Raw genomic sequence first — 144179 nt, 5'->3', positions numbered from 1 at the left:
GAGATAAACTATTTCAAATCATAGACTGGACAAAAAAGAACACACACACACACACAGACAGAGACGCGCGAGCACGCATATAAACACGTAAATGCAAAATAAAAGCAAAATAAAAAAAAAAGAATGAAATTTTCATTGAATCGGTTTCTCAACTAGAAAAGATAAAATGACAAATTTCAAGTAGGTCATAAATAAAATAAAAATAAAAAAACACTCACTCTTTACGTAAACACATGAGCAATAACACATAACAAAATAAACAAACTATGACACACATTCACACACATACACACACACATATGTTACAACATTTAAAAACACACGTGTACACACACAATACACACACTTGTGACGACGAAGGAAGAAAATCTAAGGAGGGAAAATAAAATAAAATAAAATAAAATAAAATAAAATAAAATAAAATAAAAAATCCTAAACAAAAAAAAAGCTGGACTATATCTCGTAATGAAAATAAAACAAAAACAAAAAAAAAAGGAAAAAAAAAAATAAAAGTGTCAAGCTGCGGAGCCTGTCGGCCAGTATAGAAAAAAAAAAAAAAAAAAAAAAAAAAAAATATGAACAAGCAACTGCCATGGGTTAAAAACACGCTATGTAGAAAAACGTGCTAAGAAATCCAATTTTAACGAGCTAGCTGTCCAAAACATTTTACGCGCGAAGGATCGTCTCTTTAATTAAGATGCGTGTAATTTAATGACAAAAACTTTCCCCCACAACAACAACCACCACCCACCCAACCAACCACCCCTAAGAAAATTAATAAATAAAATAAAATAAAATAATTAAATAAATTAAATAAATTAAATAAATTAAATAAATTAAATAAATTAATTGAATAATTAAATTAAATTAAATTATAAATTAAATTAAACTAAATATAAATAAAAATAAATCAATAAAAAGAGAGCGAAAGAGAGAGAGAGAAAGAAAGAGATAGTGCGTGCGTGTGTGTGTGTGTGAGAGAGAGAGAGAGAGAGAAAGATAATTCATTAATAATGTTGCGCTTTATTCTTGAAAAACTCGGATCGAGCGTTGTGATTGGCGGGTGATCGTGTATGAGAGGGTGGAAAAGAGAAAGAGAGAGAGAGAGAAAGAGGGAGAGTGAACGAGCGAGCGACTGTGCAAAAAAGAACGAAGAAAAAGTTAGAAAAGAAGAGAGAGAAAGAGAAAGAACGTAGATGAGGCTCCTCCGTTTAAAAAAAAAAAGAAAAAAAAGACATTCATTATTATTATTATTATTAAAAAAAATAATAAAATGACAAAAAAGTTATAAAAAAAAGAACAAGAAACCCAGGATAACAGAAAAGCAAAGCAAACGAGAAAAGAAAAGAAAAGAAAAGAAAGAAAAAAAAACATGAGAGAGAAAAATAATAAAAAAAATAAATATAGGTAATAAATAAATAAGCACAAAATTATAAAAAAATTAATTACTAATGTTTACTACGATTATTAAATTAAAAGAGCAAATAATAAAAAAAAAAATAAAATAAACTGTTGTTAAATAATTAATGCAAAATTGCGTGAGGACACACACGAGCGAAAAAGGGAGACAGATGATGATCATTTGAATGAAAATGATGGGAGGGGGTTTTGAAGAAGAAAGAGGAAGAAGAAGAAGATATCGCTGTCGGAAAAAAAGAATAGGAAAGAGAGAGAGAGAGAGAGAGAGAGTGAGAGAAAGAGAGAATGAAAGAGAAAGAGAGAATGAAAGAGAAAGTGTAAGAAAGATATGAGAAAGGGTTGTTTAAGTAAAAGAATTCGGGGGGTGAAGAAAGTTAGTAAATTATGAGAATGAGAATGAGAGAGAAAGAGAGAGGGAGAGAGAGAGAGAGAGAGTGAGACACACACAGAATGAGAGAGAGAGAGAGAGGAGAGAAGGAGGATGAAACGATCCGTTTGTTATTTGATTATTTTACGATTCTTACATTACATTATTGTAATTATATTATAAAGTAAACGATTATTACCATAATAGTTACAATTAACAAGTTGTTACCGCTTTGTTATACATAATATAAATTAATATACTAAGATTAAAAAAAAAGAAAAAAAAAACAAACAAACAAAAGGAGAAAAAAAAAGTAAGCGAATGCATCGTTGATTCGTCCTTTACTTATTGTAGATAAACTTAAAAATACGATCGACTTTACCAAAAAAAAAATATTGTTTTCAATGTCTTCACCATAAAAGTATATCTCTTCGTTGGCTGCCCGATTAATTTGATTTTCCTTGTCGAAAAAAATTCGGTTTTTGTCGGCTTACCTCGCCCGGCCACAATATACACACGTTTTACAGAGATATTTTCAATAAATGAAAAAGCTTAACACTCACATGTGAACGTTGTTTTCTTCTATAAAAACCGAGAACATCTTTCATCATCTTTTGTGTTTATCTTTTTTCTTTTTTTTTTTTTTTTATCTTTTTTAATAATAAATCCCGCTCGCTCTCATCGAGGAAACTACCAACTACAAATCAACGTTAAAAAAAGGGAAAATCTGATTTATGGTATGTAAGCACTTTTTGCATCACACAATTTGTCGACGGGTCATTTTATTTACAACGATCCATTTCATTCTAGAAATTATCTCATGTTTTATATCAGATGATTATTTATGCAACTAACAAGGAAAGATCTGAGTTGACTGAACCCTATGACTTTTTTTTTAACCCTTAAAGTGTACATGGGGTGTTTGACACTCCAACAAATTTTTGATCTCTCGAAAATGTTACAGAATTCGAGAAAAAGTGGGTTATTTGTCGTCATCTAGTGTTAATTCAGATGGGTATAAAATCTATTCTATTTTTAAAAAGATGTATCTAACTACTTTGAAAAAAATTGCTAAATCTAAATATTAAATAGCGGCTTCAGGAGATGCGTTCAAACACGTTGGGATGTCAAAAACCCACAGTGCACTTTAACTAACTTTTACCAAGTGTGCACTTTAAGGGTTAACCCTTACATAGTTCTAGGAAAATTATTCACAGTAAAATTGTGCAGTTAATACTTGAAAAACAATATCAAATAGAGAACTCTGATGTTTGTATTAACAATTTGATTGATCGATGATCTTTCACATGTTAACAAAATAATCTGTATAAATTGAATTACAACAAAATTCTAATACGTTTTATATACTTTAGGAATTAACTTTATGATTATCTTCAGGGAATTAAAGTTTGATCGAAGAATAAACGAAGAAACTTACTTAACTTTTTTTTGTCTTCATTTAATCAAAATTAATCGCGTTATACGTTTGACGAGTTCAAATAAATTTCAAGTTGTTCAAGCAAGAGAGAGAGAGAGAGATCTTTTTTATTTCTTTTTGTTTTTTTGTTGAACAAAGTATTCGTCGCCAGAGAGATAATAATTATTTCTTCGAATGTAAATTCTTTCGGGCTTTCTTTCACCTCGGTGATCATCACGGTAACGCATTTGAAACATTCGTGAACTGAGATGGGGAATATGACGAGAGTGTCGTTGTAGAAAATCACCTTCAATCGTTTAATATTCATAAGTACTAAAAATAACGTGGGGATGGATGAATTACATGGAAATTAGTAGATACTAAAAAGTCCAACTGACGCCGTAAGTCTGACTACTTCCCATACGAAAGTAAATCTGATACGTTGTTCAAGTGATTTTTCATGAATTTTAATTTTCTCTTGATGTATTATTACGTATTGTACGATATACATAAATCCTGAAGAATTTCAGAATAGGTGAGTGAACAAAAAAATAATTAATTACCATTCTTAAGGGTTAATTTTGACTTAGACCATTTTCATAATTATGGGCACAAATAATCAGAGAAGCATTTATCAACTATAATGAAAAAAATAATAAAAGAGTAAAAGCAATTTTTTTTCTATAAATAATAAATTATATACCTTGTTCAATTATTTTTTTTATTTATGGAAACTACGTAAATTCCTGTTTTTCTTTTTATTTTTTTTTTTTTTCAATGATGCACTTGAATAGAGTCAACTGATGAAGATTATAGAAAAAGAAATAAAAAGAAATAAATGAAAATAAGGAAGACAGTCTTCACTATAATTGAAAGTTTCTCATCAATAAACCCTCCTCCTTTTTTCCTACTTCCTTAGTATTAATTGTTAACCTTACAGTTATTCATAATTATCTAATGAAAGAACGAAGGAAGAATTTTCAATAAGACTTTGATCCATCTAAGAACAAACTCAAAAGGATTACTCGATTTGATCGTCTTAATCCATCTTGGTGTTATAGAAACCCTTTGCAAGAACTTGAAAGAGTAAAAAAGACTTATACGATTCTAATCAGAATGATTCAAAATAGTTTTTCATTATAGTATAAAAACAAAATAATACCTAAATTGTAATAATATTTTTAACTATTATTTTAATTAGTTTTCCTAACTATTTTCTAAATTCCACTGTTATGGGAATTCGTATAATACCTTGAGACAGGAATCATCTTCAGTTTTCATGTGACTATGTGAGAACGTGATGACTGTAATAAATATTATAAAATAAAAAAAATAAAAACAAGAAGATCAATTAAAGTATGAAATCTGAAACAGATGCGTTTATAAATTAAACATTTTACTAACAAACATATTTTAAATTTTATATGAGTGTGTGCCTTCAGAAATGCATTTATACATATATCAAATGGAGAAAAATCAATAAAGGTTTGTTGTTAAATCCAACGAAGATCACCTGTAACAAAAAGAAAACTATATTAATCATACAATCAAGTGATATGAAGTAGCCTAACATATAAATCGTCCAATTCGCAGATGCACTTTTTAATGAAATCCTCTATTTATTTTTATCAAATATCTATTTCAAGTTGCAATAAAATTAAATTTAAACGCGTGATTTTACATTTACTAAAAATAAAAAATAAAAAATAAGTAAAAGTACAAGTATTAAGTTAGGAAAAAAAATAATAACTATTGATTATTATAACTACTACTTTTAAACTGCATTATATAGAAAAGAAAAAATTGCAAATTTAATAAAGTACGATCACAATGAAAAATATTAAAGATGGAGCAAGATAAAAGAAATTACTGTAACATTAATAAAAAGTTAATTAAAATTGTAATATTTATGACTCTAACTAACTAAACAAATATGCATCTTTTTGACGATTAGGACACGAATTTGGTGTCCCAAGGAGATGGAATGATCCATCATCTCCAATTAAAACTAGAAATTAATGACGAGCAAAAAAGTAAAACAATAAAATATAAAATATGACTAAGGAGCCATTCTCTAAAGGTTCGAACTTGCTGTTGAACCTTTGAAAATAACTCAATAGCCTGTAGTTGCCCTCTTGAGCCACAATTAAGTGGGGGCCTCTTCGGCATTATGCCTCTTCTTTCTTCATTCCATAAAAACTGCATTTGGACATTTCTTATGTTCGAGCAAGATAAGATATTTTATACTAATTTTGCAAATGAATTCGTATTTTGTTATGATTCTAATTCTCAATTATTACAAAATTAATTTACATTTCGTGTTGACTTTTCTAACTCGTAGACCATCAATGAACTTAGAGTTCATTAACCATACACGAGAACATTTAATCGAATGTCCAAGCAGATAATAATTTCCCTCGATGACCTAATAACACTTCGCACTTTTAACGTCGAGTAATAAAATCAAATTGAAATAAATGTAATGCATTTTCTTGCAATACTTTCATTTCATTAATTCGTTACATTTAATTATATCAAATATTTCTAGCTGTAAGACGAAATCGCGATAGTGCGTAGTGCTAATCCTGAAATACTAAAAACTAAGTATCAAGTGCATCAAAGAATTTGCGAATTTGATTCGATTCTATCTCGTTCAAGATAAAATCGAAGTAGAAATAAATCTTTCAAATGGTTGCAAATATCTTTGAATCATGATACATAATAAAGATCACAGAATAGTTACAAAATAAATTAACAAATCAAGCATAATATAGAATGAGATGATCAAATATTTTGTAACAATTCTGTATAAACCAGGAGGCGGAATATCCACTCCGGAGTGGAAGCAAGAAGTCTAATGCCTTTCCTGGATCCTACCTACTTAAAATTAAAGTTTTCACATTCATTCAGAGAAGTATGCTACCTGCCTGCCTATTATCCATATTTTTACCCATTTTAAGAAAAACCATACATACCCACCCACTCACTCCACGGTTCTCTCACATACCACCAGGGTGCAAAAGCCTAAACTAGAGAGCATGCCCCGGGGCACCTCCGACACCCTAGTTCAACCACGTTTTATAAACTTATATGCTAATGGGTATACGTACGTTTTGCTGAAATCGACTGCCAAGGCTAATGATTATTGCATAAAAAACTAAAGCAAAAATACAAGTATACACTAGTATATATGTATGCATACTAGTAATATACAAGTATATTAAAGTTTCCACAAATAAATGCAGTAACTCTACTATGCAAACGATTATCAAGAAAATGAGAAATATTTAATATAAATATAAGAATGAAGATAGATATGTAGAAGTAATGCTTTAAGTATTTAATGATGTATTAAATGAATAAAAAAATATCGCGTAACGATGTACAATACACACTACCTAATACGCACACACAGGTGTAAAGTACATCGTGCAATCACTAGCACAATAACAGCCGCCAATAGGGGAAAAAACTAAAACTAAACCCACGCTAACTGTTTCTCACCCATACGTGTAACACCTGGGCACACGCATAGATGAGAACGCAGAAAGTATGGGGGGGAAAAACGGGGGATTAGTATATTAGAAGCTGAAAATCCTGATCTAAAAAATATGAGTAACACATATATAAATATCACAAAAGATTTTAATAAAAATTCATCTAAACGGGCTAAGGACTCTACAAGTCATTTGGTGAATAATGACTGAAACAAGCGAATGAAAAAAAAAAGTTACCCCATATGAAACAATCATAGTTTCGAGGTAAGGATGTATTAAAAGACTCTACAATAATGATGGATATTTTTTGCAAACCTCGGACGACTCCTTTTATTAAGTTGGCTGTTCTAATGAAAGAACTGGGCTTTGAGCCACCACTTAATTGCCAGAATCTATCCGTCGCGAATGAGTTTGTCTTCTTGCTCATTTATTTAAAATATCAAAATCTTGATATATCCAAATAAATCTCGATTAGATAAACTATGTACGAAGCAATGCATGTAAGACATTTAATACATGCTTTCCAGGACGAAAACGAGTAAATTAATGCTCGATTTCATCACTACTAACCACGAACAAAACACGTAATAAAAAAGAGAGTACATTTATTAATTGCATTATTAATTAAATGAATTTAACCGATGAGACAAGAAAACCTATCCTGAACTAATAATAAAACATACAATAAAATATACAATTTTCATGAGTAACTCCTAAAAAGGAATTACTCATGTGCTCGTCAATAATTTATTGAAATAATTACAACCAGTAACTCGTGCCGATTTGGACCTTTCATCCTCGGCATGATTGAGCACTGGAGGGACTTTAAATAAAAACTCACGGTTTAAGAAGTTCTGCGATGGCTCCAAAACACTCCTACTTCGCAGCAAGTATTGTAGTCTGACGATGGAAGATATTACTCGATTTGCCATTGAAGAAGATCCATCGAAGATCCACCAAAAATCCATCGAAGAATTCATCCAACATCTTCGAAAGGAAGAGAATCCATGGTTATATCTGTAAAATAAAATATAACAAAACGATAAGTTATCTGGAATATTATCCAAAATCATGTTATAATAAAATCGAATAAAATGTAAATACAAATGAATACTTACAATGCATCGCAATGAGATGCAGCTCTATTGCACCATGGTGATGCACCTCGCGTGAATCTCAAAACGCGGTTTATACGAAAATAAGAAACTATAGATGAGTTTCTTATCGCGAAACCGAAATATTATTATACGACGAACAACACTGACTCTAATTCACGTTTGATTTTAACTTATTACTCGCCCGATCACTGATTCTAGACTGCACTAATTCAAAGACTGCATTGCTCGCAGTCAAATGCAAGAACAAAAATTTCACTCCCGATCACTTCACAGGAGCCATTCGTGCACGATTGCAATCTGAAACTGAAATAAAAAACAATACTATTAATATCATTACTATTACAGAAAATCATTAAAATTTTTAAGGAATTATTTAATAAAAAAATATACTCACTTTAAATCTTTATTGATGAATGCACAATAGTCCTCCTTTCCTTAGGATGACGATGACAATGCACAAATAATAACTATAAAACTGCATTATATTCAGTTAATTCAATTAACACTAGATTTATGGACTGAGCAAATTTGATTCATTTCAAACTTTTTTGTTACATATATATAAAATAGAAATATTTTGAATTAATTGTAATTGAATAAAATTTAAATTTAATTAACTTTAAAGTAGAATATTCTTTTAAATTATGTGGTAATTTTTAATGCTGTAATGAAATATAATTAAATATTTATTCCTCTCCTCTACCCACTTTTTCATTTAAAACACGTTTGTAAATTTTTAAAAAATAGTGAACAAATCTAGTGTTAAACGAATTTCTAAATGAATTTAATAAATAAAATGTAAATATACCATTCCAACGATGATCTGAAATACAAATAAAAACAATATTATATAAATCGTTGTTATATAAAAATTACTATAATTATTGAGAAAATGTTTAATATAAAAATATACTCACTTTGATGGATGCAGGATGAATGCAGGATAGGTCTCCTACCCTTAGGATGACGATGAGCACATGTTTAAACCGAATAAAAGAAACTTGCGAGTTTCTTAACCGAGCAAACGAGACTTTAACATGCGACGATAAACACTGAATCTACTCTTGTCGACTTTTTTATATTTTATTTAAACACGATGCAACACACGAAAACCTCATTGCCTACGCGCTCGATTGCAATGATTTTCTGAAACAGAAAAAGAAAAAGAACAATTAAGATCATTGTTGTAATAAAAATCAATTGAAATTATCATAGAAATGTTTGATAGTAAAATATACTTACTTTTAGTCTTCGTTGATGATTGCAGGATGGGTATCCTACCCTTAGGATGACGATGTATAAAATAAAATTAAATAAAAAGTCTGAAAAGCTGAAACATACTAAAGACTATATTACAATATTTCCTGTAAATCATTTCTGAAGGCAGGTCACACATTGAAACCATTGAATATTTTTGATAGAATGGTATTCAAGTTATTAAATATTTGTGAAATTGATCAAAGTATGCAACTATTTGTTTGCAATATTACATATCAAGTATGTATTGTTAGTATAAATATTAATTAAAAGTCTTTAAAGTTGTCTAAATAAAACGGTAATTGTATCAGCAAACTCAATAAAGAGTAACATAAAAAATAAACCAGATTTTATACCATTCTATGCAATGTGAAAAGCTTTTTAAACTATTAAAATCAAAACGATAACGTTAGAAATAAAATTATTAAATAATTTAATACGCTTCATTTTCGTTTATGTTGTCTCGTCGAAGGATAGAAGACGAATACGAGCTACATTACTACGTAACCTTGGTAGAGGAGATCTTGAGAATGTCGAACGCTCGGCTATGTTATCGGCTGTTTACGTTTTGTCGTCGATTCGAGAAATACCTACAAATATAGATACACATTTATATAATAGCTTATATGTCGAGTGTATTGTTTTCTTATTCTTCCTCTCTCTCACACACTCCTTCTCTCTCACTCTTTCTGTAGTATTTCTATATGCTTATATGCTTATACTTAACAAAAATAATGCTCACCTCGCCATATATGGAGAAGATAAAAAAAGTTGCCACAAGATTAAAAGGTTAGTGAATTCGTGTTGCAACTCTCCCCATGCTCAGAAAGCTTAAAAAAAAAGGTAAAATATGAAAAAACTCACGTATAAAAATTATGCATGTAGTATGCATTTGATATATAACATTCGTTATATATCATTTAATATATAACAGGAAGGTGTACATTAAAATATTAATTGAAACAATTACCTGAAATTAACGGGATAACAAAATCCGCTGCAACAAGTATACAGATCACAGATTAAAAAATTCGAAAGATTCGCCATATTGCAGTGCATAAAGCAGGCGCGTAAGACTGGCGCGAAAATACTGCATGCGCGAAAATGATGCGCAGTATATCTTCTTTCCACCTATAATAAAGAAAAATTTTTAATGATTAAAAATACGATATAGAAGCATGAAAATTGTCAAAATATACTCAAAAAATCAAAATTGATCCTTACATCCTTTATATATTATAATAGGAAGATGTAAACTTTACAAAATATCTTTTAATTACCTGATCTTAACGGGACGATGACACTCCGATGTGTTCTCCACGAATGACGCCATGAAACTGAAGAATTCGGACGAAAGCTTGGCCGTGATTGGCTAATTCATTTTTTTGATCATGAAAAGGGTCATCACGGCTTCTTACACGGACAGAATCTGACCTTCCTCATGACCACGCTGGTCAAACTACATATGATAATTTATTTATTAAATAAATTAAAAATCATTTCTATTTTTCTAATAAATGTACACAAAACTTATAAATATTCTAAAAATAATGAATAGAATAAAGACAATGTAGACATTAAGAGATCTTTGTCGTTTTGCATAAAAGAATACAATCGTATAGAAGAGAATTGTCGATAGAAAAATGTCTAATATGAAATGTAGCATATGAAAGAATAAATTCCCAAAATCTGTATCGATAAAGAATCCTCACAATTGAAATACTTTCAGAGATGCATAATTGTTTTAAAAATATTCATAATAACGTTTATACACGATTCACACACGAAGATTATTCCACATGATTTTCTATGCTATAAGATACTACATTCTCTTTATCTTATTCATTATTTTTAGAATAATTATGAATAACGTGTACATTTTATTTGTAATCGAAAAAAGAAACACAAATTTATAACATATCAAAATTGTTTTCTATTTAATATATGTTAAATTGTGAGATAGTAGAAACCTGCTTTAAAAAATAAAATATGCATTATAACAAAAATAATTTTATCCTGAAATTAAATAAAATAAATATTACAATAAAAGATTTCTTGTTTTATCGGTGTAATGCCTGTAACATTATAAAAGTTATTAAAAAACATTATAAGGTAATTAGTTTCTGGAGATGAAATGGATAGAAGGAGCCAAGGAAAGGAATAAAAATATGTTCATTGGAAAATTACAGAAACTAATTACAATTATAATGTTTATGGTAAGCGGTCTTTGGCTGGATTTTACTTGCAATGGAATGTAAAACATAGCAAAATATGTTAAACATTACATGGAAAGTAAAATACCATTGCCCAGGTCTAACCACGAGGAGGTAACCGCTTCTGAAGACCCAAGAGGGATGTGCATCCTAAAGATGCTCACATCCGAATATAATTCAAAGGAATGAATCTAACTCTTAGGCCCCACCATAAGAGTACCATTCAAAAAATCGTTAAAATTATTATCGAAAATACCAGAGAAAAATTTCAATATTAAAAAATACAAAATGAAAGACAAGGAGAGTAATTTGAAAAGAAATTCAATAAAATCATCGATGATACTTAAAACTAACACACCCTAAAATAACTTCAACTTATAGAAATACAATCTATATACATTTATATACATAATTTTCAATCTCCATAAAATAAAGTATAATAATTAAAAGGAGTATACAATTATAAGTTGTACCATGGAATCTATAAATAAAGAAAATACATTAAAAATAATGATCACACATGTGCAATGCTACAAAGAGAATTATATAAAGATACAAATTTTCATTTTATTTATACAAATAATTATTTTATACTATCTTACATTACCAAGTCCACTTCTTGTTCCTTTTTGGTCCTCCTTTGGTCCACCTGTGGTCGTTTCCTTACCATAGTCCAATCTGCAACAGAAAACAAAGGGATAAAAAAGAGTTAAAACATAAAAGGGATAGGAAAAAAGGGGGATGGGTATAACTTTTAAAGCGGAACTTTTCACGATTTTTTTTTAAAGTGGTTTCCCCCCGATTGGACTAGTCCACTGACTCTAAATTTAGGAGAAACCTACACTAAATGTTCAGTCCAACACCGTATACTATTGCGAACTTACGGAAATGAATCCTTGGGTCCGTCTAACAATTAGCGGAAGATGCCTTCCCTTACAATGAAGCTTCAGTTTCCCATGCTACATGCATATCTATCTATGCATATCAAAAAGCCAAAAAAGAAAAAAAAGAAAAAAAAGTCGATAGCTCCAGTTTAAAAGTCAAATGAACATGATTCTATCCTTGGGAGTAAGATAGAATCATGGCTCGCGTGGGCAGGGTCGCATCCCTGAAGTAAATTCATTATTTGTAAATGGTACCACCATTTACGAACAAAAAATTTACCCGCTACCCATTGAACCGCTTCTGAAACAGAAATTTTTAATGAATATTAATACAATTTTATTTGCAATGTAAGTAATTGGAGTATATTATATTACCTTCCGATCTAGGAACGCAATCAAGTTGAAGACAGTTATCTGATAAATTGAAAAAATAAATTCATATTAAAATTATTTTCTATTCAAAGTATGTTAATAGGTATGTAACGTTTAAATTAATGTATATGCGTTGAAACAATCTGAAAAATAATTAAAGTATATTAAAATAATGAAATAATTGTTAAACAATCGATAGAAGTATCGATTATTATTTAAAAGTACGGAATATATTTTCGGAGTACCTTCCTCTTCGAAATGCACTAATAGACTGAGCTGTTGTTCTCTAAAACAAAACATTGATTAGAAAGTTGTTTATATTTCTTTTTTTTTTATTTCGAGCATGTGTGCAACGGTAATTAAAATTCTAATAAAGAAAATTCAATATTATAACGTACAGATTTTATTATTTTATCTATTCTAACGTAATTATTTTATTGTTCCTGCGCAGTGATGACTTCGAGTGTTTAATTGTCCTGTAATATAAGTACAGTGTATAAGAATATTATATTAATTATTAATTAATCGATAGAAGTATTAATTATTGTTTAAAAGTACGAGATATATTATTGGAGTACCTTTCTCTTCGAAATTCACTTGCAGACTGACCCATTGTTCTCTAAAACAAAACTTTGATTAGAAAGTTGTTTATGATTTTTCTTATGTTGATTATTTCTACAACGGTAATTAAAATTCTAATAAAGAAAATTCAATATTATAACGTACAGATTTTATTATTTTATCTATTCTAACGTAATTATTTTATTGTTCCTGCGCAGTGATGACTTCGAGTGTTTAATTGTCCTGTAATATAAGTACAGTATATAAGAATATTATATTAATTATTAATTAATCGATAGAAGTATTAATTATTGTTTAAAAGTACGAGATATATTATTGGAGTACCTTCCTCTTCGAAATTTACTTGCTGACTGACCCATTGTTCTCTAAAACAAAACATTAATTAGAAAGTTGTTTATGATTTTTCTTATGTGGATTATTTCTGTAACGATAATAATAATTCTAATAAAGAAAATTCAAGATTATAACGTACAGATTTTATTATTTTATCTATTCTAACGTAATTATTTTATTGTTCCTGCGCAGTGATGACTTCGAGTGTTTAATTGTCCTGTAATATAAAGACAGTGTATAAGAATATTATATTAATTATTAATTAATGGATAGAAGTATTAATTATTGTTTAAAAGTACGAGATATATTATTGGAGTACCTTCCTCTTCGAAATTTACTTGCTGACTGACCCATTGTTCTCTAAAACAAAACATTAATTAGAAAGTTGTTTATGATTTTTCTTATGTGGATTATTTCTGTAACGATAATAATAATTCTAATAAAGAAAATTCAAGATTATAACGTACAGATTTTATTATTTTATCTATTCTAACGTAATTATTTTATTGTTCCTGCGCAGTGATGACTTCGAGTGTTTAATTGTCCTGTAATATAAGTACAGTATATAAGAATATTATATTAATTATTAATTAATCGATAGAAGTATTAATTATTGTTTAAAAGTACGAGATATATTATTGGAGTACCTTCCTCTTCGAAATTCACTTGCTGACTGACCCATTGTTCTCTAAAACAAAACATTAATTAGAAAGTTGTATATGATTTTTCTTATGTTGATTATTTCTACAACGGTAATTAAAATTTTAATAAAGAAAATTCAATATTATAACGTACAGATTTTATTATTTTATCTATTCTAACGTAATTATTTTATTGTTCCTGCGCAGTGATGACTTCCAGTGTTTAATTGTCCTGTAATATAAGTACAGTGTATAAGAATATTATATTAATTATTAATTAATCGATAGAAGTATTAATTATTGTTTAAAAGTACGAGATATATTATTGGTGTACCTTCCTCTTCGAAATTCACTTGCAGACTGACCCATTGTTCTCTAAAACAAAACTTTGATTAGAAAGTTGTTTATGATTTTTCTTATGTTGATTATTTCTGTAACGATAATAATAATTCTAATAAAGAAAATTCAAGATTATAACGTACAGATTTTATTATTTTATCTATTCTAACGTAATTATTTTATTGTTCCTGCGCAGTGATGACTTCGAGTGTTTAATTGTCCTGTAATATAAAGACAGTGTATAAGAATATTATATTAATTATTAATTAATGGATAGAAGTATTAATTATTGTTTAAAAGTACGAGATATATTATTGGAGTACCTTCCTCTTCGAAATTTACTTGCTGACTGACCCATTGTTCTCTAAAACAAAACATTAATTAGAAAGTTGTTTATGATTTTTCTTATGTGGATTATTTCTGTAACGATAATAATAATTCTAATAAAGAAAATTCAAGATTATAACGTACAGATTTTATTATTTTATCTATTCTAACGTAATTATTTTATTGTTCCTGCGCAGTGATGACTTCGAGTGTTTAATTGTCCTGTAATATAAGTACAGTATATAAGAATATTATATTAATTATTAATTAATCGATAGAAGTATTAATTATTGTTTAAAAGTACGAGATATATTATTGGAGTACCTTCCTCTTCGAAATTTACTTGCTGACTGACCCATTGTTCTCTAAAACAAAACATTAATTAGAAAGTTGTTTATGATTTTTCTTATGTGGATTATTTCTGTAACGATAATAATAATTCTAATAAAGAAAATTCAAGATTATAACGTACAGATTTTATTATTTTATCTATTCTAACGTAATTATTTTATTGTTCCTGCGCAGTGATGACTTCGAGTGTTTAATTGTCCTGTAATATAAAGACAGTGTATAAGAATATTATATTAATTATTAATTAATGGATAGAAGTATTAATTATTGTTTAAAAGTACGAGATATATTATTGGAGTACCTTCCTCTTCGAAATTCACTTGCAGACTGACCCATTGTTCTCTAAAACAAAACTTTGATTAGAAAGTTGTTTATGATTTTTCTTATGTTGATTATTTCTGTAACGATAATAATAATTCTAATAAAGAAAATTCAAGATTATAACGTACAGATTTTATTATTTTATCTATTCTAACGTAATTATTTTATTGTTCCTGCGCAGTGATGACTTCGAGTGTTTAATTGTCCTGTAATATAAAGACAGTGTATAAGAATATTATATTAATTATTAATTAATGGATAGAAGTATTAATTATTGTTTAAAAGTACGAGATATATTATTGGAGTACCTTCCTCTTCGAAATTTACTTGCTGACTGACCCATTGTTCTCTAAAACAAAACATTAATTAGAAAGTTGTTTATGATTTTTCTTATGTGGATTATTTCTGTAACGATAATAATAATTCTAATAAAGAAAATTCAAGATTATAACGTACAGATTTTATTATTTTATCTATTCTAACGTAATTATTTTATTGTTCCTGCGCAGTGATGACTTCGAGTGTTTAATTGTCCTGTAATATAAGTACAGTATATAAGAATATTATATTAATTATTAATTAATCGATAGAAGTATTAATTATTGTTTAAAAGTACGAGATATATTATTGGAGTACCTTCCTCTTCGAAATTTACTTGCTGACTGACCCATTGTTCTCTAAAACAAAACATTAATTAGAAAGTTGTTTATGATTTTTCTTATGTGGATTATTTCTGTAACGATAATAATAATTCTAATAAAGAAAATTCAAGATTATAACGTACAGATTTTATTATTTTATCTATTCTAACGTAATTATTTTATTGTTCCTGCGCAGTGATGACTTCGAGTGTTTAATTGTCCTGTAATATAAAGACAGTGTATAAGAATATTATATTAATTATTAATTAATGGATAGAAGTATTAATTATTGTTTAAAAGTACGAGATATATTATTGGAGTACCTTCCTCTTCGAAATTTACTTGCTGACTGACCCATTGTTCTCTAAAACAAAACATTAATTAGAAAGTTGTTTATGATTTTTCTTATGTGGATTATTTCTGTAACGATAATAATAATTCTAATAAAGAAAATTCAAGATTATAACGTACAGATTTTATTATTTTATCTATTCTAACGTAATTATTTTATTGTTCCTGCGCAGTGATGACTTCGAGTGTTTAATTGTCCTGTAATATAAGTACAGTATATAAGAATATTATATTAATTATTAATTAATCGATAGAAGTATTAATTATTGTTTAAAAGTACGAGATATATTATTGGAGTACCTTCCTCTTCGAAATTTACTTGCTGACTGACCCATTGTTCTCTAAAACAAAACATTAATTAGAAAGTTGTTTATGATTTTTCTTATGTGGATTATTTCTGTAACGATAATAATAATTCTAATAAAGAAAATTCAAGATTATAACGTACAGATTTTATTATTTTATCTATTCTAACGTAATTATTTTATTGTTCCTGCGCAGTGATGACTTCGAGTGTTTAATTGTCCTGTAATATAAAGACAGTGTATAAGAATATTATATTAATTATTAATTAATGGATAGAAGTATTAATTATTGTTTAAAAGTACGAGATATATTATTGGAGTACCTTTCTCTTCGAAATTCACTTGCAGACTGACCCATTGTTCTCTAAAACAAAACTTTGATTAGAAAGTTGTTTATGATTTTTCTTATGTTGATTATTTCTGCAACGGTAATAATAATTTTAATAATGAAAATTTAAGATTATAACGTACAGATTTTATTATTTTATCTATTCTAACGTAATTATTTTATTGTTCCTGCGCAGTGATGACTTCGAGTGTTTAATTGTCCTGTAATATAAAGACAGTGTATAAGAATATTATATTAATTATTAATTAATGGATAGAAGTATTAATTATTGTTTAAAAGTACGAGATATATTATTGGAGTACCTTCCTCTTCGAAATTTACTTGCTGACTGACCCATTGTTCTCTAAAACAAAACATTAATTAGAAAGTTGTTTATGATTTTTCTTATGTGGATTATTTCTGTAACGATAATAATAATTCTAATAAAGAAAATTCAATATTATAACGTACAGATTTTATTATTTTATTTATTCTAATGTAATTATTTTATTGTTCATGAGCAGTGATGACTTCGAGTGTTAAATTATTTGTAATATAAGTAGATTGTATTAGAATATTAAAATAATTGTTAATTAATCGATAGAAGTATTAATAATTGTTTAAAAGTGTGAAATATATTTTTGGAGTTCCTTCCTCTTCGAAATTTATTTATAGACTGAGCCGTTCATTAGAATGATAAAATAATTGTTAAATAATTAATATAAGTGCATTTTGTTATCTAATAACTTATTACATATGATCTATGTACCTTTCCCTTCAAGATTCACCTTTTAACTGAGACATTATCCTCTGTGAAAATGCTTTTATTCAATGTTGGTTATGTTATTTTCCAAATGTTGCCCATGTATGTAACAAAATAAAACATTCTAAATAAACAGAGATTAACATTATAACTCTCTTAATGTAATTACTATTTTTATTAAATGCACATGTAACTTGTAAATATTATAAACATAATGAATATAATAAAAAGAATGCAGAATAAAAACATTATCTCATTGCATAAGAGAAAACAACCATGTAGAAGAGAAACATTGTCAAAGAAATATGTAAAACAATTGACAATCTATCGCTTGCCAACAGTAGAAAAGTCCCTATTATTTGTATCGATAACGTAAAAATACGCCTTTATGGTAGAGATTTATTTTTTCACGGGTGGCAAGCGATAGATGGTCAATTGTTTTACATATTTCTTTGACAATGTTTCTTTTCTACATGATTGTTTTCTCTTGTGCAATGAGATAATGTTTTTATTCTACATTCTTTTTATTCTATTCATTATTTTTATAATATTTACAAGTAAAAGTGTCTAAAGTACTAGTAAAAAAAGTGTAAAAATTAAAAAGTTATAGAGTGAATCTCTGTTTAATTGAAATGTTTTATTTCGTTACATACATAGGCAACATTTGGAAAATAACATAACCAACATTGAATAAAAGCATTTTCACAGAGGATAATGCCTCAGTTAAAAGGTGAATCTTGAAGAGAAAGGTACATAGATCATTTGTAATAATTTATTATATAACAACATGCACTTATATTAATTATTTAACAATTATTTTATCATTCTAATATTCTCTAATTACATTTCAGATTCTTTCTATGCATATACATTGGTTTAAACATTTTATATGTTTTAACATACATTAAATGGAAAACAATTTTGATATGTTATAAATTTATGTTTCTTTTTTCGATTACAAATAAAATGTACACGTTATTCATAATTATTCTAAAAATAATGAATAAGATAAAGAGAATGTAGTATCTTATAGCATAGAAAAGCATGTGGAATAACCTTCGTGTGTGAATCGAGTGTGAATCGTGTATAAACGTTATTATGAATATTTTTAAAACAATTATGCATCTCTGAAAGTATTTCAATTGTGAGGATTCTTTATCGATACAGATTTTGGGAATTTATTCTTTCATATGCTACATTTCATATTAGACATTTTTCTATCGACAATTCTCTTCTATACGATTGTATTCTTTTATGCAAAACGACAAAGATCTCTTAATGTCTACATTGTCTTTATTCTATTCATTATTTTTAGAATATTTATAAGTATTGTGTACATTTATTAGAAAAATAGAAATGATTTTTAATTTATTTAATAAATAAATTATCATATGTAGTTTGACTAGCGTGGTCATGAGGAAGGTCAGATTCTGTCCGTGTAAGAAGCCGTGATGACCCTTTTCATGATCAAAAAAATGAATTAGCCAATCACGGCCAAGCTTTCGTCCGAATTCTTCAGTTTCATGGCGTCATTCGTGGAGAACACATCGGAGTGTCATCGTCCCGTTAAGATCAGGTAATTAAAAGATATTTTGTAAAGTTTACACCTTCCTATTATAATATATAAAGGATAAAAGGATCGATTTTGATTTTTTGAGTATATTTTGACAATTTTTGTGATCCTATATCGTATTTTTAATCATTCGAAATTTTTCTTTATTATAGGTGGAAAGAAGATCTACTGCGCATCATTTTCGCGCATGCAGTATTTTCGCGCCAGTCTTATGCACTTCAATATGGCGAATCTTTCTAATTTTTTAATCTGCCATCTGTATACGTGTTGCAGCGGATTTTGTTATCCCGTTAATTTCAGGTAATTGTTTCAATTATTATTTTAATGTACACCTTCCTGTTATATATTAAATGATATATAACGAATGTTATATATCAAATGCATACTACATGCATAATTTTTATATGTGTTTTCATATTTTACTTTCTTTTAGTTTTCTTAACATGGGAAGAGTTATAACACGAATTCACTAATATTTTAACCTTGTGGCAACTTTTTTTATCTTCTCCATATACGGCGAGGTGAGCATTATTATTTTTTAAATATAAGCATATAAGCATATAGAAATACTACAGAAAGAGTGAGAGAGAAGGAGTGAGAGAGAGAGAGAGAGAGGAAGAATAAGAAAACAATACACTCGACATATAAGTTATTATAAATGTGTATTTTTATTTCCAGGAATTTCTCGAGGAATTTTCTTCGTCGAATTTCCAACGAAAAACGTAAACAGCCGATAACATACGTATAATAGCCGAGCGTTCGACACTCCCGAGATCTCCTCTAGCAAGGTTACATAATAACGTACCTCGTATTCGTCTTCTATCTTTCGACAAGACAACATCAACGAAAATAAGGCGTATTAAATTATTTAATAATTTTATTTCTAACGTTATCGTTTTGATTTTAATAGTTTAAAAAGCTTTTCATTGCATAGAATGGTATAAAATCTGGTTTATTTTTTATGTTACTCTTTATTGAGTTTGCTGATACAATTACCGTTTTATTTAGACAACTTTAAAGATTTTTAATTAATATTTATACTAACAATACATACTTGATATGTAATATTGCAAACAAATAGTTGCATACTTTGATCAATTTCACAAATATTTAATAACTTGAATACCATTCTATCAAAAATATTCAATGGTTTCAATGTGTGACCTGCCTTCAGAAATGATTTACAGGAAATATTGTAATATAGTCTTTAGTATGTTTCAGCTTTTTAGACTTTTTATTTAATTTTATTTTATACATCATCATCCTAAGGGTAGGATACCCATCCTGCAGTCATCAACGAAGACTAAAAGTAAGTATATTTTACTATCAAACATTTCTATGATAATTTCAATTGATTTTTATTACAACAATGATATTAATTGTTCTTTTTCTTTTTCTGTTACAGAAAATCATTGCAATCGAGCGCGTAGGCAATGAGGTTTTCGTGTGTTGCATCGTGTTAAAATAAAATATAAAAAAGTCGACAAGAGTAGATTCAGTGTTGATCGTCGCATGTTAAAGTTTCGTTTGCTCGGTTAAGAAACTCGCAAGTTTCTTTTATTCGGTTTAAACATGTGCTCATCGTCATCCTAAGGGTAGGAGACCCATCCTGCATTCATCCTGCATCCATCAAAGTGAGTATATTTTTATATTAAACATTTTCTCAATAATTATAGTAATTTTTATATAACAACGATTTATATAATATTGTTTTTATTTGTGTTTCAGATCATCGTTGGAATGGTATATTCACATTTTATTTATTAAATTCATTTAGAAATTCGTTTAACACTAGATTTGTTCACTATTTTTTAAAAATTTACAAACGTGTTTTAAATGAAAAAGTGGGTAGAGGAGAGGAATAAATATTTAATTATATTTCATTACAGCATTTAAAATTACCATATAATTTAAAAGAATATTCTACTTTAAAGTTAATTAAATTTAAATTTTATTAAATTACAATTAATTCAAAATATTTCTATTTTATATATATGTAACAAAAAAGTTTGAAATGAATCAAATTTGCTCAGTCCATAAATCTAGTGTTAATGGAATTAACTGAATATAATGCAGTTTTATAGTCATTATTTGTGCATTGTCATCGTCATCCTAAGGAAAGGAGATCCATTGTGCATTCATTAATAAAGATTTAAAGTGAGTATATTTTTTTATTAAATAATTCCTTAAAAATTGTAAAGATTTTCTTTAATAGTACATAATGATATTAATAGTATTGTTTTTTATTTCAGTTTCAGATTGCAATCGTGCACGAATGGCCCATGTGAAGTGACCGAGAGTGAAATTTTTGTTCTTGCATTTGACTGCGAGCAATGCAGTCTTTGAATTAGTGCAGTCTAGAATCAGTGATCGGGCGAGTAATAAGTTAAAATCAAACGCGAATTAGAGTCAGTGTTGTTCGTCGTATAATAATATTTCGGTTTCGCGATAAGAAACTCATCTATAGTTTCTTATTTTCGTTTATACCGCGTTTTTAAATTCACGCGTGGTGCATCACCATGGTGCAATAGAGCTGCATCTCATTGCGATGCATTGTAAGTATTCATTTTTATTTACATTTTATTCGATTTTATTATAACATGATTTTGGATAATATTCCAGATAACTTATCATTTTGTTATATTTTATTTTACAGATATAACCATGGATTCTCTTCCTTTCGAAGATGTTGGATGAATTCTTCGATGGATTTTTGGTGGATCTTCGATGGATCTTCTTCAATGGCAAATCGAGTAATATCTTCCATCGTCAAACTACAATACTTGCTGCGAAGTAGGAGTGTTTTGGAGCCATCGCAGAACTTCTTAAACCGTGAGTTTTTATTTAAAGTCCCTCCAGTGCTCAATCATGCCGAGGATGAAAGGTCCAAATCGGCACGAGTTACTGGTTGTAATTATTTCAATAAATTATTGACGAGCACATGAGTAATTCCTTTTTAGGAGTTACTCATGAAAATTGTATATTTTATTGTATGTTTTATTATTAGTTCAGGATAGGTTTTCTTGTCTCATCGGTTAAATTCATTTAATTCATAATGCAATTAATAAATGCACTCTCTTTTTTATTACGTTTATAAAAGCATGTAATAAATGTCTTACATGCATTGCTTCGTACATAGTTTATCTAATCGAGATTTATTTGGATATATCAAGATTTTGATATTTTAAATAAATGAGCAAGAAGACAAACTCATTCGCGACGGATAGATTCTGGCAATTAAGTGGTGGCTCAAAGCCCAGTTCTTTCATTAGAACAGCCAACTTAATGAAAGGAGTCGTCCGAGGTTTGCAAAAAATATCCATCATTATTGTAGAGTCTTTTAATACATCCTTACCTCGAAACTATGATTGTTTCATATGGGGTAACTTTTTTTTTCATTCGCTTGTTTAAGTCATTATTCACCAAATGACTTGTAGAGTCCTTAGCCCGTTTAGATGAATTTTTATTAAAATCTTTTGTGATATTTATATATGTGTTAACCATATTTTTTAGATCAGGATTTTCAGCTTCTAATATACTAATCCCCCGTTTCTCCCCCCATACTTTCTGCGTTCTCATCTATGCGTGTGCCCAGGTGTTACACGTATGGGTGAGAAACAGTTAGCGTGGGTTTAGTTATAGTTTTTTCCCCTATTGGCGGCTGTTATTGTGCTAGTGATTGCACGATGTACTTTACACCTGTGTGTGCGTATTAGGTAGTGTGTATTGTACATCGTTACGCGATATTTTTTATTCATTTAATACATCATTAAATACTTAAAGCATTACTTCTACATATCTATCTTCATTCTTATATTTATATTAAATATTTCTCATTTTTTTGATAATCGTTTGCATAGTAGAGTTACTGCATTTATTTGTGGAAACTTTAATATACTTGTATATTACTAGTATGCATACATATATACTAGTGTATACTTGTATTTTTGCTTTAGTTTTTTATGCAATAATCATTAGCCTTGGCAGTCGATTTCAGCAAAACGTACGTATACCCATTAGCATATAAGTTTATAAAACGTGGTTGAACTAGGGTGTCGGAGGTGCCCCGGGGCATGCTCTCTAGTTTAGGCTTTTGCACCCTGGTGGTATGTGAGAGAACCGTGGAGTGAGTGGGTGGGTATGTATGGTTTTTCTTAAAATGGGTAAAAATATGGATAATAGGCAGGCAGGTAGCATACTTCTCTGAATGAATGTGAAAACTTTAATTTTAAGTAGGTAGGATCCAGGAAAGGCATTAGACTTCTTGCTTCCACTCCGGAGTGGATATTCCGCCTCCTGGTTTATACAGAATTGTTACAAAATATTTGATCATCTCATTCTATATTATGCTTGATTTGTTAATTTATTTTGTAACTATTCTGTGATCTTTATTATGTATCATGATTCAAAGATATTTGCAACCATTTGAAAGATTCATTTCTACTTCGATTTTATCTTGAACGAGATAGAATCGAATCAAATTCGCAAATTCTTTGATGCACTTGATACTTAGTTTTTAGTATTTCAGGATTAGCACTACGCACTATCGCGATTTCGTCTTACAGCTAGAAATATTTGATATAATTAAATGTAACGAATTAATGAAATGAAAGTATTGCAAGAAAATGCATTACATTTATTTCAATTTGATTTTATTACTCGACGTTAAAAGTGCGAAGTGTTATTAGGTCATCGAGGGAAATTATTATCTGCTTGGACATTCGATTAAATGTTCTCGTGTATGGTTAATGAACTCTAAGTTCATTGATGGTCTACGAGTTAGAAAAGTCAACACGAAATGTAAATTAATTTTGTAATAATTGAGAATTAGAATCATAACAAAATACGAATTCATTTGCAAAATTAGTATAAAATATCTTATCTTGCTCGCACATAAGAAATGTCCAAATGCAGTTTTTATGGAATGAAGAAAGAAGAGGCATAATGCCGAAGAGGCCCCCACTTAATTGTGGCTCAAGAGGGCAACTACAGGCTATTGAGTTATTTTCAAAGGTTCAACAGCAAGTTCGAACCTTTAGAGAATGGCTCCTTAGTCATATTTTATATTTTATTGTTTTACTTTTTTGCTCGTCATTAATTTCTAGTTTTAATTGGAGATGATGGATCATTCCATCTCCTTGGGACACCAAATTCGTGTCCTAATCGTCAAAAAGATGCATATTTGTTTAGTTAGTTAGAGTCATAAATATTACAATTTTAATTAACTTTTTATTAATGTTACAGTAATTTCTTTTATCTTGCTCCATCTTTAATATTTTTCACTGTGATCGTATTTTATTAAATTTGCAATTTTTTCTCTTCTATATAATGCAGTTTAAAAGTAGTAGTTATAATAATCAATAGTTATTATTTTTTTTCCTAACTTAATACTTGTACTTTTACTTATTTTTTATTTTTTATTTTTAGTAAATGTAAAATCACGCGTTTAAATTTAATTTTATTGCAACTTGAAATAGATATTTGATAAAAATAAATAGAGGATTTCATTAAAAAGTGCATCTGCGAATTGGACGATTTATATGTTAGGCTACTTCATATCACTTGATTGTATGATTAATATAGTTTTCTTTTTGTTACAGGTGATCTTCGTTGGATTTAACAACAAACCTTTATTGATTCTTCTCCATTTGATATATGTATAAATGCATTTCTGAAGGCACACACTCATATACAATTTAAAATATGTTTGTTAGTAAAATGTTTAATTTTTAAACGCATCTGTTTCAGATTTAATACTTTAATTGATCTTCTTGTTTTTATTTTTTTTTATTTTTATAATATTTATTACAGTCATCACGTTCTCACATAGTCACATGAAAACTGAAGACGATTCCTGTCTCAAGGTATTATACGAATTCCCATAACAGTGGAATTTAGAAAATAGTTAGGAAAACTAATTAATATAATAGTTGAAAATATTATTTATTACAATTCGGGTATTATTTAAGTCTTATTTTTTTTTGGCATTTAATTTTGTTTTTATACTATAATGAAAAACTATTTTGAATCATTCTGATTAGAAACGTATAAGTCTTTCTAACTCTTTAAAATTCTTGCTGTAAGTTCATTGATGGTCCACGAGCTAAAAAAAGTGTTTACGAAATGTAAATTAAGTTTGTAATAATTGAGAATTAAAATTTATTTTTAGACGGGTTTTAAGACGGGACCTAATTAAATAAATATAAAAAATATTTTTAAATGTAGTTAATGACTTTACTGTAATTATATACTTATCGAAAAGTATAAATACAAAAAGATTGCAGTGCTATATCGAACAATTTTTCAAGTAAATATATTACCCCATATATTGTCCCATATATTACTGGACACAGGAATACATACACACGTATATAGAAAGAACATAATCAAGACATGATAGTAATACGTAATGCCATCTCAGAAATGAAAAATGAGATACCATAGAAATCACACAATGAACTAACGTTAAGTATAAAGATGAAAGACAAACTAATTCAAGATGAAAAAAATTTATGGGATTGATAATCTCAACCTACGTGAGATTAATATCTTGAATGAAATATATAGTTGATTTTTGTTAAACAATATTATAGCTTAGATGTATACAATGTGGTTGAATTCGTTTAGAAGAGATTGATCATCGTTATCATCGAAACTCACATTCGATTATTTGAAATGAAAATGAGGATAAAGGAAATCGTCCATCGTGTAAATGTAATAGTGGGATGTTGGTAAATTGTCCAATTATCCAAGGACATCGTGTACAGCTGCACTCCGCAGGGTGCTTTTACAAACAAGTCGACGTGTTGATCACGGTCGACAAACTCCCTTCGATAAGAGAAACTCAGAGAGAATATGAAAAAGAGAGAGAGAGAGAGAGAAAGCAGGTTTAAGTACCTGGATTGGGATTTGTGTTTACCCGTGAACTATACAAGGATAATTAATCGATGCGAAAGTCTCTCCTTCAAAGGATCAATTATTTCGCACGTTTAAAATTAACAAATCAAGACAACAACAAAAAAATTGTAAAAATATTAACTGGTAACTTTTTCAATAATTAGTTTATACTCCTGTGGAGTTATGACTTGTAGTTTTACATTGTCCTGAAATTTAAATAGGGTGTATTTGATTAATAAGCAAATCATGCAGTCAAATTTTGATTGGATTGAATTTGTTTTTATTATTAAATTTTTTTTTATTCCGATTCAATTTTAATATTGAATCTCACATAACTTTAGTGTTTTCTCGTAATCATCGGTGGATATTCAATTTGCTTTTTTTCCACTGTCTTTCTCATTTTATATGGGTTTCAAGAAACCCATAAGTTAGAAGGATTGAAATGATTTCTGATGATTTTTGAAAATTAAATTAACCTAAATAAAAAATATCTAAATAAGAAATATCTTCTGTTAGTTATGTTTATGTAGATGAATATTTTTCAATAATTTTTGTTAATATTAAAGATTAAATTTACGTATGAAATATTTTTCTTTTTTTTTTTTTTTTCTAATAAGAATTGTTTTTTTTTTTGTTTGTTTGTTTGTTTAAATCAATTTAATTGATTCGATCATGGTCAGAAAAATCCGAATAAAAAAAAAAATAAAAGGATGAATTGATTGGCAGATATTTTTTTACTACGCACTTTCACGTTCGTTTCACAAATAAATTGTCGGTGTGACTTGGTTTTTCGTAAGAGTTTAATGATGATCAAGTTTTATTACGATAAAAGAAACAACTTATGCATCTAAGCATCGGTATTGCATTCATTCGGGCAATGTTAATCAGAAGAAAAAAAAAAATTAAAAAAACAACGCGTCCTGTGTTCCAGTTATTAAATTAATTTTCATCAACGTTTGTGGTACGTTGTTCAGAAACGTGTCTGATTAAACACACTTTCTTCAGATTAAAAAACCTGTCCAGATTATTTTTTATATTTTTACACAATTTCTGTTATTTAAATTTGTTATTCGAGTTTTCTTCCTATCATCAATAAACCATAAAAATAATATAATACTACTTAGGAGTGCCCCACCACGCGTTGCTGTAGCTTACAATCAGTCCAATTCGTAATAAAATAATATTGCGATTATAAATTGAGATATAAACTATCCTATCTTTCAAGTTGGATGAAACTGTACACAGTGTGTAAAATTTTATTAAAATCGGTCCAGTAGTTTAGGAGTCCATTGCGGACAAACAACGTGACACGTAATTTATATATATATATTAAGATTAACATTTTTATATTGTTTTATCGATTCGAATAAAAATATTGATCATAGTTGATGACGAAGAGAACACGAATGTGAAAGAAAGTAATTAGATCGATGTAGAAACTTTATTTTGTTTTTTATTTTTTGTTCCCATCATCATATGATCCAAAGCACAGATGTGACTTAATTTAATCGGCCATTTAATCGGTAGTTGGCACGGGTCGGTGGTCACTTCCGCTTCAACTGGGTCAACCTTCCAGCACACACAGTCATGTGCTCGTCCTTTGAACGTTTCCCTGTAGGAATTCTCTAAGGGATGAGGAAACTCCTTATCTTGGAAGCTTCGAGTATGATTTTGATGCTACACCGAATTAGATATCATACGTTTGCTATTAATTATTTACCTTGGTAAATAGTTCATATATCAAAACATCACAATAAGGTGTAATCGTAATATCACGAATAGAATTTATTTAAAAATGATTAAACAATATTATTCGAAAAAGAAAATTCCGTGCACTGAGAAGCATGAAAATCATCGAATATTGAAGATTTAGTATCAAATAAAAATGTGAAACGCTGAAAAACAAGAACAACGAAGGTGTCCAAAAAAAGAATGGAAGAAGAAGGTAAACCAAAGGTTTCTTTAAAAAAAAAAAAAAGAAAAAAAAATAAGAACTATATAAAGTTGACCTAAAGTATTTTCCAAACTTATCCTACATCACCGTACTCGTACCTTGAAGTAACGACGAAATCAGTTCTATGGGGACAAACGGGTTGATGGTGATGGTGATCTGTCGACGATGCGATTCTAAATTTGTCGTCACTCAATGAAAATCTCAAAAGAGTAGGCGTGAGATAAAAAGAGATAGAGATATAAAGATCTAGTGGGTAGAATAAGAGTAAGAGAGAGAGAGTGAGAGAGAGAGAGAGACCTATATGGGTACATATCAAGTAGGCAGAATAAAAGTAAGAGAAAAAGAGAGAGAGAGAGAAGGTAAGGTAAGGTGTGAAAGTGACGTTTTGTAGGGTCAAGGGAGGTCCTACTAGAGGGAATGACAGAGGGAATAGTCGAGGCGTGTATCGAAAGATAGGCGTTCTAAAGAGAGAGAGAGAGAGAGGGGAGAGAAAGAGAGTGAGGAGAGCTGTGTCGCGTCAACTCGAGTTTCCCCGACTATAAAAGCTCTCCCCCAGGGCCGTGGACGTTACACGTCGTTAGTACTCCGAACGGTGAGGAACTCCGGGCGACGTGCCACCTGTTAAAGCTGCCCCCTTTTTCAACCCCCTTATACTTTATAATCTTTGACAAAATTCGAAGAAGAAGAAGATAAATTGAATATACGAATTTTTCATTTTATTTTGGTCACAATTATTTTTTCTATTTTAGTCATCTGAACAGACAGACAAACGGACAGACAGACAGTCAACACTTACAATTTTCGGTAATACATTTAATTCGTTGTCCCGTTTCGAACTGTAAAGTTCGAAGTGGAGTACGCGAAAGACGTGTCAGAGTTGATCAAAGAAGTTAAATAAAAAGAAGAAGTAGAAGAAGAAGAAAGGATTTGAAAGTATATTGGGATTGAGGAAATCCTTTTTGAATTGAAATATCTGGAAAATCTGGTTCTTCCTTCGGTCTATTCTGAAAGCTATTACAAAGGAAAGAAAAGAGAGGAAGAAGGTTTTCCTTTCACTTTCACGTGGAAAGTTAAAAAAGGGAATTGGACGGACGTTCATCGACAAGTGAGTAAAAAAAAAGTGTCCATCTTCATCCTATTCTTCTTATCCTCCTTTATGTTCAATATTCGTGAACAAGTTGTAGTATTATTTATTTAATTTTTAAATTTATTTTCAAATACATCCAAATGTTAATATTATTTTTCAGTACCTTCAAGTAAATTCCATTACAATTGAAAATACAAACACGTGCGTTTTCACAAATATCGAATTGTTTTAATACGATTCAATGAAAATTGTTGTTTACTATTAGAATTGAATAAGAACGATTCACAAATTTCTAATCTCAGTTTTGTATCTCGAATTCTCAAAATAATTGTATTTTAATCAATGTGACAACGTGAACAAATTCATGTATCTAATTATCCTCTGTCCCATTAAACTTTCATCCCTCTTTTGGTCGATTATGCATGCGATGGGGGGATTAACCATAAAATTCGTTTATTCGTTTGACGTAACACACTTTTTGATAACAAAATTAGATTCTCAATGGTATTGTCTTTCTCTTTCTCTCATATTTTGATTTTCTTTTTCTTACTTGAGTAAAAAAAATAAAACAAACAAACAAACAAGAATATTAAATTAAAATCAGTTAGAGTTAATGAGTGTGTTGTCATCTCACATAAGCGCATTAATAACGGTGACATTAACCCTAAAGCATCGTGAATTATATCAGAAACCCGCAGGTTTCTTTACAGTGTGCCCATGAAAATCATATCGTTTTAGAAACTTTAAAGTTTAATGTCGTCATCAGGATTGTTCATCATCATTATCATCATCGTCAACAACCAACAACCTACACACACACAAAAAAAACAATTAATTTACATTTTTTCTATCCCATTACAACCCTAATTACTCGTTGATTAAATCACAGGGTTTACTGGCTAAATAATTTTTAATTGAAACATTAAAAAAATGTTCGACCAAAAAAAAATGCTAATTAGGTTAACAGAGTAAAAGTGTGTGGGTGGTGATAAGATAAAGAAAGAGAAAAACGTTTATCATTCATGTATCGTCCTAAACCAATTGGATTTGGATTTGTGGGGATTTTTCTACTCAAGATTATGACTCCCTATGGAAGTATTATATATATTGAACCTTTCTCTCTCCCTTTTTTGTTGTCTCTTTATTTCTTTTTTGTTTATCCCTTTTACATATTCTATACATCTCACTAAGATTTATCTCACGATCCTTGTTATACGTTCTCTCTATCTCTCTCTCTCTCTCTTTGTTTTAAATCAGGTGACGGTTTCACGACAACTTTTCATCGAAATTTTATTGGGTTGTTCGTAAAGTCATTTTGGTCTTTTTTTTCTTGACACCAATAAAGGTATCTAGTTGATACAAAACTAGGAAATAACAACACGTGAGATCGAATGAGAGGTTTAATTTATCAAATTACTTTTTCGAACAATCCAATACATTCTCACATTTGTGCCTATAATTATGAAAGTGGTCTAAGTGAAAATTACAAAAAAAAAAAAAAATTAGTTTATCAGTTATTACGCACTACATTATTATAAATGAAATCAATTTAATTTCATTTGAAAACGATATTGTCAAAAATGAATCGTTAGATAATGTTTGATAATGTTTGTTATTTCAATATTATATAGAATTCATATGGTGTTCAAATATAAAACTTCAAATATCTCGAAACAAGAGATACATGACTTATTAGATCACTTTCATAATTATGGGCACATTTAATCGCTTACAAATTAATAACAAAAAAAAAGAAAATTAGTAAATAAAATCTCACATATTCGATTTCAATTTTGAAGAAAATGATAAAAGTTAGATGAGAATAAAGAAGAAAATAAAATGAAAGATTGGACGGAAACAATTATTTGCAAGGAAAAAAGGTAGAAGAAAAAAAAATGAGTATGAAGATGAAAATTAAAAACGTGTGATTTGTTTGAAGATTTCAAAAACTCAACTCGAATGTCAATTGGATATATATATATATATATATATATATATGTATATGTATTATTATGTTGGTTGTAATGAACGATCATCATCGACGTTTTAGAATAGAAACTACTCTTCCTTTTCTTCCTCCTCCTTTTCTATTTCGAGAGAAAGTTTGGAGTGTTTGTCGATCGATTTTCTATCGTCAAAGGCGGGAACGAATCTGTCAAAGATAAGCAGACACCAGGAACGATTGTTCCACCTTTCACAATGAGCCTATACTTAACTATTATGCAAGTAGTTGGTTGTAACAAAATCAAACTTATTGTTGGTTATTCATCTACTAGTATTTTAGTTTCACTATTACATTTTCTCTCTCTCTCTTTCTCTCTCACACTTATATACTTTTCCTCCCTCTCATAATCTCTGTTACTTTCTCTCTTTCTCTTATGTTCCCATTGTGTCTCTCTCTCTCTCTCATTCATACTCATTTTCTTTCACTCTTTCTCACTATAGCTTTCTTCGTCTTTTAATTTCAATTCCTATTTCTCTCTCTCTCTCTCTCTCTCTCTTTAAAATCTCATCGTGGTAGCATCTTTCTCTCACGAAATGAATCTTTTTACCTTTTTACTACTACGTTCCTTTTAATTCCAAATCTTTTTCTTTATCTTTCAAGTATCGTCATCCTCTCTTTTTATCTCATACTTTTTCCTATAGATTATTATGATTTACTTTTTTTTGAAGCTTCTACACATTAATAAGTTTAGAGAAATTGTGCCTATTCGATAAATATTTATTTCATTCATTTCGTGCAAACGTCAAAGAGACATATTAAATTTAATCATTCTTATGAATATGTACGTAGGTTGGAACATAAATAGTGGCAACTATTTATTCACAACCGATACAAAAGAGTTACATGTTTGCACCTGTTATTGTCTCTCAAAGTGGTCACTAGCGTTGTGTAGAACCCATTGCCAATTATGTGGAAGGTGTAGTATACCATTAGCAGAGCCTGTTCTGTTGATGGTGTAAATGGAACCGGTCTACTACCATGTCTCATCCAGTGTTACAATAAATTCATGAGGAACCTCATCGTGGCACTTGTTTCAGAACTGTTCCAGAGATTCGACATGGCAGTAGATCGCTCCATTTGCACCATCAACAAAACAGAACTCTGCTAACGGGTTCTACACAATACTGATGACTACTTTGAAGGATCAGTAACAGGTGCAAACATGTAACTCTTTTCTATCGGTTGTGAATGTTGTCACAATTTAACAGTGACAAGTAGTTGTCACTATTTAAGTTCCAAGCAACGTAATTGTTTTTGATTATTCGACGCGATTATTTTGAAATTGTATAGACAAGAATATTGTAAACTTGAGATTAACCTTGTACCTAATATGTTAATTGATCATCAATCAGAGGAAACCTATGAACGTCGTGTATATAAGAATTTTATTTTTTTCCCACGTGGTGTCTGTGAATGACCTTGGTTGATACCAAAATATGTCTTACGATGCAAGGAGAGACAGAAAAAGAATCCGTGTATGCTGGTGATAAAATGATGATAAAATGTAAAATTAGCATTTAACAATTAAAAAAGAAATGGAATGACAAGAGAGAGAGAGAGAGTAACGTAATAGTAGTAGTAGTATAATTAGCGAAAGAAAGATAGTGATGGAAAATGTTATCGTATTGGTAAACTGTGGCGCCAGAAATTAACTGAAATCTCTATCAGACGTCGTACATCTTTCACGAACACGTTTATGTTTTTCTCTTTTCACGCAACCCAGACGTAACATTTCGTCTCATCATACCAACACGACCATGATCCCGATAAAGAAAGACTTCGACGGGAGGACAGAAAGAACACGCGTTACTCTAAATCCATTTTTCTTTTTTTTTTTCTATATATTGTAGTTTGTCAAGTGATTTTTATTTTTTTTTTTTTTTACGTGTGTCGTACGTGTGTATATCCAGAAATTTGTATTGAAGTGAAAATTTCTTTAGAATCAGGGTGATTTGAAAATCGTGAAACGGAAGAACGGGAAACCGATGAAACAAAAATAATTAATTAATAAAATTCTATAAATAAAAATTCAGTGTCACAATATGTTTGTCTACTAATAATTTCGAAATTACTCAACTTATCTTAATGAAATTTGCTTGTATTTCACGTGATTTTTATTTAACTTAGCATATAGCACAATTTTTATCATCATTTTTTATTACTAATTTAAAGATTTTGATTTAGAGGTTATCTAGGTTCTGTAAGATTCTTTCAATAGATGGCACTGTATTACAATTCAATTATTTCGAAGCTTGATTTTCTTTGAAAGTTTCACTTCTACCATGTGTGTAATCTGCACACATCTGTTGCCCCCCCCCCCAATATTTTTCAATCTTTTATTATTTATTTTTATTGTTTTTACTTATTAACGAACTAGCAAATATTATTTTTTGTTCTCCTAAATTAATTTAGTCATCAATTTTCGCACCTGTAGATACATATTACGTATGTATGCGTGCGTGTGTGTGTGTGTATGTATTTAAGTTTGAAATCGATACTCTCGAATCGTAGTAAATCTGTCGACACTTTTTTTTTTTTTTACCCGAACATTCGAAATTTTTAATTAAATTTTAAACAGGATTTTATTACGTTCGTTTAAACTTTCGACTACTATCAAACATTTTCCTACGATATTTTTTATTCTAACACATGTTGATTAACAAATTGTACATGACAACAGATCTCTACGTTGACAAGTTCTATTATTTTATTAGTATCAATTGAATTTCATTTCGGTGACGTGTTATATATCATCAAATTCATTCCAACAAGTGAAAAAAAAAAAAAAAGAAAAACTGCACGTAGGAAAAAGAAATTCATGAATTTTATATATATACGAAAATCTTGAAAAACATTTAATTATATCGAATCGTAGAATTATTTGTATTATTAATTAATTATTATTTATTAATCTTTTAGATGACACGTTAAAAAGTGTTACTTGTTACCATTTATTAAACTAAATGAAATACCCACTAAAAAATGTCCCTTAGTGACAGCTAAATTTCTCGTGAAAAAAAAAAGAAAAAGAAATTAAAATTAATCGTAATATGGGGGGTGGTGGTGGGAAAAAAGAAATCAAATAAAACGAGAAAATACTAAAGATAAATGAGCATGTGAATTGGAAAATAACAAAGATGGGGGAGGTTGTAAAAAATGTTAACGAGAAAAAGGTGTGTGATTTCTGAGTTGTTGGTCAGATTTGTGAACGTTGCGAGCGAAGCTAGTTTTTTTAACATTTTGTCTTAAGACAAGCGATAAACTTTTATCTCGTTGGTTAGGAGGTTAGATGTTTTATCTGCCAAGGGAAGAAGAAGAAAAAAAAGCAAAAAAGAATTTTCCTTTTACAAGGGTAGTAAGAATTCTTAACGTCACTCCCTATGAATGAAAAGAAAAAAAATGAAGTAGAGACTATAAATTATGTTTGTTGTCATTATGCTAATTCTTAACGTAAATTCAAATTCTGTCGTATGTAGAAAATATGCAAATAAAAATCTAATTATTATTAATTGAAATAATTTTAATAACATTTTAGAATTCACTTGATGACAAATAAAATAAAAATAAAAATAAAAAACAACGAGTAAATCTTTGCAACAATAATTGTAACAATAATTAGAAACATTTGATTTAAATTTAAACCAAAGAAAGACAAAGAAATTGATTTAAAATTTAGTATTGATTTTTGAATCATTAATAAAAAAAAATAAAATAAAAACAATGTAATAAAACTCATGCAAATAATTGCAACAATAATTAGAAAAATTTGATTTAAATTTAAATTTAAACCAAAATAAAAAAAAAAGAAAAATTCATTTAAAATTGAGTATTTGATCGAGTTTTATAAGAGTTGACCGATATAAACTATCATCGCGTACGATTCATTGAAGGTTCGATTCGTCGGACTCTCAAAGGATCGAACTAAGCACATAAAGAACAGAACCTGTTGACGGGCACACGTTTCCTTAGCTTTCAAAGGTGTGTGTTCAACCGTGCGTACCTCCTCGGAGATTTTCAACGGTATACTGCAGCTACGATTATACTTTGTTATTAACCCTTTTATTTTCTTTCTTTTTTTTTTTGTTTTGACCTACTAAATAATAAAATAATTTATCAGGCTTGATAAAAAAAAAAAAAATAACTCACTCGTAACTTTCCACGTGGATCAATTTATTTGAAAACAATTTTGTTGTTTTATTTTTCTTTTTTTTTTTTGGCTCAACGTTAATAATACATTCATTCATTTTTTTTTTTTATTTTATCTTAAATTCATTGAATAAAAAAATTAATTTTAAAAGAATAAAATATATATATATAAATTTATTTCTGTAATTAAAATCACATGTTCTCTCCCATCTGGCAATAATAATAATAATAATAATAATAATAATAATAATAATAACGATGACATCTTCGAATGGTGCATAATAATATGTCAGAGAAACAAGCAAGCAGTTATAACCATAGAAATGGCAAAGCAAAAGCATCGAGTTAATTATTCCAGATCCTTTTAATAATATTCTGGGATAAATATCAAACACTCTACTGTATACTGTATTACTGTAATCAATTTATTATCATAATCATCATCATCATCACACTTGTAACGTATACTATCATAAGTCGTACAAATATTCATGAAAGTGTATGCATTTACCCCGTAACGATTAAATATTAACACGTTTAGTACGATTTTTAATTGGATTTAAATATTCCCAGTTGGTTGTTGGTGGTGGTGGTGGTAGTGGTCAAACCCGTCTACGTTAAATGGCATTTTCCATGAATATTAATAATACAATGTGTAACATAATTTAATTATCAAACGAATAAGAATTTAATGAAATAATAATCTATTTCAATAAGACCAATTTGAAATCGAAGATAGTCTGATCATCATCCTCCACATTTGTTCACTTTCATCTCATCTTCTTTCTTTTTTTTTCTTTTTCTTTTCTTTTTTTTGGAATATATAAATTTTGTATGGATCCAATGGAACGTAAAATTGTCGGAGTTTTTTCTCTAACAACTCGTGTGAAAAACTATGAAAAGAATATATCACTCTTTTTTTTTTCTATAAAAAAAAAATATATATATATGCATGGGGTAACACTTGTAAATAGTAAGGGAAAAAATTCAGTAGTTTGGAGATAAACGGAAATCTGGAATTGTGTATATGTGCGTGTATGTGTGTTTCCGGTCTATCGAATGAACAAAAATCACCATAAACGTATTTCCCATTCTCCCCCATTCGATTATTGTTTAACATCATACATCTGTCAATCAATTTGTATCCTTCTTTTAATACAATTGTATTTTTTATTTTTTTATTTTTTTTTATTTTTTAAATCCTTCCATCTCTTTTCTTTTTTATCTTTTATCCTTTATCTTTTGTTGTGGTATTTTATTTGTATTATATTTAATTTTATTATACGAATAAAAAATGCATCTCAAATAAGAAGAATATTTTACATTCACGTATGTATGTAAGTATGTATAGTGTGTATCGTGTGTGTAATTTTACTAGAAACGAGTTGAATACGCAAGAGAATGTCATTGAAATGCTGCTACAGAAACGTTGATACACGTAAATATATTCGTCTAACGTATCTATTTACGTGTATTGAGACGTTATACGATCATTAATGGCTGGATCACGTAACACATTAATGTATAGAAAAGAAAAACCAACCCAAAAGAAAAAAAACAATAAGATGATCTTAAGCAATTTTATAACGCGTAATTATAAAATTGATTTTTCATTAACACGTTGAACGTCACGCGAATTTTTTAAGGGAAATTCCTGTCAGGCCACGGGTGTTACTTTGTATTGAAAAGATAGTTGAACGTGTCATCCACCGATGACTGACATAAAATATTGGTCGGTATACCGAATGGAAATAAAAACCACTGGATAGACCGAGACGTAGATGAGAGGACAATATTATTTCGGGATTTTAAAGAAATAGGCTACGAGAACCTTGAATAGAATGGGTCAAGCTCATGGACGAAAACACTGGCGGGATTTGATATTTGTGGCAATGAACTTTCCACTTCCTAATGCCAGTTTAATAATAGTTTATATATATAGAAAAGAGTTTTTCATAATTCATTCATGCACATAATATAGGTTTCGTTTCATTTCGTAATTGAAAAGGTTGAACGCCACGTCAGTCATCGGTGACTGACATTAGACTTGCAGTTTAGGCCACGTCAGTCATTAATGACTGACAGCATATAACATGATACATCTAAGCTGCACGCGTGGCCTGACGGGTATTTCCTCTTAAAAATGAGGGTAACCCTCAACGTGTTAAAACGTAATCGTATGACGAAATGTTTGTTTTTGTTATATTTTAATTTAATTCTATGTATATGTGTATCTTTTATCTATTCTTAGATAAGTTGTGTTGTAACTTAAAGTTCAGAAGAGTGTAACGAAAGAGATAGATTGATATGATTAGAAATTGTACTCTTTTGCAAGTATAATAACATCAACAGCTACCCTCGTCTCTGATAGAATTTCTCTGCGATGCATGATTTCGGAAGAAACGTGATAGTAATAATGTACTAGTAAATAGTAGTTGTGTAGTAGTAGTGGTAATATAAAAAGGATAGTGGTGGAGGTCGTGATGCACTAATGCGAAGCTACGCAAGTGACCTGGTTTTTTTTTTTTTTAAACGTTCGAACCAGCAACGCCAGTAAAAGAAGAGAGAAAAAAATATATGCATATATATATACCGTGAAAGATATTCTACCCTTATCCAGTTATCACCCCTTTTTTTCTTTTTTCATCGCTAAATTTGAAATGTAAACATCGGTAAAAGAAAAAAAGGTGTAAAATATTATTATCATCAATTTATGTTAGGAAAAATTTGTAGGAAATAAAATCAAATGAATAAATTATTTTTAAAATAAAAAAATTGCTTAAAACAAGACTATTCTTTCTTTATTTAAGTATTTCAATGAAATAAAGTCACGTGCTGTTAATGAAAACGTACAACGAAAGAGGGCGTCAAATAACGCGGTGAAAATTAAATCTTGAAAGATTGAAAATTAAAGTAGGATCGGTCTTGTTAAATATGAGTTCAGTTCTAAACTTTCTAATCAAAATTCATAAAAAAAAAAGCAAGGTAGAAAAAAAAACCATTTTTAAATGTGTCCTTGTGTGTAATGTAAATAATTTTCTTACGTACGATTTGATTATAAATTACGTTTAGCATGTTTTTTATTCGAAAAATTGCATTCATTTTAAATTCCTTATTAAAGATAACATTACAGTAAAATTGTATGTAATAATTTAAATAATATGTTAAATTTGAAATTTAATATTAAATCGTAGCTTTTATTAATAGCATTGGGTGGTGCTTTTTCATTTGATTCATTTGTGTAATTTTACGTATCCAAAATGAATACATTCGTAATTTAGTTTGCAAAACAATTTTAGAAAACATTGAAATAATTTGAAGATAAGATAAGATAAGATAAGATAAGATGAACAATTAGAATATGCAAAATTTTCAAATCGAAAAGTTATTCTATTATTTTCTGAAGGAGAATCCACCCATCGAGAATAAAACGAAACTGAACCCTGCAGAGTATTGTCAGGTTTGTTTGTGTCGGTTGTTGTTGATGTTGAAATAAATGCATAAGATTGACGTTTATATATCGAAAGATATCGTTTGCGTCATTTCGAATGGAAAACGAGGAGAATCCAACAAGTGCACGAGTTCTATTCGCACATTGCTCATCTTGAATATGAATAAAAGTACACCATTTTTATGTAAAAGCTCTTGGTACGCTACATTGAACCGTTAGAGACGACTAAGGTTCTTACTATGACTGTCACGTCATTCAAATTCAATTCTAATGTTTTTAAATAATGTTGAAGAAGAAGAAAAAAAAAGCAACAACAAAAACAACAAAATAATGAACGAATAAAAATCATATTAGATTATAATAATAAAATAAAACTGTAACACGTTTTTTCTGTATACAACTTGGTTATATTTGCTACAGCAAATGTTGTTGCTTAACTTTAAATGGGGAATTACTTTTGTTTTCTTTTTTTTTTTTTTTTTTGTAAGCAACCAATCATATGATTTTGTAAATGTTTATTTAATTTCAAAATGACCATTTATTTATTGTTCAATTGATTTCTTTTTTTTTTTTTTTTACAATTCAGACACAAAATTCCTTCTGCATAAAATAACTTTAGTTTTGAAACATTAGGTTTTTTGTTTTTTTTGTTTTTTTTTTTAAATAAATTATTTAATAATTTTAATTTTTTTAATTTTATTTAATATTTAATATAATAATTTAATTTTATATAATTATTATTTAATAAAATTAATTTTATAATAAATATTTAATAATATTTAATAATTCGTCATAAGAAATGCCTTAAAAAAATTGTACCAAATATTTTTTTTCCTTATTTGACAGTTCAAACTTATTATAATAATAATAATAATAATAATAATAATAATAATAATAATAATAATAATAATTTTTGTAATTTCTCAAATGTCTAGTTTATAAATAATATTTATCGGTTTAAAGTTTAAAAAGAGCGTTCATACAAAGCTTACCAAATTTATTGTTTCACGCGTGAAGCATGGGGGTGGAAAAAAGAAAAAAGTCATTGAGCATGCATATAAAAATGCTAACGGAGGGTGAAAAGATTTCATTTTCTTCCTCTTCCTTCTTCTATTATCATCCCTCACACTTTCTCTCTCTCTCTCTCTTTCTCTTTTATATGCGATAACACACGCACTCCTCGAAGAGTTAAAACGTGGGGATCAACGTTTAAATCCGATTTGATATCTTGTCGCATTTTTTTTTTTATTATTTATTTTTTTCTTTCGTATAAATGAAAATTTCATTTCTTTTCAACTTGACAGTCATCTCTTCTTTTTTTTTTCCTTGCAAAATAAAATCAAATTACAATCTATTATAGAAAATCTTTATTTATTATTTATTCTATTCATTTATTTATTCATTACATTATTATTCATTTTTTTCTATGTTTCATGTTTCTTTGTCTTTTTATTTTTTTTTTTTTTTTTTTTTTTTTATTAGTTCATGCTCCAATTGATAAAAATTATTGAACGTAAGAAAAATATAGCCCGAAGTATGATCAAATAAAATAAAATAAAATAAAATAAAATAGAAAACAGACCAAAATGTACAATGAAAATGTCGTCGTCGTATTCGAGAATTCGTTGACAATGAAAAAAAAAAAAAAAAGAAAAACAATTTATCCGATAGAAAGAAAAAAAAACACACACAGAGACACACACCCTTCGGCCCTTATCCGCGTATTATCATTGACAATAATACTTTGTTAGACATAAGTATATCGTAAAAATCGAGTTGACATATAAGAAGCCTAAAAAGATTATTACGAGTCGTTGAGTTTGTTTGCCGATATCATCGAAATTCCATGGGGGAATCAACAAATTCTGAGATAAAACAAAAAAAAAAGGGGGAAAGAGATCTTCAAAGTATTTCCTACCACCCTTATACCTTTTATTCAACAACTAATCCAATTCCACCCTCTCAACTCTGAACTCTTCATTCTCATCTCTAAATTGAAACTTTTCAAGTTCATTTGTTACAATATTCAGTTTTTGCAAGACACTTTTATCAAAAATTGCATTAATCTTTGTCACGATAAACGCACACATATATAAATTAATATTTTTGTTTTCCAAATCAAATCTAACTGTGCTTATGTTGAATTAAAAATCGAATTGTTTCTTTCGAAAGAAAATTGAAAAAAAGAATAAAAAGGTTTTATAAATCATTTCAAAACATTCAATGTCTTTTTTTTTTTTAATTAACATTTAAATTATTAATTTTGCACAAATCTAGTTTACTTATGGTGAATTAAATTCGAATTTTTCTTTCGAAAGAAAATCCCCCCGCCCCCCAAAAAACTATAAAGGTTTTTTTTTTAGATATATTTAGAATCATTCGTTGGTTTCTTATCATCTTACGGTTATTTACTTCGTGAAACAATTTTAAATCACCAGTTATAAATAAAAGGAAAAAAGGTTGGAAAAGTACTGATGACTGAAAAATAAAACGAAGAAAAAAAAATAAAACAGAATCCGGTAGGTGTATTTAAAAACGTTGACACCAACGTTTGGCGTCTGACTCGACGACGATTAATCTACTGCTATGGTTTAGCACGTGGCATTCGTAACACGATCGATCGATCGATCGATTTATCAAATCTTTTTATTGACTTTTTTTTTTAACGCGAAATATTAATAAACATTGTAATAGAAAACGTCATCTTTTAGAAATGTTTCTAATAGAATTTACAATGCAATTTAAACATTGAGAATTGAGAATTGAGAATTGAGAATTGAAATTTGTAAAATCATTTATCAATATGATTCATCTGGAAAAATATATATATATTTTTTTTTTAATTATTATTTTAAATGTTAATAAAAATTCAGCAAATTTAACATTTGAGAATAGAGAATGGAGAATTGAAATTTGTAACATCATTTTCCAATATGTGATTCATCTTGAAATATATATATATATATTTGTTTATTTATTATTTTAAATGTTAAGATCAATATCGTATAATTAAATGAACGATTAATAAAATATATAATAATAATAATAATAATTAATAACAATGAAATTCAATTAAATCAAACATTACAAATGATATTAACAGCAATTTCACGTATGAGGTGATGGTTAGCAGCTCATTTCCGTTGCTATTATGGTGAAAATAAATTTCCGGTTGTGGAACACCGTTGTTATCTTCTGGCTACACTCAACTTAATGTTATCTCAATAATAACTTAACCTTTTGTCTTGAAAAAAAAAATACAGAGAAAAATGAAGGGATATATATATTTTAACCCTTTGCATTCTGTTGTCTCACACCGTATGAGACATTAAATTATAATATTTGAAATAATCTTAAGTACGAATGAAATTGGTTAGGTATAATAATCGATTTGAGAGAGTTCATTTCCATAATCTACGAGAATCCATGAGAATCCATTAAAAGGCATTTCTACTAAGAATTTCATTGACTCAAATGACATTTATTATCTTTCTGTAAAAAAAAGTATATTTGAGATATTTGCATATAGAAAACGAATTTCGTTTAAACTTTGACAAAATTGATAATAAACAAAATCATCACACACTATTGTTTATTCCCACATACATAACATACATGAATAATTACAAATCTTTTTCTATGAGAGAGAATAGAAATGCATTGATAAATTGTAATATGCATAAATAAATGATTTATATTTTGATTAGAAGAAGTCAAATGATATGTAATTGTTTATGCTTTTTTTTGTGTGTGTGTGTGTGTGTCTTCTTTTTTGATTTAGAATTGCAAAATCCGTGGGAATTTGAATAACGAAAATTGTTCGTTTACAATTGCAATAGTTAGATAAATCGATGATAAACGTTATTAAAACGATGATTATACAATTTTCCTTATCTTTTCATAACACGCGTGTGATAGTTGAGACATCAATTTTCCATTAGAAATAAATGTTTCCTATAAGAAGACCTCCAGCAAAGTCCGATTAGTTCATTTCGAAATCTCAACGGAGACACATCTTCTTCTTCCTTCCTTCGAATAATCTTACAATACGAATTATTATTATTATTATTATTATTAATTAATAAATTATAATAATCTAATTATGTAGCTTTAAAATGTTAATTAATTAAATGAACGTTTGTAAACGAAAAAAAAAACAAAGAAAATAATAATAAAACAAACAAACAAACAAACAAAACACCAATCACAGAATTTTTATCGAGTACATTGAAAACGTGTAAGTAAAATCAAAATCAAAATAATAAAATGTCATCTTTTTTTTTGTTTGTTTTTTTCTTTTTTTTTTTAATTGTAATTTTAATTGTAATATGTAAAACATGAAATAAATATTTAAAAAAATAATAATAATAATAAAAGAACATCAGAATCTCTTAATCGAAGTGTCAATTTGTTATCAATTTTATTATCAGATGGGTTCATTCGATTGTAAAAATTGTTGTGTGGTTTGTTATCACAAAATTACAAATGTCACAAAGTTGTTGTCAATTACAATACTAAATTGTAAGAATAAATTATACTGTGTATATATATATATATGCAGTCTCTGACATGATTCATCATTTCGATTATCGAACTCGATTTAAAAAAAAAAAAAAAGTTCAATAAAAAGAAGAAGAAGAGAAAAAAAGAGAGAGAAAGACTAAAATAACATTTAATCGAAGAAAAAAAAAGAATTAAATCAACGTTGATCTTCGTAACATTTCATTGACTACGACCTCGAGATGAAAGGCTTTTCTCGATAATGGACTATCGATTGTTCGATTATATCAGTCGTAATATGAAAGATAAGAATGTGATGGAGTTTTTTTTTTTTTAAGGGGCTAGAAGTGAGAAGGGTTTTCTGGACATTTGATAAGGGACGAAAGGGACGAATACTTTTCTTTTATTTTTTTTTTTTTAAGAATTTATTTTTGTTTAATTTTTTTTTAACACGTTAAATGTCACGTCAGTCATTGGTGACTGACGATAAACTTCTTTATGCCCAGGCCACGTCAGTCATAAGTGACTGACAGTAAATTACACGCTTGGGTCACGTCAGTCATATGTGACTGACACTAAAGTTCACGTTCATGCCACGTCAGTCATATGTGACTGACACTAAAGTTCACGTTCATGCCACGTCAGTCATATGTGACTGACATTTAACTTCACATTTAGGCCACGTCAGTCATGTGTGACTGACATTTAACTTCACATATAGGCCATGTCAGGCACCTGTGACTGACATTTAACTTCACATATAGGCCATGGCAAGCACCTGTGACTGACATTTAACTTCACATATAGGCCATGTCAGGCACCTGTGACTGACGTTCAACAACTCAGCTATTTGTTTTGCCACGTGTGGCCTGACGAAAATTTCCGTAAGAATATCCGTGGCGTTCAACGTGTTAAAGAATTAATTTCCCAATGGCACCAACGTGGTGTCACATCATAGTATTGGACATCATAGTATTTTGTAATAATTTCTTATCTAAAAAAAAATTAAAATCAAAAGGGGGTCAGACTAGGAAAAAACAAAGGGATAGAAAAATGTAAAAAAAAATATAAATAAAAAAATAAGAGGAACTATACGTTGCTATTATTTATTTGATATCTTTGCACAGCAGCCAGCAGTCTGCCATTTAATTTGGAAAAGCATTCCTTCTTCTCTCATTTGTAATCATTTCCTTTTTTTCTTTTTTTTTTTTGCCGCTACTAATTATGATTACAAACAAAGGACAGATCTAAAAAAAAAAAAAAAAAAAAAAAATGAATGACTGTGGTATAGCAATTAAAAGAACTATAAAGACTATACTCGTACTATCGATTAAATGATTAGTCCATTTGAAAGAGGACAAGTGTGAGGGAATGTGGGTTTTTTAACTTTGAAAAAGGAAACAAAACAAAACAAAAAAGAATTTAAAATCCAAAAATAGTAAAATGAACAAACGGTACAGGTGAAAATAAATGAACAAATAAATAAATGAATTAATTAAATAATTTCAAAGATGATTTACGAATTGAAATGATTGAAATGTTTGATAAGTTTTGAACTTTGAAAAATAACTTTTAAAATAAACAAAACAAAAAAAAGAAAAATAATAAAAAATACGAAATAATTCGCCCACACTCTGATTCTCACAATGAATCTATTTTGTTCTTATGTGTGTGTGTGTGTGTGTGTGTGTTAGATTGAAATATAAATTTGTAAAAATATAATTAAATTAAATTATTATGTTTCTTTTGTTTCTAGATAAATTTGTCCAATAAATTAATTATTTTGAATTAATTTCTATCAAGGATGATCTCGATAACTATCATCCTAGTAACATCGGCATTGATTACAATGACGCATTGTGCACCAGTTGGACATATTCAAAAGGAAAACGGTGATCTTCCTGAAGTATTATGGCTCATTAATCAACAAATGCCAGAATTGGAGGTATGTTTAATAAAAAAAATAATCACGTTGAGCGCCATGTCAGTCATAGATGACTGACAATCAACTATTTTTTCAATACAAAGTAACACCTGTGGCCTGACGAAAATTTTCCCTAAGTATTCATATGGCGCTCAACTTGTTACAAATGAATAAATATATATATAAACAATCCTATCTTTCAAGTTGGATGAAACTGCATTCAGTATGCAAAATTTTATTAAAATCGGTTGAGTAGTTTAAGAGTTCATTGCGGACAAACAACGTGACATGTAATGTATATATATGGAATAGAGAAAAAGGGTAGTAAAATAATTTAAAGTTAAATAATTTAATAATATAATGAGATAAGATAAAAATATATAAAAAAATATTGCATATGTAAACATTGATAAGATAATGGATACAAATTTGTGATTATTTAAGTATTTATAGAAAAATAATCGATAAGAATATAGCTGTCCTAACATTTAACAAACTTAAATACAATGACAAGTCTATTTATATATTTTAAATTCATATATATATATATATAGTTTGTAGATAAATTTCTATATATTATTATTCGCTTTATAATAAAACATAGTGTAAGTTAGTTAGTTTACATTATGAATTGTGTTAATGGACAACGACCAATCGACAAGCCCAATTCATCTTTTATCTTTTAACTTTTCACTTTGATTTAAATGTATTGCATCAGTGAATGCAAATAATAGTTTACTTATGAACAATATTATAAAGTTTAGTATTTATCTACAGATCTCTCATTTTCAATAATGGCATAATGTGATAAATTCGTTTCAATTGAAAATGACAATTCTATTGAACGTTAAAATGGTGGTTTACCTACCCCTTCCCCCTCATTAAAAACAAATTTGAAATATAGGATGGAACGCGATGCAACGAATTTTTGAAATATGTTTTAATATTATAAACAAAAAGGAAAAAGACAATATTGATATGAATTATTTCAACAATTTCTTTCCTTACGTTGAGATAAGAGGCACGACGATAAAATAAAAATAAAAAAATGTTGAGGAAGTAAAATTTAAAGCACGCGAGTGTTTTTGAGGTTATAAAAAGGAAAACTGCGTCAAATATTTTCTTTCAAATTGTTGTTTTTAAACTCACATTCCTTGTATCTATCATTCCTCTTGAGATGAAAAGAAAAATAAAACAAATATGTCTGTAAATAAAACATGTGAAGAAGATAATCAAAAAAATGGACGCGTATTTAAAAAAAAGTTCATCGTCAGAGTTTTGTAATTTAAATTATAAACAATTAAGCAACAACGAAAAATTGGATTGATTTAAAAGTTAATCAAAATTGTCCACTGTAGTTTAACTTTTGATAAGGAAAAAAAAATAATAATAATAATAAAAGAGAATGAGAGGTTATATTAATTTTAGAAAAATTACTCGATCGGTAAGTGGAAAAAAATTAATCCTTTTCTTTCATTTTCATTTATTTCTTCTTCCTTTTTTGTGTCTTATAGTTCATTTTATCTCACCTACTACTACTATTCACCTTTTGGTTTTTCTGTTTGTCTTTTTTTTGGTTTTTTTTTTTTATTTCTCCCCCTTTTCGTCTTTTCTTTTTCGGCAAGTCAAAATAAAGTGCTCGTAAAAGGGATGAAAAAAAAAAAGAAAAGGAAAAGAAGGAAAACAATATCATTTCTCATACGAGCTATGCGAGAGAGAAGAAAAAAAAGGTTTTCTCTACAAATGAGAAAGGTCTCATAAAAGGTGAGCCATTATCATGATTGAAAGAAAAAAAAATAAAAAAAGAAATGGAGGATGATGGGGGTAGGAAGAAAACGAAAGAAAGAAAGAAAGAAAGAAAGAAAGAACATCTTGGAGAGAAAGAAAAAATAAAATTTAGCGAGAAGGTTAATTTACTTGTGTGACAAATTATTTTATTTTTTTTTTCCAAATTGAAATACAATCTTTTTTCATTTTATTTTATTTTTTTTTATTAACACGTTGAGCGCCACGCCCATTTTCAAGGAAGTCTCCGTCAGGCCACACTCATTCTCAAGAAAGTCGTTCCCGTCAGGCCACGTGCGCCGGTTAGATACATCATGTTGTACGTTGTCAGTCATTAGTGACTGACGTGGCTTAAACGAAAAGTCTAATGTCAGTCACGGATGACTGACGTGGCCTTAACTGCAAGTCTAGTGTCAGTCATCGATGACTGACGTGGCGCTGAACGTGTCAATGATAAACCTACCAGGTGAAATCGAATGACGAAATTACGTTTGTAAAATAAATATAAGTAAATAAAAAAATAATGTTTTTGATGAATAGATATAAAAAAAAAATTGACAAGTAAGGACAAAAAACTGAGGTTTCTTAAGAAATAAATTCATTTGATCATTAACAATTATTGACAGTAAAACAGTAAAAGTATCGATAGGTTTAAAATATTATTATAATAATTATTGAGATGACCTTTTGTTTTTTTTTTATGATTTTAATTGCAGAGAGAAATGTACGATTCCAGCAACGATCCTGGCCCAACAACGATACTCAGAACGAAAAGAATTGGTTCGTTGTCGATCGTAAACAATCTCGATGTTCTTAGAGAAAGAATATTATTGGAATTAGCACGTAGGAAAGCTATGCAAGATCAACGACAAATTGATGCTAATAGATTAATGCTTGATAAAATTGGTAAAAGATCATTACCAGTTTATGATGATTATTCATCATCATCATTATCATCATCATCTTCTTCTTCTTCTTCTCATCCACGTAATTTGGAAAATATCTACGATTGGATTGGTGAAAGTGGAACGATCGGCGTTGGTGATCGTCATAGTGATCAAGAACGCAGGGTTTGTTGTTTGTTGTTTTTTATTCAATTAGTTTCTTTTTATTTTAAAGTAATCAATTTATTTTATAATATGATTATTAATAACAAATGGAAACGAAACAACATATTGCTCAATTCAATCAAGCTCAATTTCGAAAACAGTTTACATTATTGAGATCTGTAGCACTTGAATACGCTATCTGGTGGCTAAATTCAAAATTACAGTAGATCACAGTCCCTTTTCAACCCTTCAAGTATTATCTTGAAATATATGTTTAAAGAAATATTATATCACATATACGTAAATAAGCAAATTGAGTAAGATAAGACTTTGAAATGATTTGAGCGCCGTATCAGCGCCATTCGAGTTATCACTTAAATCTGCCAGGCGCCGTATCAACGCCCCTCGAATTGTCACTTAAATTAAAGGATATTAAAGGGTTAATAATAATAATAATAATAATAATAAAGTATGTATATATTGTTTAAATATATTTTCAAACGTAAATCAATTGTCAATAAGGAGATTTGAGATGTGATAATAATTTCAATTTATTCTTCTTGTTTTTTTTTGTTTGTTTTTTTTTTTAAATTGATTGTTAAATAATTGATAATTTTGTTTATATTCACAGGTAGCAAGCAACGAACTCATCTGGTAGTTTAACCATAACGTGAAAAAAATCAATTGAAGAGGACAAAACAAAAAATCTATCGGAGTTGTAGGAACACTTTTGGCATTTTCTCGCTTTTACAAAATTTTAATGAGCCGCCGCATTATTTCCCCCCATTCTCGTTCCTGTTATTAAAAAAAAAAAAATCTTCTTCTTATAGGAAAAAAGAAAAAAAAAAAAAAAAAAGCAAGCTTTTACCAATCACATTTATCCGTCTCGTGCGTTTCTCAGGTTCTAAAATATAATCAGCTATTTATTGATGATCAGCGTTTGCAATAGATGAAAATAGGAAAAATGAAAAAAAAAAAAAAAAAGAATGAAGAATGGAAAAAAGAATGCACCTTATAAAAAATATCACCAATTACAGTATACTGTAATTTAACTGTATAATAGCAAAGTCAATCTTTTTTTTTTTTTTTTTGTAGGACGACTCGTCGTTTCATTTGAAAAACGAAAATCTTCTGAATTTTGTCGTCTGAACTAAACAGTATTATACTTTGTGATTTATTATTAATTAATTATATTTAATTAGTTTATTTAATTATCGTTTCATTATTATTATTATTATTATTATTATCTTTTAGATAACACATATATATATAAGCTAGATTGTTATGTTTTAATTTAATTTATTTCTTATTCTATGCTAAACGAAACACACAACGTCATTTCATTTTCGTTATTTTCAAAACTTAAGAATTTAATTTGATCAATTTTCAATGTCAAAAGTTTCTTATGTTAATCAAACTTTAATCGAACTAATATTTTTCTTTATAGAGATTTTATACAGTGTTTTTTTTTTATTTACTATGATAAACTCAGCGAACATGTTTCAATGTTTCGTTGTTTTCAAAATTTAGGAATTTAATTTGATCAATTTTTTAATGTCAAGAATTTCTTACGTTAGTCAAACTTTAATCGAACTAATATTTTTCTTTATAGAAATTTTATACAGTGTTTTTTTTTTCATTTATTATGATAAACTCATCGAACATGTTTCAATGTTTCGTTGTCGTTAAATTGATTTCAAATTACGCTTAGTATTGACAATTTTTTTTGTTTAATTAGTTAGTTAAGTTTAGAATCTATTAAAATAGAATTTCTTCATCAACTTTTAGCCCATTTTAATAAACAATGTATCATATTATTTATTTATTTGTATCTATTTGTATAATATTTATATTAATTATCGTAAAATAATTTGAGTTTAGGTTTGATGATGATCTCTCATGGTTAGGTAAACTTTAAAAAAAAAAAGTAAAAACTTTTGTATTATTTTTCTTCTTCTTCTTCTTCTTCTTCTTCTTCTTCTTCTTCTTCTTCTTTTACGTCCATTTTGAAATCTGTATTAAAAGAATAATAAAATAACTTTGGCAAAAAGGATGTAATTTAATGCGCAATGCTATGAGATTAAATGAGAGAGAATGATCTATATATATATATATATCTTATATTTAAATAAAAAAAAAAAAAAAAACTACAAATAATTATAAACAAACAATACTCCTCGAAAAGAAAGAGAAAGAGAAGAGAAAAAAATGAAATCAAAAACGAAGAAGAAACAAATTCTATGAAAGAAAAAAGATATTTATTCTATTATTAGATTATAATATTATAGAAAAATATATATATATATATATATATATTTAACATTAGTTAAACAAATAGAACAATTAAATAAAAAAAAAAAAAAAGAAATAAAAATCAGCTCACACACAAAATCAATGGTGTACCTAAAATCCTAATTAGAATTTTAGAAACAATTGTGTACCTTGAATTTTAGTGATACATCGAATTGATAGCCAATTATATTCTTCTTCTTCGATCATTTATAGTTGCAATTAACTTTTAATCAATTAATAAAATAAATAAAATATATATATACATATATGTATAATTCTCATTAAAGATTTAATTAAACCCCCACATTCGTGTGTTGTTTTAATCTGTTTTTATCTTTTATTTCATTTTATTTTGCAATGTTATCTTTGCAATTTGTTTGAATTATAGAAGAAGAACAAGAAAAGGTGAATCTTTTATTTTATCTATCTATCCATCTATCTCTATCTACTATCTATCTATCTATCTCTCTCTCTCTCTTTCGAATGAAATAATACTTTCGTCATAAGGCCCAAAATGAAAAGCAACAAAAATACAATTTCAACGCTTTCTGGCTAATGTCCTGTTGTATAAGATCGATGTTTAAAAATTAAGAAAACTTACCTGTTTTTGCGATAATTACACATTTGTTTTCTTTCAACAATTTGTATATTATTATACTTATCTATGAAAAGAAATTAGACAACAACAACAACAACAACAAACGGTGTAATATTATATACAGGTGTTACACTATTTCATAATTCAAACGTTTGCAAATCAATTAACAAATAAATTAACGTGTAATTATAAAAATTATTATTCAATTAACATTTGATTTAATTATTCTTTTTTTAACATAAATTTTATACAAATAGAATGACCATTTTATCTAAGTTTATAGAAAGATTAGATTGAATTTGATTAACAAAAAGAGTGTAAGACAACTTTTTACATTGTACCAGATGAAAGAATTTGAATGTAATTTTATAAATAAATGATTTGCAAGCAAGTTGAATTAAAAGTGTAAAACTTGTAATTAACCTTTGCTTACCACACTTGGTTCCAAAGTACCCAGACCTTTTTTTATTTGCAACTTGAGTCATTTTTCTCATCAATTGTACTACTTAACTTTAGTAATTTTTTCAACATATTTAAATTTAATTTAAAGCTATAAAACCTATATAGTGTTTTAAAGTAAGTATTAAAAAAGTTTCAAAAAAAATGTTGAAGTAAATCTATGCAATAGTTTCTTTTTTTATAACAATTTTTCTCACCCGAGTCCTTTAGACCCGGGTGTGGTAAGCAAAGGTTAAACATATACGTGCAATATATAAATATATATATATATATATATCTTTTTATCATTTTGACTAAAATTTATTTACCGAATGTAATTGAAAATGTTGTGTATATTTAATTGTTAATTGAAATGATCATTTTAAAAAGATATCCCGTTATTATTTGAATTCATCAGATAAGTCGTCTATCGTCGATACGTTTCTAAAATACATATATATATATATATACATATATACATATATTACTGTATCAGTAGACTGAATATATATATATGCTATATATATATCAAAGTTTAATATAAGTTGTACGATGTGGTGATTTTAAACGTGATAATAAATTTTATTTAATGTACAACCACGTATATCCTGAGAATATTATATTAAAATTAAATGAAATCATATATCATTTGTGGAGAAACCCATAGTTTTTTTTTTTTTTTTTTTTTGGAAAGATAATAACAATAATATACCAACGTATCATTCCTTATAAAAGTTTATTATATTCTGTTTTTTTTTTCTTATTCTTTTTTTTTTTTAATCTTTTCGCATTCTTGTGTTTTACTCTTTGTCTTTTTGTGTTTCTATTTTCTCTTTGTTCTTATCTTGTCATTATTATAATAATAATAATAATAATAATAATAATAATAATATTTAGTATCGCCATCATACAGTTATTACATTATATAAAGTACACTCTTTTTGAATTTACTAGCGAACAATTGTTTATTTAAACAATTGTTGTTAGCGAACAATTACATTTGTTTTTTTTGTTTTTGTTTTATTAATTTTTTTCTTTTTTTTTTTTTTATTGTTAGCTTTTAATCTGTAAATATAAACTGTTTAATAAATCACTTGTTTGATTCTGTACACGGTGTATTATCGTTGAAAATATTATTAATGTACATTACATTTCTTCCTTGGTAATCTCCAAAATGAACGTCTGTTTTAAGACAATTATGAATTTATAGTTAAAAAATACATTTAACTGATATCATCATCATCATCATCATCATCATCATCATCATCGTCATCGTCATTATCATCATCATCATCATCATTAGAGATCTTATTTTTATTGTTTTTTTCTACACAACATGAGCTTTCATATTCATCATAGAAAATAAACGTGTCACCCAAATAATAATCTTCTTTTTTTGTTTAACAATTAATTGTCAATGAAATAAATGTAGTTTTCATGTTATTACGCAATAATAATTAAATCTTATGTAAAAAATAAAAAAAAAATAAAAAAAAAATGTGTGTAGAAATAATGAAAATATGTGAAAATACGGTAGAAGAAGAATTGAGGGGGTGGGGGTGTTTTGGAGGGTGGGGTGGTAACGCAAAAGAGCGTATTGAAAATGACGAATTGGAAATAATTAATAACATAAATATTATGTTGTTCGTGATCACAGTTTACGAAGATCAAGAACAAATACGCTGCCATCTGATGCTGAAGCACCAACTTTATCACCTCGGCTATTCCAACATACTTCAAATATTCCACCGGTACCTTTGTAACTGTGAACTAATAATCCACTCTGTAAAGAAATGAAACAAACACATTAGAATGTGTTTTGTTAGAATGATTAAATGAACTTGAATGAATGCGTAAGAGGACTTTACCTGAGTTGACCAAATATGAACACATTTGTCAAAACTTCCACTAGCAAGGAACTTGCCATCTGGACTAAATGCAACACTGTATACTGGCTCGGTATGTTTAGTGAGCGTATGTATACAAGCTCCTCTTTCTACGTCCCATAATCTTACAGTCGAATCAAATGATGCACTAGCAAGTGTCAAGTTCATATTTGGATTATGGGTTCCTGGACCAGTCGGTGACCACTTGATAGTATAGATTTCTTTACTATGAGCTTGAAGATCGTGTACCCAGGTATCTTGTTTCATAGACCATATCTTCAAACTCATATCGTCCGAACAACTAGCCAATAGATTACCTTGGGGATCCCATTTAATAGCATTTACTTCATTCTGAAAAGAATTTCATTATACAAGATATATTATCTCATAGAAATTGTGTAAGATCTTACTGAATAATACTTACCGTATGACCTTGGAAGCTCTTAATAGGTTTATCTACATTCAATCTGCATACATGAATGCATTGATCTGTAGAACAACTAGCAAATGATGTATTAGTTTGCCAATCGACATCCAATGCGGGTGCACAATGAAAACTGAACTGTTGAGTACATTGTCCACTTTCGGCATCCCAAATAATAGTTGTTTTATCAACACCAGCACTTAAAATGTAATTTCCACGTTTGTTCCACTTCAATGCAAAAATGGGACCTTTGTGTTGACCCAGAGTAGAAGCCAATCTTCCATCTGTTGTCCAAATGCGTGCATAACCATCGTAACTTCCAGTTGCTAACAACGTACCATCGCACTGAAAAACAATTCAAATAATATCATATCTGTAACTATTGAAGAAATATAAGTAATTTAGTATGAAATACCTTCCAATCTAATGAAGTAACATCCTTGTTACTTGGTACTTCAGTTCCACCTTTCTGAATGCAATGACGAAGAACCAATTGATTAGGAGCCTGAGAATTGTCAGACATGTCCCAAATACGAGCAGTGCTGTCCCCAGAACCAGATGCCAAAAGATCGGTCGTAGGATTCCAAGCGCATATAAAAACTTCAGACTCGTGCCCTCGTAACTTGGTAGCCTTGCTAGCTGGTATTTCAACAGCACTAGCGTTAGCACCGGTCCCTGTACCTTGCTGTTGTTCGTCCACTTCCATTTCATTTCTATCAGCACCTCGTTCGGTTGTTCCTACACCATCATTTGATGTCACCACTATAAATATAGGTTCAAATAGATGTTCCAATATTTCATGGATCATTGAAATTCATCTATTTTTTTTTTAATGCAATGGGAGAAACTTTGTGTGTACATGTTTTATGTTTATGTATGCTCCTGTTAAATAGATATTTTGTATAAAACAATTAAAGTCAAGCAATACAATCTAAATTTCCAGAACGTTTAAGTATCTTATTGATTATTAATGAAAATAACAAATAAGATAACTTAATCTATAGAAAAATAGATTGGATTGATAGAATTTAATTAGAAAATATCTAATAAACCAAGCAGCCTGTTAATCTGCCTGAAAAATAAAGAGATCTACAAAAATGAGATACATCTGTAGACCAGGGTGTAGTACAGGCATTATCATCTATCATATTTATTATAAAAAATGAATTTGAATTGAAATTAAAGTAACAATTATACAACCTTCTTCTCCATTAGTATCTTGAACTTCGGTTTTTATCTGTTGTTTCTGTTGATTGATCTGATTCTGTCTGGATGCAACAATATCTGGCATGACTGCATCGATGAGAGACAACGACTCGACCATCCTTTGTTCCGTTCCGTCTTCACCAATTGAAATTTCTGCCTCCGTATACTGTAATCCCTTTTGTAAAATAGATAAAAGAGCTGCTGGTGGTACCAGGGCACCATTAATGTTACTCTGCGCTATATGGGATTCTATACCAAAAGTATATGCAGAATGCACGAAACCTACAATTGAAATAATACATATTTGTATTATAATTTTAATACAATCATTGTTTGCATAATGTTTATGTCAATATAAACAAAAATATAGGAATATGTTCATTATATAAATGAATTATATTGAAACAATGTTTCCTTGACAAAATTATGAAAAAACTAATGTTTGTTATAAATAAAATTAAAATGCATATTTGTTAAGGTGTGCTACCTCTTAGAGGTTACCTAACCTCTAACTTAAAATTGAAAATAAAAAAAAAAACATATTTGTATTATAACTGTAACAAGTTGTTAAAAACAAAATATCATTGTTTATATAATGTTTATGTGAATATAAACAAAAACATAGGAATATTTTAACTATATAAATGAATTGTATATTGAAACAATGTTTCCTTGACAAAATTATGAAAAAACTAATGTTTGTTATAAATAAAAATAAAATGCATATTTGTTAAGGTGTCCTACCTCTTAGAGGTTACCTAACCTCTAAACTAAAATTGAAAATTAAAAAAAAAACATATTTGTATTACAATTGTAACAAGTTGTTAAGAACAAAGTATCATTGTATATACATAATGTTTATGTTAATATTAATACAAATATAGGAATATGTTAATTATATAAATGAAATGTATATTGAAACAATGTTTCTATGAGATAAATTATGACAAAAAAATAATATTTGTTATAATTAAAAATAAAATGCTTAATTGTTAAGGGGTTAGTTACGTTAGAGAGGTTAGCAAACGCTGTTATTAATCGTACCGGATTCTTGAAGATAGCGGTAGACTAAAAAGTTGACTTCATCGCTAGAGAAGCTCATCGTTAAAGGCCTTCACACCACTAACATAACATATTTACGTTTGGACACATTGAAAAGTTTGCTTATATTTTCTTGTTGGTTATATTTCGACGCTAAAAAATTTGCCGCGTTGAGTATTCTCACGAGGGACAGATTACACACAGATGACCAACGAATTCCACGCAAACGAAAAAAAAAAGAAACGGTAAACGTTTTAATACCGGACCAAAACAATTTTGCTTGCTTGCTTGCTTATTTTTTTTTTCTTTTTTTTTTTTTTTTTGTTATTTTGTTTTGTTTTTGTCAAATTTCAAAAATCCTTTCAAGATAATCTATCGGAAAATGTCGAAGCAACATTAAAATTTGATCAAATTTTGTCATAAATAATATTTCAAAGTAGTCACACAGGGTTAGATTACTGAATCATTAAAATGAAAATACAAAATCTAAGATGAATATCCGTTCATTCATTTTTAGTGAGTTTCCATTCTTGTAAATCGTTGCATCGATGATCTGGACAAAAAGAACTTGTTTGATAGTTTCATATTTTTCTCACCAGATGGCTCCACGATTAAGAATTGTTGGCCTACTCAGGGAATCGTGAATTCAATTTAGTTTACTTTACATTTAATCGTCCGACTGAGAGGTTCGCTTAGGAAGTAAAGCGAAATTTATTTCTAAATACAACGATATTTGGTATTAACACGTGCTTGATAATTTACTTATAAAACGGTATTCCCATTTTTGATTACAAACAGTACATAAATTGTTAGTGAAAAAAAAAACAAAAAAACAAAAACCAAACACAACATTGCAATTAATATTATCATTAATTTAATAAAAATATTCAAATTAAAAAAGAAAAACAAACAAGTAATAACTGTTTATATCGGACGAATAAATAATTAAACATGAGCGGAAAGTGTAATAGGTGAGTGTGTTTACTTTTCTTTTTTTTTTTTTATTTAATTCTTTAATAACATAACCTAATCTTTAAACTTGAAAAATATATGTTTGTTTGGATCAAGTTTGAATAGATATTTATCATATAATATTATTGTTCGTTAGAAAACGTGGTCGTACTGAAGAGGAATCAGCTGAGTTTGTGCCACTGAGTAAAAGAATCAATAATCTTCATATCAATAATTTCTCAGGCCTACAAAAGATTGCAGCAAATAGTGAGAAGTCTCAATCGGAAAATTCGAATATTCCTTATACATCAAGTTATATAAATCCATTACCAAACAGCTCAGCCATGGATGAGAATAGTGGATCTTCTAGTTCAAGTAGTTACATTAGCGAATATAGGCCTGATCTCAGCGTAAGAGATAATCCATTTTATTATGAAACTAATAGATTATTGTTTTCATTACATATGGCACGTATGCAAAGATCTGTTGCCTATTAATAATCATAATTTTACATACATATCCGTATTACGTATATTATTTTTTATTTACATTTAAATCTCATTCGTTTGGAATAACTTTATAAAGTATTAGTATAATAACCGTATTATTCTACTAAGAATTCAATTTAATCAGATATCAACAATTTTTAATATGCATTAAATTACACATTTTGTATAATAAAATGGCTGCTCTGTGGTAAATCTTTCTCAATAATTTAAATTACATTGTTATTTCAATTCGTTTAAAACATTTATTTCTTTGATACCAAAGTTATAACAAATAAGATGTCTCCTTATGCAATTGAATTATGATAATAGTTGTATTTCTAGTATTGGTACGTATTAGTGATAATAATGATTTGTGATATATTTGGCAAAATATTACATACACTTTTACAAATTATATATAAATAGAGAGGAATAGTTTCATCAAAGAAATATAATGCGATAGGATTAATCTTATATATACATATATACATATATACATATATATATATATGTTTTTATTTTTTAACAATAAAATTATAAGTTTATTTTAATGTATTACGTTTAATTAATTGTCATGATGAATTGTAAGAATAAATTTTCTGTAACCTAAAAAAAAAGTGATTCATTGTATTGTATTTTAATGTGAGATTTCAAGTAGTTGTTTGTAAACATTGCAATGTGTGTTTTTAATTTAAATTTTTCCCGCCCCTAAAACCAAACACTTCCTATGAATTAGCCTTAAGACCAGCTGTAGCAGAAGTACGATGTGCGCATGCGCAGAAGTAAAACTCCGAGTACCAATCAGAAAACGTTTTAATCTTCAATATTAAGTAGAAAAATGAAAATCAGCCTTAATCAGATTTGTTTCTCAATCATCGCATGGCCAGGGACACGCATGCACATTGAGTTATTTAGTATAACAGTACACAGTCCTGTTTCCGATCATTTTTATTGAAATAGTGTATTATTTGTGCGAATAGAAACATTGCCATTACGACGAGTAATATAAAGAAACGTTTAATTCAAAAATCATACAAGGTACACCAATAAAAGGCGCGTATTTTGTTCTTTTGCTTTTTTTTTTGGTCTGTTTCCTTCCTTTTTCTCTCTCTCTCTTTTCACACTTTCGCAAGAGAGTAATTAACGTGAAAGTGCGGACATAACCTGTATCGCCATAGTTAATCGTATCTATTAATAAAATGTTGAGTGAAAGATTAGATTCTTTTAATATCATTTTGTCATGTGATTTATGAAAATTCGTCAAAATAGTGTTAAAGACATACATTAATGATGGAAATTGTGTAAACAACTCAACTAGTCAAAAAGACTTAATTTCGATAAAGTGAAGAAATAAATAATTAAAAAAAAAAAAAAACAATGTATATATTAGTGAGTGAATAACAAAAAAAAAAAAGAAAAAAAGAAAACAAAAAGAGAAGGAAGAATTAAAATTTTGTTAATCAAAAACGAAACTTAACCCATAAAACTCATCTGCTAGACGCTCTCTCGTGGGAACGAATGCGCGCGCATCTACGATTAGGAGGCTTGACATTAATGCAGTTTTTCGTTCGATGAATGAACACTAATTGTATTTTAATGACATGTGTGATTAATTAAGTGTCGTGTTAATGAATTAATTGAACTGATAGAAGAAAAAAAAACAATATTTGGAAAAAGGTGAACTAAAAGAAGGAAGTGTAGTGGACATTCGAAGTAAGAAGAGAAATCAAGAAAAATAAAAAATACAAAAACCAAGTGCGTGGACAAGAGGATTGCACAAGAAAAAACTTTGAGATTCTTGCAATCGGATTGGCTTGGAACGAGGCGACACGGAGGCGTCACACAGAGAGTAAGTCGAACGCATGTGGTTGTATTTTGAGTCCCGTCGTCGTCGTCGTCGTCGTCGTCATCGTGGTCGTGGTCGTCATCGTCGTGCATGTACCGTTAACTCGAATTCATTTCACCCGGTTGAACGGAAGGCAAGTCCCGGTTCTTACCGAGCAAACCGATCGTGAGAGAGAGAGTCGATCGCGTACAACCATCGAGTACGATTCGTCGTCGTCGTCGTTATAAAAACCGGAAACGGTGTATATACTTTAACGTACGCGTGTGTGTGTTAAATGCTCACCTAACCAAAATTTCACTCGGTACGTGTATTCAATTATTTATTAAATTTATCAAATAAATAAAAATCTTTTTCTTTTTTTTTTTTTTTTTGATCTCAAATAATATCACAAAATTATTTTGACTTTTTGTTGTTGTTTTGTTTTTCTATCTCTCTCTCTCTCTCTCTCTATTTCTTGTTCATGAAAATTAGCACAAATTGGGGTGTAGTTCGAACACGCGTGTTTTCGTATGACGTGGACACACGATAAAAGCAACAGAACAACAGCACCACAATCATCAGTTGAATTCACTAGTGAGAATAGTAGTAGTTAATAGTAAGTAGTAGCAGAAGGAGAAAAAGGAAGTGAGTGAGTGAGAGAGAAAGAGAGAGAGAGAGCGAGAGAGAGAGAGAGGAGGGGTGGTGACGGCAGTGCTGACGACGACGTTGCTGACGACAGTGGTGTGGTGGCGGTAGTAGTAGTGGCAGTAGTTGTAGTAGTGTAATAGTAGTAGTATTATTAGTAGTAGTAGTAGTGATGATGATAGTATAGAGTGAGTAATAGTAATACCCAGCGACGACAACGACAAACGACGCTACTACTCTCTAACTGGGGGACGAGTGAGTAGTAGCAGCAGCAGTAGCAGCAGCTTTAACAGAAGAAATGAGAAAGTATAGCTGAGTTTTGACAAGCTGAGAAGGTGGAGGATTTTTGAATAAAAAGCCAAGAAGGAAGGCGAGAATTGTTGGAGAGAAGACCAGACGCGCATACGTACGCGAACGGACAAACAAACGTACGGACAGACAGACAGACAGACAGACGGACGTACGTAGAGGTACATACACACATATACGTACACTCAGTTCGTTCGTTCGTTCGTTCGTTCGTTCGTTCGTACGGTCGGGTCGCTCGTTCGCTCGTTCGTTCGTTCGTTCGTTCGTTCGTTCGTTCGTACGTCATTCGTTTGATCAAATCAGCAACAAACTGTCCTATTTAAACTGTTGTTTTAGAAATTTGTATTAAATTAAACAAGGGGGAATAACGACACATTGTTAGATTGTTGAGAGACTGAGAACGACTACGAGATGGTGGTTAGTGGTTGGTAGTGGTGGTGGTGGTGGTGGTGGGTTTTGGAAGAGAAGAAGGAATCGCCATAAGCAAGCAAGCGTCGTTCCCGTGTTCTCTTTTTTTCTCTCTCTGTCTACTACTACTTCTTTGTTCGGGGTAAGTAGGACAAGAAAGAATGAATAGGAAGTAGGAAGAATTCTTTTCTTTTCTTTTTTTTTTTTTTTCTCTCTTTTTGTTACGTTGAACTTTAGCACGACGCATTTCGCTCTCTCTCTCTCTCTCTCTCTCTCTCTCTATCTCTCTCACTCTTTCTCTGTTGGAAGCTTTCTTTTTTTCGTTGGTGGTTAGTAGTAGTTCACTCACTCGTTGTGTTAGCACACTCTCACTCGTTCTCACACTATAATACTTAATAATAATAATGATAATAGTTGTTCGTTGTCGCAATGCGCACCTTTCTGTCACGTTTTTTTTTTTTTCAATCTTTCAACTTGATAAATATATCCACAAAAACTTGAGAAATTTGGAGAGATAGAGAGAAAGGCGTGCCAGGACGGATTTTAAGAGAGAAACCGCGAAACGGTGGCCCACGGAGAGCACCCACCCCAAGACACTAAAATCGTCGCGGGGCCCTCGTCGTGGCTGACGGCTTGGCTCGGGCAGGCTTTGGTGGGGTTGGTCGGAGGTGCGGACAGTGGTTGAGAGGCTGGTGGGGTTGGAAATTGCGTGGTGGTGGGTGCCCGCCGAGGTCTCGGAGGCCCCTCCGTGTGGCATCTCTCTGCCTCTAACCCAACGAGGTGGGGGTGTAAACAACAGCCCTGCCCGTGCTCCTCTCCGATGGCATAGCCCTGGCTTGTTTCCTGCCTGCCTGCCTACCTTACCTTGGTTTGGTTTAGCTTTCTTACCTGTCTGCCTGCTTACCTGCTTATTTATCTACTTGCTTACCTTGTCTCGTTTTACCTTACATTATCTTTGTATATTCACCACGTGTGTTGTGTGTTATGCATGATGTGTGTATGTGTGTGTGTGTGGGTCTCCTCGAACGACTCTTCTCGCCAAAGCATCTTCCTATTTCCTCCCTCTCTCTCCATCTCCCTCCCTCTCCTCTCTCATAGAGCGCATTCCACTCCGATCGCGAAAGAACGACATGGAAAAGGGAGTGAGAGATGAAGAGGAGGAGAGGAAGAGACGATGGAGGTGGTGGACACCCGTGTACCGTCGCGGGAGAAGCCAGCCAGCCCCACGTTTGAGAAAGAGGAGAGGAACGCTTTTAACGAGAGAGACTGAGATAGAAAATGTATATATATGTATATGTGTGTGAGCATGGAAGAGAGAGAGAAAGAGAGAGAGAGAGAGAGAGAGAAACATCAATTGCATTCGTCGAGAGAAAATAAAGCCCTCGTCTGTTAGGTCGTGCTGCTGCTAGGTCGCCACGTAGAAGGAAAGCAAGCAGAAGCAAGCACACAGTATCATCCTTCACGTCATGGCGGCCGAGCAAGCATCACGAGGAAGAAGACGCGTTCGATTTCCGTTGTTCGAGCATTTGATTGGTTTTCCCGTGCTACTACGTGTTTGCCACGTGATGATTCGGTCATTTCCGGCCACGTCATCGTTGCCTCTCCCAACATTACCCATGATTCATTTCCGTTTAACGTTCTTTCATTTATACTTTTACTTTCGATCGTATCGAGACGTATCATCGAACAATGAAATAGAACGTGAACGCGTTAATGTTATTTTAATTACTATTCATCATAATATGCATAGTAGTAATAACAGTTTAATGGTGGTAAAAGGACAAAACAAATTAAAAGGAAAAAAGAAGTTTATATGCTGTAGCTGAAACAGCAACGCCGCCGACATTTAACGGTAGGCCAGAGAAGAAGAAGAACCCAGGTCGTTCTATTTGCCGAACGGCGTCCCTCCGAGTTGTAGCTGAGTCTAAAGGTCGATACACACGTACGCGTTCGTTCGTTCGTTCGTTCATTCGAAAAAAGATGGAGGATAAAAAAAAAATAATTAATTAAAAATAGAGTAGTACAAGAAATAGAACAAACAGACCAAGACAAAAAAAAAACTAGAGAAAGGAAAGCGATAAATGGTAAAAATGCATTAAAGGGAAAGTAGGTATAATAAACTCGGTCGTGTTAATTTGGTATTCCGTGTAGTAGAACTTGGAAATATATTCTCTCTTTCGTGTTGCGTACGTGCGCTCGAGCACGCGCGCGCGCGCGTGCTGCTGCTGCTTCTCTCTCGGGAGAGCAAGAGAGAGCGAGATAGAAAGAGAAAGAGGCAGGCGCAGCGAGCCTTAAGAGAATCGACGCCATTACGACATGCGCGTCTTGCAAAGGAGACCGACGGCCTCGGCCGAGCAGCGGTCAGTCGCACTCGCCGTTTCGCCGACGACGAAAAAGCCAAACGTCCAGCAACCGAAAAGGGGGAGGCTTTTTTCTTAACGCGCTTTTTATTATTGATAAAACTTAGATATCCCATTAATCAGAGATTTTTGGCGGTATTCGGGTGTTCCACGTCGCGTCGCGTTAGGGTTGCGTCGGATCGCGTCGCGTCGTGCCAATCGAAGGAATCGCGAGGGAATAAACGTGGAGGAGAGGACGTGGGAGAGAGAGATCTCTCTCTCCTGGTTATAGGCCGCGCGACACCCTTCTTGGTGGCGTACGGCGGTGCTAAAGGCGGCACCACGGGTAACAAACCTAACCTTTCTCTCTCTCTCTCTCTCTCTCTCAATGCTTCCTGACTCTATCAGTCTCTCTCTCACTCTCTCTCTCTGTTCAACCTTCCTTCCTTCCCTCCAACGAGTGCGTTCCGAAACAAGGGCAAACGTCGCCGTCGTGTCCCACTTCGTCTACCACTGTGTCTACTACTATACTCTGTGCTCCCTCTCCCTATTCTCTCTCTCTCTCTCTCTCTCTCTCTCTCCCGATATTTCGCTTTCGTTCCCCTCCCCTGGGAGTTTCCGGTAGTAGTGTCGTGGCTTGTCTCCCTTCTTTCTTGACGCGTGCCCCTACCCCATCGTGAGCTTTTCGTCTCTCTTTTCTCTCTCTCTCCCTCTCTCTCTCTCTCTTTCTTTCTCTGGGTTGTACGTATCTTTGTTTCTCTCTTTGGGCTCTCCCGTACGACGGGTACGTGTTACTACTTTACGCTGTAGTGGAGTTGGTTGGTGTCAGAAGGGGAGAGAAAGAATGGAGAGTGGTAGAACGAATGAACCAAAGAGAGAGAGAGAGAGAGGATGAGAAGAAAGAAAGAGGATGATAACGGGTGGTAGGAAGGAGGAAGATCGGTGGTGGAGGCTGAGAGAAGGGAGGGAGCGAGCGAAAGATCGGGGCTCTATTTCGCGGTGGGATCCCGCTTTCCCACCTATGCCTTCCCCCCTACCCTCTTTCTGCTCCTACCCCGTAGTTGCAACTACGAGCGTGGTGGAGTGTGGTGTGTGGAGTGGGGTGTAATCCTGGGCCACTTCGGCGACCATCCTCCCTGCTCCCAGATCCCTTTGTGGTGGGGGAGGGGTGAAGTGGGGGTTTCCCTCACCCCAACCCCACCACTACCCCGACACACAGTCTACTCTGACGGTGGCACTTCCACCTCCGCACACGACCGTCGTCACAACGACGACACGACGACCAGAGAGTTGCCTTTTGACTCCCTACCGCTTCAACAGCCCACCACTTTTATAACATACACTTTCGTTAGATGTTGCTTGTGTTAGGCACGGAAATAGAGAGAAAAAGAGAGGGAGGATTGTGGGATACTACGTTCTGGGTGGCTAGAACATGGAGGAAGGGGTTTATACACGAGCATTCATTCTCGAGTATATAGATAAACGTGTGTTAGGTGGTGGAGGAGGAGGAGGAAATGTCGATTGGTTTACTTATAGCAACCTTGGTCTTGATAGAAATGAGAATAAGTTCAAAGATAGTTTAAAGATTTAAGGGCATATCATCTTGCTAACGACATGTATTGTGTAGAATACTTGGGGAATATTATGAACTTTGAAATAAATCATTTAGTTAGAATTTTACATTTCATATTTCAATTGAAACGTAAATAGAACATTAGTTAATGTTACGTAGGATACTTGATAATCATTATGTAATATCTTGGATTCTAATTGTCATTCTTACTAATGTATTTAATCTGTTTTCTTTTTCAACAGACGTAACATCGGTTAAAGATGAATTTCACGCCTTTTCCTGGCTTTGCCACAGGCTCGTTACAACCGGGCGCTGTTCACCAATTTGCAACAGCCAAATTTGCACAAAATTTAACTACTGGTGGTCAAGTCGTCGGCGTTTTATCAGGTGGAGAGGGTGGCGTTCATTATTTAAGACCAGTTGACCCTAATGGCTTTGCTGTTGCTCAAGGAGGCAATAATCAACAACAGCAAATCATTACGCTGCCTATAACTGTACCTGGAAAAGATGGAACTCAACAACAACAAACCGTTCAAATTCAGGTGGTTAATCCCAATGTTTCTCAAAGTGGAAATAGCGGAGACCAACCCAAATATCATATCGCACCTATTTCGTTGGGACAATTTCCTCAAGGTGCAGCAACTGTCCTTACCGTTGCCTATAGTCAACAACAGGGCACTGATGGTCTTCAGATTCAAGTTCAGCCACAAAATACTGTGGCAACAACACAAACGTAAGAATCTTCATATTTCAAATATACTTATTTGTATTTGATTATTTATATATATATATATATATCAATATTAATATCATTTTTATATTATTTCTGATAGGTCGGATCAAACGACACAAAGTACATCAGTGGCAGTAACAACCACATCGCAACAGACGATTCAGCAGACAGTACAACTTCCAGGAGCACCAGAAGGATTGACTGTGGTTGCACAAATACCACAAGATTTGATTTTAAGAGAAGGAATGGAAGAGTCTAAGGAGGATGTGAAAGAAGGGACAACTCCGGTTGCCCTTATTAAAAGAGGAACAGTTAAAAATCAAGGAAACCAGAGTAATGAAGAGTTCATTACTGCAATGCCTGCTGGATGGCAAAGTTTGGCAGCACCAGGTTCTACTGTTGCTGATTATCTTTCAAGGTTACCCGCAAGTACTTTACCTCTCGGTTTGCAACATTTTTTGAAATTTTCAGCCGAAACGATAAAAAGAGAAGCAACCATAGAATCGAGTCCTTTGGGTGCTGATGGTTTAGATGCATCTGGTAGTATGCCGTCTGGAGAACAAGCAGTACAGATTACAGTAGCTGGAGGTGAGTCGATTCTTCCTGATGTTGTTGAAGAACAGGAACCAGGAGCAAAACCTAAAAGGAAAAAGAAATATAAGAAAAAGCCTCCAAAACCAAAAAAGCCAAAGCCTGGTCAAGTTAGTATTGTCACTGCCTTAGATGGTACAACTCTATTTTGTTGTCCTCAATGCAACATGGCTTACCCAGAAAAAGAATTATTGGAACAACATCTTATCGGTCATAAGATAGAAAGGAGGTTTATCTGCGATATTTGCGGTGCTGGCTTGAAACGAAAAGAACATTTAGAACGACACAAACTTGGTCATAATCCTGATAGACCATTCATTTGCTCCGTCTGCATGAAAGGATTCAAACGAAAAGAACATCTCAATCTTCACTTTGTTATACACTCTGGACAAAAAACTGAAGTATGTAGCGAGTGTGGTAAAGCATTCTATAGGAAGGACCATTTAAGAAAACATGCAAGATCTCACCTTGCCAAACGTGCTAAAGAAGATCCACTAAATACGGCTGATACTTCGCAAAATCAGCAACAAGTAGAACAAGCACAGCAACAAACTGAACAGATGCAACAACAATCATCCGTACCGGAACTTCAGCAAATTCAGATACAAGTGGGACAGGGCTCTCAAGCACAGATTCATCAAATTTCTGTCAGCGAACAGTCTACCGTTGTGCTACCAACTGCAGCAGAAACTGGTGCAATGGCAATGTTGCATCATCAACAGCAACAACAACAGCAGCAGCAGCAGCAGCAACAACAACAGCAGCAGCAACAACAGCAACAACAACAGCAGCAGCAGCAGCAACAACAACAGCAGCAGCAGCAACAACAGCAACAACCTCAGCAACAGCAACCACAACAACAACAGCAGCAGCATTAGCAACAGCATACCGCCCCTAGTCAAGCCGGGCGGTACTACAGATTTAATCATCAACAAGCTAGAGGTCGTGTTAGACAAGGAGTATTAGCTGATTGAATTATTATTGAAAATCTTTTCATTGATATCGTGCAAGAAATTTTGTTGATGATGATCATTGTTGCCTAGTAGTGATTAACATAAAACAAAAATAACAAAACAAAAAAAAATGATATCAGCTTGGACCTTAAAATCGCGTCGTGGCTAGGCCGGAATAATAATTTATATTTACAAATCATTTTTTAATGCGCACCGAGCTGAAAACCACGAACAACAACAAAACTCTACAACTACAAAAAAGGCTCGTTCATTCGAATTTTGTTCGTTTTTTTTTTTGCGTACACGTTGTAGCGTACGTGTTGTAAAAGTGCGAATGAATCGCACTATGTAAAATGTTTTCGTCGCCAATCCAGTTCCATGACGCAAGTTATATATAAATGAAGAAATTTATATATAAATATATATATACATTATATATATATATTATATACATATAAATATATGAATATATAAAACATACGTATATACGTATTCAATGTATATATATATTCATATATATGTATATACAATAATATATATATATATATGTACATATAAGTATCATTATACATATATGTATATATATATTTAAACATAACACTTATATAAATAGATACAACAAAAAAATTGATATATTTTTGAAAGCACGAACTGGATTCGCCGAAGATTATTCACAAAGGCCAATCCGAGTTTGGGGCTAAACATTATTTCTTTTTATTCTTTAAAAACAATATTCAAAACAAAAATAGAATAAAAAGAAATAATGAGATAAAAAAATGAAAAAAAAAAAACAAAAAGAAAAATAATAATAATAAAACAAGAAACAAATAAACAACAAGAAGAAGAAGAAGAAGAAGAAGGAAAAAAAAATAATGAAACCCTGTAAATATAAAAAACAGTTTTTCATCCCTAAAACGGAGGATTACTGTGATGTGCAAATATAAAGTGATACGTTTTATTATTTATTAATTTGCTTAGTCTACACGCAATCCGAGATAAAAATGGGAAAGGGATGAAAAAGGAAAAGAAAAGAAAAAACAAAACAAAACAAAATACAGAAAACAAGAAGAAGGAGAAAAGCTGTAATAAAAATCGATAAATCCGCGTTCGATTTTAATTTAGTATTACGTAGAAATCTATTATTATTATTATTGAAGTTGTTGCAGAAAAAAAAACATACAAAAAAAAAAAAAGAAAACAAACAAAGAAAAACAAAACAAAACAAAACAGGAAGGTGTTGTAATCACAAATTGTTCTGATCTATAAATTAATGACAATGATGATTAGTGTATATTTTTACAATAATAAGTGGTACGTGAAAAAAAAAACAAAAAAAAAAAACAAAAAAACACATCCACTTAACATCCATCAATTTTTAATGTAATTCGCTCGCGCGCGTGTTACATCGCATATAAGAGAGAGATTATGAAATAATTGCATTTACAATGCGAAATATCTATGCAAAAGACATTTTTGTTTTTGCCATTCGCATAAAAATAAAAATAAAAATAAAAATAAAAAAATAAATAAATAAATAAATAAATGTTTTTATTCGATTAGAAGGAAGAAAAGAAAAAAACAAAAAGAAAAAAAAATCAAGGAATAGGTTTAAAATTAATTTTTAAATAATGTTATTTGATGTATTTTTATGTGAAAGGAACACCCATTCCATTTATGTGGAAATGACAACAAAAAAAAAAACAATCATCACCACCATTTTTTTTTTTTTTTTTATATTTTGCAAATATTTCATAATCTCGAGTTAATTGTGTCAATCTTTTTTTGTTTTTTTTTTTCTCTTTTTAATTTTTATTTTTAAATCATTTTTTGCTTTGATTTCTTTTTTTTTTTTTTTTTTTTTGGAATGAACCAAAAACCAACTAAAATTGTACAATTTTTATACGAAGGATTAAGTGACAAGATGCTTTTTCCTTTATGTCGTTACATCGTCATATTTAGAAATGGAATATATATTTTTTTTTCTTTTTCAAAGCACACAATTGTAATAATAATTTATCTATCTCGAAGAAAAAAAGTATGACGACGATATTTCGTTGAAGAAAAAGAAAAAAGAAAAAAAAAAAGAAAGAAGGAAGTAATCGTTTAGATTGAAATGAGAACGAAATTTAAATAACTCGGGAAGTTGTTGTTGAGTAGAAGCGAATGTATATTATTAATGAAACAAAACAAAAAAAAAAAAGATGGAAGAAACACATTTCATGAGAAAACAAAAAAAGAAAGAAAGAAACAAAAAAAAAAAATCGCATTGTAAGTATAAGGTAACTGGAATCGGGATAAATATAGTTGTAAAAGAAATATAATTATTATTTTATTATTACTATGATGATAACGATTATTATTTCTTTATTAAATAGCTCATTATTATTATTATTATTATTATTATTATTATCATTATTATTAATTATTAATTATTATTATTAATTATTATTATTAATTATTATTATTATTATTATTATCGTAGAAATTATGAATAGTTTATAAGTCATTTTCATTGTTACTTACATAAATATTGGAGGAGAAAAATAAAGAATACATTTAATACAAAAATAAAACAACGAATTGCTCGGTCAAATTTCGCGCCAATGCTCGTCAAATGCGCGCGCATGTTAAATTACCTGTGGCAAATTTCAAAAAACAAAACAAAATAAAATAACAATTATTGTAAAAAAAAGAAACCTAAATCGATGAAAAAAAAAATATACATATAATAATACTATAAACATATTACACATCCACACACATATATAAATATATATAAATATATCATGCATACATATAAATAGAATATTATATAGTAAAATATTTGTAATATCGAAAAACAATAGTATTATCTCGATATCGAAGATGAATCTCTTTTGTTAGAGTTAGAATCGATAATCGAAGATTTCACGATCGAAAACGCGATTTCACGTTAGTATCTTTGGAGCGAGCGACAGAGAAGGATGGCGAGAGTGAGAGAGAGGGAGAGAGAGAAAGAGGTTGTTGCAAAGGGGGAGAAAGGGATGGGGGAAGGGGGGTGGGAGAGGAACGTAATGGCAGGTCGCCGGGAGCGATTCGAAGTTAAAACCCCAACGGATTCGGGTATTTTCGCCGGCGCGGTCGCGGAGGAACAGGAGGTGGAGGTGGAGAATGAAGAGGTAGAGGAGAAAGAGGAGGAGGAGGAGGAGGAGGTGGTGAAGGAGGAGGAGGGCCAGGAGAGAGAAAAAATAGTTAAGAGGCTGGTACAGTAGAGGGCGGACGTGGGGTGGGGTGGGGGGCGCCGAGACTTGAGGGACAGGTGTCAACGGTACGCACACTACGTCGTCACTGGGCATCCTTTTTTTCCTCCAGGCCCTAAGGATTTTGGGATTTTCATCTAAGTGGAAAAATCAAGCTTCCTTAATACGAGAGAACGCGGCGTGCACAAGGTGGTGTGCCAGCTGAGATAAATGGTAAGCTAACGGCGGCCGCAACGCGAGAAGAGAAATTTTACTCACTCTCTCTCTCTCTTTCTATCTATCTATCTATCTCTCTCTTACTCACTCACTCTCTTTTTCTATCTATCTATCTATCTATCTTTCTCTCTCTCTTTTTATCCCGAACCTCGGGAGAGCGTCGGGGAAAGCTCCCGTGCACGGCCATTTTCTGCTGAATTTCGTGCGAATTCGGCCCCCGCGTATCGACTGGGGGCGCGCGCGGGCGGGCGCGCCGAGAGGGGAAAAGACGCCTGCCTGCCTTCCCCCCTCCTTCCCTTTGCCCTTTTCTCTCTCTCTCTCTCTCTCTCTCTCTCTCTCTCTCTCTCTCTCTCTTTGAAAGTCTCTCCCCCATAGCGGCGTCCTTTCTCTTTCTCTCTCAGTCGTTTAGCCACGCTAGGAGTCCTCTTCGCGTTTACCCTCCCCCCTGACTCTTCGGGTCGTCTCGTCTTCCTTCGAGTTTCCGCACACACAAGCAAGCAAGCAAGCAAGCCCTGCCCATCCCCCTAACGATCATTCTCCCCATCCCTTTCTATCTCTCTCTCTCTCTCGTACTCTCAATTTCTCTCTCACTCTCTCTCTCTCTTTCTGTCGGTCTCGCGTTGTCTCACTCCCTTCGACAGGGCCACCCCGCCGTCGTCGCCGCGTCGCGACGATCCCGGCCGCTACACAGTAGGCTCTTCGTTTTTTCCCTTCTCCCCACCGTCCGGAGAGTACGTTCTTCCAAGCCGTGCACTTCCCGGTGCGCCGGATCCTCTCGATCTCGAATAAAATACACCTCGCGTTATATTCCTAAAAAAAACTTTAAACTGACCACCACTGATCACGACGACCACGACGACGGCAACAACGGTAACGGTGGTGACAACCCAACGCAATTCCAACGTAACGTAACGCAACGCAACGAAACGACGACGACGACGACGACGACGACGACGACAATAAAAATTATCCTCACGCTGTAGTCTCGCGAGCAAAGGGAGTAGTAAAGAGAAAGACAATCACCGTTTGTACAACTAGGAGAAAGGGAATATACCGTGATCATTCGCGTCGTAATCCTGTGTGTCTGTCTATCTGTCTCGACGGGAGGTGAATTCCCCGAGAAAAGTGCTCGACCAACGAGAGACGACGAGGAAACCATGGGGAAAGGGACGTCGTTGCTGTGAGTAAATATCTTTCTCTCTCTCTCTCTCTCTCTCTCTCTCTCTCTCTCTCTCTCTCTGTCTCTTGACTAAAACTTGACGCTGACGGTTCGGAGTGCGTGACCGCGCCTGAAAACTTTATTCTCTTATCCTCGTTTCTTTATCCAAAGAGCAGCTTCTCTTCTTTTCTTTCTTTCTCTCTGTCTCTCCCCCCTTCCTCCCAGCTCCCTACCCGTTCCCTTGCTTCCCTGCATACAGTGTTCCCCTTCCTCCTGCTCCTCCACCCTCTCATCCACATCCTAATACTTACGTGAATTTGTATTGACGATTTTATGAACGTTTTAGGTATATGATTGACGGTTTGCAATGAATTTCCCGCCGTTCGGAGGCCACTTTCCCGGCACTATACCGAGTATCCATCAGTTCGCGACCGACGGCTCCGGTGGTGCTAGCGCGCGTTACGCTAATCATTTTCCCAACCAGCCTCCAATCGGAGTGCCGGTTATGGGAAAGTACCGTCCTGAGACCAACGGCGTACAGACTCCACAATCGCAAGTGATGATGAACAACAAGGCTAATTATCCAAACAGCAACGTCCATCATTATCCCAATGTGCCATATTCTCAAGCTCAACCGGTGCAACAGAGACCCTCAAATTCACCTGGGATGCAAGAGAAACGTTCGTATCATCAGGTAACATCTTTTGTCGTACTCTCTCTCTAGTCCCCCTTTTTGTTAGACTCTGAATATCTACAGACGTACTCGGACGGTCTTCAGAGCTCTAATAATCCATGGCCGATCCCAATTTTTAGCAAGCCACCGAGACTATAAATCAACAGGACGTTTGCAATCTCCTACAGGATAAGGACAAAAGCAAGGATAAGAAGGGGGATGAGCAGCAGCGCAACGGGGACGCAGCTACCAATGGTGGACAACAGGACTATACGATGCATCAACATCATCAACAGCACGCTCACACTCAAACACCTGCCACGATGCCTGCAACCTGGCAGTCCCTTGCAACGCCTGGCTCAACCGTTGCCGATTACCTCAGTCATTTACCAGCCAGTACTTTACCGCTTAGCTTACATCATTTTCTCAAATATTCCGCAGAGAGTATAAAGAAGGAATCTGAAATGGCGCAGACAACATCGGTGGCAGTAGCTACCACTACTACGCCTAATATCATGATGTCACCTAACAATAAGAAAAAGAAGAAGAAGAAGCCACCAAAGGAAAAGAAACCACGCCCAAAACCTGGGGAAATTCGATTGACCACCGCTTTAGATGGTTCAACACTTTATTGCTGTCCAGAGTGTCATATGGCATACCCTGAACGAGAATTGCTGGAACAACATTTATTGGGTCATACTATGGAACGAAGATTTGTTTGTGACATTTGCGGAGCTGGTCTCAAAAGAAAAGATCATTTGACGCGTCACAAACAAAGTCATAATCCTGAAAGACCTTACGTCTGCACTGTGTGCCTGAAAGCTTTCAAGAGAAAAGAACAATTGACGTTACACTTTGTAATACATTCTGGCGAGAAACGTCATGTGTGTACGGAGTGCGGTAAAGGCTTTTATAGAAAAGATCATTTGCGAAAACATACTAGGAGTCATATTGCTAGGAGAGTGAAAGCCGAATTAAGTCAGAACGCTGGTAAGATACTAATTCGACCTTCGACAGATCTTATAATATGAAATTTCATATTTCATTCTATCTATTATCTGTCTACAAAGAAAACGGGTTAATCTAGTTGTATCATTCAATTGGTATATAACAATATTTGTATTTTTATTTTAGGTACTCAACAAAATCAACAACAGAATAATGTATCCAGTATGCAAACGACAACCGTTTCAGCATCGTCCGTTCTTCCAGGCGGGCATCCGGGTCCTCTCCTATCCTGAGCCCCGCCACCAGGGAACTTTCAAGTTCCCCATCCAAACAACATTCTTCATACTCATACTTCGCATCATACTTTGCATCATCATCATTTGGCCGCAGTCAATGTGGCGCACCAATCGAACGTTACTCCGCTTGCTACACCCAGCCATTATCAGACGCACGAGCTCGGCTTTCTAGGACACGTTAAAGATTTCTGAGAGCAGGGGAAGACCTCAACTAAGAGGTAACATTATGAAGCTACACGATTGTCCTCACCTCGAACAGAGTTTCAACGATTTCATGTGGCTCGGACATAGTGAGTTTTCTACATACATTTCATTTGAAAAAGTGATTATAAACGATGTTCTGCTTCTTGCATCCTTTATATAAAAAAAACAAAGTCATTCGTTAATATACGAATGATTATTATAATATTTAACCCTTAACGCTCCTAGTGTGTGTGTGTCTCTCCCAGGCACCATCAATGAAGCAACGTTCTACTCCAAGTGTGCCTCCTCAAGCACCACCCAACTTACGGCGCTTTATTCCAATTGTGGAACAAGTTGGAATTGCCGATAGATAAACCACAAATGACCGTCTGAGCGTTAAGGGTTAAACATTATACACACCATGAATTCTTGCATCCACGATATAATTATTATAAAATACTTGGGCGCAACGAAGACAAACAAAATGAATGAATGAATGAAAAGAAAAGAAACAGTTTGAAGGATGTGTCCAGAATTCCGTTCAACAACACTTTCTCTTTAGAGAGAGAGAGAGAGAGAGAGAGAGAATCGTATTTTATATAGCATGAATTAAATGTGATATACGAGCAAGGATCGAGAAAACAGACACGTTGACAACACACTATAATAATAATAATAATTATAATAATTATAATTATAATAATAATAATAATAATAATAATTAATAATAATAGTATGGGTTTTGAAGTGCATACATAAACTATAATTTCAGTAAGAGAACTTAGATTAGGAGCCTGATTTAAGAGTCTTGCCATACTTACTGTATGTATGAAAAAACAAAAACATATTTTTGTGAGAAGCTTGGTGTTAATATATATATGGAAAAAAACTAAGCTAGTTAGAAGAAGAAGAAGAAGAAGAAGAAGAAAAAGATGAAGATGAAGATGAAGATGAGAAGATGTGCACATGGGGTGCATACGCGAACGGGGTTTAGGGGTAGGTGGGGGGAGATATTGTAGGGAGAGAGAAAATACAATGAATTATATTTTTTTTCTTCGTAATACACACACACACACACACACACGTAGAACCGTGTGCTGAATCGAAAAATAATATTATTGTATTTGCGAATGTATTAATCTCTCTATCATCAGATTTTGATAAATTCGGTTGGATAGTGCAAACGAAAAAAAAAAAGAAAAAAAAGAGAGAGAGAGAGAATAAAAAAAAAAAAAACGGTTATTCGTATTAATGAATCTTTTTAGGAATTATAAGGGCAATTATTATTGATAGATGCAAAGAAAAACAAAAAAACACAAAAAACAAACAAAAACAAAAAACAACATTCGTCCCGTCTATTCTTTAGGTTTTTTTTTTTTAGTTTTTTTTTGTTTTTTTTTTGTTTTTTTTTAGACGTTTTTAATTATATTTACAAAAATTCGTTATAGTACTACTTTGCTCAAAGAGAGATAGAGAGTGATATAAAAACGAAATTTTTTACTTTTTTGATTTTTAAAATAGAATTTATTTAAAAAAAAAAAAAGAAAACAAAAACAAATATTTTATTATATTATATTATATAAAATTATATTATTATATTATTATATTATATTATATTATATATATATATATATTATATTATATAATTATATTATATATTATATTACGTATGGCAATATTCTGTGCACGAAGTTATATTTTTTACTTTTTTGTTTATATATATATATATATTTTTTTCTTTTTTTAATTTTTAATTTTAAATAATTCTTTTTTATTTCGCATACAAAGTTGACAGTATTTTATATTTTACGATATAGTTCCAAAATTGTGCTTGTATATGTATACTACTTTTTATATACATAAGTGCGTACATATATTTATACTATATATATATATATATATATTTTACGATTTATCATAATCGTACTAAAAAAAAAAAAAGAAGAAAAAAAAATCTACTTTTGTGAACAAACTCTTGTTGAGATTGTTTGAAGGGTTTTTTTTTTCTTTTTTTTTTTTATGATTTTTACATTGTTTTTTTTTTTATAGATATTTTTCGTTAGATCTGTTTAATCTTCGTTGAGTACTGATTACATTCGTAAGTTTCTGTTCCTTTGTAAAAAAAAAAAAAAAAGGTACAGTACGTGTATTTAAATATATTAGGAAGGACTGAAAAGTAATGGCGCCGTTACTACGCGTGTCAAATTAAAAAAAATATCTAATTTTGATGATTTTGATTCGTTACAATTATTACAGATTTTTATATCAGATAGACAAAGATTGTTGATTATTTAATTAATTAATTTTGTTTAAATTTTGAGGTTAATAAACGACATTACTTTTCTGGTCCACATTTAAATATATTATATATATATATATATATATAAATATATATTTAGGGTTTCATTATTTTGTTTTTTATTTTTCTTTTTGATACGTGTATACAACAACAAACAACAAACAACAACAACAACAGTACATTTTATGTTAAAATAAGTATACAGTTTTGTTTCTGTAAAACTGTTTTAATTTATAATAACAAACCTTTTGTAAAGATAAAATAACCAACCCTCGTGGACTGTGATCATTTTGGATAAAGGATTTTTCTCACTCTAGTTATCCAAATGAATTTTGCGTTATCAATGTGTTGATTTTATTTTTTATTTTTTGTTTTGTTTCCTATTTTTGTCTGTAATTTTTTTCTTTTTTTTTTCTTTTTTTTTTTCTAGAGTTATCAATTGTGCCATTATTTTTTTTTTTGTTTTAAATCCTCCTTGCCGTTTTCTCTTGCCATACCAATAATAACTGTTCGGTTTTAAGATCGCTCACAACCTATTATCATAACATTTATGTTCGTCGTGAAGTATCTTGTACGTGTTTAAACATTAATTCAACGTCAATATGATGGCGCAGATAGTGTTGAATATGTTTAGGTACTGTATAAATGTAACAAAAACGTATATTGCCTGGTTAGAAATGTGATACGAATGTGGTTTTGTTTTTCTTTTCTTTTCTTTTCTTGTAAACGATGATGATGATGATGATGAAACGAATCAAACGTTAATTTGGTTGTATTTCTTTTGTGCAAAAAACTTTTCATTGAAAGTAGAAAACAAAATGAACATTCTTTGGAAAATAAGAGAATTTAGAAAAGTGAGGATGATAATTTTGAACAATTTAAGACACAATTTATGTGTTTTATACATTTAATATTAGATCTATTGACAAATTGTGTCGATTTTTTTAAATATAAAATTATAATTTGAAACAATTCATTAAATTTCAATTCTTTTCAACATGGCGGTAATTTGTAATATTCCCCTAGTGACGACAAATTGAACTAATGTTTGTTTGAACTTAACAGACAACATTTTGTGATAGATCTAATATCAACTTTATTGAAGTATTATTTATTTGAAATATGATATTTTCATACTGAATGATAATGTTCAATACAAAATAAGAACAATTAATTATTAATTTGATGTATCTTTTTGTAAAATTACAAACAGATGCATCAGATTTTCATGGATATGGACAGACAAATAATTGTTAATACATTTTGACTTATGATCTATCTATAAATTATTAATGTAAATTTGAATTTGAATTTGTTCATTATAATTTTACAAAGGGGAACGGTACAATTGGAAGATACAAATCAATGAAAATGAAAGTTGAAAATTATCCTCCAAACAGTTTTGAAAATTGTCGTTGTTTAAATGCATTTCGCATCATATTTCTAACGTCGAGATGATACGTTTTTTTTAGCAAGTAACACGAAAATTCAGGTTTCGTCAGACCTCAAGTATAATGATATAATAAGAATATTATATAACATACATAGTATATAAACTATAAAAGTTGTATATATCTATATATTTATATTTATATATAGATATATATATAGATATATAAATATTATATATTATAAAAGTATATAAGAGAATGAGCTGTATTAAAATACTCCATCGCCACGTACTTGTAATCGTAAAAAAAAACAAAAACAACAAACAACAACAACAACAAAAGTAAAGAGAAAAGAAAAGAAACAAAAAAAAAAGAGAGATAAGATATAATATACACACACACACACACACATACACACAGAAAAAAAGAGAGTACACTCTAGGATGATGGTACATTTTTTTAGCAAGTAAGTTTGTATACAAGGAACAACCAACCAGTAAAGAAAAATAATACGACATTTAATTGGGAAAGAGAATTAAATTTTAGTGCGCCTGCGAAAGCGAGAAAGAAAGAAAGGAAAGGAAAGAAAAGGAAGGAAGGAAGGAAGGAAGATTAGAATGAAAGAGTGAGAGAGAGAGAGTGAGAGCGAGAAAGGTTGAAAGAAAAAAAGGAAAAGTGAGTTGAAACATGGCGGATCTTTTTAAATGTAAAAGCAAGTCATCAAATGTTGTGTGAAAACATTAAAGAAAAGAAGATTATTCGCAATATTATTATTATTATTATGTATGCGTAGGAGTTGTGTCTCGAAACGTTTGTAGAATGAGATGGAAGACAAAATTATGAACAAAATAATTTTATGACTTATATACAATGAAGATAAAAAAAGAAAGAGAGAGAGAGAGAGAGAAAGAGAAAGGGAGAGGAGAGACAAGTAATTTTTGTTTTTTTGAAAATCTTTTTAAAAAAAAAGATTAAGATTGTGAGTAGTAAAAAACTGACGTAGTAATGGCGGTCTATTTGAAACTCGGTGTTTTTATTATAATCGACGAATTTTTGTGTATTTTTAAAATGTCAACAAAGGACAAATAAGAAATGAAAGAAATTATATTCGTCTCGTCGAGTATTTAAAAGGTTGGTTATTCCTAAAGAAATTATGAAAATATTTCAAATGGGTTCGTTCTCTCTTTCTCTTTGTCTCTCTCAATCTCTTTGTCTCCACACATAATACACTTGATCTCATCTTCAACCCTCTTTCTTCCTCTCTCGCTCTCTTTTTGTTTTTTTTTTTGAAAAGAAACAGGAAAAGAGAAAAACAAAAAAAAAGGAAACTGAACAAACAATTCTCCAGTGCCTTCGCATAGCGCTGGAAACTTTAAATTTGTATCTTCGAAATGTAACTTTTTTTCTTCAACGAGTGAAATTGAAAGAAATATAGCGTTGTGCGTAACTTCTTCTTTTTATCGAACATACACACACACAAACACGCGTATACTTGTTCAACGGTGCGTTATGTGGGCCAGGATGTAGAAGATGACAGGATGAAACTGTCAATTGATAAAACAACCCTTCAAATAAATTCAAATTTGTATTCTTGTGAGCTAGATTTATGATTGAAACTTCATTTGAAGTTTGTTTACTACAAAAATAGAAGATGACAGGGTAGAACTGTCAATTAAAGGAACAACCCTTCAAATAAATTCAAATTTGTATTCTTGTGAGCTAGATTTATGATTGAAACTTCATTTGAAGTTTGTTTACTACAAAAATAGAAGATGACAGGGTGAAACTGTCAATTAAAGGAACAACCCTTCAAGTAAATTAAAATTAGAACTGTCAATTGAAGTTCCCTTCAAGTAAACTCAAATTTGTATTCTTGTGAGCTAGACTTATGATTGGAATTTCATTTGAAATTAGTTTATTACAAAAATAGAAGATGACAGGGTGAAACTGTCAATTAAAGGAACAACTCTTCAAGTAAACTCAAATTTGTATTCTTGTAAGCTAGATGATGATTAAAATTCCATTTGAAATTAGTTTATTATAAAAATAAGTATGAAACATTGATTTGTGAATTTTGGGACTCCCTGTTATTGGAGTGGGGGAAGGAGGAGGTGGTGGTGGTGGTGGGCCCTTTTTGTTTATTAGATAACGCACCGTTGTACCTGCTGCTGCTAATTTCTTCATCTTCTTTGAAAAAAAAAGAAAAGAAAGAGAGAGAGAGAGAGAGAGAGAGAAAGAGTGAGATTGAAAGTGTAAGTGTGTGAGAAAGAAAGAAAGAAAGATAATGGAGAAAAAGTAAGGTTAAATATTTTTATTAACTGAAAATATGATTGTAATCATTGAAAACGACGACGATGATGATGATGATGATGATTATAATAATGACGATGATTAATAACAATAATGATGATGATGATGATGATAATGATAAAAATAATGATAATAATCATAATGATATAAGACCGATAAAGAAAAATGAATATTGACATCTACGTTTGTATTTTTTTTTCTTCAAGAATTTTTAGTATCTTTTTTGAAAACATGTCGGACATGTTGAAAATGAGTTTTCGTATTCAATGATTTGATGAACACACACGTTTAGATATCGTGTACTTAATTATTTGTGGGACTTAAATTGTAAAAGTAATAATATATTTTTGCATTAAACTATTAGAATGTTTTTCTACGCGTACATATATATATATAAATATAAATATAAATAAATTGTCTACTTAAATTGTAAAGTACTTAATGTACTTAATTCGATAGCTTCAAGTTCAAATTATTGGACATATATATTTTGTCATTTTTACAGCGGTGTGTTATACTTTTATGGGGTTGAGAAGGAGTGGTAGATTTCAAGGTCAATTTGAATTTAAAGTGTCATCCATGCATAGCATTGAATATTTATGATATAAATGTTTATATTCATGAAAGAAATGTGAAACAATAATAATTGTAGATACTAATTGATTGAATGTTGAACGTATACAGTCTTCAATTTGACTTCAGACAACTGTATTTTTCACTCATAGAATAAACACACCGCTGTGACTGCATTTTAATCTTTTTTATTGTAATACTTTCCTTTCGTTAAGAAAAGAAATGAAAGAATGCATCGATGATATTAAGCAATGAAAATAAACGTTGTTTAATGATGGATCGTCAAATTTGTAAACATCGTTTTAACACTAGACATACCACCATTTTCAGTATACCTATTTCTACCACACTAGTCAAAATGACTAGTGTATAAACAAAAATGCTTATTGAGCTTTGCTTCCAGTCTTTATTTACTCTTAAATAATAAGAACTCAAATACAGAAGTGAAATGTTACATGAAGTAGACATTTTGAATTAAAATGGCTGATCTGGTATATCTAGTGTTAAGAAAATGAAAATAAAAAGGAAAGGAAGGATAAGGAATGAATGAATGATGATGATAATGATGATGCTATTGCTACTGCTGATAGTGTTGATGTTCAATTGATATGAAAATATGAAATATGAAATGTCAGGAATGGAAGGATATTTTATGTTAATAATATTTGTGTACTCTGGCTCGTTCGGTCGTATATAAACATTTAATAATGTATAACAGCAGCGTGTCGATTAGAGATTAGCGTCTTCCTATATTTTTGAAATGACAGAAGCGTTATTCTCTCTTGAATGAAAAATTACAAAAATGAGATAAAGAAAGAAAGAAAGACAAAGACAAAGAAAGACAAGAAGAAGACGTTCGTCGTTTTTCCATTACGTGAGCAATTGCTCATTCGTTAATGCTCAAAACACGCATTAAAAAGTAGAAAAGTTAACTTTTTCCCGTATTACCTGAATAATACAAAAAAAAAAAAAAAGAAAAAAAAATATTTCCTGAATTTACAGGAGAGTGTCCTGAATTTTCTAGACAAAATACAACTTTTTACGGTTTAACATTGTTGTTTAGAATAATTAATATTAATATTAATATTCTAAACAGCTTATTTTATTGTACTGCATTCATACACATTATTGTAATACGCTGTGCATATATATATATATATATTGAGTGAACCAGAAAGTAATGGCGATTTTCTAACCTCAAATTCAAAATAATACATTTTTAACTAATTTTGATTTTTAATCAATAATATAATTAACCATTGTGTTATCAACATAACCTTTTTTATTTAGTAATACAAATTTTTAATATCGGATCAATCAAAATTAATCAGTTTTTCATTAAATTTATGATATGCGTATTTTACGACATTACTTTCTGGTCCCCCTCTAATATATATACACATATATATACATATATATATATAAATATAAATATAAAATAATCTATTGTTGAAAACAATTAAAAGGATCATTACTGTCAACTGATTTTTTTGTATAGAAAATATTCATCATGTTTCATTGCATTTTTTGTTTTGTATTTCTTGTTTCTTATACAAAACAACAATTTTATAAACTATTGTTACCTTCTTCCATTTTGAAACGTGAACAATTATTACATTAAGTGTGATCCTTTACTTGTTTTGAACAATTTGAGAGATGAAAGGGAAAAAAAACAACAATTGAAGAGATGAAAAACCTTTAGGCCCTCAATTTGTAGTAGGATTAGGGTTTCGAGGCAATAAATAATCGATTATACACAAATATATGTTACACATTGTATAAAAGAAAATGATTTCTAGCAATTCTAGGAATAAATTATTACGGGAAAGAGTTAAATAGAATATTTTCAAGTGCAGACCTTTTGTGTAATAGACACCGTTGTTCTTCAATGGAGGACAAAGATGAAGAAATTTACTTGCGCTAAAAAAAAAACAAAATAAAAAATAAAAATAAAAAAATAAAAATAAATAAATGAAGAAAGAGAAAGAGTAAGGAAGAATAATAAATGCATAAAAGAACACGCCACACGGTACACATTATAATATACAAGCACATTATACACATACATATTAACAATGAATACACAATTCATGTTGTAAATCAAATAGAATTTCTCCGAAGGATGAGTGTAATGGATGAGAACAAATATTTTTCTACGAAACGTCGAAACTCTTAATCGTACTAAAAATCGATCGATAGAGCCAAAAGTGAACTCGATTGAAAGCCTTCGTACAAGAAACGCATGATCTTCGAATGGGTCAAACTAAAAAGTTGTTGAGTTCATAACCTAAAACAAAAAGAAATGTAGCAAAGAAAGAAACGATAGGAATGTGGCCTAATCAATCATTTTAATTATCATTATTATCATTAACACTTTGACTGCCATGTTGGTCACATGAACAGCCACAGCCTCTCCTAAGACATTACAGTCTTTCCTAAGACACCACAGTCTCTCCCGAGACACCACAGTCTCTCCTGAGACACTACAGTCTCTCCTGAAACTCCACAGTCTTTCCTGAGACACCACAGTCTCTCCTGAGACACCACAGTCTCTCCTGAGACACCACAGTCTCTTTTGAAACTCCACAGTCTCTCCTGAGACACCACAGTCTCTCCTGAGACATTACAGTCTCTCCTGAGACATTACAGTCTCTCCTGAGACATTACAGTCTCTCCTGAGACATTACAGTCTCTCCTGAGACATTACAGTCTCTCCTGAGACATTACAGTCTCTCCTGAGACATTACAGTCTCTCTTGAGACATCACAGTCTCTCCTGAGAAACCACAGTCTCTCCTGAGACACCACAGTCTCTCCTAAGACACCACAGTGGTATCATTGTTGACCCAAACGTATTACAACTGTAAAAAACTAAATAAAAATTGAAAGTTACTGTATTTGAATATAACTGATAAATAGAAGATACTTTGAAATAAAAAGTGAACAATTAAAATTGTTTATTAACATTAATTTTGAATAATATTTTGACACATGGCAGTCAAAGAGTTAAATATGAAGATGTGACAAAAGAAATGTAATCTTCCATGTCGACTTGTATTCCCACCGTTTTTTTTGTATTTAATGTTGAATAATTTTGATAGTGTAATTTATGTTTAATCACACATTCCTATCGATTAAAGTAAATATTATTGATTTTTCTGATATATATTTTTTGTTTTGGGTGCGAACGAACAACACAAAACAAAAAAAGCCTTGTACTCTCCTCGTTCGTCAATGAAGAACAAACAAACAAACAAACAAACAAAGAAGATGTTTTAGTTTGTTCGGTTTGTCGTCGTCCACTTGGTGTGCATGCGTGCGTGCGTGCGTGTAATAAAAACACAAAAAAAAAAAAATAATAATAATAATAATAATATACGTTTTCAAATGAATGCGATAAATTTACTTACGCAAAAGGATTGTCGTCGTCGTGGTGTTGTGTTGTGTAATTAAAAAAGAAAAAGAAAAAAAAACACAAACAAAAAAAAAGAGAGAAAAGGAAAAAAGGAGGGTGTGCGAACGAGTGAGAAAGATGAGAACAAAATACGATTCGAATATCGAAGGACAAAAGAAATTGTGGAAGAATATTAAAAAGTTAAACGTATATTTACAAAGAAAAGAAAAGAATAAGATGATGATGATGATGATAATGATGATAATGATGATAATGATGATGATGAAGATGATGATGATGAAGATGATGATGAAGAAGAAAAGAAAACAAATTCCTCGACATAGTACAAAGCATTTTAAAAAAAAAAAAAAGCTCAGTCATTTTTCTTTTTAATTTTTTTCTTTCTATTTTTCTTTTCTTTTTTTTTTTTTGTTTTATTTTATTTTATTTTTAGAGGGGCTCGTCTATTGAATTAATAATGAAACAAAGTAAAAAAGAAAGATAAGCAGAAAATTCAGAAAGAAGAATACGATGATTTGTTGTTTAACACGTTGAGCGCCACGTCAGTCATCGGTGAGTGACACTAGACTTTACGTTGAGGCCACGTCAGTCATTACTGACTGACAGCGTTATAACATGATTAACAACTTTATATGAAATTAAAGTAAATTAATTTGAAATTGACTTAATTTTGACTCAGTACAGTATTAATGGATTTCATTGAAACATTGTAAACATCAAATAACATAATAAGTTTGTATTAAGATAAGAAACAAGGCCCTACAATAGCAGCGCTTCTTAAGCGGCTAACTCGTGGCCTGACGGGGATTCCCTCTAAAAATGGACGTGGCGCTGAACGTGTTCAATTAATTAACCCGATAAAAAGATCAGATTTTTGTTGTTTTTTTTTTTTCAGACATATCCTCATTTTATTATTATTTTATTAATACCTTCCTTGTCCCCTAAATTTACAAAATAAAATAAAATAAGCCACTCCCCCCCCCCCCATAAAGTTGAACATTTGTACCGTAGTCTTCCAGGGTACAAAAAAAAAAAAAAACAATGCAGTTCTTTCGTCGTCGTGTATAAATCAAAAGAGAAAAGAAAAAAAAGTACATACGAAGATAGATTTTTGTTTTTTTTTTGGAAAAGGGGAAAAAGAAGAATGAAAATGTTTGTTTGTATGTGCGTGTGTGTGTGAGAGAGAGAGGGAGAGAAAGAAAATAAAAACATAAATAAATGTACGCAATATAAAAAAAAAGTATGTACGTATGTATGTGTTTTTTTGTTTGTGTTGTTGTGTATGTCTGTCTGTCCTCCTCTGTGTGTGTATGAAAGAAAGAAAAAGGAATTAAGGAGAAAGGGTGAAATAATGGCGGTAAAAGAAAAAAAAAAGAAAAAGAAGGAAATTTGGAATGGAAAAGAGAAGAAAGGTAGAAAGAGATGAGATGAGATGAGAAAAGAAAACGAAAACGAAAACGAAAAAAAAAAAAGAGAAGAAGAATAAAAAAAAAATTGTGTATAACTTAGGCGATCCCTCTGAATGATCTCAGCGTTTTATTTTTGTATAGAGTGCATAAAACGTGTAATTTTCAGGAACGCATTTAAGGGGGTTAAAAGAAAACAAAAAAAAAAGGTGAATAATTAGGATGAATAAGAAAAAAATGAGGGTTGGGTGAGGTGGGGGTTTGAAGAAACTTAGAGGTGTGCAATTGGATGATGAAATGATGAAGAAATAGAATAAGAAGAAGAAGAAGAAGAAGATGATGATGATGATTTAAAGAAACCACACACACATGCGTTTTAGAAAGATATGTAGGTATAATATAGCAACAACCATACAGAGAAAGAAAGAAAGAAAGAAAGGAAAGAAAGGAAAGAAAGGAAAGAAAGAGAAGGGAAGAAAAGACGAATTTAGGTTGCGAAGTGACGGAAGTTTAAAGTTTGTGAACATTTTTCAAATATTTCCCAGTGCGCTGCTTTATGTAATACCCTACATAATACATATACATATATAAAAAGAAAAAAAAAAGGAAAAAAAAAATTGTAAAAAAAAAAAAATGCTGGAAAAAGTGCAAACACACGTCTCGTTGAAGTTTTTTATTTGTCAACCGATCATCATCCTCTTTCTGTCTCTGTCTCTCTCTTCCATCGTTTGCTTCCTTTTTTATTTTTTTTTTTTCTATTTTTATAATTGTCTTATAGAAATATTTTTCAAAATTAAATTTAACTCTTTGCGAGGCACAGAGAATTTTTAGATAATAAAATGGTTCTTCTATGTTGATGAGAAATTTCATGACAATTTTAAATGAAACAAAATTGATATATTTTTTTTTTTTTTTACTAATAAAAGTATTGCATAATGTAAAAACATTAAAAAAAATGAATAACCAAAATTGTTTTGCATAAATAAGACGAAATATAAATTTATGAGAATGCAACTATTGCAATAATATTTCAGGATGGGACTACAAATGTGTGTTTCATTGTGCATTATGGTGTATCAAAAAAAGGTTGGGACCACTTTTAATTCCATCGTGTGCCCCAAAGAGTTAAGAAGAAAATTTGATGAATTTTATTTTATCTCATCACTTTGTTACAATCGATAACAGATTGTTTTCTATTTTTTTTCCTTTTTTTTTTTTAAATTTCTTCACAACTTTTTGCTTGGTGTGTACATAATCTCCATCTTTGTACACTAATTCAAAATGATAATACCACAAAATCAATAGAACAGTCAATTATTCTCCATAAATATAAATAATAATATACAAAAATGATACAACATTATAATATTAATAATAATAATAATGAAGTAAAATTTATAATATTAATAAAAAAAAAAGATGACTGTGTGTGTGAAGCAGTGAGATATAATGGTAGCGGAAGTAGAATGGCAATTAGGGTTTGTAACAATAATGATAATCATATTATTATAATAAAATAACGATATAATAAGATATACATATACACGTTTCATTTTCTAACGTATGTATATGTATATATGAGTCAGTGTATGTTTTGTTAATACATGAACAGTGTAAATGTAAAGTACTAATTATTAATTAATTACATTCACTCTTCTTTTTCTCTCTTTCTCTCTCACTCTCTCATTCTTTTATTTATATATATATATATATATTTTTTTTTTTTTGTTTACCAAAAAACATATGCACTTAATAACAAAGACACACACACACACACTTTTAGGCAAAATGTCATAAAATATGAAATATCGAATTTTTGACTCCTTTTTTTTTCAAAAGATTTTTTTTTTATAAATGTGTTTCATCATCATCATCATCATCATCATCATCATCTTATTTTGCTAATAATAAAGAGTTACAGGTATAATTAATAATCATTTGTCATAGTAACTTTTAGCTAACAACATTTAGCGCATTATTTTTTTCAAACAGTAACGAAAATACTTTTTTTTTGTTTTTTTTTCTTTTTTCTTTTTTCAAAGATAAATAACAATGTCGTAGTTGGTGTTTCTCGCAATTATTTATATTTTTTTTTAACAAAAGTATATATAACAATTTGAAATGAAATTTTTTTTCTTCTTTTTTGCCCTTGTTTATTTTTTTTATTTTTTTTTATTTAGAAGACTAATTAATTAATGAAATTAATTATTTTCAAAATAATTTTAATTTATCGCAAGTTAATAGTAAACAATTGTTGATGATATTAATTTTTTCTAACAAATATATCAAAAAGTAATATACAATAATCATTTGTTTGTAATAACTTTGAACTAAACAATAAAGTTTCAACTATGTTGGTTATTCTTCATATGTGTGTATGTGTATGCGTGTGTGTGTGTGTATGTGTGATATACATAATCTACATTATGTATTATATTATATAAATTATTTACAATATATCCAAACAAATCAAAGAGTAATATCAACGATTTTACTTAACTCGCGATGATAAATTTGAAATTAAAAAAAAAAAAAAACAACTTATCAAATTAATAATCTGAAAAAACTTATAAATAATAACAAACAGTTGTATAATACAAAAAAACCTTATTTATCAAAATAATAATGAAAGCTTATTAATAATATTTCATCATCATCATCATCATCATCATCATCATCATCATCATCATCATCATCATCTGCTGCTACTGTTTCTGCTCATATCGATACAAACATTTTAAGAAGCGCAATAAAACATTGAACTTGCTCGATAAATTGTCATTTAGCAAATATTATTATTTTGTTATTTTTCAATATTCAAAATTCTAATCAAGTTTCCAACCCCTTTTGAAAAATTCGTTTGTTTTTTTTCCCCTAAGATATATATATAAAAAGGATTTCTTTGCTCATGATTGAATTAAGAAAAAACAAACAAACAAAACAACCCACAAAATGCAACAAGATTTGTTGTTTTAAAGCTAAGTACGCAAAATTGAAAATGGCGGCGGTCCAGCTTGTCTCATCATCATAGCAAAACTACTAAGTCCTTCTTCATTAGTACTTTGACCATTTTGGTTATTTTGCGTGCCATTTAATATTTTATTTCTACTACTATTGTGACTCTGTAAATGCTTTTTCAAATGATCCTTCCTGTAAAATGCTTTACCACATTCGGTACATATTTGATTTTTACTGCCTGAATGAATGATCATGTGTCGTGCAAGATGTTCATTACGTTTGAATGCTTTACAGCACATGTTGCATTGATAAGGTCTATCTTTGTTATGACCTTGTTTATGTCGATCAAGATGTTCTTTACGTTTCAAGCTAGCACCACAGATATCACAAATATGAGGCCGTTGTCGATGATCCTCAAGATGTTCGTGCAATGCTTCACGATCTTCAAATCTGTATGCACATTCTGGACAATGGTATATCAACATACCTAGAAAATAAATTAGAATAATCAAATATACATTATAACAATCTTATCATCAATGATTGATTGATTGATTGATTGATACATCAACTTAATTGATGATTAAACATATTTACCATTAATGTGTTGTGGTTCTACTTCATATTCAAGCTTGGGTCTAACTTCTTGACAATTGTGTGACGAAGAATTATTACTATTATCCTCATATTTAGTTACATATGGTAAACCTAAAGTACTAGAACAACGTGCCAAATATTCCGAAGTAAGTCTGAAATCTATTTGCAAGGGATCGGTCATAGTAGCAGCGTCTACTTTTTGAATGGTCTGCGTGCTGGATGATTGATGAGATATTTGTGGACATGTCTCCTTATTACCACAATTATTATTTTCATTTCTATTTTCGTCGGTTGTTTGTTGCACGTGTTGCGGTGGATGAGTTGGATATGCGTATCCGGTCATGTTTCCTTGTGGATGGTCATGTATTTCGGATGGATATTTCACATTATGTGGATTATAAGCCATATTCGTATTAATTGTAAACTGTCTGTTAGCATTTGTGCCTACAAAATTGAATACAGTTGTTCAATTGTATTAATTGAAATAGGACATTCATTTGAATTGATGAAATGAGACATTTTTTTTTTATATGCTTACCTTCTAACAGTGCTTTTTACAACACCGGCACATTATGAATTGTTATTTCTTTATATTAAACTTGATCATTATTATCATATCACGTTCAATTCATGAAAACTGTAAATGCCTACAGAGAGAGAGAGAGAGAGAGAGAGAGAGAGAGAGAGAGAAAGAGAGAGAAAGAGGGAGAGTTTATAGAAAAAAAGCATGGAACACAAATCATTTCATCCTGACACACAAGAGGAGAAGGAGGAGAAGGAGGAGGAGGAGGACATCACTTAATGTAAGTTAATATTGTTTTGCAAGAGAGAGAGACGAGAGTGACCCTTCCACTTGTATAATAATTGTCTTCTGTGATATATCATTGAATAAAACTTCTGTAAAATAAGAAACAATATTTAAACTATCATATCGTGTGTGTTTAATTTTATACAGTAATAGAGTTATTTAGAAATAATTGAAAATGTGTTGCAAATGATAGTGTAGTTGATATGTATTTGAATAGCAATGACAAAATATTGCAAATGATTGGTAAAGAATGTCATATCATGTGTTTAATTTTATACAGTAATAGAGTAATTGAAAAATAATTGAAAAATGTTGCAAATGGTTGGTAAGGAATGTCATCCATGCTTTAATTTTATACAGTAATAAAATAATTACAAAAATAATTGAAAAATGTTGCAAATGGTTGGTAAGGAATGTCATTCATGCTTTAATTTTATACAGTAATAGAGTAATTCAGAAATAATTGAAAAATGTTGCAAATGAGAGTGTAGTTTATATGTATTTGAATAGCAATGACAAAATATTGCAAATGATTGGTAAAGAATGTCATATCATGTGTTTAATTTTATACAGTAATAGAGTAATTGAAAATTAATTGAAAAATGTTGCAAATTAGAGTGTAGTTGAAATGTATTTTGAACAGAAATGACAAAATATTGTAAATGGTAAGTAAAGAATGTCATCCATGCTTTGATTTTATACAGTAATAAAATAATTACAAAAATAATTGAAAAATGTTGCAAATGGTTGGTAAGGAATGTTATATCATGTGTTTAATTTTATACAGTAATAGAATAATTCAAAAATAATTGAAAAATGTTACAAATGAGAGTGTAGTTGATATGTATTTGAATAGAAATGACAAAATATTGCAAATGGTTTGTAAAAAATATCATCCATGCTTTAATTTTATACAGTAATAGAGTAATTCAGAAATAATTGAAAAATGTTGCAAATGAGAGTGCAGTTGATATGTATTTGAATAGAAATGACAAAATATTGCAAATGGTTTGTAAAAAATATCATCCATGCTTTAATTTTATACAGTAATAAAATAATTGAAAAAAATAATTGAAAAATGTTACAAATGAGAGTGTAGTTGATATGTATATGAACAGAAATGACAAAATATTGCAAATGGTTGGTAAAGAATGTCATCCATGTATAATCACAAGTCTTTCCTTCCTTTACCTTTTAGAAATAATGTCTGAGAGAGAAAGAGAGAGAGAGAGAGAGAGAGAGAGAGAGAAATGTAAAGGAAAAGAAATATTTTCTCTTACCATTTAACAAGAATTCAATTGACAGAAGAAAGTGAATGGACGAGAGTAACACTTAATAGGCACTTATTTTAATAACACTTAATTTTTATCATTATAATTTAAGATTATAATTGTGAAATGAAATAATGTTGATTAAATCGTAATATTTCGTCAACGTTCGTTACTACGATAAAGAACGAAAAAGTCTGATTGACCAGGTCAGGACAGGTGTTACTCTCCATCCCTTTCTATCTCTCTCTCTCATTCTATCTCTCTCTCTCTCTATCTCTTTCTCTCTCATTCCACATCCCCCACTCTTTCTACCCTTTTTCTCTGATTCTTTCTTTCTCTTTCTTTCTTTTTATAATACTTTTTTTCTCTCTCTCTCTCTCTTTTTTTCTTCTTCTCTTATTTTATCAAAAAATTCCGATCTTTTTATTTTGATGATGAATTTAATAAAAGTCATTGACTTTAAGTTGAAGAAAATTGGAATATGCAGGATGATAATTTTCTCATTAACAGGAACTTACCATCGGGTGATGTTCAACGTTGAAAACAGTATACGTTCGTTCCTATTTGTTTGTATCCAGTACGGCCATCTTTACCTATCAGCTGCTTTGCAATCCGTTCGTACTTTCTCTCTCTCTCTCTCTCTCTCTGTCTCTTTCTCTTTCTTTCTTTTTCTTTTTTCTATCTCTCTTTCTTTTCTGTATCTTTATCTCCGTGATTGTAGAATGACTTGTTCGTTCTTATTGTTAAATCTTTTATTACATTATTGTTATTATTATTATTATTTTCTTGCAATAATCTATTTATTAATGCATTATTTAATGCTTCTATCATATTTTGGAAATCTTAAATACATATATAATAAAACGTGTGACAATTAATATTAGTAAGATCAAAATGAAAAAGGAGAGCATTTAAAATGAATTCAAAATTGGCGGGGTTCGGTGGCTACGATAATAGCGCCTTTTGATTGAACGTTTGATTGAACCAATAGCGTGGCTTCTTTCGGACACCGTTATGGCGCCAACGCGTACAGATTTTGGATTATTTTTTTTCATATTGAATTATATCAGAAGTAGAATTTTTGTGTGGACAAAATTTATCTTAGTTTGTATCGAGACCACCAGTGGGCGATAGTAGGTACTTTAAGTGGTGACAGTACAATATTATCAAAAAGAATCATACAAATTATCAACGAAAAGTACAATAATGTTAAAGAATATAGAAAACTGAGAAATGAAAATATATATTCGATTTTTACATAATTTTATTTAATAAATATAAGTGTGAAGTAATAACTTGTACCTGTAGATGGCGACACATGTTTTATCAGTCGGTATGAAGAAGTAATAACTAATACTGCTAGATGGCGGCACATATTTTATCTGTCGGTAAAATAAAGTAACAGTTATTACCGCTAGATGACGGCACATTTTTTACCTGTCGATAACATCAATTAATATTTTTTATCCTAAAAAATGAGAAAATAAAAACTAAAAAAATATTATCGAAAAATTGAACAAACTTAACCCTTTCTTAATATTAAAAAAAATATTGGTATGGGCTACTTCTGAGACACACACATGGTTTATATTGTAGACTACTACAGTATTACAGCTAAAAAAATAAACATACCTTCGGATACCGGTGGGTATCCGACCCCAACCGGTGGTTGACCCTCTACTCAGGAACATAAGCCACCAAACCCTTTTTTTTATTCCTTTTTTAGAACTTATATTTATGGTTAAATGTTTTAAATTTTGAATTATATAAATATAATTACTACGTAATAAATCATCAACATCTATTTATTTCATTTGAATTAAATTAAACTCAGTAGTCTCTCTTACGAATGTATAAAAATGGTATCGTTAATAGGTTTGCCAAGTTTAAATAACGCGCAACATTTCTAAAAATATATTCAACAACAAATAAAAACATTTTGCAATCAAAGAAACGACCGATGATTCATTTATCATCAATATCACCAATTGCATTCGATGATACCACCTTATTTACGTGATTCATTCATTCGTTACTCTTGATGATAATATTTTTGTCATGATTCTACGATATCGAATTAAAAAAAAAAAAAAATAACAAAAATAAAAATAAAAATATATGTAATAGGGTTCTACACCGATATTAACTACGATATTGTGTGAATCATATCGAGAACCCTCCTCTTGGTCATCCAGTTACCGGCCGGAAGTTGGTCAAAGTTAAGAGGAGGTGTTTTAAAACACAGTTGCAGGACAACCTTCTTTTTTCTTTTGGTTCATTTTATTTAACCCGTTAATTAGGGAATTCCCTTTTTAATTATGCAGCCTTTGTTTTTATTATTTATTTATTAATTATTATATATAAAATGCTCGTCCAGTTTACAGGTTAATCCTCGAGCTATTTGTTTTGTAACTTTTGCAAATATTTCGGGAGTCCAAAAAGAAGGACAGGTGGTAATCAAAGGGTCAATCAACGGTTAGGTCTAACAATTGATGCATAAACAGATTAAAAATTGCAGTAAAACCAATAACACGATGCATTTATTATAAATATTAAGTCGTCCCAAAAATGTTTTCCATTTTTTGGTGATAATTTAAATAATATTACATGAGTAATATACTTTATTTGTTGTATTTTATGTTATTTTACTAATTATTGAATTGGCAAGTAAATAATTGCGGATTTTGTCGATAGGTGGCTTTTAAAAATCAGCAATGGTCAAATCAGCAACTAAACAAAACTTCATTGTCAACCCAATAATTTCGATTCTACTCTATTTAATCTTGAAATTATTCAACAATAAACAAATATTGAGCCCTAAGAATTACTAAAAATAAAAGAAGAAACTTTTGGGACGACCTAATATAATATTTTATTTAAAAAATAAAAACTAAAATAACTATGTCACTAGGATTGAAACCAAACGAAAACGGAAGGCAACGTTAACACGAAATTACTCGTGGGAGTTTGTTTAACAGGTTCGTTAACGATCGAACGTCAAACATGTGTCTCTCCACACACACACATACACACACACACACACATTTTCTCACTCTCTTTCTCTTCGATCTATTTTACAGGCGTCGTAACCAACATGATCAAAATGTCGGTTTACAAACGTTCATTCTAGAACAACTATGATAACGTACAGCAACGTGTGATAGAATGGGACAGGTAGAGCACACATTAACACACACACATACACACATACATAGAAAATGTTTTAGAACATTTGGAGATATTCCAAAGTGCTGTTGCTGCCTTTTTCGCATATGGAATCGAGGTTGTATTCGTACGTTTATATTAGCCTTTTAAACGTCAGGTTTGCGTGACCGGTAAAAAGCCTAATCGCGAAAGCCCATGTTATGGTACTGGTGTTGCTACTCTTCGTGTGACTCCGTTTGGTGTGTAGGACTCACGTGGAACCCTGACATGCATTCTCGAATATGGCAAGATACTTAAACGTAGTCTATATTTGGATATTAATACGATCGCGTAAGTTCGATTGTGACCTTTTTCCAAGTGGAACAACCAAATGTATTCATTTTTATCTTAAAACAAAATATATACAATTCCTGACAGAATATCAATCAAATATATTTTATTTCAAATTTAATTAATGTCAATTATTCATTAACACTGGCATGCGGGTATATTTCTTCGTCAAGTTACGCGTGCAGCGGGCACTTTTTCGTGAATCGCGTGGGAGTTTGGTAAAAAAAATTTCTTCTATCTTATTTGTTGGATCTTTGTCGGATTATACACTAAATATGCATTGAAAAATGCATAATTCATCATATACATATGCTAAATATATTTGTTCACTTCACTGTATACTAATTACATGTTTAATCTACTATTAATCACAAATCAACTAAATACGTATTTTTACGTGATCCGCTCTTTAATGACAGATTACGAAAAACGTAAAAATACGTTACCCGCGTGTCAACCGTTAAATTGTCCCTAAATCGATTAGTACCAATCTAATAAAAAAAAAGGCTTGTCTTTTTTGATAATTTAATATACTCAATTGACAAGTATCATCATCCCCCACCACCCCTGTCATTGAAAACAATTATTATTAAAATCGAGATACAAATGTGACTACAGATAAGACCTAAGAGGAGTGTGGGGGAGTGGGGGGAGTGGGGAGGAGGGGGGTTCAGAGATAAGTGATAAACACTTGTAATAACGTCAGAAAAAAAGAAAAAGAATTAGGTGTGGGGTGGGGGAACAGAGAGAAAAGGTTGGAAAGCAATGCACAAAGTGACCATATTTGGTGTTGTTAGATTACGTTGAATACGTGGGCGTGAACCACCATGGCCACCCCTCGTTACTTCGTAACTGAATCGCTCCAGTTACGTCGTGGTACGCACATTCATGATACTAATTAATTTTTTGTTGTTTTGTTTTGTTTTGGAAGATGAGGTGTCTTGAAAAGAGTCCTTAAGTTGTTTAAACGTGTGAATAAAAATACGAAATTAGGAAGGAAAGAGGAAAGAAGAGGATGAGGAAAAGGGAGGTATGAACAATAAAAGTGGGGGGAAGGGATAAGTTTGATAGGGAGAGGGGGAAGGAATGGTACAAATATGTCGACGTCTGGAAATCGACCTTTATCGTACAGAGGATACCAACATCCGCTAGGATAACGACTTGGTGGTGTCCCACCACAGGAAGGGGAACTTCTCTTTTTGCGGATACCAACTCTTCTTTTTCTTTTTCTCTCATTTTTCTCTCTCTCTCTCTCTCTCTCTTTACCTTATTCTGACTTCACAATCCAAAAGGTTTTTATCGATTTCAGATAAAAGAATGAAGAAAAAAAAATAAAATAGAATTATACGACATTTCCTCGGAATTTCCAAGAAAATGTCTTCTACTTTTAGCTTTTTTCTTTTTTTCCTTCAATTTTTATTTTTTTTTATTTATTTATCTCATTTATCATCTTGTTCATACTCAATTTTGGTTAGTTTTTGGAAAAAATATGGTTGGGATTTGTTTTTTTTTAATTGTTTTCTATTGGATGATAATTTCATTCGACGCCATTTTGTACAAAATTCACCAATTGTATTTATTTATCTCTTGTTAGCATCTTGTAAGTTCTCAATTCTGATTGGATTTTATAAAAAAAATATGGTTTGCAATTTTTTGTGTCATTGTTTTCTATTGGATGATAATTTTATTCGACGCCATTTTGTACAAAATTAACCAATTGTATTCATTTATCTCATTTATCATCATGTACGTTTTCAATTTTAATTAAATTATGGAAAAAATATAATTTGGATGATTTATTTTTTTCTTCAATTGTTTTTTTTCTATTGGATGATAATTTTATTCGACATCGATTTTGTACAAAATTTATCAAATAATTATGTAAAAAATTGTCTCAATTGCAAAACCTTTTGTACTCTAACCTCAAATATCTTTCTTTATTTTATTTATTTTATTTGTAGGAAGAGTATTGAAAAAATGAAGGAGTTATTTTTATTATTAATGCTTTCACGTTTTTTAAATATATGTATACGAATATATAAATAAATAAATATATATATATATATATATATATATATATAGTCATTATTATTATTATTATTATTATTATTATATCTGCAAAGTAGTTTCCGTGATTTCTCATGCGTCACTAGGTCAGAATATAACTTTCTACCAAAGAACGATGAACCGTTCTCATAAATGTTCTCGATACCAATTTCCTTATTTCATATATACATATATATATATATATAAGGTGAGATCAAAGTCCATTTTTATTAAATTAATTCCAAACAACATACATATACATATATATATATATATTCAACTTTATTTGCGTTCATTTAAATAAATTGTTCAAATTGGTGTCCATTATACTACAACTCTAATCAAAATCGTTTGATTACCAATATGACGAACCAACACTATGACAAATAAATGTACCATATTGTACAACAATTTTTCTTATCAATTATTAAATAAAAAAAATGAAACAAAACCCCTTTCCCTGCCCCATAGAAAATTACCAAGTTTCAAAAGGATGATTTGTAATATCAAATTTACACACACACACACACACATCTTCAAATATAAATCTTTCGAATAAAAAATAACCTAAAAAACAAAGGTTTAATTAACAAATTACAAAATAAAAATAAAAATATACATAGTTAATTAAAAAAAAAAAAAGAGAAAACGCATAAAACTATGTCTGCAGATGCAGACGCGCATACGCACAGCGTGCTGCGACGCGCACTTCGATCGAGTCTCCGTGAATGACCTTGATTTCTGAAGCCGTGAAAAGATCCCGTCGTCGTAGAGTCAATTAAACCAAGCCACCAAGTCATTGACTTTGCCGTTTCACGGCCAATTTCTCATTGGCGTCCTATAATACGGTATTATATGCATACATACATACATACACACACACATATGTAAAAGTTGTGCCGAAAAATCTTTTAACGATCTCCCCAACTTTACTTTACATATCATTAACAAATGTTTCATATGATTTACACGACACACTGACTCACTTTTATTTTAAAACACGTTCTCCATAAAGATCCTCCCCTCCGACACCTCCTCCCAATTGACCAAGAAAAGAAAACCGATTTCTAACGATCAACGAACGTCTTTGTGTCTGTGTGTGTGTGTGTGTGTGTCTTTGAATAAAAAGACAGATTTCAAATTGCATGTACAAACAAAAAAGTGTATTTTCAATACGAAACAAAAATCATCAAAGTCATTTGATCCCAATGGAAACTACGAAACTGTATTCCAATTACAGATACTCCCTGAACCAATCCGATCCTAGCAACGAGATGGAATTATTTTGATGAGATTTATAAGAGAACCCCCACCCCCTCCACCCCTCCCCCCAAAAAAGAAAAAGAAAGATCTCATGAGTGTACAGTCGAACGAATTCAATTGTATTCAATCGATTTGAAAAGAATATTTCTATTTAAAGCTATAAAAAATCTCATAGACGTTTCGTTCGTTAAAGTATTATAAATAAACATTTAAAATAAATATATATAGCTAACTGGGAAGCTAACAATGTGTAGCGTTGTTGAGTTAGGCCTAGAATCACGTGAGTTTCTAATGGGGGTTCGTGTGTGGCGCGTGTCTACCCACGCGCACATGGGGTATGGGGTATAGGGTGTGGGGGAGGTGAGGGAGGATTCGTTTATGAGAAAACAGAGTTGGAAGAACCCATAGGACCTAGGGGTTTTAGGATTTAGGATAAAGATAGAAGATATTAGAAAGAAACAGGAGCTTGCATCCTTGCTGTGGGTGTCTCTCATTCGATGACTAGAACGGCGCCACAAGGGGGTGTTGTATCTCACTCACTCATTCAATCATTCGCTTTCTCACTCACTCGGTTCAGTCTTTAAACTCTCTCTCTGCATGGGGTGAGTCATGGTGTTACCACCACTCCTCGTGCCTGGGCGTGGTGGCCACCACTGCAGACGTCTCTCATCGATCTCTACAGCCGTGAAACACCATGGGCCCAGAGGAGAGAGTAGTCGTCTCTGCTTTTCGGCTGATTCGCGCACGCTCCTCTCTCTCTCTTTATACGTTTTTCCATCCCTTTTAACTCACCCCTCTCAATCCCTCAACCCAAGTTCTGCAAAAAAAAAACCCTCTCTCAAATTATTCTTGATTCACTTGACAGGGTATTGGAAATGTATCAAAAAAAAAAAAAAAAAAAAGTAAATTGACGTTAGGACAGTTACGAGGTTTTTGTTTATAATGACGTTTAATATTTTCAAATGATTTCAAACGTTTTCATGAAATTATATTTGAAGTAACGTAAGAATGAAGAAGACAAGTCAATTAATTAAAAGGTGTTGTTGATATTTATGGGATTTAAATGATAATTATTATTATCATTGTAATTGTATTGATGATAGGATTGAAGAACAATAGATAAAGAGTTTCGTGGGATGATACAGGGTTTCACGATAAATCAGAGATCAAGGATGTGTGAGTACTTTGAAAAGGGAACAGTAGGTAGTAAATTTTCTTCAAGCTTCTTACTATAATTAGTAGATAAATCTTTTTCCCTTTTACTTGAATGAAAGACAAGAAAAGATGGTGGTCAGGGTTTTAAGCCTTTTGGATTAAGGGTCTTAACATTTCCGAAACAAAAGTAGCAGTTTGAAAAGGCAAACATAGTAATGTTTAGAGATATAGAACATGGTTGTGTGTGTGTGTATGTGTAAGGCCGAACGTTTTCGTAAGGAAACCTTTTCGATGATCGAGGACAGCTGCTGCTGTTGCTGTTACTGCAAAGAGAACTCAGAGGACGTAGAAAACTACTATACCATATCGTTTGAAATTCGAACGTTCCCCATCTGCAGTTAGTTCATCGTTGTGAGTCATCGGTTGCCAGCCGAGTTTCATGTATAGACTCATATTCCTCTCTCTCTTTCTCTCTCTTTCGTATTCTCTCTCGTTCATCCACCCCAAAAGAGGGAGTTCTCGACTAGACTTTACTATCGAACAGTAGTGAATCCAATCTCTATATGATAGACTAACCTATAATAGACATGTATCGATTATTATATATACACCTTTTATTAATTTATATTGTGTAAAGTATATAAATCATTCTTACATATCAAAGTATCCTAACCCATAGCTTTGTTTTTGTTGTATCATTTATCTAATTTAATGAAATATTGATTTAATATCAATTTTAAAATTATTTAGTAAATTATAATAACATGCAAAATAATAAAACAATTGCAATGGAATATATAAAGTAATAATACAGAAGAAAAAAAATATATAAAAAACAAGGTTAGTTATGCCATATGAAAATCTGAAAAATACTGTGAAATAATTGAATTGCAATACAGTGCCATCTATTGAAAAAATTACAGTACTTTAAAGACTTAGATATCCTTTAAATATTAGTAATAAAAAACAACAAATAATCCTACATGCTAAGTTGAAAAAAAAAATCAAACAAATTTCATTCAATAATTTCAAAGTTCATTGCAAATCAAAAATGTGTGACACTCAATTTTTATATCTAAAAATAAATAAATATATATATTATATAGTTGATCAAAGGATTCCTGAGATCAAAGTATACCAAAGGATTACTTAAGTTTGACCAAATGTCGACCCCTTTTTATCCACAAGTATCACCAGTATTCCATAGAAAGTACAAATAGTCTTCCCTTCCTAACCCCACCCACTAGGATTAAAGTTATTTCTAGCAAAGAAATGTAGGAGTTCACAAAGAATCGAGTTATTCGACTAGATAGTATAGAAATATAACGGGTAGACAGGTGTCACGATGAAAGCAGGTTCTTCTGACCGATTTTCAGGCTCGTATCTTGTCTAAAATAAAATGTATACATCAAACGTTACTTGAACCAATCTCATTTTGTTTGTTTTTTTTTTCCTTTATAAATTAACCTCATTAATTCAAAAGAAAGATTATTTAAAGTTAATTATATTTGAATGATAAAATTGTTTAAGAAAAAACATGATAAAAAGAATGCAACAAAAAAAAAACAAATTGTTTTGTTCAGGTAAAAGATTTAGATACGGCCCTGGGGTCCGTTGCTTCTCAAGATCCGTTTCCAGGCTCCCGCGTTCCTAACGCCCCAGGGCAACTTAAAACACGAAGAGAGTTGTTCCATTCGTGAACTGAAAAAGTGCAACGTGCTTTGATAATCTGTAACTCTCAGTCTTTTGTAAGAATAGTTCTTTCTTTCTTTCTTTCGTTTTTTTTTCCTTAGGTTCTCGACGATATTACCGACTGAGTAAACAAAACAAAACAAAACAAAAAACAATGGCAAAGTTATCATCGATGAAGAAAATTTGCAAACTATTCTCACCTCATTGAATTCAATCTCACGTGATTTTAACTTGCAAATATTGTTTTATTAATTGCATAGTTATATATATATATATAAGTATCATGTTTTACAATGTGAGAAAAGAAATCCTGATTGCTCTCATTACTTGATTTCATTCTTTTATCATATTTTTATTCTGTAGAAAAAGAAATCAATAAAAAAAAATATACATTTTAATAAACTTGAACTTGGAAAATATGTGGAACGCATGCGGTCGTATCGTGCCGTTAGACTTGTGGCTTATCTTACGAGACCGTTTCAACTACCACACATGTAAACTAATACAGGTGACAAAATAATTATAAATATTACATGTGGAATGATGTATGTTTTTTTTTTTCTTTTGGACAATAGGATTGTGGAGATGGGTTTACGGTAGAATATTATTGGACATAATGCAGTTGGTTCAACAACCTTGAACCCTGAAGCCCCTATCATCTTGAATGGGACATTCAACAAAGGGAAACATTCTTTTCTTTGTTATCAAATTCAATGATACATCTTTAGGACCTTTTTTAAGAAAAGTCTTTTCTAGTTCCATTAGTACAATCAAACCCTTGATGATTCTACCCTCTCCCTGGTTTTAAAAAACCATGCTTTAATCTTATAAATATTTTTATAGGAATATAAAATATACCCGTGTGTATAACAAAGAATATCTTTGTGCCATTATAAACACGTTAGTTTGCATTTTGTGTCATTAGATATGTCTACCATATCAATTCGGAAGCTCATGTATCACTTAAAAGTTCATCATCATGCGAATACAGTTTTACAGAAAGTGAAATTACAGAATGCACACTTTGCAGATTCGATGATGAGGACCTGGGGATGAGGGATCTGTTGTCAAGTGTTATTTAATATTAGTTGACGTTTAGATCATCAATTACACTTGAACAAAACTTCATATAAGATTTTTCAACAATCATTAAAATTATTGATTTCAACTATGAGTGTTTAAACCCTAAGGGTTCTAAATTCAATGGCGACGATCCTGGTGTTCCCTCTTGGTATTCCCTTTTACTCTCCCCTCACTTCCTTAACCGCTCATTCTATACGACGACGACGAGAGTATAACCTACACTCGGGTACCACCACCAATCCATTCATCCGGCAGTTTTTGCCTACCGGTTTAACGAACCTGCACTTCGTTCCAGTTCCATTCAGCTTCGTACCTTTTTTTTTTCCTTTTTTGCAACCCGACGACAATTCTACTCGCGAGATCATTGCCGATGAATGGGTGGTGGGAGCACGGGGCTAAAGAATAAGACGAGTTGTTGAATTGGTTTTATTCAGCAAAAAAACAAAATGTAACATCCAAATTGATGGTTAAAACAATCCCGTTTTCTAAAAAGGTATGACCAAACACAAGCTCATTTGTTTTTAAATAAAAGGAAGATTAATTTGATTGGTTCAAATCATTTTCTATATTTGGATGTTTGATGTGAGTCATTTGATCACTCATATTGTAGGATTAAATATACCTTATGAAGTATCGGTAGATTTCAAATTAAAATCCAACTCCAACGCAATGTTTAGGATTAGTAATTGATATGTGTTTGTGTATGTGTGTGTGTGTGTGTGTGTGTATCTAAGCAAGAAATGTGAAAGTTTCCCTTAAAAGATCGTGCGAACTTGAAAGATAATCAACTATCCTAAGATTTTTCTATATAAGTGTTATATATGTTGTGTGTTTTCACGAACACGAATACGCATGCATGCATGCGTGTGAATAAACGTCTCAGGCCAAGTGCACTGCGTTCTCGTTACATACGAAAGTAGGGCAGCAATACTTCTACTGTGAAGACAGTGCGTCTCACTTACATAAAAATGCGACCAGTTTCCTTGTTCAAATATAATGTCGGTTCTTCTTCTTCTTCTTCTTCTTCCTTCTTCTTCTTCTTATTATTATTTTCTACCTTATCTGTAGCTACCTAGAAATAGAAAAAAAAAATTGCATCTCAGTAACCAGGATGCGTTTTATTCCTAAACTTGTTGTTATTGGGTTGTCCGAAAAGTTTGTGAAGATTTTGACTAAATGATTGAAATGTAAACAAGTATTTCAGTTTTATATATGAGTAATAAAATTATATAATAACAATTATTATATTTATTAATAATTTATATATGAGGGTTTCACAACTATTCCTTCATCTTTAAAGTTAATCTTAAAATGTTGTCTTTGCAAAACTTTTCAGGTTTTTTTTTAGCAAAACAACTTTATTGCCATCTATCGAAAATTTGCACGAACTTTACGGACAACCCTATATATAAGTAATAAAATTATAACAAAAATTATTATATTTATTAAATTATATATGAGTGCCATTTTGTTTCACAACTATTCCTCCATCTTTAGAGTTAACTTCAAAATTTTATCTTTGCAGAACTTTTCAGGTTTTTTTTAGCAAAACAACTTTATTGCCATCTACCGAAAATTTTCCACAAACTTTTCAGACAACCCATTATATTCATTTTATTGCAAAACAAATGATTCTAAATGTTGTTTTAATTAGAAATGAGTTAACGGTTATCAAACTGGTTTTCCCTGATCATCATCATCATCATCATCATCATATCACCGTGTTCAAGAGAGCATGAACATTCCTAAGGAATGTGAAATAATTTTAATTATTATTTATCTAAGTAGTACACACACGTGTGAATAAGTATGTATATAAATTTTCTATGTAGATGTCTTTCCTGTTTCCAACAGAAAAGAAACTTTAGGAAGATGCATCCGGACGTTTCGATTGTATCGTGACTCGTATTCCTCCCTTTTCACTCCCACCTTCCATTTCCATCAAGGTTCGTAAGAATTCAAGAAGCATTCGTCGTTTATAAATAGCCATTTCCGTTTGGACAGGTAGCCAGGATCGATTATGTTTATTCCGTTTGTATAATTCATGATAATATTATCGTCAAATGAACAAAATGTTAAAATTTATCATTAAATCCTTTACAAATGTAATTCATACTAATAAATGTAACAACAACATTCAAAAAATTGTAAAATTTGAGGTTTTTTTTTATAAATTTTAGTAATTGATAAAACTCTAATTAGATTTGTTTATTGTTTTAACGATATTTATATATTGCCATTCAAGTTAACCTCAAAATGTTGCAATTCAAGTTAACCTCAACATTTTTTTCTATAGGTTTAAGTCTTATTAACAACAAGTAGCAGCAACAAGATAGATTTCTTTAAAAGCAAATAATAAACTATGAGAAATTCTTAACACCGTGCCCATCTTGTCTGACCGCAAAACTCGACACTGCTGCGAAAAGCAAAACCTACCAGGAAAGATTTTTCTTTCTTAAGTTTTATTTTTGTTTTTTTTCTCATCATCATCATCATCATCATCATCATCATCATCATCAAAGATTAATACGTCTTTAAAAGAATAAATTAATCTCACGGATATAATATCGTTATAAATAATTATAAATTAAAATGTAATCTTTTAGAAAAATTGTTTTGCTTTTTAATTACATATTTATTATAAAATGTGAATGAGATATAAAATAATATATATCTTTATTTTTTTTGGTCAAAATCTTGACGTTTTACGACCATGTTCTGAATCCTTGACCCACCAGCCCCAGCCCCCTCTCCCTGCCCTTTTCTGAGCGAATTTACAAAGAACTGTCCGAGGAAATTGAAGTCAAGAACGCGACTAACTTACCAACATACATGAATACATACGTTGGAAGAAACATGCAACGTTTTAACCATGCTCGAGCAACATATATACAACGTTTTACCGGTTGTCTACCTGTTCTGGATCACTCAGTGTCTTATGTTAGACTACAAGGTCAAATTCACGAAGAATCCAACTTGTTCTCTGACCTCGACGACGACGACGACGACGACGACGAAGTAGACGACAACTACGACACTATACGTATATCATGATTATCTCGAGGTCGTCTTTTGCAAATTTTCTTATTCTCGTCCTTCGTAATACTAGTCTCCAACTATATTACTTCACATTACCAAACATTTCAAATTCTATTCCGTAATTTGTTTAATATGATAATTTTTTATCATCTATCTATCTCTTTTTCTGTTCATTTTCATAAATTAAAATAATAAATAAGTTATATTACGAAATTGCTTAATATAAATATTGTTCATTAATTATTTAACATATATAGTTATATAATTAACATATATAGTCATATATATTGTCATATATATGATATATATATAGTAATATAATATAGTAATATAATATAGTAATATAATTAGCATATATAGTAATATAATATAGCAATATATATAATATATATAGTAATATAATATAGTAATATAATTAGCATATATAGTAAGTTAATATATAGTTATATAATTAACATATGGTGTAATATATATAGTAATATAATTAGCATATATAGTAAGTTAATATATAGTTATATAATTAACATATGGTGTAATATATATAGTAATATAATTAGCATAAATAGTAAGTTAATATATAGTTATATAATTAACATATGGAGTAATATATATAGTAATATACTATAGTAATATAATTAACATATATAGTAAATTAATATATAATTATATAATTAACATATAGAGTAATATATATAGTAATATAATTAACATATATATACTATATTATTTAACATATATAGATCTTCTTCTAAATTGTTAACCTATGATCTTTAGGTTAAACGAATATAATATTCAATTTTAATAGTTGCTAATCTTATCAGTCACTGATAAAAAAAGAAAAACTTAATATTAAAAAAGAATTCAAAAAAATTCCTATTTTTTTTTTTTTTGTTACAATTGTAATACATTCAAATTTCTTCTTCTCTCTCTCTCTTATATTTTTTTTGAAACTAAATTTTCTCTTTAGAAAGGAATTTATGAAGTAACAGTCAGACTAATGGAATCCCAAAGAATCTCACAGTCTTTTCGTAGAAATATTTTTGTTATTTTTTGTACTTGTAGAAAAACTAATGACGATTTTTTCTATGACGCATCACATCTTTCAGTGATGTCAAACTACGTTATAATCATACTAATAGCAAAGATTATTATTATTACTAATATTATTCGTGTACACTTAATCAATGTTTGCATGTTTGATTAAAATTCGAGTTAAGGTATCATCCCATAGGTGTTAAACTATGTTCAAATTGTAAACCACGTGAAAAATCGTAAGATTTATTTGAAGATAAGAAGAAAAAGAAGAAGATAAACAAAATCAAATAAAAAAAAAATAAAAAAATAAAATACAGATGATCATAGTAAGATGGTATAAGATCGAGACAACGTTCTTCAATGGCGATCGCGTAGCATGCGAAGAATCCGGCCACTCGAAGTGACGACGATAAATAACGCGATTGCTATATTTAGTTGTTCTTTGTATGAGAGAGACGAAGATAGAAAGATATTTCATACACACGTATACAAATGCATATATATATATATATATATATATATATATATATTGTGTGTGTAATATTTGTGTGTGTGTTTCTTCTTCTTCTTTCAAGTATTTGTCGTAGTAGTCGTTATGGTCGTGACAAGTCAGCTGACGATAAAGGCAACGATGATGATAATAAGCTCGTTTCGTTGGTATCTACATTAATACTTGTGTATACGTATCATCACACACACATATACATATACATATATATATAGTTTGCGTGAGATGGTTTGTGAATACAGCCGAAGGCAAACTCCAATGGATGATTCAAACCAATGACGTCTGCATCCAAGTGATTCGTGCTATTTGACTAATTTCTTGTTCTTATCCATGAAAGTTTAAAAAAATATCAAAAACATATTACTTAAATATGTAAACGAGATTTGATTTGGTTTGGTTTTTATATAGAAATGAATAATGTTGATTTTAATACTTATTTAATGAAGATTTCTTTTGAAGTTTTATCTATAAGTCTGTGTCCCAGTGAATCTACTTCAAGTGATATATTAAAACAATAAAATGTAATTAAATTCGAAAATAGTTTCGAAATATCAATTTGAAGATAAGAATCATTTGACAATATAGAAAAATCACATAAAATAAATTTGATGTAAAAGTTCATTTGTAGATAAACGATAAAGAGACTTTTTTTAAAAATCATTTTCTAAATAGAATTAAAAAATATGGTGTGCTCATACATGTACACATTCACATATATACAAGGTAATATTTCACAATAGTTGGCACGAAGAGATAATAGATGAAGAAACTGAGCATAGTTAGTAGTTACCGGTGTGTTATATCTGATCACTCTTCCGATACGATTAACAACGAAGAGGAGCATGACCATGCAAGGATCCGTTTACCGTAAAAAGCCAATTTTCGCGAGAACGGTGAACACCGTTCGTTTGTTACAGAAGAAATAGTTACTTCATTCGTAGATCTTTCGGTGGTATTAATTGTTAAGAATTTAACGAGGCGTTTATGTTGCTATCTGAAAATAAGAATATTTATTTACATGGTTGATCATCGTCACCATTTCGTAAATAATTTCTTCAGATGGAACATGTTTCATTTCGAGGCTAATTGAGACATTGAATTCAATACTAATTAAGAAAGTTTAATATATTGTAATTAAAATAAAATACGTATGGAGATAATCAATCGTTCAAATTCATTCTGATTCAACCTGGATTTAGTTGGTTTCTTTCTTTTCTTTTTTTCTTTTTTTCAAATTTTTCTATATAGAAAGTATTTAAGGATAATAAATCCTTCAAAGACAGGACTTGGACCAGTCCCATTTCTACTCAAAGTTTCACTTCTTACAATTGTTAGATTGGCAAAAGTAAGTCCTGGCACGTTTGTAAAGGATCAAAAAAAGGAAATTGGAGACAAGCTAGAGAGAGAGAGAGAGAGAGAGAGAGTCTTCTTAACTGAAAGTCAAAGTCCTGGGTAAGATGTTAGAGGGTTGGGTTTCTAAGATAGGTCTACGACCTCCAAAGTAAGATTCCAAACGATTTGATCGTCTGGAGGGTATCCCGACGGATTTTCGTCGTAGTCGTCCAACGGGGAAAGAGCCTTCAGCGTTCCTCTTCTGGGTGGGTACGTTGAACTTACCGTCGCATTCTGTATTGATTTCGGTCGCGGAGAGGCAGACGTTACCTACGGCACGTATTCGCGAACGCCACGGCACGGCACGCCCATATCGAGAAGTGAATTTAGTTTTTTTTTTTTCTATCATTTTCTTTTATCTAATGACGATTTTGTTGATAATATTGTAAACGTGAAAAATCTTTCCTTTTTGATACAAAAAAAAAACAAAACAAAATGAAACTGATCGTTATGCCAACGTTGGTTCGCACGAGTATAAAATGGGGGCCTTACGCAAGGCCCCGAAGACCTTGAACGGGACCTTATTTGGTGGACAAGGTCGAGGCTACGCGGGCCATTGGGTTTTCAGGTCGAACGCGACCAACTTCTCCGTTGTCTTTGGTTTCCTTTCGGTATTCCAATGTACACGAGGTATACAACACGCATTCCTGTTGGTTACGATCTACTTGCAATAATACAATCAAGATTCACATGTTAAGACAGACACACGAGTTAACAGAAATTTCTACTCTCTTCTTTTCTACAATGTTTTTTTTTCAATCCAGTAGTAGAGCTTTCTAGAATTATTAGTAAAATATTGGACTTTGATATTTGTAGTCTGTGTGAAAGAGAGAATGATATTATTCGTTACGATTCTATTGAGTGAGATATGTCCAATATGGAGAGACAGGTTAAATTAATGAACCAAATGAAGTCTAGCAGTAGTTGTCTCTATCTTCTTCCGTTTTATTATTCCAGACTCCATGTTGCTTTCTCTCTGTCTCTCTTGACCATCCATCGGTCGATATTCAACGGCATTGATCGTCGAGGGCTCGAAACACGAGGTGGCGAGGAGAGCCCTTCGCGATCTGACGTTTCTCCTTCGCCACGTGGGTTTCTCGTTCACCGACTCGGCTATCTTCGTTGTCGTCCTCGTCCTCGTCATCGTCGTAGTCGTAGTCGTCGTCGTCGTCGTCGGGGCGCAGACTGCACGGATACCCGGCATCGTATCGATTTTCAAGGAGACACTGCACCCGCGAACGCACCGACTCACCAACCTCATAGAAAGAGAAAATGAATACGAGAAAGGGATAAGAAGAGAGAGAGAGAGAGAAAGAGAGAGTTCATACTAACACATATACGAAGGGCAAATACTTTTATGCACTCTTGCTTGTAGCCAAGCCCTACGTGACGTGGCAATAGTCCAGTGCACCCTTGTCCGCGCCCTTGAATCTATTTTTGGCCGATCTTCCGTACAAGAAATACATGAAAGGGAGACATTTACTCGCTGGCCAGGTTCATAGTTCTATGAGGAAGTCATTCTTTTTATGAATAATTAATTATTCTTCCTTTGGTTTCTTTCTTTACATTTTACCATGATAATAATAATAATATGTATAATTATTTATGAATAAAATTAATTATAATTAAAATCATATGTAAGTCAGTCTGACGACTCTAAACAGGGGAGAGGGGAGCCATCTTGAATTAATTGTTATTTGACTAGCCTTGTAATTAAATTCGATACAACTCGAATTAAAATTAATTACATAATTATTTATTGTACAGAATGTAAGAGGGTTGTTTTATATATATTTATGTCTAAAAAAAAAATATCTTCTTTATCATTGGTCGATGCTGCAGTACTGCTGACGAAGAGGGTTCGTCCGTTTCTTTTCCGGGAACATTATATGCACGTCGATATAATCCTGTTAGTTCGAATTGCTTGGCTGCACAAGCGAACTCGATTGGATAGGACATCGAACGTCAAAAAATCATCTGTCGTTTTTTTATTCGATAAAGATTTTTTTTTTGTTTTTTTTTTTTACTTATTATATGATTCTTTTTTTTATAATCACAAATGTTATGAGAAGAAACACATTATTAAACATTGTCATTTCTACATATCACTTTACTCATATTTCTTCTTAAATGTGCGTATTTTATTTCAATTAAAATGCAATCAAAATTATTCGAATCGTTGAGCAACATTTTATCCAGGTCATTTGTGTATTATATTGTTTGTTTTATACATGACAATACATACTTTAATTGAATTAATCATCTTTAACGGTAAATAATAAATATTGTTTTCTTGTTCATTTGTGATTACATACTTATCAGTAAAGATTATAAATCAGATATGATTCAATGAATCTCCAAGCCTTAAATGGAAATTCGTATTACGTGTTATTTTCAACAACATTTTATCTAACAATATTACAAAAAAATAAATAGACAATCAAATGTTGTAATAATTCTCATAAATATGATTAAAAGAAACAAAAGATGTGAAGATCTAAAAAAAAATAAAAAATAAATAAATAACAACGTTGACAAAAAAACTGTTTTCCTATTTTGTTAAATTGTTAACAAATAACCTTGCATTTTAGGAATTATTTTTAATCGTTTCTCCTACTGATAACAGTTTATGAGTCTCTTTTGTAGATAACATAAATAAATACTTAAATTATTACTCTTTTTTTTTTTTTTGTTCTCCCTTGCACTCAAGCCTATAATATATTTAAATGGTAAAATGCGATTAAAATACGTCAAGAACACTCTCACATTAAAGAGAAAGATACTAATATCTATATACATACATGGATATTTGACTTATACATTATGAAATGAATAAGTTCGAGGTGTTCTCTGTCATGGAGCATTGCTAATCGTGTGAACAACATTTTGAAGTCAAAGGAAAGCGCAGTCTCACGAAAACTTCTGACTATTTCTCATGACTCACCCTGTACCTACCATTGGGAGAGTACTCTCCTTTCGTACCTACAAATATATGTGCATATGTAAACGTTGTATGTATGCATGCATGCATACTTGTATATATATATATATAGGTGCGTGCATATGATGAGTGCGTTCATATATATATGTATATTAGTGCATATGATCGTATGTCGTATGCAGCTCCGTTACGAGATATATACACGTAAGTATGTTACGCACGATAATATGCACACATATTCTCTTTTCTACTTACACATTCTTAGAACGGTTAGTCAGTCAGGCGGGGAACCCTTACGTACTAGTGTGTACGCATCCAGAAGGCATTATACTCCCCGTATCGTATAGTTTGAAGCGGCATTTGGAGAATCTAGCCGGCAGCCGGTTGAGCGACCAATCAGCGAGCCGCTTTCGTTTTATGCCCATATATGGCAAGAGCTGTGAATCCGTAAGGTGGGGGAACCGCCGGCTGGACGAGTCCATTCCAATCTCCGAAAGGGGTGGGAGGGGGGTCTCGCATGAGATGAACATCATTTTCTATTGAAAAAAAAAATGATAATACGTGTTACAACCGATGATACAAGATTAATAATTAATCTAAATATTATCATGCATATTATGTATATGTTCATATTGTCTTTGAATTTGAAAAATAAAAATAAAAAAAAAACATGCTTATATTATTCGATCGGTCTGAAGTATATCGCATAGTCTCGTGGTATACCGACCACACCTACGGGCGAGTCCACAGGACGCGGTAGGAGCCACGATCTCGCTCACAGTCCTCGCAACTCGCGACCCCTCGAGTCTCATTCGTACTTCGTGCCTGAAAGTAGTATCCTTGTGGTGGCCCTTCGTCGATCAACGGACGTGTACTCTCTCGACCAGTTCGACGCCTCTTTGTGTTTCCTAACTCCTTTTCAAAGGTAAGTCCCTTATTGTATAACTTCCCTTTAAATCTTAAACTTAACGTATTTTTTATTGAAAAGATTATTAATAATTATCGTATGTGTCATATATATTCATTCTATATAATAAAATTTATCAGAAAAACGATACGAGAAGAGATAAGAAAAGAAGCCGGGTAGCGTGAACGACGAGAAAACGACGACGGGACCGGCCATGTTGGCAGGGCGTTGCTCTCTTTCGTTACAACTTCGAAATTTCTCGAAAGATTCTTTTATTTCGATTATTATCGTTAATCATTCTTATTTCAATTAATCGATATTTGATTTTACGCGGTTTTATTTAAAAAAAAAAGAAATAAGATAATCCTTTCTTTTTCAATTGGATGAAAACTGGGCTTGGGCCATTTGAAGCGATCCGACAGGTTGCCGGCGTCAAGTGGTCGTTCGGTTCGGTTCGTTCGTTCGTTCGTTCGTACGTTCGTACGTTCATGTACGTTCATCGTTCCGTTCGTTCCCCTGACACAACACACGTTTAGCAGAACACGTAGTCGTCTTCTCTTTCCTCGCAGGTGGTCGCGGACCAAACGGTGCTTTATTAATAGCACTAGTTGTTCTATATACTCTTCTTCTCTTGTACGTTTCTCTCTCTCTCGCACGCTTATACGAATACACGGCCACTAACCTATCTACGATTTATGTGCCACTAATGATCATCATCATCATCCTCTATATATCCTTTTCAATAGCTCAAGAGATAAAAAAAAAAAAAAAAAGAAAGAAAAATAAACACACCATAGGTTTCTTTTTTTAAGTTCTCTTTTGTATTCTTTATCTTCTTTTTATCTACACATTTTTTTTTCTAACCACTTTAAAACGATAATTCTCTTTCTAACATCTTGTTTTTTTTTTCCTTTTAAATTTCTACACGACAATAGTAGTGTTGACAACGTTAGTTTTTTAACAACTTTTTCTTTTTTTTTTCTTTTTTCAAATGTTTCCTTTTTTTTTTTTTTTAAATATTTCTATTTATACCTAGGGATTAAAAGATTTCAAAATTCGACCATGAAATGTAAAATTAGAAAAGAGTTTATTGTTGGGACATAATCATGGTCGTACCCAGGGGCGTGATCCTCGACACTCTTTTATTCTTTCCTTTCCTTTTCTTTTTTCTTTCTTTCTTTCTTTCCTTCCTTTCTCGCATTTCAAATTCTCAGCACGTCCGTTGACTCTTTCAATTGGTAATACTGAAATCAATTGAGAGTCTCTCTCTCCCTCTCTCTCTCTCTCTCTCTCTGACAAATTTAAAACGTCACCTTTTAAAAATAAAAATACTTTCATAATAATATTAATAATTTTTCAACAAATCATTATTTAACCAATAATTTTAAAAAGTCAAAGTGTTTGGTGATCTTCACCTGTGAAAAACAAAATTTCTCGTCACAAAATGTGTTTTAATCACCAAGCACGTAGGACACAAATAAAAAATATAAATTGGAGTTTGCTCAATCTTCCTCCCCCCTCTCCTCCTCCCCTCCCCCCACCCATCTTTCACGATTGCACATCAAAATTTAAGCGCAAATTAAAAAATAATTTTGTACTGTCATTTAACAGTTGCCTATTCCACCAACCACCACTACCCCCCACCCCCTCTCCATCCCCTGCTATTTAGAAATGCACAAATCCCTAGCATTTATGCACGCCACTAAAAACATGAAATCTTTCGGCATTTTGTTAACGTAACATTTCCAACTAGTTTCTCTTAATAACCAGTTAAATAAAATAAAAAATAAAAACAAAAGAATATCTCTCAGTTTCGTTTAAAATATTGTTAAAAAATATCGTTTAATATTTCTTATTGTTATTGTTACAAAGTTAGACATGTTAATTCATTGCATTGCTTTGAAAATGATCTCACCTATTAGATTCTTACAACTTGAATATTAGAAAGCACGTGGCTGCTTCGTTTCTGATGTGTCCTTCATAGTAATACTTAAGAAAAAAATTCCACGAGATAACGGATAAATTATCATAATCCAACGATGAGTAATCGTCTTACAACGAAACAGAGATAAAGTTCCTAACGTAAAAAAAAAAATAAATAAAAGGAAGAAATAAACCATATATCAATTTGATAATAAAAATTGAAGTATATTAAAACTTTATTAACAAGGAATTATTTTTGAAAAATATATCGTTTATCTTTTTAAATCTAAAACGTCACAATATTGCATACGAAAAGATTACCCGTTACCGGAAATGACATTCCTTGTATCGCGTAAAAAAAAAAGAAGAAAGAGAGAGAGAGAGAGAAATTCATTGATATTGGAATACACACACACACATACAACGAACAGAAGAAGAAATTTCTTGCGAACATTCGTCGTAGGGAAGAAAGAAAGAAAGAAAGAAACGAATGGTGCAGGGAAGGAAAGGTTAGGTGAGGGGAGTAGGGAGGATTATGATAGAGAAGATGAGAGGCTCAGGAGGGGTTGGAAGGGTAGAGAGGGAAGAAGGTAGCACGTTGGCAAGAGAGAAGAGTTTGTGAGATGTTCGGTTCAGGCAATTCAAGCCCAATGCACAATTGTGTTGCTGGTGGTGGTGGTAGTGATGGTGGTGAGGGTTGTGAGAGACGCAAGGGAGTGGTGCAAGCAGTGGGGGCTGCAAATAGAAATAGTGGGGTGAACCCCACCGTGGCAGAGCAGTTCCATATATGGTAAAGAGAGCCAGGATTGGCGGAGGGTGTCCTGCCCTTATTGGTCGACGATCAGAATGGTAGAGAGGGTCTGCCAAGAGGACGACGCTCTTCGTATAATACACTGAGCGCTTTTCTGTCAAGCTACACTCTGTGTTTGGTGCTAGATCGGTCAACAGTGTCGGCGGTTGTTATTACGGACGAACAAGAAGACACTGAATTCTTCCTATTAACTTGTACATATAACAAGTCTCTCTAATATATCTTATATATTCTCTATTTTAACGCGTACCTTAGTAAGTTCTTTGATTTTTTACAACAAAGACTATTTAGTATAGCAAGTGGTGTTTTTCTCTTGTTTTTTTTTTTTTAATATATTAGAATTATTATTGCATTTTGTATAGTGGATATTAAGAAATTTTTAAGAAGAATCATAGATTTCAACCGTCTGAAAGGATTCCTCTCCTTTTCTTCTTCTTCTTCTTCTTCGTAGTGCTGCAACATTGATCGGTTTCCAAAGTGTTCGTTTATTTCTTTAAAATACATTTCCAATTTGTCAATAGAAAGTCAATAATCAAAAGTGGGGTGTGTTCAACATTCTATGTAAACGCGCGTGAGTCATATATTATTGGAAAGGTGTTTTGTGAGAGAATTTTTTGCTTCTCTTCTTCTTCTTCTTCTTTTAAACCTCTTTTAAACGAAGCCGTTCTTTTTCTCTTGACGATTTTATTTCGTCATTGTTTGCCGCTCGATGGCGCTTGTGACGCCATGAATCTTCGATTTTCTATATCGATGACGATCACAATCTCGATCTTCGATCTTTGTTCCTTTCCAAGAATCGATTACAAAGAAAACTAGGATCCTTTATTATTCAAGGAACTTCGAAAGAAAATCAGATAGGAAGTTTATATACGAGGTGTGGAAAATACCGAGAAAACAACGTATTTTTTACAGACGATTGGAAATTCTTTATCGGTTGGCGACCGTTTAGCCGGGGAAGGGCGGGGCAAGGGTGCGGTCATTCCATCGTGACGTGTACACTAGCCTGACTCGCCCATATCGGTTCTCCAATTTTTTTTCCTTCCTACCTTTTAATATTCTTCTTGCCATTTAAAATTTTTAATTGATTTATTTCCTTTCCTTTTTTCTTGTTTTGTAGAAATCTTATACTACTGTTATTTGAACAATAGGGTACAGCAGGTATAATAATAATTGTTATCTTTTTTCCTTGACCGTATCGATTTCCTTTTCTTTTGTTACCTCACGTTTATCTTACAATGGTTTTAAAGGAAGGTGAGAACTTTCTTTTTGAAATCTCGTTTAGTACGGTGAGGATCCTTAGACGCCATCTTGAAATGTTCCCTTCTCAGGTAGCTCCGACGCCCCACGGGATAGTTCGTTTATTCTATACACAACTCGATGTTTAACTATAGAATTCTATAAAATAATAAATCTATATAGTTTTATATATTCTTAAAAATATCTTATTATTTGTAATAACTTATAATAATTAAATTAATGTCGACAAATACAGAAAGACTAATTATGATTGTTATTTTCAGGAAAATAATAATAAACAAACATGTGTGACGAAGAAGTTGCCGCACTCGTAGTTGACAATGGTTCCGGTATGTGCAAAGCTGGTTTTGCCGGAGACGATGCACCTCGTGCCGTCTTTCCATCCATTGTCGGCAGACCACGCCACCAGGGTGTCATGGTAGGCATGGGACAAAAAGATTCGTACGTTGGAGATGAAGCTCAATCTAAAAGAGGTATCCTTACTTTGAAATACCCGATTGAACACGGAATCGTTACCAATTGGGATGACATGGAAAAAATTTGGCACCACACTTTCTACAACGAACTTCGAGTAGCACCAGAGGAGCACCCAGTTCTCCTTACGGAAGCTCCATTGAATCCTAAAGCAAATCGCGAAAAGATGACGCAGATCATGTTCGAAACATTCAATACACCAGCTATGTACGTCGCTATTCAAGCTGTACTATCTTTGTATGCTTCCGGTCGTACCACCGGTATTGTATTGGATTCCGGTGACGGTGTATCTCACACCGTTCCGATTTACGAAGGATACGCATTACCACACGCTATCCTTCGTCTCGATTTGGCCGGTCGTGATCTTACCGACTACCTCATGAAAATCCTCACCGAGAGAGGATACTCATTCACCACCACGGCCGAACGTGAAATTGTACGTGACATCAAGGAAAAACTTTGCTACGTCGCATTGGACTTCGAACAAGAAATGGCTACTGCAGCATCATCATCTAGCTTGGAAAAGAGCTATGAACTTCCCGATGGTCAGGTTATCACCATCGGCAACGAAAGATTCCGTTGTCCCGAGGCATTATTCCAACCATCGTTCTTGGGTATGGAAGCTTGCGGAATCCATGAGACAACTTACAATTCAATCATGAAGTGCGATGTCGATATTCGTAAGGACCTCTATGCTAACACCGTTCTCTCCGGTGGTACCACCATGTACCCAGGCATCGCTGATAGAATGCAGAAGGAGATCACTGCCTTGGCTCCATCCACCATGAAGATTAAGATTATTGCACCACCTGAAAGGAAATATTCCGTATGGATCGGTGGATCCATTCTCGCCTCGCTATCCACCTTCCAGCAAATGTGGATCTCTAAGCAAGAGTATGACGAGTCTGGGCCATCCATCGTTCACAGGAAGTGCTTCTAAATGCATTTGATATTCCTTTTCCCATACTATCATTCCCCGAAGTCCCGATATGCGCGGGATCGTAGTGCGGTGAACGGCCCTTCGCGCCCCCGAGCTAATATCTCGAGGTTCACTACACTACCCAGCAGCGTGTGTGGTGGGTGGCCTCGCGCGATGCAATGGAAGTAAGTTATGACCTTTGCTCTTGCGTTATTAAAAGGAAGAAAAAAAAAACAAGATTTAGACGTTCGTTTCAATGACGATTCCGCTACTTTACAACCTACTCGTCATTATTTACCTATAAAAGCGAGAGAATCCTTATTATTTTGTTCTTATTTCAAGTTTTCTTATTTCCTTCCTCATTTCTTTATTTGTAACTCTATCCTTTTCTCTCTCTCTTTATATATATATATATATATTTTTCATTCACGTTTGACGAGTAGTTGGTTTTTCTCATCTATATCGTATATTATCGTCGTTCATCGTCGTTGTCGTCGTCGTTGTCGTCATCGAAAGGAACGTCCCTTTTAATAATATGCGGTCACAGTATTATAATTTATTTCTATTGTCTTGTGCAAGACCACGCACGACACAAACGAAAAACACACGTTACGAATTACATTACGTACTATACATATTCGCATACTTACACTCTCTATCACGTACACAAACACAGACACACAAAATACATACACATACACACAAATCACATACATCTTAAAGACTACTTTAGACTTATGGTATTATAAAATAAAACTCTTAAAAACACGATCAACTTGGACTATTGTGTGTGTCTTTTAAGATCAGTTATTATCCAGATCCTTTTTTTAATATAAACGCATCATCATCCCTATTAATGAAAGAATGAATAATAAACTGAAAAGAAAAAAAGAGAACCAACCAACCAAAAAAAACCCTTCGTCGCCACACCTCGCTCGCACTACGACGATGCATTAAAAGAAAAAGATAAAAGAAAAAAAAATACAAAAAAATACAAAAAAAAAAAAGAATAAAAAAGTAATATAATAAAACTTTATATGCGTAAGAAATTTATCCACCAAGCTTCGGTTTTTCATTGAATAAAAATCTATAATTAATCTCATCATCGAAGAAAATCACGCGAAAATCTCCCTCCTTTTTATACATAATTATATTAATTGTAGCTTTTGTACCGTTCAACGTCGTTAATTGTAACACGTAAGATTTGTGGTGAAATAGAAAATGAAAAAAATAAAAAAAAATAAAATGGAGATTTAAAAAAAAGGAAAAGTATAGAAAAGAAAAACACAAAAAAAACAAAACAAGATAATACTTAACATATATAATTAATTAATTACTCTAAGAATTTAAAATTAGGTTTATATTTTCAAGTCGAATAAAAATTATTTTCAATCAACTTTCATAACGTTGTCGTTGATATATATATCATCTTCTTCCGCGACAATAACGTAATAATTCGTCTTGTATAAAATAAAAATAATAGCGAGAAAGAGAAAAGAAAATGTTCAACAACAACAACAAGGAATAATACTAATTTTGATATAAACTATAACTTTTATTTATTTATTATATTATAATATAAATTAATTAGCACGAGAGTCTTCTTCTACACAGTAGTAACAGCTGATTTTTGCGTGTACGTACAAACAATATTATTCTCTCTTTCTCTTTTTCAAAATGAATTTGTTGTTACGTATTGTTACAGTTAAACGTCGATTATCCGACAATAATTAATTCTCTGTTGTCATCACAATTAACAAATAATAATAACAACAACAACAACAATCTATGTATAACGTAACGAGAAAACATCTTAACATATTTAATGCATGATGATTAACAATAATAAACGTATGCATTTATATCAACGTTTCATTATTTTTCTATTTAAACTTTTTATAACGTCAATCCAATTATATATATTTATATTAATTTATAAGCGAGATAATCGAGATAATCGACTGTTTCTGTAATTTTAAAATACAATTTCAAGATAGAATTTTTTATGATTTATTTTTTATCAAACAATAATACTACGCGTGTTGTTTGTGTGTATATTTAAACATTTTCAATATCATTTGTTTATAAATTATTTATAAAAATGCGTAATATATATATATATATATATACAATATTCTCCATTTTGTTTTTATGTTTATTTTTATTTTTAAATCGAACACTGACCTACATTAAAATTGTTCGATTAACGCGTGTTAATGCGTCGTGTGTATATATGCGTGGGTATTATAATACCCCTTTAAAGCCATTTAATCATCCTACACTTATTAAATGGTTGTTAAAAGACCATAAATTCCAATAGAATTTTCTAATCATTTTTTCAATTTATATTAAAAAGATTGGACGAGTATTTGCAAGGGCTCTTTTTTTTTAGGTATACATTTATAGAATTTTTGTAAGAAAATTAGGGATTGATCAAACCTAACCTTAGATTGTCTACTTTTCTAGTAACTTTTTGAAGCTTTGAACTTATTATGAATGGTCACTAGCTGCATTTGTTTGTTTGTTTTTTTTTCAATGAATGCAACAAGAATCATTAATGATCAGCTGTTTTATCTATATTTTATCTTAAAATCGTGATATTATTTATATTTTTCTTTGATCTTTAACGTATAATTTATATCTAACAATAGTTTCAAAATTAACGATATATTTCCTTCCTATTTTTATTAAATGTGATTTATTACTTGAAAGGGTTTATTAACACATGCATGTGTTAGAGAACATAACCTAGTTCATGAGATTATTATCATAGAAATAGATCATGTCATTTATCTCGATTAATACGAGTTGCATTTGATTCGATATATCGTATTCGAAAAGTGGCGCTGAGTATCGATAATAGTTCGAATAAACTAGTTGCATTTCTAACCACACGTACAGTGGTGGCAGCACCATACAAGCTGGTGATAAAAATTGATTGGGCAAGTATTTTGCACGAAAAAGAAATCGATATGAATCTAATAATGGAAGAAGATTAATAAAAACAATTTAATTTATTCGATAAATTCATATCGCTACGAGACGAAATGTTATTCGATATATTTCATGCTGTAAACATTGATTTATCAATCGTGTACTATTTTGAATGATTCAACGCGAATCGTCGTCGAGATTTTTGCTTTGTTTGTTTGTGAAAGGTTATAAAAAGATTTCGATAAGAAGAAAATATATATATATATATATATACGAAGATGATAAAAGTTTAAATATAACATAAAAATAAATTATATATCGATACGTGTGTAATAATATGTTTATCGATTAGTCATGCTAAAGTCATGATCGATTTTGAAAAAATCAAATCTCGTGCATTATCGTCTTCGGAAATTTACCGTAACGTCAATAACACGTATGTAGTTGCAATAAGAATTAAAATTGAATAACCCTTTCTTCGGAGATTGCACACCACGTCAGGAAAGTTCATTCAAGATGCCAGAACAAAATTCGAGTGATCAATATTCAACATTGGTAAGTCAATCATTATTGTTTTTAATTTCTAATTTGACAGTACCTTTAACATAACCTATATACATAACAATAGATTAAATGTTTACTTTGATTACTACACTTGCATTCATTTCAATATAATTATTTTCTTTTTCTTTAATCTAATTGAATGTTTTGTTATCTCTTTTTTTTTTAGGTTGGTTTGATTTACATTTTTAATCTCATCGTTGGAACTGGAGCTTTAACTCTTCCAGCTGTTTTTAGTCGAGCAGGATGGGTTCTTGGTTTCAGTGTGATTTTAATATTAGCATTTATAAGGTAAATAAGAAAGATATTATTTTATTGAGATAATAATTCTAAGTGATGATTCTTATGCATTTTTTATTATTACAGTTTTATGACAGTGACATTTGTTATTGAAGTAATGGCATCAGCCAATGCAATTGTAACCTGGAGACAAATTCAACACCGTAAACGTGTAAGTTTTTCTTATCTTATTATCTCTCTCGTTCTAATTGTTTTGTTTTGTTATTAATAATATATTGAACTACATTGCAACATTATTTTTAGGCAATGCAAACATTAGGCGACTCCTGTCCCTCAAATTCAGATTCTGAAGATACACCATTAGTTACCGTTCACACAGCCAGTCCAGATAAATCGGATACAACCTATCGGTATTACATAATTCATGATAAAATAGAAATGGGACAAATAGCATCAATTTTTTTCAATAAGTTTGGCACCACATTGTTTTATTTATGTCTTGCCATTTATTTATATGGCGATTTAAGTATTTATGGTGCAGCTGTAGCTAAATCGGTAGCAGACATTGCTTGTACTTATCAACCACAAAACTTAACCTGTAATGATACTATACCGGATAATGAAGTTTGTTGGGAAGGTTCTACTTTGGATAGATTGTCTGCGTATAGAATGTTTCTTGTAAGTTATCTTTTTATTGAATTATTAATATTATTATTTATTGTATTGTATTGAATTCACATGTTTTTTTGTTTGTTTATAGACGACTTTTATTTTTATGCTGGGACCTTTTGTATTCTTCAACATACAGAAGACCAAGTATCTACAATTATTAACATCAGCGATGAGATGGCTTGCATTTACTATCATGATCGTGTATGCAGTTAGAAAACTTATTATTAATGGTCCACGAGGTAACCCACCGCTTGCAGATGTAACAGGTAACAAAGTTGAACGTGTCAATAATAATTAAAGGATAATTACAATAATCAATATAACGTAACTATTTCAGGAATTCCTAGTCTATTTGGTGCTTGCGTATATTCTTTTATGTGTCATCATTCTTTACCCGCATTGGTAGCTCCAATTGCAAACAAATCTACGCTTAATCGATCTCTCGCATTGGATTACGTATTGATAGCATTTTTTTATCTTTTACTTGCACTGACCGGTGCATTTGCTTTTGAACATCTCGACGATCTTTACACATTGGATTTTGGACCACGCGGATCTGGCGATTGTTCAAAAAGTTCTAACATCTTTATGCTAATCATTGAATATTTTTTAGCATTATTTCCCGTGTTCACATTGAGCACGAGTTTTCCAATCATCGCTATTACACTTAGAAATAATTTACAATCTTTATTTTTATACGACGATACTTCTTATAATTTTTGTCTGAGAAAATTAATATTTCCAATATTAGCGATATTACCGCCATATTTGATTGCTATGAGCACCAAAGATCTTTCTAAATTAGTTGGCATAACAGGATCTTATGCGGGTACTTGTATTCAATATTTAATTCCAACCTTTTTGGTTTATTATGCTAGAAAAAAACAAATAAAATTATTGGTCTTGGTGTAATAAATAAATTTGCTAGTCCCTTTGCCAGCAATTTTTGGTTAATCTTTGTAACAGTTTGGGCAATTGCTTGCATGATTTTAGTATCGGTTAATTTCATACAAATTTATTTTCAAAAAGCGTTTATTAAATAGTAGCATGTAAATTGTCAATACAAATTGTGCATATTACAGATCCGAGTGATCAATATGTACAATAAATGATTGAATATCAAGTATACCGTTTGTGTACGTGAAATAATGAAAAAAAAAAAAGAGAAAAATTATTCCATTTTGGTATCGCAATATTTCATGGGCATAAGTTCCTAAATACACAGGAACCAGTCAAATTAATGATAGATAATAATTAGTAATTTAAGAAAGACGTGAAATTATATGACAGTGTTATCAGAGATGATGGATTAATATTATTGTACTTAAAACGAATGATATGAGGACTAATTGATAAAAGAAATCATCCTGCATTTCTTTAAACCATTTGAATTATCCAAGTATTTTTTAATTAGAAAAAAAAAACAAATGTCAAATCATTTCATTATTTATTATTTCATATATTGTTTCAATAAAGTGAAGTATTTTTATTAATTAAATAAACATTTGAAATCATTCCAATGTTGGTATTCAAATGGTTAATGCAAAGAAGTCTGATCGGCAGGTTTATGACACTGAGCAGCAGGTGGTTTGCAAATGTGTCGCATTAAATAATAAAAAAAAAAAAAAAAAACAAAGAAAACTTGACAATACTCTTGCACAAGTCAGGATCGACGTTGTACAAGCCAAATCTGATAAATGTAAATTGCAATTCTTTTTCTACTATATTAACAGTTAACTTTTCATTGCTGTATTCTAGCATATATATAGATATATATATATATATATATATATTGAAAAATATATATATATTAAAATGTTGATGTCTATTCTATGTAAAGAAGAAGAAGAAGAAGAAGAGATCTTTCACAAATAAGTGATATTTAAATGAAATGATAAGAATTGATTTTAAAATATGTGAGGGACAGTATTATTAACGTGATCATAAAATTTGTTTTTTTTAAAAAATGTTTCGTTATGTTTTTTTCTTTTTTTTTGTCGTTTTTCCAATTCTAATGATAACTTTATTTGTAATTTTTATATTATATATGTCTCATTTAATATATTTGAACTTTTTTTTTCTTTTTTTTGCAAATTTGTATTGTGAATGATGTTTTTTTTATTCACTGATTAAAATGTGTAACGGTGTTTTTTTAAAAGGCCAAAAGTGAGCAAGTAAATAGAATATCGTTAAAATGTATTATAATTTAAGTTATATGATAACATATTATTATTATTATTATTATTATTATTATATATATATATTGTATGTATGTATGTATGTATGTATGCATAAGTCTTAAGATAAATAGTAGAGAAATATTTTTCTATAAGTGTGTAAAACTGCCAAAAAAAGAAAAAAAGAAAGAAAAAAAAGTACTGATAGTATGTTCGAGATACTCTGTACCTGTAAAAAAAAAAAAAAAAAAAAAAAAAAAACACGAGTGTAGCGTACAATAAAACAAAAACAAGAAAGTGCATATGTAATATATTTGTCAAGAAAAAAAAAAAAAAATACAAACGAAACACGATGATTCATAACTGGTGCAAGTGCGAAAACAAAAAAATATAAATTGATTGTACAAGTTTATTTAGATTTATTTTTTGTCTATTTTTTTTTCTTTTCTTTTTTTTATATGCATATATACACATTACTATTACTTAATTTATAATATTAATTTCATAGTTCTTATTATAATAATAATAATAATAATTAATAGACTCGAGTGTGTGACAGACTTTTTTAACACGGATAGAATTCTCTGTTTTTTTTTCTTTTTTCTTTTTTTTTTTTCAAATTCCAACAACACAAGGTAGCACAGTTAAAGCACGTAACAATTCTTTTCAGAAATCTTATAAATTGGTATTGTTTTTTTCTTTTTTTATAATCGTTTTCATAATGTTTAGAGAAATAATTACCAATGTGTAAGATTTCTGTAACGAATGATCACAAACATTCGTTTACATTTATCACGATTTTTTTTTTTTTTTAAATGTCTTATGAAATAAACACACGATACTTTTTACTATCACACAAGACAACAACAGGACATTAAAAAAAAAAAGAAAAGAAAAAAAAATATATATATATATATATAAATATATTAATTCACAGTCAATGAGGCATTGAATAAATTTCTTATAAAATTCAAAAAACAAACGCAGACATTACATTAAAAGAACAACAACAAAAATTAATAAAACTTTCATTAAATATTAGAATTAATTTAAATAGTACGGTCACTCGTAATTAATGGCAAGTAGATTTAAAATTTTCTAAATATATATATATATATACGTATATCGTGAGGTTGATGATTTTTTGTTTAAAAGAATTTTAAAATAGAAATTGTATTTGTATATATATATATATATATATAAGAGATATTTTTGTTCATAATTTTTGTTCATAATTTTTGTTACACGCGGCTTTAAAAAGACAACAACATCTTTGATTCCTCTCATTGATTTTGGTTCTGTACACTCGAAAGCATTTATTTATTTATTTATTTATTTATTTAATTAATTAATTTGTTCGTGTCTTTCATTAAAAATTGATAATCGACCTTATTTAATTAAATATCTTCGTACATATTACCTAAAACAATTTCATTTTAATTAATTGTGAAGTTTTAAAGACTAGGATGATTATAAGTTGTATTTTTCTATCAATCATCCTTTTTCGATTATCAGTCTTTGATTGTACTAAAAGGTATATATATGTGTGTGTATGTATGGGTGTATATGTGCAGAATCTCTAAATATTTTCTTGTGATAATTTGTTTCTCTCTAAATCGCAATAATTGGATATATTATTATTATTATTATGCATTTAAAAATCATTGGTATATATATATACAATATATATCATGAAATGTCTACAATTGTATCATTCGCTGTGATATTATATTATTTGTATAAGTTACAAAATATTTTCTAATACATGGAATTGAATTAATCGATGAGATATGAGAACTAAGTTTCATACTTTGAAATAAATGAAAATATCATTCAAATTATTGATGACCCATTTATACAGTTAAAAACATTTGTCACAAGGTTTCTACAAAAAGTCTGTTCAAAATATTCAACATCGTTCTAATGTTTTTGGTAATTGCAATTTTTTGTTTTGTTTTTTTTTTCAATAGCCAAATTATATGTTCACATGAACAATTTTCGTATTCTAATGTCGTCTTTTAATTCATCGATGAAAATGAGTTCTATGTGTTAAGAAATATTCTGTATATAAGATTCGCAATGTGAACATTCTAAAAAGCTGTATATCATTGTCCCTATATCACTACTAAACTTGTTCATTTATTATTATTTTTTTTAAATTTCAATGGTTGGCCATTTTCTTTTTTTTTTTTTTTTTTTTTTATCAAAAATCATCTATTCTTTTGTTTGTTTTTAATTTTTCTTCTTGTTTTCATAGGATATGTGTGTATTTTTCGATCAGATTAGACTAAATATTGATATTACATGTAATTTAATCGAATGCATGTTTAAACATGGACCATTATTTTATATCCGACATATTGAAAACATTCAGAGGCAGATTGAATTTTTGTACAAATTAGAAAATGCATTCGATTATCCATTGGCTTTGTTTTGTTTTTAACGTGGATAAATTTACTTTCATTACAAATCCGGTAAAGCATGTATAATTGTAGTATGTAATTGTTAGATAAAATTAGGTCGTTTAATCATAGTTATCCAAATAAGGACATGGTGCATCTTCATGACCAATACATTCGATTACCGGATCATGACTGCTATCCCACATTCCTGGACCACATTGACGACAAAGTCCAGCTAACGTGCAAGGCAAACGTAAGAGTTGACGAAAATTGTGAAGAAGACCACGTGCCTTTCTTAATATCAAATTTCCATCCATGTACATAGCTAATGAACTAAAATGCAACAGCATTTCGTCGGTTCTAAGATCTTGCGCTATTACATCCTCTGCATAAACGCACATTATGGCTAAGCAAAGGAATAAATGAAAATGATCCGTCAAATAATTGACCCAGCAAGCTTCCCACATGACTAGAGCAACTTCCGTTGGAAATTCACGTTTTAAACATCTGTAATTAGAATAGGAAAAACAAAAACATTGCAATTAGTTAGATAACATTTTGTAAAGTCATTATTGTTTTGTTTATTATACTTACAAGAGGATCCATCTGTGACAAAACAATAATTCTAAGGCATCAGTATGTTTCTGTAGATGCATATAGAAATCTGGTACCATAATTCTAATTAATTCTCTTAGATAACACAAATTTCTATCCATATCAACATCAGTAGGTGTACACACGGCTACAGATCTTTGCATCAGTCCAGCAAAACACCAAAAGGCATCAATTTCTGAGTTAAGTTCAGCTAACAATGGAGCCAACAAGTCAGACATTCCTTGTGTGTATCCCAAACGGGGATTGTAAACAGCGTAATTTAGTAAAATATTTCTAACAAATGAGATATTCATTAATTTAAAGTATCGTTATGTGATTATTAATAATAATTATAATTATCAGGGTAGATTCTTACTTCATAACCTCGATATTTGGATTATCCTCTCCAGCGTAATATGGATTTCCTCTATCCGTTCTAACAACATCCTTTTCCACAATACAAACAACATTTCGCCAGAAACGTTCAGCCTGTTCAGGATTCATGTTCAATCTACGTTTCTGAATATCATCGTATTCTTGTCTCCTAAGTGCATCAATTTGTTCTCTATCTTCGTAAGCACTTTGATAAGAATAACAATGTAAGAGGAAAGGCCAAACAATTTTTCTTAAAGCTGGTTCTAATCCTCCAAAAAATATTCCTTTACGAAGAGCCAAATCATCCTCTACTTGTCCCTTTTCATTTAACAAATCTTTCCATGCCAATGACGTGATCATTGGAACCTGTCCTTCTTCAGGATGCAATTCATCGCGGCTTACTTCAGGTCGGCAAACCATAAAATGCCTGTAATTATAAATGATATTGTTAATGTGTACATAAAATTGTTAATAATATATTGTAACATACTTGTAAGGAAGAGTTTCTTCCGTATCAGCATCCAATCTTGGATAAAGTAATTGATGCCATTGATGCAAAGTAGCAGCAAGCCGATCTAATCCACCATGATGAAAGTGTAAAATTTTGTATTGGCTTTCTCTACTTGCAACTACCAATTGTCCACAGGTACAAGCTGGATCTGCAAAGAACAACCTCAAGGACCGCATTTCGCTAAGATCAACGGAAAATCTTCGACATCGATGAGCTCTTCTCAATGTAACAGGAGATGCAGTAGCACTTTCAGGAAATGTTAGATTGTGTTGCAGTGCTAGAAGTTCAGGGGATCTCATCCATGAAGGTATTTCTTCTGTTGAGAATAAAACAAAGATATTAAAATGATTTAATAATAGGATCTTCCATATTTAATTACATACCATCGGTATGGGCAGATATCGAAAGACTGCAAGTTGAAGTCAGAGACATACTACGACTCTTGATGCTTACATTATCATAACATAAATGTATTCGATCTTCTTCCATGTTCTCAGAAGTATCTTTACATTTTTCTGCATCATTCATGGATTCAGAATGAAAACGATTGATCATATGATCCCTGTCCTTTCTAATGACTCCCATAGCAGCATCACAGATATTTCCTTTAGCTTCCCCATTGACTAAGTTTCTACATTGAATAATTTTTTTCTTATTTCGAAATTCCCCAATGTCATGAGAAAAATTGTCTTCCTCTGTAATACGTATCCCAGTAGAAAATCCTCCTGAACATACTCGTTCACAATCACCACATCTAATGGGTTCTTTAGCTTCCAAACAAACGTCAACTCTTTCTTCTAAAGTTTCTTTATCGCAAATACTCTCATAACGTTTCTCTCCCAATTCAGGAATCTTTACATGACAAGACTCACCAATCTCAGAGTCACGATGACTCACAATACTCTCCAATTTCCTTACGTTCAAACTCTCCAATGTAGTCGGATGTTTGCGTAAAGTAGAATTAGGTATCCAACTGAGATGCAAAGTTGGCACGTCAGAATTTTTATTAAACTTACAGGTTATGGTCATGTAACCAGGGTGATGCACCACGTCAGAATTTTGACGCGTCAAAGTTGGCGGATGTACGCAAACATTGTTCTTACAAAACAATGCTTCACCATCCTGATAAATTGTACGACGTTCATCCTGGCTGCCGTCGCCTAGGATGTAACTGCTCGCTTTCCTCAGAATACTCGGAAGCGGCATCTTCGTCTTTTAACAAACCTCCCTCGTTTCGTATCATGGACTCCCTAAGTTACTTTTTTCGATTTTCTCACCCCCCACTCACCCCCACCTTTCCTTTAGCTTTTTACTTACAATTTATTTCTTTTTCTTCATTCACATTTAGAATCACATTTATATTTGTTCAAATGTTTACAATTATTGTGACACGCACAAATATTCTTTTGATAATCCATACGGTTGAGATGCATTTTTTTTTCTTTTTGGTCTGCACCCTTATTTGACTTGCGACAAGTTGTTCAAAGTTGTTCAAAGTTGTTCACACTTGACAAGTTGTTTTTTTTTTTTTTTATCCAAGATGAACGGGTTGTTGTTTTTTTTTTTTTTGTTAACTCGTGAATTCTGAAAAATATCAAAGAGATGTTATATATTAAATAAAGTTCTTGGTTTAGAGGTGTCGATGCAAGAAAACCAAATGAAAAGGGGAAGGTAGTGGTGAAATTTCTCGGTTCGCGCCATGCGCTCTGAGAACTTAGGAAGAACCGCGGGGTGTCCGTGATTTCTAAATGGGACACTTTCCGGTACGATAAAAAGCCTGACATACGTTGACCTCGATCCATTATGCAACGTTTTAACTTCCGCCAGTAGAATCAATTTTCTATGTTGTCTATCATTTATTCGAAAATTTCAATCATTTAAATTGAAACAACGTTTGAAATTTAACACATTTTTTTCTTTGTTTGTTCAAAATCAATTCGATTTATCGACATTCAAAATGCGTCTTATTCTCGTACGGTGATTGGTTAACTTGATCTATTGCAATTAATTCATTTCTATGTTCACTTTAATCAAATTCATTTTAAAAATAACAAAAATTGACGTATCTTTGATCGAGTTTACATTTGATAGGGGTGTAAAAAATTGGAAAATAATTTCGGATCATAATTAAATTCATTGATAACATTGTTTTGTTATAGTTTTTTTTTTTTTTTTAATTATTAATTATACGTGTTGTACAATTGCAATTGAGACACATTTCAAATGAGTTGCAGTATAAAATGCACCTTTTTTTTTACGACGTCGTATTTTTTTTTTATTTATTAAATAAATAAATAATAATAATAATAATGTTTATTCAGTTACTATATTGATATTGAATCAATATAAATACAGTTACATGTAAAATAATCAAATATTATAAAAAAAAAACATCTATGTGCAATTGATGCAACAACAATTGTTCGTTAAAAGACGAAACTAACGACAAATATTTGTTGATAAAACATGTATGTAAAAAAAAGTTGAGCCAAAAAGAATCTTATATTTTATTTAAAAATAGATTTCCTCGACGTGAGTTCACACGTTCGATCGTAAACGACGAATTATTCATGTCCAGGTCAAAGGTTTTGACCAAATAATTTCAATAGTAAAAAAAGAATATCTTAAAATAACAAAATCACATGTGTTAGAGTCTGTAAGGACATTATTTATGTACAATAAAAATGTACAAAAAAATACTGACGTAATTATGAAAACATGTCGTGTACACTATTGGTCAAAAGTTAAGGAATTACTGTATAAAAATATTTCAACGTATTCTTGCGTACAATTTAATGCATATTTTTCAATACAATTGTATTTTAAAATTAAAACATTAGTGCCAATGTTAACAAGAAAAATATTCAATTATAAAAAAAATACAAACAAAAATTAATTTTAATAGTTATTATTAAAGATAAATACAGTACAAAGTATAGTATTGTAAAGTTTTGTTGACAAATCAATTTGGTAAGGCAATTTATATAAAAAATTCCAATCTTTTGACCAATCAGTGTATTATACAAAAGAGTAGAATCAATGTTTGTTTAATAATTATACGAATAAGATGAGAGAGAAAGAGAGAGGAAGATGATCATTGTATGTACAATCATATCAAAAAATTACAAACATAACAAGACATCATACGTACATCAAACGTCACTTTGTTGTTAATGAATTTTAGTCAGCTTCGTAAGATGATATCTTCTATCAAAATTTGATATAAAATGATAAATAAAAAACTAATCATTGACTTGTTAAATACAGAAAAAACGATCGTTGTTTCAACGCAACGTAAAACGTGTTTAGCCACATGCTAAGATTCGCGCTGCTGCTTCTTCCTTCTCTCTCTTTTGTACTATTTCTCTCTGTCTCTCTTACTGAGGATCAATATTTCCATTTGATCGCGAAACCTGCGTGCTTTTTGCCCTACTACCCGAGCTACCGACATACCATCGTTAACGTTGCATCTCTCCGCTTGCTCTTTTTATTGATCTTTGAGCTTTGCTGCCCACTTTTCTCTTTTTTTTCTTTTTTTTTTGCCATTCCTCCACTCTCTTAAATTGTTAGTCTCCTCCTCTCTGTTTAGTTTCAATTTCCCTAGAGAGTTCTACTATATTTCTGTCTCTCTCAACATTTGTATATATGAATATTTTCTCTTAAACTTTATCTTAGTTTCATTCCACTAACCAATTAATTTTGTTATTTTCCCGAATAACATCGAATGCATGATTCAACAGTTATATTATTACTGAACAATGCAATTATTGTATATTAGTTAGAAATAAATAAATAATATTCATTGCATTCGTTGTTACTGGTTGATCTGTTTAACAGTTTTGTTGTATAATAATACTTTTTATACAGTTTACAGTATTCATATGTATACACTAATGAGCTTCGTAATTAAATATTATTTTATAGTCTTTGTTAGAAACTAATCCAGATTTAGGTCCACGTTTCAAATAAGATATCGTTGAGTACGCTGAGAAATGAAAGTCTTCTTGCAGGTAGCCATTTATTAGTAAATGTCCTATTATAGCTTCACCAGTTTCTCTTGTAAATGATGGTGTAGGCACTTTGGCAACTCTTAATAAAGATGCTCCTTTACCAAACCAGGCATCTATTAACTTTAATGCTGTTAATCTTGTTTCATTTTGAATAGCTTTAGTAATTATTTCATACAAATGTCTACAATAAGGTGCTACGTTTAATTCCTTCTTTTCTTTAGGTTTACGACAATGATCACACATTTCAGCACAATCCTTGGTTTCCCAAGTTTCTTCAAAATGTTTAGCTATCAGACTACGTCTACATGAATTTTGATCCAAACAATATTCTAACATTTTGTATAAATTTTGTAAGCCAACTTTGTCTTGAAACACCATGGTACTCAATCTAAAAATGTCCGGTAAACGATACAAGACGATACATGCTGACTTTTTACCATCTCTACCAGCTCTACCACTTTCTTGGTAGAAATTTTCCATAGATTTGGAAATACAATGGTGTATGACAAATCTAACATCAGGTTTATCAATACCCAATCCAAATGCTATCGTAGCTATCACTGCTTGGTATTTACCAGATATCCATTTGGCGTATACTTCAGATCTATAATCTGCTTCTAACATTGCATGATAACATCCTACTTTTAATTGCAAACCACGTAAATCTGTGGTTAATTGTTCAGCATCTTTAATGGTAGTTGTATAAATTATACCAGATTTATCCTTAAATCTATTTTTTAATAAATTTTCTATCATTGAGAGACAGGTGTCCTTATCTGCTGGTTTACGACGTACTTCATAAAATAAATTTGGTCTGTTAAATGGTGCTCTCAAAACTAAACATCCTTGAATGTCCAACATCTTTTGTACATCCAAAATAATCTTGGCAGGAGCTGTTGCAGTAAGACCAAGAATTGGTATACCTGGAAACATTGATTTTAAAATTCCTAGAAATTTATAATCCGGTCTAAAATCGTGTCCCCATTGACTGCAACAATGCACTTCGTCTATCGCAAAACGATCTAATCTTTTCAACTCGTATGCCTTTTGTAATTTGCTCATAAAACGATTAGACTTGGCCATGTATTCCGGGGTAACATAAATTAATTTCAGATCCGATTTTTTATCTATCAATGAATTCATTATGGTCTTAACATTTTCTTTATTTGCTTTAGCGTGCAACATTAAAGCTTTTACGTTAAGTTTGTGCAATCCATGTAATTGATCCTCCATTAAAGATAACAAAGGAGAAACTACTATTGTAATGCCTTTGCTAATTACAGCTGGCAATTGATAACACAAACTTTTGCCACCGCCTGTTGGCATAATTAAAATAACATCCTCGTTAGATAAAACTGCATTAATCGTTGGCAATTGTAATGGTCTCATATTATCTATTTTAAAAATATCTTTTAATGCTTTTCTCAAGTTTTTCGACCAATCGAAGTCTTCACCTTCCCAGTTTTTCTTTGATACGGACAAACTCTTTTTCAAAAGTGCATCATCTCGTAATTTTTCTTTACGTTGAATTAATACTTTTTTACGGTCTTCCAACTTTTGCAATTCCGTTTCTATTTGTCGCAATTCATAATCAATTGCAGCTATCTCATCTTCTTCTGTAACTGTAAAATCAAACGAATGATTATAATAATACAGTTAATGTAAATACAGTTAAACAATATACATGGTGGGTTGAAAAGTTTTGAGCTTCAACAACAACAAAACAAAAATACTTTTCAACTTTATCAAGTGTATATACAGGGTGTCTTATTGTTACTTATGTAGTGTATATATGTTTGTAAAATTTGTGTAGAAAATAGTGCGACACCATGTATATATATATTTTGTAAATTATTAATAGTATTTACAGTAATATAACAATGAAAAAAAATGTACCTTTATTATTATCATCGTCATTTATAATTATAACATCTTTTGAACTACATTCAGACATTATAAATAATTTGAATTTATCAGCTATAGTTTATTAGCTGTCTCTGTATTTTTGTTTGATTTGGTAGGAAGCGTTGAAACCTAACCTATATGACGAATAATGCCGGTATTGTGTGCATGTTTTCTCCCCAGTTTCAATCAGCTGACATTTTAGTAACTACACGTATTCTTATCAGGCAAGTACATAACCTCACTGTTAGATCAAGCTCTTTGCTTTTTAATTAATATCATTTAAAAGCTTTTGTGAGTTTGTTTATAAACGATTGAAAAATTGATATATTTAATCGAAAAAGATTAAAAATAATTAATAACAAATAGAAAAGTAAAAAAAAATGTCATTTAATGCTGCATTTCGTTCGTGTCCCACTTGGTTAGAAAATCGACTCGTTTCTGTATACTTCAAGGGTATTGCATTTTTTTTTTATATTTTTGCGTTATAATATTTTGTTCACACACACACACAATAATATTTTTTTAAATCAAATTGCACGATTAAATGATTAATTATAATCGCATGTCATTTTCTATACTTGTGTTGTTAGTTTCTTAGAAAGATATATTTTTTCTAACCTCTAATAATCTTGTAGCTTGTAGATAATTATAGGGGGGTTTTTTTTTTATTTCATAGTTTCTTTTTATATATCATCGTATGATAACAATTAATTCTCTTTATTTAAATTCATATCAATATACATAGATAACTATTTGAGTCAAGTAGTAACACTACATGTACTGCATAATCAAATCATGATTGTTGGCAAATATTTAACCCGTGCTTTATTATCTTATCTTAGTAAATAAATATTATATATATTTTTTCTTTAGAAATTATAATACGTTTATGTTAATATATAATTAAACAAATATTTGTTTAACCCTTTCGTTTCGTGTGCCGGATATATCAGGCATCTACGAGTGTTTCCCTACGATGATGAAACTTTGGTGGATTAAACTGCTGAAACGAAAGGGTTAATTAATAAAATATTTAAAAAAAGAATAATAGAGATTTTTTTTTATATTATTAGCACGAAGCATTGCTGCAAATGGTTTTCGTGGTACGCATAGTAATTCAGTACTAATAGAACAACCCAAAATGAAGGTCCAAATCTTATCAGCGCTTCAGGATAATTACATGTATCTTGTATGTAAATATTCATTTGTTTTTATTATCCCTAGTACTATATGATTTGTGTGAATTTGTATATGAGTAAAATTCTTACGTGAAATTCACTGATAATACATGTCCCAAGTCTCAGATAAAGGGAAGGGTGGTCCAAGTTTTATTTCATAGGGAATATGTCTCATACACACATAATTATAGTGCAAGGGAACAATCATTGTTTACAAATGAATCTATCTAATTAGAAATTGATTGATTTTGTAAGATAATCGATGAGAAATCCAAAGAAGCTGCCATAGTAGATCCAGTTGATCCAGAAGCAGTTGCAGATGCAGTTAAAGGAAATGATGTAAATCTTACGAAGATTTTAACGACACATCATCATTGGGATCATGCTGGAGGTAACGATAAGATGGTGAAGAATTTTGATAATTTGCAAGTTTATGGTGGAGATGATAGAGTTGGTGCACTTACTTGCAAAGTACAACACAATGATACATTTAACATTGGAAGTTTGAATGTACGATGTCTTGCAACACCATGTCACACTACTGGACATATTTGTTATTACGTTACTGAAGAAGGTGATACACCTGCAGTGTTTACAGGTAACATAATTTAATTACAATATATGTATTATTATTTAAATGTTCTAAATAGTTCAATTAATTAGGTGACACATTATTTGCTGGTGGTTGTGGAAGATTCTTTGAAGGTACTGCTGATCAAATGTATAAAGCGCTCATTGAAATTTTGGGTAAACTACCAGATGAAACGGTGAAGAGATGATTCTTATTATCTTATCTAAAAAATTATTGAATTCAATATATATTATATATTTATTTTACAGAAGGTATATTGTGGACATGAATATACCATTGCTAATTTGAAATATGGTATTCATGTTGAACCAGAAAACGAAGCAATTCGTGAGAAGATGCAATGGGCTAAAACACAACGTGACAAGAAAATTCCAACTATACCGAGTACAATAGAAAATGAAAAACTTACAAATCCATTTATGAGGGTTCATGAACCGTCTGTTATGAAACATGCGAATGAAAGTGATCCCATAAAGACTATGGCATTTCTACGTAAAAAGAAAGACACTTTTAACGCATGATTTATTTTATTTTATTTTTTTTTCTATTGTTGTTGAAAAATATTCTTTTATTACTACGTTGTTTAATACTCTAATATAAATAATAAATATATATATATATATGGGGGTTATTTATTAAGAAAAAGAAGAAGCAAATAAGGACAAAGGTGTGATTTGCGTTTTTATATAGATTATCTATTATATTATATAATAATTACATGTGTGGTGGTCGTAAATACAAACGTACAATTAATGATCATAATAATAATAATAATAATAATAATAATATATACAGTAAATATTAAAATAATCATTAAGTTTTATTTAAAGACATTTGATGATTAGGTGGATCTTCTGTTTTTTTATTATAAATTTGCATTTCTGCGACATATTTTTCTTTGGAACGTTCGTACATGTCATAATAGACCTAAACAAAAAAATATGAATTAAATAATGTATACAAAAATGGGAAGATTATGAAATGGTTTTGGATAAGAAGATACCTTTTTATCTTCAGAACTAAGAGATTTCCATGTAGTCGCTAATTGTCTTGTCAATTCTTGTTTACTTGGTTCAGGATCACCAGCCAACCTTTCCATTACACGTGGTCTTTGTTCTTGGCAAAATTGAAAGAAAGGGTTCGCTGGTCTTTTGGGTGCATTGGGATCTGCCTTAGTACCTTTCCTTTTTGTTACTTTTTTTGGTTTGTCTTCTTTAGAATTATTTGGTGCAGCTTTAGTACCTTTCTCTTGTTTGAAAGTTGATTGAAATACACTGTTCTCTTCTAAAACACCCATTGGTGCTTCCCTCCAACGATCTCCATGTTGATCCAATCGATCGATTAAAAATCTGTTTATTTGTAAAATGTTTATGTATATATGTAGATATATATATGTATATGTTGTTTTTTATTATTAATTAGATTTATAATTGTTTTTAGGTTAGAACATAACCTATTACACACTAACTTTTTTTCCTTTCTCGTTCGTTTCAGTAATTTTCTTACTTTTTGAATACGAAAAACTAATCTTTCGTTTTCCTATAATGAATTAAATGTTATAATAAATTAATAAAATGTTTTATGGAAATATATTTAGAAAAAAAAAACAAACAAAATGTGACACTTTGAAAAAAAAAAAAAAAACAAATATAAATTAACCTGTTGTAAAATTTCACATCTGTCCAACAACATTTGATATTTTCTTTTGTAAACGTCAAATACTTCAGGTTCTATGTCGTATTCAGATTCGTCTGACATTATAAATGTAATTTTGCAACGTGATATAAATTATGTTTGTTTTTTTTCCTTCTTTGTATAATTTAACTACTCGGTCGGTAATCTTTTAACGCTTTAAATTTGTACGAGTTTATTTGTCATAGGAGAGATGGCACCATCGAAGTACAGTTATCTTTGGTCGATAAATTTCTACCTTACCGACGACAATACGAGTTTATTTTTAATACAAGAGATGGCGCCATCGAAGTACGTGTTATCTTAAGTCGATAAATTTCTACCTTACCGACGACAATACGAGTTTATTTTTAATACGAGAGATGGCACCATCGAAGTACAGTTATCTCAAGTCGATAGATTTTTACCTTACCGACACGATTGAATAAAGTTAATAATAATGAGGAATTATTTTAATTTAATATAGTAATATATTATTTTATATTATGTATGTATGTGTGTTTGATAAATAACGTAAAGAATGATCTTTGAAGTATCATTAATAATATAAATGAAAAATGAAAATACAGTAAATTATTACAGATCCATACAATTTTATCTGTAATAAAGTATTAAATAATAAAATATAAATTTATAACTTATATGATATGTCGAATGAAATAATAAAAGTTATTAAAATTTACAATTATTCGTTATCTTTTCGAATATAATAAAATTTTTAACTAGATCGATAACATTTATGCAGTATTTATCAAACACAACCGACGAGCTCTAATTAAATTCTATGTAACTTAAAATAATTAACGTTCTATACATAAAAAAAGGTAATTGTTAATTAACAAAAGAAAACATTATACTCGAACGATAAATTATTACTCTTATTTCAAATAGAACACAAAAAATGGCGGCATAGTGTTGGTTTATACATTTAAAAAAAATTCAATGCGTGTAAATCGGTTATATTAACTCCATACTTCAAAAATTATCAAAAAATAAACGCATAGGGTAATAATTGAGGTTTAAATTAAAAACAAAAATAAAAAAAAAACCAAAGGAAAACGAAAGATAGGAACAAAGGGGATGTGTGTGTGTGTGTGGGGGGGGGTAGTTTTAGGTTAGTGAACGTTAATCATATATATATATATATATATATAATAATTCTTTACATTATACTTTGCTAGTCGAACTCTAATCTCGTACCGGTCAAAAGAAGGGTTGGTTGGGTTGTTTCATTGCGCATGCGCATTAGTCAAAGGGAAACTCACCTCAGTTCACCCTTGTTTGATAGTAGAGGGGAGAATAGAAGCAAACGAGAGGATAGAGAAAAGAGAGAGATGGCAAATGAAACAGGGGTTGGTGGGGTTGAGGGTTGAGCGAGAAAGAGAAAAAGATAGGAAGGGTGGGGGTAGAGTAATGGAAAGAGATAGAAGATGAGAGGAGACTAGAGAAGGGGGTTAGAAATAGAGTGAAAGAGAGAGAGAGAGAGTGAGAGAGAGAGGGTGGTAGTTGGAAGGGGGTGGGGTGGGGGGTGGTAGACGAGGAAGCAACGGTGAAGAAAACGCATATCAGCGTCGCGTTCGGTGTGGCCTCGACGGCTTTTCGTCTCGTCTATAGTTTTCTCTCTCTTCCCTTCGTTTCTCGACATTATTAAACGTTATTTTCCTCCTCCCCACCCCTGTCACTTTAATCTCTCTCTCTCTCTCTCTCTCTCTTTCTCTTTTAATATAACATCCTACTTCATCTAAATAATCTTCATTCGTTTCTCTCAAGAGTAGCGTCTTCGTATTTCCGCTCGTTCATCCTCGTCTATTTCCGTCCGTTCGTTCGTTCGTTCGTTCGTTCGGTCTTATCGAAGACACCAAGTTAAAAAGAGAGAGATAGATAGATAGATAGATAGATAGATAGATAGATAGATAGATAGATAGATAGACAAAATAGATAGAAAGATAGAAAGAGAGAAATCTTAAGATACTACGTTAGTCATAAACGCGTTTGTTCTCTTTGTTTATTAGCTGTGTTTTTTAACCACCCCCCCCACTCTCCAGCCCGCCCCCACTCTAAACCAAGTTGATTATTTAATCCGTTCTTTCACCTTTTTTTTTACGGGGTGTGTTGTTCGAAGTATATTCAATCGGTCGTGTATCTGTGTATTTGAATCTGTGTGTGTGTGTGTGTGTGTGTTTGTATCAACCTATAATCTTTTTTGTTTTTTGTTTTTCTCTCATAAAATTTTCCGTGTCAATTTTCATACTAATTTTTCGTTTGTTTGGTAAATCAAATATTTTAAGAAGATGCAGCAGCGCGTAGCAGTTTTTTAGCATTCGCTTTTGGATCGTCCAAGACGACCTTGGGTGAGTAAAAAAAAACCAAATTTGATTTTATGTTTGGGTATAAGATTGTTTTTTTGTATTTGTTTTATTTGGTAGGCTCTTCTTTTCTATCTGTCTGCTGTGTGTATGTAGTTGAGCAGGTGTATGTGTGTGTGTTCGTGTACGTGCGTGCACGTGTATTTATATCATTTATGTATATATATATGTATGTATTCCTCACAGAAATGTAAAAGTTAAAAATACTTGTGTTGGATTGAGATTGTTCCTAGTGACTAGGGGTATTGAAAATATCACTAGTATCTAGTAAAAATCATTGTTTCAATCTTTTGTACGAAGAAGAATGTTGGGACTATTTTTGGCATTGACTATTGTTGATTATTTTTGCAAACATCGTAAAAAGGATACGTTTTTTTTTTTTTTAATACTTTTTATCATAAACATTGATGAAAATCATGCATCGTTAATTTTTATTAAATCTATTAAAAAGGATTTATTAAACATTGTATTTGTTTGTATATATGTGTGTAAATGTGCAATACACATGTATTGCAAGGTTACAAATTCTAACGGGTTACTTAAATATTAAAATGTAGGTCACAAAATGATTTTGATATTTTAATTAAAGAACATTTGTAATTTGCAATTTTTACGGGGGTTGAGGGGAGGGGGTGGGTGTATTTTTAATGTAAATACAGAAAAACACATGTGTGTGAAAACAAATGAAAAAATAGTTTGATTAAAATAGATATTGTTTGCTTGTAATGGTGGTGGTGATTATTTATTTTAATTATGCATGAGAATACTATGATAAAAATATATTTGAAAATAATGTCTCAATGTTTATGATATTTACGGTTGACCAATATTGTAGTAGGAAGATATTTTATGATTAGTACGCCATTAACATTTTTTTTTATGATAGAAATTTGTGAAAACAAAACTAAAAAATGTAATTTATTTGAATACAAAATCAGCAACTATCTTTGTTAATTAATATTTATTTATAATTTACAATAATTAATTTATATTTTCTATTTTTGACAATACAATGAAAACATCTTGGTGCATGAAAAGCTTGTAACATAAATCAAAAATCATATGAAAGAAAATGTTTCAATGCATTTATTTAAATAATAAATAAATAATTTGAAGTAGCCAAATATATTGAAAATAGTAAGAACTTACTAATATGCCAATTAATAATAATAATAATAATAATAATTTATTTAAATAATTGAATATAAAAATACTCGAATATTCAATTGAAATATTTAAATTAATGTTTAGAATTTTGAATAAACAATTTCAAGTATCGAAATATATTAAAAATAATAATAAGAACCCACTTGTTCATCATAATCTCAAATACTTTTTCATTATTCTTAACAATAATAATCCATTAAATAAATTTTCTTTCATTATTATGTTCAATCTTTTATTATTTAACGAGTTTTATCAAGTATTTATTAAATATTAAATAAATAATGGATCGTGTATAAATAAGCACGCATCGTAGCAAAGTTTTTTTGTTCGACAAAAGGGTGAAATCAACGAGAGAGAGAGAGAGAGAGTGAGAGAGAGAGACAGAGGGATGAAATGGGATGGGATGAGGTTGGGGATGGGGTGGGATAAAAGAAATTGGTAGAAGAAAGGGAAGAAACTATATGCTAGGGATCGTGTTGGAAAGGAAAAGCTTTTCTTCTTGGACGAAGTAAGGGAAGCCCTCTCCTCCTCGTGGATCAATAGCAGCGGCCGTTGCGGTCGACACGATCAGCTGATTGGCCTATTGCTAATTCTGTTTACAAGTACTCTTACCATCCGGTGCGTTCAGATGTATATATATATATATTTAAAAGTACATAGTAGATACATCATAGGAATGGAACGCGGAACAAAGCAGAAACAGTAGAAACAAATGATGTTCAGCCAATCACGATTGAAAGGTTCAAATTTGTCGTTCCTTCTATCATCCAATTTGAAAATAGAATGTGTATCGGTTGATTTGGTTGGTTCATTTACACGTTCTGTTCCTATGTTCAGTTTTGTATTATATTTTAGTATTAATGAATTGATTTGTGAGGATCAAATGGAATCGAACCAATTGGAGGATTCGTGATCCGTTTCTTGTTCCTTTGATCTTCGAATTTGAAATGTTGATGCACTTCTCTGCATCATTTGTTTGTTTGTTGCTATGTTCAGTTTGTAAAATACTTTAAAATGAATGAATTGAATCATGAGGATCAAATGGAATTGAAATCTTGGACCAATCAGAGACTCGTTGTCTTTGCTTTTGTTTTGTTTTTTTAATAATAATAGCAGAGCATATATTATGAGATAAAATGAAAGAGGAAACAAAAAAGAAAATGAAAGAAAAAGAAAAGGATAATCGCTTGATCAATAAACTTCATTATGGTTATTGTTATGAAGTTAATTTCAGATCAGAGTTCATTAATTTGCTTTACGAATTTACTATGCAAATTGTACATCGTACGTGTATCAGATGTGTATATGTATATGTGTGTGATTTTCACGTACATATGAGTATAATAACGTAACGAAATGTGAATCGATATCGATAAGTATTGTATCGATATAAGTCACGCGAATGAGTCACGTGAATGCATCAATGTTGAAATAAAACAGTTCATTGTTCAAATCGTATCAGTTTGTCAGTCAATCTCTCTATCGTTGTGTTACGCGTATAAAAGAATAATTTATTTATTTTTTTTGTTTTGTTTATCAAATGCTTCTCCGATAATGACATTTTATTTATAAATGAACAAATATACATAATTTATTTTCTTTCATTTTCTTTTTTGATAGATAACTTACTTATCATGCGGTACAAAAATAAATCCTATTAATAGGAATTATTTTCATAATAAATGAATAATAAATAATTAAAATTAAAAGAAAAATTTTCCTATAATAAGAATCTTTTTTTTTCTTTAAATAAAATATATTATAGATATTCGTTAAATGTGAAAGAAGAAAAAAAGAAAAATGTGATAAAAACTACCTTCTAGCGTACCTTTTTATATTCTTTCATCGATCGACCCTCGTGGAAAACTATCTAGGACGAATACAAATGTATGAATCCTGTTGAATATTCTTCTACCTCTCCTAACCTATACCCTTAAACTAAAATCTATTAACCATGTGAATTGTTTTCTTTTTTCTTTTCTATAACATACTATTTATTTTATTTTTTTCTTTATTTTCTTATTTTCAAATAACAAACGTTATTCATTTGAATTTATTATTATTTATCTTATATTAATTATTTATCTAAAGAGAGAGAAAACAAAAAAATTCATTCAAAGGGATGAAATTTTCTTCTATTTTCTTTTTTCTTTTTTTTTTTTTTTAATAATGATTGATTATAGGTAACGTGCTAACGTAATCTTATAAAGAATAATTTTGCGTTGGCGTAAGGAACAAATTAGGACGGCTTAGAAACACCTAAAATGATTATGTAATTGTAAGATTATATTGTACATTTACGTATTTATGTATCAATATGTAATTTTATTATATATATATTTAATATATTAACATATTATTTAATTACTTTAACTTTACTTAATATAATAATTATTTAATTATAATATTATATTTGATATATTTACATATTTTATTTATAATTAATATTATATTTGTTATTAACATTATATTTGTTATTAATATATTATTTGTTATTAATATATTATTTGTTATTAACATTATATTTGTTATTAATATATTATTTGTTATTAACATTATATTTGTTATTAACATTATATTTGTTATTAATATTATATTTGTTATTAATATTATATTTGTTAATTAATATTATATTTGTTATTAATATATTATTTGTTATTAATATTATTTATTATTAATATATTATTTATTATTAAGATATTATTTGTTATTAATTTTTTTTATTATTAATTTATTAATTAATTAACTTTATAATAATTTTAATATATTAATTAATTTATGAAATTATTTTCTAAATGATAAAAATATAATTATAAACTGGACCGCGGGGGGATTCGAACCCGGATTCTTCGTTTAGGGGGCAACTGCTCTTACCCCCTGAGCTATTCGAAACTTACTGATTTTTTATTACAAATGCTTATATAAGTTTTAATCTCATTATATGTATTTTATATCAAAAAATCATTTCATTTGGAAATGATCATGTAACTTTTGAACAATCCTGTAATTGTATATACAATGATATAAGAAATAGAAATAACTCTGATACATTCTGATACATAAACACATAAGTAGCAGTTACACATATATATCTATATGTGTTTGTTAATAATGAAGAATAAGAAATTACATTCTGATATTACTACTCAAGTTGATAGTTTTCAAATCAAGTGTCATACATCATCAAGATCATAATTGTAACGACTTTTCAAGTACTTCCCCGTGGTTCGATAAGAAGAAATGTTAACCTATTTTCTCGAATGTAATCTTCAATTATACCGGTGATTAAGATCTTACAGAATAGATTAAGTAACTGTATATATATATATATATATATATATATCTACGTCAGCAAATGATAATTATAATTATTACCATTATCTTAACATTCGTCATTGAATACTTTTTTAGATACCATATAAATTGTATATTAAAATTCGATAAAAAGAAAAATACAGTAAAAATATATAAATATAATAAATAAAATGAATAAACAAAATTATATAACCTCAAAAATACTTATAATTGATCACTCGAAACTATATAAATATATGTATATATAATATATTTCATTTTGTTATAGTACAAAAATACTGTAATACAAAATTACATAACCTTAAAAATACATAATCCTTCGAAACTAAATATATATATTTAATTTTGTTTTAATAATGAGATAATATTATTCGTTATAAACAAAATATTAGAGCTTCTTCAGCAACTATAAAATTACAAAAATTACATAACCTCAAAACATATACATATCTATGTCTGTAAATTATAATTATAATTATTAATTATTATCTTATCATTCGTTATAGAATATTCTTTTTAGAAAGTCGTACAAATTAAAATTCGATTGGTATAATTAGATAATCCTAATGTAATTTCTAACTGTATAAAATTTATCTTCACTAACTCAGGTAAATTAGTGATGCAGTTTTTCTATCAATTTTTATCTGTTTTCTCTTTTCCCTTCTTTAAAGTGAATGAAATCGTATTGAGTTAATAATAAAAATCTTATCATCATTATTATGTATATGTCTATGCATATGAGGTTTTAATTAACTGTATAATGTATGTTAATTAATTGTACTATTCCTTTGATTTTTTATTTATAAATGATTATGAAAAGTAAACACGTTTGATCGTTGGAAAATCACAATAATTGATTAACTTCTATAGCATTTCAATATAACGCAATTTAATGGAAATTAATTGATGA

At 30.6% G+C, this 144179-nt stretch overlaps 13 protein-coding genes and 5 long non-coding RNA genes across 56 annotated transcripts in view; 10 read left to right on the top strand and 8 right to left on the bottom strand.

The window, feature by feature from the left end:
• para (sodium voltage-gated channel paralytic) overlaps positions 1-2348 on the top strand; it is a 55681-nt gene extending 53333 nt beyond the window's left edge. For all 14 annotated transcript variants that reach the window (XM_089176735.1, XM_089176734.1, XM_089176730.1 and 11 more), the window contains one exon: positions 1-2348. This exon is cut by the window's left edge and continues 7023 nt beyond it. The gene's annotated coding sequence lies outside the window, so the exon portion shown is untranslated.
• Positions 2349-19259: 16911 nt separating this feature from the next.
• Positions 19260-20002, top strand: LOC149031148 (uncharacterized). The gene is made up of 3 exons (XR_016178003.1): positions 19260-19402; positions 19552-19699; positions 19833-20002. It is a non-coding gene; the product is annotated as an uncharacterized LOC149031148 (long non-coding RNA).
• An 8813-nt stretch (positions 20003-28815) lies between these two features.
• On the top strand, positions 28816-50571 carry Dh44 (corticotropin-releasing diuretic hormone 44). 2 transcript variants are annotated; one of them, XM_089176720.1, is made up of 4 exons: positions 28816-29355; positions 45243-45384; positions 47865-48218; positions 48829-50571. In XM_089176720.1, the coding sequence occupies exons 2-4, from the start codon at positions 45244-45246 to the stop codon at positions 48853-48855; spliced, it is 522 nt and encodes a 173-aa protein (XP_089032846.1). In that variant the 5' UTR covers positions 28816-29355; position 45243; the 3' UTR covers positions 48856-50571. The 2 variants fall into 2 exon arrangements, with proteins under 2 accessions (XP_089032846.1, XP_015182431.2); XM_015326945.2 differs by having other exon boundaries at positions 45196-45384.
• LOC107069542 (F-box-like/WD repeat-containing protein TBL1XR1) lies at positions 50155-56517 on the bottom strand. 3 transcript variants are annotated; one of them, XM_015326948.2, is made up of 6 exons: positions 56086-56517; positions 55036-55323; positions 54251-54573; positions 53836-54180; positions 53394-53762; positions 50155-53308 (listed from the first exon to the last, which is right to left on the bottom strand). In XM_015326948.2, exons 1-6 carry the CDS (start codon positions 56141-56143, stop codon positions 53177-53179), a joined length of 1515 nt encoding a protein of 504 aa, XP_015182434.1. In that variant the 5' UTR covers positions 56144-56517; the 3' UTR covers positions 50155-53176. The 3 variants fall into 3 exon arrangements, with proteins under 3 accessions (XP_015182434.1, XP_015182433.1, XP_089032841.1); XM_015326947.2 differs by having other exon boundaries at positions 54251-54597; positions 56086-56503; XM_089176715.1 differs by lacking the exon at positions 56086-56517 and adding an exon at positions 56050-56064 and having other exon boundaries at positions 54251-54597.
• A 222-nt stretch (positions 56518-56739) lies between these two features.
• LOC107069544 (uncharacterized) lies at positions 56740-58959 on the top strand. Its single transcript, XM_015326951.2, has 2 exons — positions 56740-57053; positions 57191-58959. Exons 1-2 carry the CDS (start codon positions 57034-57036, stop codon positions 57528-57530), a joined length of 360 nt encoding a protein of 119 aa, XP_015182437.1. The 5' UTR covers positions 56740-57033; the 3' UTR covers positions 57531-58959.
• A 269-nt stretch (positions 58960-59228) lies between these two features.
• On the top strand, positions 59229-69473 carry LOC107069541 (uncharacterized). Of its 10 annotated transcripts, none has more exons than XM_089176708.1 (3): positions 59229-59370; positions 64863-65353; positions 65454-69473. In XM_089176708.1, exons 2-3 carry the CDS (start codon positions 64881-64883, stop codon positions 66820-66822), a joined length of 1842 nt encoding a protein of 613 aa, XP_089032834.1. In that variant the 5' UTR covers positions 59229-59370; positions 64863-64880; the 3' UTR covers positions 66823-69473. The 10 variants fall into 10 exon arrangements, with proteins under 10 accessions (XP_089032834.1, XP_089032832.1, XP_089032836.1 ...); XM_089176706.1 differs by lacking the exon at positions 59229-59370 and adding an exon at positions 59528-59668; XM_089176710.1 differs by lacking the exon at positions 59229-59370 and adding an exon at positions 60272-60461.
• On the bottom strand, positions 60168-61140 carry LOC149031147 (uncharacterized). Its single transcript, XR_016178013.1, has 2 exons — positions 61001-61140; positions 60168-60275 (listed from the first exon to the last, which is right to left on the bottom strand). It is a non-coding gene; the product is annotated as an uncharacterized LOC149031147 (long non-coding RNA).
• A 673-nt stretch (positions 69474-70146) lies between the features above and the next one.
• Positions 70147-83881, top strand: LOC107069543 (uncharacterized). 3 transcript variants are annotated; one of them, XM_089176716.1, is made up of 4 exons: positions 70147-70349; positions 71858-72205; positions 72325-73174; positions 73319-83881. In XM_089176716.1, the coding sequence occupies exons 2-4, from the start codon at positions 71879-71881 to the stop codon at positions 73423-73425; spliced, it is 1284 nt and encodes a 427-aa protein (XP_089032842.1). In that variant the 5' UTR covers positions 70147-70349; positions 71858-71878; the 3' UTR covers positions 73426-83881. The 3 variants fall into 3 exon arrangements, with proteins under 3 accessions (XP_089032842.1, XP_015182436.1, XP_015182435.1); XM_015326950.2 differs by having other exon boundaries at positions 70147-71532; positions 72373-73174; XM_015326949.2 differs by having other exon boundaries at positions 70147-71532.
• Positions 83882-84869: 988 nt separating this feature from the next.
• Positions 84870-91304, bottom strand: LOC107069566 (uncharacterized). Of its 5 annotated transcripts, none has more exons than XM_015327005.2 (4): positions 91157-91304; positions 89098-89206; positions 88560-89003; positions 84870-88449 (listed from the first exon to the last, which is right to left on the bottom strand). In XM_015327005.2, the coding sequence occupies exons 3-4, from the start codon at positions 88963-88965 to the stop codon at positions 87983-87985; spliced, it is 873 nt and encodes a 290-aa protein (XP_015182491.1). In that variant the 5' UTR covers positions 88966-89003; positions 89098-89206; positions 91157-91304; the 3' UTR covers positions 84870-87982. The 5 variants fall into 5 exon arrangements, with proteins under 5 accessions (XP_015182491.1, XP_015182489.1, XP_089032844.1 ...); XM_015327003.2 differs by having other exon boundaries at positions 89098-89456; positions 91157-91299; XM_089176718.1 differs by having other exon boundaries at positions 89098-89456; positions 90559-91259.
• Positions 91305-96746: 5442 nt separating this feature from the next.
• Positions 96747-104628, bottom strand: LOC149031146 (uncharacterized). 2 transcript variants are annotated; one of them, XR_016177996.1, is made up of 5 exons: positions 104276-104628; positions 102335-102444; positions 99253-99300; positions 98960-99173; positions 96747-98259 (listed from the first exon to the last, which is right to left on the bottom strand). It is a non-coding gene; the product is annotated as an uncharacterized LOC149031146 (long non-coding RNA). The 2 variants fall into 2 exon arrangements; XR_016177994.1 differs by having other exon boundaries at positions 104287-104627.
• A 1356-nt stretch (positions 104629-105984) lies between these two features.
• On the top strand, positions 105985-108977 carry LOC149031145 (uncharacterized). Its single transcript, XR_016178022.1, has 2 exons — positions 105985-107976; positions 108304-108977. It is a non-coding gene; the product is annotated as an uncharacterized LOC149031145 (long non-coding RNA).
• On the bottom strand, positions 108271-111163 carry LOC107069561 (uncharacterized). Of its 3 annotated transcripts, none has more exons than XR_001476132.2 (3): positions 111024-111163; positions 110543-110823; positions 108271-110328 (listed from the first exon to the last, which is right to left on the bottom strand). It is a non-coding gene; the product is annotated as an uncharacterized LOC107069561 (long non-coding RNA). The 3 variants fall into 3 exon arrangements; XR_001476131.2 differs by having other exon boundaries at positions 111015-111153; XR_016178021.1 differs by having other exon boundaries at positions 111020-111153.
• LOC107069560 (actin related protein 1) lies at positions 111059-117349 on the top strand. Of its 2 annotated transcripts, none has more exons than XM_015326986.2 (2): positions 111059-111212; positions 115449-117349. In XM_015326986.2, exon 2 carries the CDS (start codon positions 115469-115471, stop codon positions 116597-116599), a length of 1131 nt encoding a protein of 376 aa, XP_015182472.1. In that variant the 5' UTR covers positions 111059-111212; positions 115449-115468; the 3' UTR covers positions 116600-117349. The 2 variants fall into 2 exon arrangements, with proteins under 2 accessions (XP_015182472.1, XP_015182473.1); XM_015326987.2 differs by lacking the exon at positions 111059-111212 and adding an exon at positions 113974-114182.
• A 2113-nt stretch (positions 117350-119462) lies between these two features.
• LOC107069557 (putative sodium-coupled neutral amino acid transporter 12) lies at positions 119463-122626 on the top strand. Its single transcript, XM_015326979.2, is given in 7 exon segments — positions 119463-120067; positions 120243-120364; positions 120440-120524; positions 120617-120991; positions 121074-121251; positions 121323-121865; positions 121868-122626. Coding segments are annotated over 7 exon segments (1503 nt in total). The 5' UTR covers positions 119463-120028; the 3' UTR covers positions 122029-122626.
• Positions 122627-123850: 1224 nt separating this feature from the next.
• TBC1D16 (TBC1 domain family member 16) lies at positions 123851-128250 on the bottom strand. Its single transcript, XM_015326977.2, has 5 exons — positions 127428-128250; positions 127024-127360; positions 126535-126960; positions 126159-126452; positions 123851-126071 (listed from the first exon to the last, which is right to left on the bottom strand). Exons 1-5 carry the CDS (start codon positions 128248-128250, stop codon positions 125687-125689), a joined length of 2265 nt encoding a protein of 754 aa, XP_015182463.2. The 3' UTR covers positions 123851-125686.
• LOC107069556 (ATP-dependent DNA helicase Q1) lies at positions 128230-133091 on the bottom strand. Of its 2 annotated transcripts, XR_016178020.1 has the most exons (3): positions 132951-133091; positions 130196-132676; positions 128230-128628 (listed from the first exon to the last, which is right to left on the bottom strand). XR_016178020.1 is itself a non-coding variant. In XM_089176764.1 (2 exons), the coding sequence occupies exons 1-2, from the start codon at positions 133006-133008 to the stop codon at positions 130935-130937; spliced, it is 1800 nt and encodes a 599-aa protein (XP_089032890.1). In that variant the 5' UTR covers positions 133009-133091; the 3' UTR covers positions 130045-130934. The 2 variants fall into 2 exon arrangements, 1 of the variants encoding a protein (XP_089032890.1); XM_089176764.1 differs by lacking the exon at positions 128230-128628 and having other exon boundaries at positions 130045-132676.
• On the top strand, positions 133076-135352 carry LOC107069558 (hydroxyacylglutathione hydrolase, mitochondrial). Of its 3 annotated transcripts, none has more exons than XM_015326983.2 (5): positions 133076-133183; positions 134033-134148; positions 134393-134735; positions 134801-134904; positions 134978-135352. In XM_015326983.2, exons 2-5 carry the CDS (start codon positions 134101-134103, stop codon positions 135248-135250), a joined length of 768 nt encoding a protein of 255 aa, XP_015182469.1. In that variant the 5' UTR covers positions 133076-133183; positions 134033-134100; the 3' UTR covers positions 135251-135352. The 3 variants fall into 3 exon arrangements, with proteins under 3 accessions (XP_015182469.1, XP_015182466.1, XP_015182467.1); XM_015326980.2 differs by lacking the exon at positions 133076-133183 and adding an exon at positions 133190-133412; XM_015326981.2 differs by lacking the exon at positions 133076-133183 and adding an exon at positions 133654-133800.
• A 50-nt stretch (positions 135353-135402) lies between these two features.
• Positions 135403-136560, bottom strand: LOC107069559 (uncharacterized). The gene is made up of 4 exons (XM_015326985.2): positions 136389-136560; positions 136198-136268; positions 135733-136078; positions 135403-135656 (listed from the first exon to the last, which is right to left on the bottom strand). Exons 1-4 carry the CDS (start codon positions 136485-136487, stop codon positions 135543-135545), a joined length of 630 nt encoding a protein of 209 aa, XP_015182471.1. The 5' UTR covers positions 136488-136560; the 3' UTR covers positions 135403-135542.
• Positions 136561-144179: the final 7619 nt, after the last annotated feature.

The sequence above is a fragment of the Polistes dominula genome, unplaced genomic scaffold (assembly GCF_049000335.1).
Source record: "Polistes dominula isolate Pdom_NZ unplaced genomic scaffold, Pdom_raw_medaka contig_80, whole genome shotgun sequence".
NCBI classification, from domain to species: domain Eukaryota; kingdom Metazoa; phylum Arthropoda; class Insecta; order Hymenoptera; family Vespidae; genus Polistes; species Polistes dominula.
Note: the sequence above shows the minus strand (reverse complement) of the source record. Positions and strands in the feature narration are given on the sequence as shown.

Coding starts and splice junctions, on each gene's coding strand:
- Dh44 (XM_089176720.1), top strand. CDS start 45,244: ATGATCTCGATAACTATCATCCTAGTAACATCGGCATTGATTACAATG. Junction 45,385..47,864: donor AACAAATGCCAGAATTGGAG/GTATGTTTAATA, acceptor TTTTAATTGCAG/AGAGAAATGTACGATTCCAG. Junction 48,219..48,828: donor ATAGTGATCAAGAACGCAGG/GTTTGTTGTTTG, acceptor TTATATTCACAG/GTAGCAAGCAACGAACTCAT.
- LOC107069542 (XM_015326947.2), bottom strand. CDS start 56,143: ATGAGCTTCTCTAGCGATGAAGTCAACTTTTTAGTCTACCGCTATCTT. Junction 54,181..54,250: donor TTACTTCATTAGATTGGAAG/GTATTTCATACT, acceptor ATTGTTTTTCAG/TGCGATGGTACGTTGTTAGC. Junction 53,763..53,835: donor AGAGCTTCCAAGGTCATACG/GTAAGTATTATT, acceptor AATTCTTTTCAG/AATGAAGTAAATGCTATTAA.
- LOC107069544 (XM_015326951.2), top strand. CDS start 57,034: ATGAGCGGAAAGTGTAATAG. Junction 57,054..57,190: donor ATGAGCGGAAAGTGTAATAG/GTGAGTGTGTTT, acceptor ATTGTTCGTTAG/AAAACGTGGTCGTACTGAAG.
- LOC107069541 (XM_089176708.1), top strand. CDS start 64,881: ATGAATTTCACGCCTTTTCCTGGCTTTGCCACAGGCTCGTTACAACCG. Junction 65,354..65,453: donor ACTGTGGCAACAACACAAAC/GTAAGAATCTTC, acceptor TATTTCTGATAG/GTCGGATCAAACGACACAAA.
- LOC107069543 (XM_089176716.1), top strand. CDS start 71,879: ATGAATTTCCCGCCGTTCGGAGGCCACTTTCCCGGCACTATACCGAGT. Junction 72,206..72,324: donor AGAAACGTTCGTATCATCAG/GTAACATCTTTT, acceptor CCCAATTTTTAG/CAAGCCACCGAGACTATAAA. Junction 73,175..73,318: donor CGAATTAAGTCAGAACGCTG/GTAAGATACTAA, acceptor TTTTTATTTTAG/GTACTCAACAAAATCAACAA.
- LOC107069566 (XM_015327005.2), bottom strand. CDS start 88,965: ATGGCTTATAATCCACATAATGTGAAATATCCATCCGAAATACATGAC. Junction 88,450..88,559: donor AGAACCACAACACATTAATG/GTAAATATGTTT, acceptor TTTATTTTCTAG/GTATGTTGATATACCATTGT.
- LOC107069560 (XM_015326986.2), top strand. CDS start 115,469: ATGTGTGACGAAGAAGTTGCCGCACTCGTAGTTGACAATGGTTCCGGT.
- TBC1D16 (XM_015326977.2), bottom strand. CDS start 128,250: ATGCCGCTTCCGAGTATTCTGAGGAAAGCGAGCAGTTACATCCTAGGC. Junction 127,361..127,427: donor GATATCTGCCCATACCGATG/GTATGTAATTAA, acceptor TATTCTCAACAG/AAGAAATACCTTCATGGATG. Junction 126,453..126,534: donor CCAAATATCGAGGTTATGAA/GTAAGAATCTAC, acceptor CTCATTTGTTAG/AAATATTTTACTAAATTACG.
- LOC107069556 (XM_089176764.1), bottom strand. CDS start 133,008: ATGTCTGAATGTAGTTCAAAAGATGTTATAATTATAAATGACGATGAT. Junction 132,677..132,950: donor TGACGATGATAATAATAAAG/GTACATTTTTTT, acceptor TTGATTTTACAG/TTACAGAAGAAGATGAGATA.
- LOC107069558 (XM_015326980.2), top strand. CDS start 133,340: ATGTCATTTAATGCTGCATTTCGTTCGTGTCCCACTTGGTTAGAAAAT. Junction 134,149..134,392: donor AGGATAATTACATGTATCTT/GTATGTAAATAT, acceptor TGATTTTGTAAG/ATAATCGATGAGAAATCCAA. Junction 134,905..134,977: donor GTAAACTACCAGATGAAACG/GTGAAGAGATGA, acceptor TTTATTTTACAG/AAGGTATATTGTGGACATGA.
- LOC107069559 (XM_015326985.2), bottom strand. CDS start 136,487: ATGTCAGACGAATCTGAATACGACATAGAACCTGAAGTATTTGACGTT. Junction 136,269..136,388: donor GATGTGAAATTTTACAACAG/GTTAATTTATAT, acceptor AATTCATTATAG/GAAAACGAAAGATTAGTTTT. Junction 136,079..136,197: donor CGAACGAGAAAGGAAAAAAA/GTTAGTGTGTAA, acceptor ACAAATAAACAG/ATTTTTAATCGATCGATTGG.